Here is a 142,189-nt window from a genome sequence, read left to right on the forward strand (position 1 = left end):
AAAATTCTTAGAAATAGTATCAAAACTATATTGACCTATCAAGAAAGATTCCCTCCAAACAGGAAAACAAGTTCACATGCAGGAGTAGTGAAGAACTATAGAGAGCTGTGGTTGGTTGTTGATCAACGGAAAGCACGAATAAAATTCATGAAACTTATCTCGGTTAAACAATAAATTAAGGAGTGCGGTGGATGTGTGTGTCACGGGGTCTACCAAAACAAAAGATATTGTTCCATCCTAAAATGCAAATACAAGTGAATGTTGAACAAAAGGAACCTCTCATTCCCATCATTCTGAACAAAATGGAAAGTATGAATAAAACTATATGTGGAGTATTGGAGTCGTTGCTTATATCATACTGGTGTGAAGGATATTCAATCAGAAGTGGAGAACATACCTGAAGTGAAGGAGAACAATGTTTGGCTTCGGAGTCTTCAGCAGCTCCAACAACATCTACAACAACAGCTCCAACAACTCCTCATGCAGTAGAAGCCCCAATGACCATTACTCTTCACGCAATTACTCTTCGAGCAGTTACTCTTCAAGCAGCTCATACAGTTACTCTTTAAGCAGCTCCATCGCCACTCACTCCTCCGCGGGCAACAGCTCCATCACCAACTTCTCCTTCACCAGCAGCAGCTCCTCCAACAAATTGAAGCATTAACCTTTTATTCTTTTTGGTATAGTGTAGATGCACATATTGGGCTGACATAACGTCGGACCAATGCGCATATGTTTATCATTATCCAATATCGGAACACAATATCGGATGATGAAACACAGAATAGTGTTATGACTTTGAACAAAGACTGATAACAGAACCGTAATGAATAACGAGCTGAAATTTTCCCGTCATCTGACGTCAATATCTGAAAACAGATACCAGATGTCGATTACACAGATATGGATAACAAACAAACTCTGAACAAAATGACTTTTGTATTTGGCCTCTAGCACCCAGTTTCATACCCCATATCCAAATGATCACACCCTTATACGAAGACTGCTAGTCTTTAAGCATGTGTTCTAAATATTCATATTCAAAGGATACTCGAGAAGGACATCATAAGGATACTCGAGAAGCATGTGTTCTAAATTAGTTTTTGATAATTTGTTTTATCAAATTTGTGTGCCACCTTTATTCACATTTGGCATTTCTGCCACATGTTTATGAATGGTTCATACATTCACAAACCTTTTAGAAACAATGTTTGTGTCACCTTTTTCCCATTCATGTTCATGACCATTCGTGAACATTTGCACATTCAATGAAATAAAGTATTTTCCACCTACCACATTTTCCTCTACAACAGGAGTCCATTGATGAAAAGTGACCAGGGAAAGATTGAACCCAATTTCTACAGCGATGAATCTAAGTGCAATTCGAATTCCAAGGAGTTATACATAGAATTTCATTAATGTGTTGTCTTCAAGGGTTGCTAGTGATAAACTCAAAATTGGGGGTGAAATTATGTCAATGAGACTTTGAGTTTAATCAATAAAAATTATATACTTATAATCCTAAAATAAGTAGTTGACTAGTGACGAGTAAGGGTCTCCTCCACAAGGAACAGTTTTTAGGAAAAGAATGCTCTCAATAGGGTAATGAATAGCACACAAATGAATGAATTGATGGTGCGGAACGAGATTGGGTTTAAATGATGTAACACGACGTGCCGGGATCAAATGGCTCATGTCACACTTCAGGGTTCGGACAAAAATTTGGGATGCAATGGAATGAAAAGATGTGATAGTTAAATGCAAATTAGAAGTACAGGAAGTCGACAGATCCGGGGGTGGGAACCAGTAGACGACATGACGAGTCGTGTCACAAACGAGCTCCCAATGACCTGGGTGGTTGCTTCGAAAGCCAACGGTGTGGGGGACGATCACCATCTGTGTGTGTCCCGTACGTCACAATGAACGAGGCTGATCTGACACCGTCAAAGGACTTCCTATTACTAGGCGGTGGCTATCCCTACAACAAGTGAAAATTCTCTCGGGGCAGAGAAGAAGATGATGACCGGCAGTGGATGAGATGACGATACTGAAAAATAACAAGGGGGAGGGGAATGTGACATGTGGGCTATGGCCCAATGCTCAAATGGCCAAGTGCAACCAACCCGGGCGAACGAGAGATCCTGCCACTCAAGAGGATCTTCGAGCTAGGACGTGCAGCCAACAGGGCCAACCAACTCGGGGAAGCTGAAGAGCTAAGCAGGAACAACACATGAAGCGCCAACCAGGGGTTGGGTCAGTGACGGAAATAAGAGACCCTCAGCCAACGGTCAAGAGGCAAAGGCGGTGATGTTGAATGGAAAGAATAGGCTATAGTGGTGCGTTCACACTGCTGGGTACCTGGTGCAAGTTGTGACTTTCTGATCGATATGGGTACACCGATGGGAGCACAACTTGGGCGGAATAGTGTTGGGAGGGACAGCTTTTGATATCGTGGGGTGTAGAGAGCTTGATCACCAGCAATGTGAGCTCAGTAGAATAGTGCCTGGACCGTCCGGAGATGGCAAAACGTCGTGGCAGATAGTGGCTGCTATTCAGGGATCTCTGTGAGCAACAAGAGATGGTCGACTTCCTCAGGAGAGGGAAGGAGAGCTAGCAAGAGAAAACCCTAAAAAACATGCAACTCCATTCTTCTTTCTTTTGTCAAAAACAGGTGATGTTTAGTCAACAGCCTCCCCTTCTCCTTTATAGTGAAATAAAAAAAGGGGAGGGGCGGAATTAAGAGTACCCTAATGGGCCTCCTATAGGGGGGCGGGGGGGAAGCTTAGTGGGCTTCCCCCCCCTAAAGGGTCCTTCAAGGGGAAGAAGCCATGCATGGGCTTCCCCCCCTCAAAGGTGTAAACCAAAAGCATAAAGAGACCAAAAACTCACATGGGGGGGAGGGCCGCACACACGCAGGAGGGGGTCTCCCTACAGTCAAAGGGGTGACGAAATAAACACAAAATGTTGTGAAGATGAGGACCATACATGTGAAGTTAGGATTTTAAACCTGGTAGCGAAAAGGAGGACCATACCGTAAAACCATAAAACAACCTGAACACGAAATAAACAATGCGAATGTGATTTTCAAACCTGCTAGTGAAAACTCAAGTTCTTCATGTAGGCTTGGGCTCTGCAACGTGGCTGAAGACAACCCTAGGTGTGCTCAACATGATGGTCCTCCATCATTGAATGAATGATGAGAGGTGGTTAATTATGGTTTTAGGAGTTAGCACATTTTAGTATATATAAGGATGTAGAGACGAGAAGGAACGAGGAAGGTGTAAAGTGTAGTGATATGGGTAGTGAGGATGAGTTAGAATGATGATTAAATTGGGAGAGAGTGATGTAGATGAAAGGGATAGGTGACAAGATCATGATGGTGTAGGACAAGATGTGAAATGGATGAGAGTGGATGATAATGGATGATGACGGAGTTGGATGAATGATGGTAATGGGTGAAGATATGGATGGTGAATATAGTTAAAATAACTAAATGTGTTGGAGAAAACTCAATTTAAGGCAAGAGGTTAACCTTAGATCCCTATATTATGGTAGGATCCATGCATCTTCCTACTGCAGATCAACCTCCCCGCTTCTCTTTTGAACCTCCCCAAGCACTAGAGACACTAAGGAACACTTGATGGACGTTCAAAACTTCACTTTCTTTCAATTTACCTCTCTAGGAGGAAGTTAGCTTAAAGATGTTTGTTTACAAAAATCAGAAGCTTAATTTATAGATCCAACTATATGGATAGATAGAGGATGGAAAGGCAAAGCTGCCCTTTTAATTTTAGCTCAATCTGAGTTCTGGATTGTCGTATATCAAGCCTCGAAGTTGTACGATTCATAGTCGATTATTTAATCTGAAGTTTTCTCTCTCCTCATCCTCGTCAACATCGTCACATTATTCAGTTAGGGTTTTGTCTCTTCCAAGCATTGAATGTGATCATTGGCTGAGACTCTTCCTCATCATCAGCAATCAACGTCTCTTGTCGCCCACATGTCATCATGGGGAAAAGACAAAAGAGAATAATAATATTTTATTCAAATATATTATTTAATATCTCCTTTGCAGCTGATGTGGCGGCGCGTCAGCGAATGCCACATCAGCGGCCCTTCCTGGATTCTCCAATGAGAACACTCCATATAGAGGCCAAGTAGACGCGTGTGCGCCACATGTCATACAACAACTCAGCGGCGCCGCAATCGTTGACCGCTTTGAGGAGAAACATTTTTTTAATCAACCTTACCTCGCTCCACATAACGCATTTATTGTGAAAAAAGAACCTCTTTTTCTGATTGGTCCACGTCACCTGCGCTAGGAAAAGAGTAAAAAGTAATTCTGTTAGCATTAAATGCAATTATGGCATCACTAATCCTGATGACATAACAGCTCAGCTAAATGATTGACTATCTTCAATCATTATCCCCAACTCTGATTAGTTAACGTTTGACCAATTGAACAGCGACATGCGGCGTCATGAAATAAAAGACTTAAAATAAGTTCTAAAATTCATATTTGATAAAATAGAGGCCCAAAATACATTTAAGCATATATTTAAAAATTTAATGTTGAAAAATTCAATAAAAATTATATTCTGACACAAAAAATTATATGATTTCCAAATTTGATGTCAGAAAATTCCCCAAAATACATAAAAAATTCTGACAATTTGTAATATGATTCAAAAAATAAATTTAATTATTTTAAGCTTGATAACATGCATATATAATTAATTTAATGCAAATAAACATGTAAATATGGTCATTTTAATGTACCAAAATGTATGTTATCAACTTACAAGGACAAACACTTACTCTCTTGGTATCACATTTGAGAGAACCAAGCATATGCTGTCAAAATTTATTTGTCTTACAAAACATGGATGGACCATCCATGATAAAAAAAATTAGAGAAATATTACTATATTGTGTATAATTTATGATGAGAATATTGTGTTTGAAGACCATTTGCCATTACGCTAAGGTCTTCTTCGTCAAATAGGAGAAAAAGTTGATAGAGTTACTCTCACTAAATGCATGGACAAACGAGTACATGATTCCCTTATGAAAACAAAAATAAGAACATCACTATGCATTGGGTTTTGGATCCCTGGAAACTTTAGGAATGTGTCTTTGGCGACTAATGAAATTGGCAGACCACATAATGGAAGGTATCTCCCGCAACTACAATGTATTCAATGGACAATGCGAGAAAAAAAAGGTTAATGATTACGGCATTTAGTAAACCCTACATGCCTTGTATTTGACACGTCACCAACCTTGTTGTTCAAGCTCATATAAAGGGATTGGGAATTCCACCACTATTTACCCCAACAAGGAAACATAGCTAGTGGATGAGGTGTCTGAAGATGCATGTACATGATGCCTTCGGTGATCTAGATCCTTTGGATTTGGTTATAAGGGCATATTAAATTGTTGCTGCTATATGTGCATCTGATGATAGGAGAAAGAGTTATGCCTAATGGTGTGCACAACTGAAGATGATGAACAACATAAAGTTGGTGTTGGATGTGAAGACTACATGGAACTACAAACATGAAATGTTGCTTGTTGCATATCAAAAAGGTAAAATGTTGTAAGGGATGGCTTTTTTGCTCAAATTCTAAATGCATTCCGCAAATCTTCAAATATCTAGAGCAACTCAAGATGTGTTATTGCAACAACAGTTTTTTCATTAACCAAGGTTTTTGATGAACACCATATCAAACTCTATTGCACTAGAAAATATCAACTCAAAGGTGGATTTGAAATCCAAAACATATAAAAAGCCAAAAACATCACATTTTCACATATTGAATCTATGATTTCTTGATTCCTTGAATATCTTCCAGCCGTTCAGATGTCCAAGCTCTAGACGTATCTATGAAATATCTAGAGCAGTGGATCTCCTCTTCTTTCTGCAACAGTTTGCAGTTGAAAACATGATTTCTAATCAATCTGGTCCCCGCCAAAAGCAGCACTCAAGGAAGAGGAAGACAAGAAAGAGAGGGACACTCAAACTTATTCGTATGGGTATCAAAATGAGGGTTACCCCCTCTATTTATATTTTCTAGATAAAATTTCATAAATGCCCTCAAAAAATTTCATAAAAATCCCCATCATTAGGAACAATTAATAAAAGTTCATGAACTTATAATATATCCACCAGCATCCAAAAACCCTGTTTGTGTGACTCTTTAGGCCCATGTATCAAAATATTTTGGAACTTCAGTGGCCCATAACTTTTATTGGATTGAACTTACTTGTTATATGTCACATATAGATTAATTACACAAGGATCAATTTAACCCAATCAATTGGTTAATTTGTCAGCTCGTGGGCTTCCAAGCTACACCTCATGCCCTAGAAGATACAAAGGGATATGTCAACTCTCTCATGGAATATTTACCATCTTCAATTATCATGTATATATAATTCCTCATTCACGCAGCACTTCCAAAGGACTTAGGGTATCTTTAACCGTCAAACCCTAATCAGTCATTTATGTTAGTAATGATGTAGGGTGAAATCATCTAAGAAAAACTTCTTGAATATCTCCACTACCCTGTCCAGGTATTTAACTGAATCATCTTCCTTGAGTCAATCTCTTGTAATACGGTGGCAGACGATCCCATCTTTACCACACAATCTCCTTCATGGACTTATTGATGCACCTGAGCTGGGACCATTCGGAATCCCCTAATTAGAGAAAACACAACTATGCATCCACAATGCATATTTGGCGTCTCAGTTCTAAAGACTACTCACATGAATCAACCTGATTGGTGTTTGGTATAACACCATTCAGGAATTCATACGAATCAGCTCAATGAACTCTTTCCCCAAAGAGCACTTAATATTTGTACTTAATCTCGCCATACTAATAACTATGAGATTTGCCATACTTTTCATATGAATGGACTAGAAAGTATTATATTAAACATATATTTCAATGTCCTTCTCGAGTATCCCTCAAATAGGAATGTTTAGAACACATGTGATCGTCATATTATGATATCATCATAATCCACATATTCATTCCATGTATAATGGACTTACTTGTAAGCATCACAAGTGCATTATAATGAATATAATATATTAATGAATACTTGATGAGATTTGGAATGTGCAATGAGCTTGCATTCAACATATATTTCCAACAACCACGTCATAAACACATCAACATATTATTTGAGGATGAGCTTCAGACCTACTTAGACATGCCCCAAGTGTTGAATGACCCTTTGTTATGGTAAGAAGATGAAGGATGAAAGCTATTTCCAAATATTTCTATTTGGCATGAGACTTTCTTCCTATTTGTCCATCAAGTGCATCGGCAGAACTAGTCTTCTCCACTGATCAAGGAATTTTCACATGTAAATGTTGAAGGCTTTTGACGTAGAACATATCCATCACAATGATATTTGAACAGCATTAGTTGAAGAAATAATATTTGAACAGAAACATGGCAGAGCCTTTGTTTGAGATTAACGAGATCAAATAGGCAAAATAAAACTCTGATTATGAATCTCCACAAGAAGGATGGTAGACCTAGAGGTATAAACAACCATTCTCTATGTCTCCCCCTCATGGGAATGTGTTCTAACCCTTTTACTTGGTCTCTACATGCACAACATTTGTGCAAGTCGAGGAGCCTAAAAGGTGATGGCGCAGCCCCGGACACGCCGTCAGAATCATCATTGTCGCCCCCGACAGCACCTGCTCCAGCACCGAACTCATCTTCGGAGACGTTACCGCAACCCCCGACAGCGCCGGCCGCCCGCGTTCAGCCCGCCCGGCAAGCCAAGGCGTCGGTACGCACGCCTGGATTCAAGTATTCCGGGTAATGGACACCGTATCGTATCTTTATGTCTTTTGTTTACTCATCATTTTGTTTTAGTTTTCGTCGTTCGTTGTTTTCTCGACTCGTCACAGTCTAGTGTAAGGGAGGGAGGCTCATCCTATAAGGATTCCCCTCCCCCCCTATCGTCCGTTGATTCCGTGAGTCATTTTCGTCTTGTCGGAGTCAATAGGTTAGGTATTTTAAGTTTCAGTTTAAATTTCCAGATTTTGTTTTGGCTTAATGGGCCAACCCCACTCTCCCCCCCTATATAAGGGAGGTAGGGTTGCCCTAACACGGTAGTTGATGTTTATTTTGAATGAGAATTCCCCCTCGTTGGGTTTAGAGAAGGTCGTGAGCTCACCCCTTGGAACCTAGGGTTCGCTTGTGGAAGAAGAAGGCCTGACGGAAGCTTCTGGGAGAAGAGGAAGAAGCCATCGCGGAAGGAAGAAGCTTCTCGCCACCCATCTCCGACGACCTACGGCGCGCCAGCCGAGACTACACCGCAACTCACCGGACGACCATTAGGTACGCCGTTCTCCCTCGTCTCGTCACTTATCCCTTTCAGTGCACTGTTGGTTGCCTCCACCGCGCTCGGGTTAGACGTAGGTGAGCGAGACAGGACGAGTGAAAACGTCGACTATTTGAGTGTCCCTCCTGGTTCAGTGCGAGTTGGGCTCGCCCATCACGTGCGGGTACTATCCGGCGGGGTAACTCCCGTTCGGCGCCCTAGCAACCTCGTCCCTCTGGACGAGGTCGGAAGGTTCCCTCCCGTCTCCGAGCGACCCTGTCGACCCCGGGTGATCGGTCCCTCCTGTTCGTCGGCAGCTGCGCATACTACACCCCTACCCGATCATCGTCATTCTAGCTCGTTTTCGTAGGATCCCCATGCCTGACGAATTCCGGCATTTCGTTGCGCTCCGTCGCGTCATCAACACCGAGTACGAACCCTCGGTGACGGCGGGATTTCGTCTCGGACGTGGTCCTGCATCAAGAGGTACCAACCAGAACAAAGATTTATAGTTGTAAGATTTATAGTTACAATTTTTATTAAAAAAGTGCAATTCATTTGTATCCTTTATTAATGATCACGATGAATTTATCATAACATAACTACTTTCTATTATCTCAGATTGTAATGTAGAGTCATCTTATCTCAGATTATGATGATGGCAACATTATTAAAAAATCTATGATGTTGATGATGATTTCTCATCTAGAAATGGATGATGGAAATTATGATGATCTTTCATCATCATTCATGCAATACACAAATAGGACTCTCTAACTTTTCTTTTTCTATCTTGATTTTTTTCTCTTTTATGTAAAATTCCCTACAGCCATTTAGATCATTTTTAAAGAGATATGACTTTGTAATAGTTAAAATGGTGATATATATTTATCTAAGTTTTATTTAACATCTAAGATTTACAAGATATACTATTAAATTAAGAGGTTTTTTTCAAAGAAAGTCTGGGATTTTGAAGAGATAGTGGTCGAATGTAAGAAATACCAAAAGCATAGAGGCTGATTCCCTGTGTAAAAACTTGTGGATTTTTTCAATTGTAAATCCCTAGCCATGAAAGTGCAACATTCTTTATAAAAAACTTGGGGATTGGACTCTGTATTTTACTCTCATATTATGAATGTTCGCAAATAAACATTATACTATACATTGGAGAGTTAGAAAATTATTATGGATTAATACTTGCTTGATTTATTTAGAGGTTTATTTATCCAGTTATTTCACTACCAAAAATCAGGTTAGGAATAAGTCTTTGTATTTATCCAGAAGATTTCACCTAAGAATTTTGTTGAAATAAAACATGCATAGGATGAGTAAACAATGACATATGTGGGGGTTCAGATGTTACTAATTTTAGTTTATTTTTTCTAATCTAATTAGAGAGATAATGGATAAAATAATGAGTTCAAGCAAAATAAGTTAATTGGCATCAGTGTTGGCAAGTCCATTTACTTGGGTATGGTATCCGTTTATTCCCTCTCGGCCTCTTTTTTGCAATCTGGCAAATTTCATAACGCATGAATTATCTGGATTAAAAGACTAGTTCTCAGAAAAATTCAAATGTAGTTGTACCTTTTTCTTAAATATTTAACCTGATGGTAATAATTGATTGAGATTCTCAACCGTGAATTCAGGCTTAGTTTGATGTCACTTATAGTATGTATTCTTTGCCATTTTATGAAGCTGTTGACCTCCTCTTTGTAAATTCCAGAGAAATAAACAATAAATGCTAGCTATTTCCTCCTTACCTCTATCTTTTGGTTTTTATATTAAAAGATACTAAGATGCTATTTTTCAGTGAATTTAAAATGCATTTGATACAGAATGGTTATAATTCTTGAGGATTTGCATCCTAGAATGCAGATTAACTTTGATGTCACTTGCAGCTTAATTTCTTTGCAATTTTATGAATCCACTGAGTTCTTATTCATAAATTCCCATTTAAAATGTACAAGAAATCTTAGCTTCTTAATTTCATGAACCAAACAGCAGTTCATTCTCGAATGTTCACAAACAAACCGAACACAAACAAGAACATAAATTTTCGGATATTCGCAAAGGATCCCATCCCTGGACTTGTTCGAGTAATTCCAACCTATATCTCTATCTCTGAGATGTTTGGATTTTTCATTACTCTATAGAACTTTCACCTGTACACTTATTTTCACACAATCCAAGTCTCCTTTTTGACTTCCCACATTCCCTTAACTTTTTGAAAATAAACTTTACTCTCCCTAATGATACAAAATGATTGTTCAATACGTCGCTCCCATTAGGAATTGATTTCATCCCAAAATGGGGAGAGATCATTGCAATAGTGCCATTGTACTTTTCTCAAGTAAGTGCACTGATTAATCAGCTACGTCAGAGATATTTGATTGGGCCTGTTTTTTTGATGGTGTTTGTGTATGCCATGAAAATTTTACTTCACAATGTAAAATCCATAAAAATAGGATTAAATAAAAATCATGAAACTAGCAATCCAACTGTATAGGATGTCTTCCTCTGCTTCCATTTTGGATAGCCCTTATTGGCATCGACAAGAGGTGCGTCTTGGGTGACTTGGGTTATGGACAGACAAACTATCTCAACTTATCAAATATATTCGATTTGCTGTAACATGTGAATAGATTCTTAGGAGAGACATGTGGAAATGAGTACACTACCAGTTTCAAATCACTTCTTCCTATGCTCCCAGTGAAAAAAAAACAACTTGAGACATGTATAAGGACAGCATGTTGAAGTATTACACTTTTATGGCTTCTCAAAATTATCGTAAACAATGAGAAAAGTTAGTCTCATCAGCATGAAGGGATTCGGAAATATTTTTTGATTCAACTGTGTCTCCATTGCTATGTTCTTAGTTATATCTTTCCTTACAAATGAAGCCCACAAAGCAACTAGATTTATGTTCTTTGGTACTGCTGGCCTCTAGATTTTACCATTTCTATAATCCAAAGATCCTCTCTCCTCTTTTTTCTTAGACAGAGGCATGGATATATGAGAGCTTACATAAATCCATAGGCACATATACATGTAGAGATAGATAGATAGATATATAGAGAGAGATTGATTGATATATAGAGGGCAATATTTAGACAACTGACAAAAGAAACATTGATAAGATATCATCCAACTCACCCAGATTTCTGCAGGTTGGAAACAAAGGTTGATGCTGCAAACGCTGCCGAGCCACCCAGCACTGATACTGCCACAACTGTGACTTGAAGGACAACCTGCCAAAGGCTTTGTTCCGGCACCACGTAAGCACAGAGCGGCCCCGCCGCCAGCAACGCCAAACTCAGCCCCTGCAGCGCCCCCGGCGTTCCGGGGTCGGTCGCCGCCGAGAGCACGCCAAATTCCTCGGCTTTCGACAACAAGCCGAGCTTCTCAACCGCCGAGAGAGACAGACCCAGTCCCTCTGCTGCAGACAGCAGGCCAGATTTCTCTGCCTTGGTCAATAGTCTCAGCTTCTCCACATTGGTCAGCAGCTTAACTGGGCTACCACCTCCGCCTTGTACTTCCTTAGCCCCTGGTTTGCCCACTGGGATTACTGTTGACCCCTGTATTATAATGATAAAACAATGATCATCTTCGTTTATGATAATGATATCATAATAATAATCGGATGATCAGATTTCTTCTTCATGGTAACATGGCTGATAGCACTTCTCATGCAAGGTCAACTGAAAGCTAGAGATAATGAATAATTTCTCTCAAGAAACCAATAAACACACACAATAGTGTATTTTATGGCCATTTTCCTAAACCCAAAAAAAAGTCTTCAAATTTTCTTTAAAATCTGGAATAATATTTACACTATCCAAATCACTAAAATCCCAACATGTTGGATCTCCCAACAAAGAAAATGAATCAAAAGATGAAGCCGGACTTTGGATAACACCAATCGAACCAGTTATTAAAGAGAAATTCGGTTATCATTCGGGAAATGTAAGCCACAATTCAGAAGGACAAAGAAAAGCCAAGACCCACAAACACGAACTGTATGAAACGCACAAAGAAGACGTAAGAATTGTACATTAAACTAAGAAAAAAATCAAGACCAAGTTCCTTGCCTGCCGATAACACTAACCAATCAAACCAGTTTCTAAAGAGGAGTTCGAATATCGTTCAGGAAATGTAAGCCACAATTCATAAAAACAGAAAAAACCCAAGACCCACAAACACGAACGGGATGAAACCCACAAAGAAGACGCAGGAACTGAACATTAAATTTAAGGGAAAAAGTACAAGACCCAAGTCCTCTGTCTTCCAGTAACACTAATCCATCAAACCAGTAAATCGTATAAGAAACGTAAGCCACAATTCAGAAAAACCAGTAAATCGTTTCTAAAGAGGAATTCGAAAATCGTATAAGAAACGTAAGCCACAATTCAGAAAAACAGAAAAAACCCAAGACCCACAAACACGAACGGGATAAAACCCACAAAGAAGACGCAGGAATTGAACAATAAATTAAGAAGAAAAAAAAAAAAATCAAGACAACCACGTACCCTCCTCGTTCCTGCGGCTGTTCCAGAACGCTTCTGGCCCGTCGTCGCCTTCGTCACCAGCGGCGAACCACGAGACGAGCACGAAGCCAACATTGCGCCGCCGGAGACCCACTTCTCTCTCTATCTTCTCTCTTTCTCTCTCTTCTCTCCCTCTCTCTCTCTCTCGGTTCTCATTTGATGGAAGATAGGATGGTCGACGTGGCGCCATCTCCTTGGTTTACAAGCTTCTGGTCGATCTGACTAGAAGGGAAACGTGGACCCATCAGGAAAGGCCACGTGGCTCTCATTCTTGAATGGCATCTTGTACCCAGAGGAAATTCTCCTGAGTAACACTATGGCCCTTAGTGCTAGTAGGGATGGAGGTAGAGCTGTTGGACGAAAACGGATGACGTTTTTGAACGGATGGAACGGGACTGAACGGAGTTATGCTCCGTTATCCGTCCAGGGAGTTTTGTTTCATCCGTTTTGTCGTTCGACACAGTTTCGTCATCGTCATAATTCCGTCATCAGTCCCATTCCGTTATTCGTCTGTTGCAGAAAACTGAACGGATAACAGACGAATGGATGACAATGTAGACTGACAGGACGGAGAGAGAGAGAGAGAGGGAGAAGGAGAGAGAGAGATCGAGAGAAAGAAACAGGCTCAGTCTTCTAGACTATCGCTTGTCCAACCTTTCGTCGTTGTCGTCATTCCGTCATCAGCCCTGTTCAGTCATTCGTCTCTCTGACAAACAACAGAATGGAAGGCCGAAATGATGGACGGATGACAAATGACGGTTACGGTTGGATGGGACGGGACTGAACGGTCCTCTTCTCGGCCTTCTATACTGCCATTTGTCCAACCTTTCGTCGTCGGCGCCATTCCGTCATCAGTCTTGTTCAATCATTCGACTCTGACAAAGAACAGAATGGGAGGCCAAAATGATGGACGGATGACGAATGACGGTTACGGATGGATGGGACGGGACTGAACGGTCATCCTCTCGGCCTTTTATGCTGCCATTTGTCCAACCTTTCGCCGTCGTCTCCATTCCGTCATCAGTCCTGTTCAATCATTCGTCTCTCTGACAAAGAACAGAATGGAAGGCCAAAATGATGGACGGATGACAAATGACGGTTATGGTTGGATGGGACAGGAATGAATGGTCGCGCTCCTCAGTCTTCTAGACTGTCGCTTGTCCAACCATTCGTCGTCGCCGTCATTCCGTAATCAGTCCTGTTCATTCATTCGTCTCTGACAAAGAACAGAATGGAAGGCAGAAATGACGGAAATGACTTCCTCCTCTATATCTCCTCTCTTCCGATCTGCTCTCGCTCCATCCCACTCTCTCTATCCAGGGCACCCAATGGCCTTTGCTTCTGTCGCTGCTGCTGCTACCGTCACCTCTGGTCCCACCTAGGGAACAGCAGCCGTCATCCGTCACGTCACACGTCACAGCGGCGGTGACAAAATTAGGGACTCGTGACGGTGGCAGTGACGGATGACAAACTGGGCATGACAGTGACAGGGGGCCTTGGACGGGTGACGTGACGCGATGGCCAACACGGATGACAGCCGACACGGATGACGGCCGTCACGAATGACGGCCATGACAAATTTTTAAAAATGACAAAAAAAGATTAAAAATTGTTAGATTTAAGCTTTTCGACGGCCTAGATTTCGCCACGTGGCGTCGCCAACTCAATTTCATGGCATTTTGTAGAAAAGTACATTAATTCACGCATGCAAAAGGACACCGTCCAAAAATAATTGGAGATATGCCCCTCCGATTCTCTCTCCTCTGCATGGTTGTTTTTCTCGTCACACGTGAAGGTGACGTTCGTCCGGTGATGGGGACGTGAAGGGGACGATGCAAACCGTGACAGCGACACAAATGTGATGGATTTTTCTGAAATCCTGGGACGTCATCCATCCTGACACGTCCCTGACGTGCCATTCCCTTATCCCACCCTCGTCCGTCATTTCCAGTCATCTCAGACTAATGACTGACGTATAATGTCGGAATTGGCTTCCATTTTAAACTTCTCAGATTCAGAATGTCTATTGTTTTCCGTTCCCAATATCAGAAGGAATCTGGACACTAGGCGAGAATGGCTCGTGGACAAGACTGTTGTTTTGGGCGGGACGTTTTAGACGGCCCAAAGAAATGGGACGTGGGACAAGACGAAAACGGACTCATCTTGGACGATCTTGCACCTTACAAGCAAGAGAGCCGGGGCTTTGTTAGCTAGACTAGTAAAAATTGAACACATAATTACAAAGTCAAGATCAGAGATGGACGGCTAGGGTTCATCCGGGCGGAGCTGCCGGAGGATCTGGACGGCCTGCCGCATGGGGGGTCTCACAACGGGGGAATCGGCGGTGCAAAGGACGGCCAAGCTCAATGCCTCGACGAGATCCTCCTGCGGGCCGGCATCCCACAGCCCATCAAAGAAGAATTCCCCGGGCCGGCCCTCTCGGCTCAATTTAGCCGCCCAGCCCACGATGTTAAACCCGTTCCCATAAGGCGAGAACGACGGGTCCAGCGCCTTCTTGTCCGACAGCAGCTCCATCAGCACCACCCCGTAACTGTACACGTCAGCCTTATCCGAGACCCGACACGTCAGCGCGTACTCGGGCGCCACGTAACCAAACGTCCCCGCCACTCCGGTCGTGGCGTGGGTCTCGGATCCGCCCAACAGCCGAGCCAGCCCGAAGTCCGATAGATAAGCCCGGCCCACGTCATCCAGCAGGATGTTGCTCGGCTTCACGTCCCGATGCAGGATCCGCGGCACGCAGCGGTCGTGCAGGTGCGCCAGGGCTCGAGCCACGTCTAACGCGATCCGGTGCAGGGCGCGCCAGTCAACGCCCCGCGTTGACCTCTCCTGTATGAACTTCTCCAGGTTGCCCCCAGGGAGGTAATTGTAGATCAGGAACATCTCTGATTGGCTGACATGGTAGCCGAGGAGGGTGACCAGATTCGGGTGGGCCCACCGGCCGAGGGTCTTGACCTCGGCGTGGAACTGCTGGGCGCCGTGGAAGCGGCCCACGGAGAGCCGTTTGATGGCGATCGAGAGGCCAGGAGCGATCTCGGCCTTGTAGGTGGCGCCGAAGCCGCCGCTGCCAATGCAATTGCTGGCGTTGAAGTTGCCCGTTGACCGGACCACCCCATCGAAGGTCAACGGCACGCCGATGTCGGCGAAGACCGTCAGATCGCGCCGGCCAGGGGACCGAATGGTGGGGATCCGGCCCCGGGCGAAGAAGAAGACCCCGGCGAGGGCCGCCACGAGAGCGAAGACGGCGGCGGCGGAGACGGCGGAGGCGGTGGCGAGCCGACGGGCGCCGGATTCCGGAGGCTGACGACGAGCCCGGCCATCAGTCAACGGGGACAGCGCGAAAGACGAGGGCTTCCCCGGGCACGGACGAAGCAGCGGGTTTCTGGCGGCGCCGCCGCAGATCACCTCCCCGGCGTTGACCGGTATGGACCCGGATAAGTTGTTCCCAGAGACGTCGAATTGGGAGAGAGAAGTCAACCTGGAGAAGCCGCCTGGGAACGGGCCAGATAAATTGTTGTCGCGGAGCAGCAGAACGGAGAGATTTCTCAGCTTGGAAAGCTCTTCTGGGATAACCCCGGATAGTGAATTGGAGGAGAGATCGAGCGTCTCGAGAGCGCTCATCAGGCCAATCTCGGACGGAATCTGCCCATCGATCTTGTTCCAACCCAAGATCAGAGATCGAAGAACCTTCAATCTGCCCAGATCGGGAGGAATCTCGCCCGTGATCAAGTTTCTGCTCAGATCAAGATCTCGAAGCGAGGCGATGAATCCGATTTCTTGGGGAATTTCCCCTCTGATGAGATTTCTTGAAGCGTGCAAGGAAGTCAGAGATCGGTTGCATAACCTCGTGTTCTTGGGGATCTTGCCTCCGATCATGTTCCCGCTGATGTTGATCTTCAATCCGGTCAGATCTTTGCATGGGTTGAAGAAGGAATCCGGGATTTCCCCGGAGAGATTGTTGCCGGCGGCGGAGAATTCGTAGCTCGCGAGATCGCCGGGGATGATCGGCAGAGGAGGCAGAGATCCGGAGAAGGAATTGCCGGAGAATCGATGAAGAACGGATCGAGGAAGAGGGTTTGATCTTGATGAGTTGCAGGAGAAATTGGGGATAAAACCCGAGATTTGATTGCCGCTGATGTCGAAAATCTCCATGCAAGGAATCGGAAGTTTCTCCGGCAACGATCCGGACAGCTTGTTGAAGCTGAGATTGAGGTGATTGAGATTCTTGCACTGATCCAGAGACGGCGGAATCGGACCGCTGAGTTGATTCTGGGCGAGATTAATAGCTCGGATGAACTCGCAGGAGCCCCAGTTCTTCGGAATTGGACCTTGCAGGGAAGATCTCGGCGCCCAGAGAAGGGTAAGCCTGGGGAGGCTGGTGATGTTTTCAGGAAGAGTACCTCGAAAATAGTTGAATTCTTCGTCTTCGTCTTGTTGGTTTGATAGAACAAGCGTAGAAAGTTCTTTGCAGTTGCCGATTTCAGGTGGGATCAAGCTGCTGAGACTGTTCTTCGACACGTCGAGCGATTGGAGATTCGAAAGACGCCCGAGATCTGCAGGAAGAACATCTTCCAGGAGATTGGATGACAGATTGAGGGACTGAAGATTGCTGCAATCGCCGAGATTGGGAGGGATCTGGCCCTTGATCTTGTTGCGGGATAGATCGAGGGTCGTTAAACTTCTGCAATCGGAGATGGCAGAGGGGATCTGGCCGCCGATCTGATTATCAGCCAGGATGAGCACGCGTAGCCCAGGGGGAAATCGCTTCGGAAGAGACCCAGAGACTCCATTTCCTTGCAAATTGAGCAATTCCAGCTTCTTCAACCGCCAGATTTCCTCAGGAATCGAGCCGTGGAAACTATGAAAATCGAGCCGGATCGATCGAAGCTCGGACAGAAGTCCGATCGCGGGGGAGATCACTCCATCAAGCCGTTTACCGTAGCTCCCGGAGATGCTGATTCTGGCAACCCTAGATTGCTCGTTACAAGAAATTCCTGGCCAAGAACAAGGATCCGGCAGCTGTGATTCCTTCCATTGATCCAAAAACCCCGCCGGATCATCTCTGATCGAGCTTTTGAACTGCAACAGCGCAAATCTATCCGCTGATCGTTCTTCCACCTCCTGAGAAGCGCCAAACGCGATTAAAATCGCCAGAATATGAACCGCGAGAAGAAGATTACAGATTCTTCGCATTATTTGGTCGCCGAAGGTCGATTTTGGGGTAGAAATCCGCCGATGAGCAAAACCCTAATTTGCTCCGCCACCATGGCAGGGTTGAAGCAGAGGAGTTGGCTTGAGGAATAAGATGAAGGGGGAGAGGGCAAAGATGGTTTATATAGTCCTCCCATGGAAGGGTTGTTTCTGCAAAATTTCTCTCTGCTAGTGTATACTTTCAGGAAAGTCTGGTCTATTTCAACTATTTTTTGTGTATAGTTCATTGGAATCTACCTACATTTTTTTTGTTTTTTTATAGTTCTGTTCAAATCATTTACTGGTTCATGGAACATTATTCTTGAGCAACCAATATCATAAACTATTATGAGCTTATTAGATGCCAATGTGGATAAAAGTTCATTTTTGCTTTTATGTTGAATCTCATGATATCATTTAATGCTCATGGATCATTGTTCTCGAGCAGCCAATATCATCAACCATTATAATCTTATTATATGCCTGAGTGGATAAAAGTTCATGTTTGTTTTATGTTGAATCTCATGATGGCATTTAATGTTCATGGATCATTGTTCAATGGCAACCAAGATCCATGGTGAAGTGGATAAACCATTATAATCTTATTGGATGCCGATGCGGATAAAAGTTTATGTCTGTTTTTTTTTCGTCGAATCTAATGACAGCATTTAATGTTCATGGAACATTGCTCTAGAGTAACCAATATCCATTGGTGAAGTGGATAAACCATTATGATCTTATTATATGCCAAATTGGATAAAAAGTTCATTTTTCTTTTTACGTTGAATATCATGATAGCATTTAATGTTCATGAATCACTGTTCTTGAATAGCTAGGATCCATGGCTAAGTGGATATATCATTATGACGTAATTAGATGCTAAACTTGATAAAATGACACCTTTCTTTTTATCTTTAATGCATCTTAGCATTTTATGTTCATGGATTACTGTTCTTGACAAACCAAGATCCATGGTGAAGTTAATATACCAACATACTCCCATTAGATGCTGATGTGGATAAAAATTCATCATAGTTTTTTATCCTCGTGGAATATTGTTCTTGACTAATCTGGATCCATGGTGAAGTGGATATATCATTATGCATCTATTAGATGCTAAAGTGGATAAGATGTCACTCTGCATTCTTATGTTGAATTCCATGTTAGTATTTAATGTTAATGGATTACTGCTCTTGACTAACCAATGTCTAAGGTGAAATGGATGTACCAATATGTTCCCATTAGATGCTAAAGTGAACAAAAATTCAATTTAACTTTTTTCATGTTCATAATCATCTGCATAGGCTAAACTTGAAGGATTTGCATTGATTTTATACAGAAATCATTTGTCTAGAATCATTAGGGATGCTTTAAAATGTGAATGAATATTTTATTGAATGGATACAGTGTGAAATGATATTTTTTTATGATAATGTAGAAAAAGAGATTAGAGATAATTCCCAGGAGGGAGAGGGAAATAAAAATAGACCAGGGATGGTTGAAGAGAGAGTTCAGAGTGTTTGCTAGAAGAGATTAGTCATCGATCTAAAGCAAAAAATGATCTGGAAATATCAAGTGAGATAAAAAATCATGATTTATATACAAAAATAGGAAATTCATGATATGATATCTTCTCTATTAGTAGAGGTGAAGAGGGGTGAATGATGAAAATTCCATTTTCATCTGACGACGGATGACAGTATGGGTTGAGAGCATGACATAGCTGTGTACATGAAACACAATGCGAATTTTCTTTTATTGTTAAGCTAGTATGAGGCCAATTCTTTTAATGATGGGGTATTATCAAAATAACTAAGATCATATATTACAAATGGCTTATTGGTTAGGAACCTTGTCCATTTGGGATATAGATTCGAATAAAGTATGCTGCCAATGATTTTCATCTACACACATATTCATATAGGATTTAGCGAACTTTCATATGTGTACTCAGTATCTTCAAATTCTGGTCACAGTCCAGTAACATCTTATCAAAGTTGTCTAGTGGCGACGGATGTGAACCATGGTGCATAATGTATTGAATATATGTTATGCACGTATATCCGTATTTATTATATCATATGATTTTATGAGATAAGGAGTATTTTAATTAATTAATACGGCAGGGTTTAACTAGTAGATTATAATAAAATATTTCAGTATGCATTTATGTCATAAGTTTACAATTCACTAATTAACTAATTCCTGGGTTTCATAACTCATCTACACCTCTGAATATTAATGGACTGCACCCTATGTTCACAGCAATAGGCAAAATAAGCAGATATATTCACATCTTCTTATGTTTTATTGTATACATTAAAATAGGTGTATCTTACAGTAATTTATTATTGCCCGTTTGAAGGATAGAGTCTTAGGGGATTAATGTGCTGAGAACGATTTTTGAAACCAACCCAAGACCAGATTTGGAGGCAACCTAAATTCAAATTCTAAGTGCCCCATACAAAGCAAATATTGCCATATTTTCAACTATTCTTCAAAATATTAACACAAAAGAAAATGCTTTGGGGTGAATACCGGGGCTTGAAGTGCCTTTAAACATTAAAACCTCCCATATCTAGTAAACATGTTACATCACGGTTAGATGGATTAATGACCATGCAATTTTACAATTTCTCATTTGTGTCTTCCTTCAATGAAAGTATCACAAATTGGTTAATTTATTGATTTTTACAGTGAACATGTAGATTATGCCTAATACAGTAATCCGTTTCAACCCATCTTAACATGCAAAGAGTGCATTAAGATACTGACAATTAGTTTTTAAAACATTTCTTAAATATTTTACAACTTAAGATACTAACGACAATGTCAGCTAAAAGAAACGTAATTAATTATCTCAGTTTACAACCCTGCGCACAAAGAAAAATGTTGGCTTGAGAAACAAACGGCCTGATTGTGGTGGATCTATTGATGAAAGTAACAAAGGAGTCCAATTTGGAAACCCAAATTTCATAAATCAGTTTAAGAGCATAAAACTTGAAACTTATAAAAATGATAATGGGAGAGAAAGATATAAGTCCCAACAAGTATATATCTACTTTGATGCCTAAATCAAGACAACTGCAGAATTAAATATCGGAAGGGATAATTCAATAACTGCCTTGATCAATATCGGAAGGCAATATCAGATATATGTTCCCATTATAATGATGGCACATATCGATCATTAACCTGTCATTGACAGCTCCCTTCATTTTAGAGATTATATACCACTACCAGATATTGGTCACGTATACCAGTTCTCGTGGTATCCAACAAAATATTCAAAAAAAAATTTTCAACATGCTATGTTCAGTATAATGTGAAACAACCCAATTAGGAATATAATTAAGTTAATTGTTCATAGTACACTAAACAACCAATATGTGACTTTGGCAAGAATATCCAAGTATAGAGTCAACAGAGGATGTATGTGACCAGCCCATACATAAGCCAGTTACTCGTCTAGGTCCCATATGCTAAGATCAGTCTACATCTCTCACGGAGCTTGTCGTTTGTAATATTATTCTTATTTAATATTATTTTGACACAGAAAAATATATACACCATTTCATACGAGACGAAGTTTCTTTACAAATAAAACCGTCATCCGATGTACGATATCAGAAACCGATATCCGATATCGTCATCCGCCATTGTCCCGACTAGACATGGTCGTTCTGTTCTGTTAATTTGAAACGAACACAAAATTTGCACAAAAGAACCGCACGGGCACTTGTTCTTTGTTCTGTTATTTTTACTATTCAACAAATGAACAAAATTCGCAAAAAAAAATTACACAAAGCGAACAAAAGAACAGAACACGTGTCTGTTCGACGTTGTGTTCGAATTCGTTTTTGTTCTGATCGGAAATCCGAACAGAACGAACAATTCGCACAAATTTGCACATATTCTCACCAAAAGAACAGAACTACCATGTCTAGTCCGGACCCCTTCAGTATCTGTCTGGTATTCGATACCACAGTTGCAAATGGTCTTGTAACTCTACAAAACACCTTTCTTTTTTATTTTTGTTATAAAGTTTGTGGGGACAGCCAAGATCCAACTAAGGTTTTTTTTATATGGAAAAAAATATATAATTTGGTTCCTAGCCCTTAAAGAGATTTAATTAACAAAATTAAGAATTATCTCCATTTTACAAAAAAGAATTCCCACGAATCCCGCCCTTAAGCAAAATCCTACTTAGGAAAACCTGGAATCGATTATGAAAATCGATTTTGGGGAGATATTTCTTTCCGTGGTCCGGAGGTCTATTTAATCCAACGGATGAGATTTAATTAGATGCATCGGATCAGTTCAGATCTGCACCTATAAATACTCAGTCTTCTTCGATTCGAGGCTTAAGCCCTTGTCAGAGCGAAGTAGGGTTTTTGGTTGCAGAAAGCTTGGAGCTGCAGATCTCCAAGGTGAGCTGCTGTTTTAATCTGATTATGATGTTCTTTCCATGTTGTTTATGATCCAATCAAAGGTGAAAGTTTTTATCTTTTGCGATCTTTGATTTGGGGTCGACCGTGGGTTTTTCTTTGGCGATGGTCTCTCTAGGGTTTTTTTTTTCCGTGGATCATCTTCGCGTGTGTTCTTGTTTTGAAGGGTTGTATATTTTTTGCCTTGTTAATTGATTATTTCCCATATCTTCTGCTGTGATGATGCCCTTTTTGTATGGTCATCTGTAATTTTTTTTTCGGGAATTAGTGATGAAAAGCAACGTTTTTTTCGTCGTTCATTGATTTCTATTGACGCATGACTCGTTTTTCTGCCAATTATTAGCTGCGAAGCGATGGCGTTCTCTAGAAACTTGGGTAATCTTGTCAAGAAGGCGAGTTCTTCAAACCCTTCATTGCTTCAAGCCATACGGTGCATGTCCTCCTCGAAACTCTTCATTGGAGGTCAGATGGAATCCATCACACTCTTGTTTCGTTGTTGAATCTGTTCAACTTTCCTCGGGATGATGTGAATGAAACTTGGGTTTTTTGTATTTTTTCTCTCTATTTCAGGCCTCTCTTACAATACCGATGATCAGAGTCTGAGGGAAGCATTTACCAGCTTCGGGCAGGTCATTGAAGGTTTGTGAACAACCCTTTGCGTTATGGTTTCATCTGGTTACACTTCATTGCTGACGTGACATTTTTTTACAGCTAGAGTTATCCTAGATCGCGAGACGGGTAGATCAAGAGGGTTTGGCTTTGTGACCTTCACATCAAGTGAGGAAGCTTCTGCTGCAATTAGTGCAATGGATGGAAAGGTAATTCAACTTCGTCACAAATGTTATTACTACGAATTATACTATTGATCTTATTGGTTTAGCTCTTAAATCTAATAATCTGAGTGATTCATCGATGCACTATTTACTTTATGTAGTAAGTGTTTTGGTTAAAGTGCGGTAATGAAGTGGTAATGTGACGATGAATATGATTTAATTGTGCATATGATTTTCAAAAAAAAGAGCTAGCTTCCAGAGAACTTTGGTACATATAATTGTACATCTTTGATTGTAATTTTATTTTCTGTTTAAATATACGTCTCCTTAAGCATTATCCTAGTTTTTCATTCTCGATCATGCTCTAGGATCTCCATGGACGATGGGTGAGAGTGAACTATGCCACAGACCGTGCTCCCCGGCCTGCAGGTGGCTACGACGGTGGTGGCTACGGTGGGGGTGGCTATGGCGGGGCCGGTGGCGACGGCGGTTACGGTGGTGGCGGCGGCGGAGGCTATGGCAGTGGAAGCTTTGGCGGGGGTGGCGGCGACGGTGGCTACGGCGGAGGCGGCAGCGGCGCTGGTGGCTACCGCGATAACAACTACGCCTCTGGCGGAGACGGGGGCGGTGGCTACGGCGGCAGAAGTGGCGGTGGCGGCTACGGTAACGAGGGCTTCGGCGGCAGCGGCGGCGGCTCAAGCTATGGTGGTGACGGTTACGGTAGTGCAGGTGGCTACGGCGGGGGAGGCAGCGGAGGCGTGGCCAGTGATAAGTTCGGCGGCGGCGCTGGGTTTGCCGATGCCGGAAGCTTTCCGAGCGGCGGTGCCAGTACCGGATTTCCCGATCCGGGAAGGTTTTCAAGTGGTGGCCCCGGATTCGCCGATGCTGGAAGCTTTGCGAGCGGCGGCGGCGGCGCCGGGAAGCCGGGGAACTTGTCCGAAGACGACTTCGCTGACGACATGGGCGACGTCGACGACGACGACGAACCGGATGGCTATGCCAACAAGAGGAGTTAGTTCACCATCCTGAAGAAGATTATTCCAGACACTGCTTGCCATCATGCATGAGGGTTCTGAGATTCCATCCTTTTCAAGTTGGGGTATTCTGCAAATAACTCTTCTAGCAAACTCTTAATTCAGAGAGACATGGAATACATGGGTTACTCTAAAAATTTTCTAATCGGTTTTGCATCCAACGTTCTTTCGATGTTTTGATATTTTCCTTTCTACTGATTTGTTTACTTATGGTTATTATTTGTAGATATAAAATCATCCTTGCATTGTTAAATCTTAGTAAGGATCAGTATAACTCTGAACGCACTTTATACATTGAATGTGATGTTCAGATCATTCGATTACTGATAATCCTCTAGCCCGAATATCCATCTTGATAAATATGCATCAACAGATTTATTCATCTCCATATCATTCCTTCCCATACCCTTTTCTCTATTTGTAAATCCATTCATTGATCAATGTTATTTATCTATGCTTCTATCTTACCTTGTCTCCGTCTACTGTTCTTTTTACTAACATACCTTCATATGTATCCATCCATCTACATATCCTACCTACTTGCATCATCTTGCAATCCATCTATCAACTTCCACATATCCAGGCATCTCTCTTAATCTCTCTATTTCTGTTTCTATCTCTGTTTTGGGGAATATGGGCATCACAAGGTCTCTATCATCCTCTAATCCATCTCACTATCACTTATTAGCTTCTTGCCTTCAATGTCTATTTATCGATCTATTTAAATTTTCTTTATTTCAATCTGGTTACCATGTATCTTTGACACCTGAGTCTCTGACTAGAAAACAACGAAATGGCAATATATCTCCTTCTATATGTATATATTTATTTATATACTAAAAGATATTCCATCTTCCAGAACCCGTTAACTAGTAAATTTTCCATCCACCCATCCATCATACTTTCAGTATATTTGATACTTTGAGATGCCTTGTCACCGTTCATGTATCGCTTCAATGCATCTGATATACATTCTTCGGCTGTTTTACTTTGTATATGTTTTTAATCAATCAAAGTACCCAGTAGTATAACAATTACTAGGTGTATTTATATGTTTGGATTATATTTATATAAATCAGTTTCTCTTGGAAATGACTAATACGTGTCAAGAAAGAAAAATATCAGACCATTCATTTCTCAATCATACATCCATCCACTTTTTAATAATGCCATCTATATATCTATCAACAGCTCTATTAATTAATAATTCATTTACATATTGAAATATTCACATATCCATAAACTAATCAACACTACCATAATTTTCGACCGCATGAGAAGCTCCGGGCGATGCGGATTTGTGCGGGAATCCACACCGCACATCGCACAGCTCATGATGGCCGGGGTCAGGGCAACACCGCCAGGTTTTTCAGATGACGGCGCCAACGAAGGGGGGGGGGTGGGTTTCAAAATTTCGCTCAATCGCACATCTTCACACCGCACAGGCCCGTGTGCGGTATGCAGTGTGAAAATAGTGTTCGGTGCGATGTGCGAATTTCGCACTGCACTGCACAACTGCACATTCGCCCATTCAGTCGCATGAACAGACCTTCTCAAATCATAATCATGTACTCACACACCGATGACTCTATTTAGACATCCATGAATTTATTTCATTTATCTCTACTTCTTTCCACCAATAAATACTTTCATTAACACACCCATGCATCCATCAATCAGAGTCTACCTACTACTTCCACTTACTATCTATCAGCATATCCACTCATCCATGCAATGCTGTCATTCTATCCGTCTCCTGAAAGATCTGTAAATGACAAGAACCAGAGAATATGAGTAAATCATGTAGGGCCAAAACCAGTCAATCTCAAAGTCAAAGGTCTGCATTCCAAGGGAAGTCAACCACTTCCAGGGCAAGCATCTTCTGAGCATTCTGCACCACCGGCGACCCCTTCCTCGCTCTCTCCAGCACTTGCTGTATCAGAATCCTCTCTTCCTCATCATCGTCATCATCATCATCATCATCGTCGTCATCATCATTTGCTTCTTTCTCATATTCTGCACCAAAATCCTCCCAACCAATTCCAGACACGTCGAGACTCCACTGAGATCCATTGTCTGAGGTTGCCGGAGTCTCGTCCGCTGGTCCGGCCTCGCCACCACCGATGGAGACGGTGACGTCTCCTGCTTCCCCGTATTCCTCTGCCTCTGATGTTCTCTGGAACTCCTCATAAGCCTCATGGTAAGCTTCCAAGGCCTCGCCGGCAAGGTTCAAGGACTTAGGGGGGCTCGTCTCTGGTGTCTGATCGCCGGCGATGGCATAGCTGCCGCTGGATTGCGGCTGTTGGTATTTGCTGAGTGCTGTCTCGAGCTCCTTGATGCGGTTTTCGAGTCGGAATCGGATAACCTCGTGGAGACGCAGACTGAGTTGGTGCGGTGAGACAGCGTAGTTTGACTGCGGTTCGGCAGCAGCGGGCGGGCAGTGGTCAAATTCAGCAGTACCAATCTTCACTCTCAATTCTCCGTGGATGACATCCCCGAAAAGATCTGAGTCAGCCTGAGAAGCAGAAGAAAGAGGAAGGTGAATGAATAACGGGTTATGGCTAGGGTTTCGCATCAATGATGAGAGTTGATGATGATGATGATGATGATAATGGCAGACGAATATAAGTGATAGAAGTTTTTTAATCTCTAAATGGGACTCTCTCTACATATCTACATAGGACTTCTCTCTGAAACTCCCAGAACGATGATGGGGATGAGAAGCCATCATAGTCCTGTGTGGATGACACGTTTTTTCACTGCTAGGATGATGATGCCGATGAAGATCTGTGTGGATGACACATTTTCCTGGATTTTTAAGTGTTATAAACGATTACGATCAGTGATCAACTTGATATATAGATGAACACGTCAACGTGTTCTAGGAAACTGGATCAAGCAAAGATGAGAAGAGTCCAAATCATATCAGAATGACAGCTTGCTAAAGGAATTTTATAAGAAATAATGATCTACTCGGCAGAACTTTCAAAGGTTATATTGCAGATCATGCACCGGAATTTCCCATTTTAGAGCTTCCAAAGAAAGAACAACTTGAATCACCTGGGACACGAGAGAGAGACTTCCGTCGAGACTTGTCTCGCTCATACCAAGCTCCAACTTCTCAAGCTCAGCTTCAAGCTCTGCTTCAATCTCGTTCAAAGTCTCATCCCTTTGACCTTCCTGTTGTTCCTTGTAGGATATGGAAGATGATCCACACTTGGGCGAGGAAAAAATCTTTTCTTCCACATCTGGGTCAGAATTATTGAGTTCTTGGGCTTTCTGGGTATCATCCGCGAGCCGACTAACGGCGGATGAATCATTCATCTCGAGTACTTCTTGCAGATCTTTGACTGAGTTCTCTTTTTGCTTGATCAAATCTTTAAAATCGTCTACATCTCTCTTGCTCGATTGATTGTGGAATATCACACCAACGCAGACTCCAAGACAGAAAAAATATGCCTGAGTGGCTGAAAACAAACGTGAAATGATATTTAATGGACCACATAAAAACCTATGGCCGCAGTCAAATAAAACAAAATGAAATGGGATTAACAAGAATATATTCAGTCATCATAAAATAGAATATTTGGAAGGCTAACAACTTAATAATCAAAAAAATATTTAAAACCTACTTACCGAAGAAACACAATCCACATGCAAAATATATTTTTCTGTACATTCTCTCCCGTATCTTAAGCCCACTAAGAGCATTTCCATTTTTTTATTCCCTTCTCTCCTAGATGTGGCTCTCCTTGTTAGAAGGCAGGTTTATGAAATCTTACAGGAACCCCTTTCGGAGACGACGACTCGGGCGACAACGCCCAACCCGTCGGCTATCGTCCCCTCTGGCGATGACCACTCCACCAAATTATCCTTCGCCATCGTCTTCTCGGGGACATCTACTCTGCCGGCATCTCTATCTCTCTCTCATCCCCATTCATGATATGAACCTCCCCAGATCATATCATTTTCATAGAAACAATACTTAAAAAACTTGACGTTATTATGAATAACTGGGAGTTTATTATTCTCAATAACGAAGGGTTCTTCAACATGAATGAGATTTTTGAGCCACAAATTCAAGTATTAAAAGACGATAGTATCTTAATTTGCGATAGTAAAAAAATGTAGTGGATGCCTCTCAATCTTTGATTTTCTGTGCTTACTGGACAGAGAGGGAATAAATAACGAACTTCAGCAGAAGCAATATCGAATTAATACATCCTCATGGATCCAAAATTATATTTTTCTCGCGAGCAGTACTTTAAAAAACTAGAGGTTAAAATGAATGACAGGAAACCAGAAATTATCCATAATGAAATAGAAAACTTTAGATAAATTTATGAATAAAAATGCAGTCTATATGTTCAAAGTTTAATTTTCACTCGTGCAATACTTCAAACCAAGAGATTATTTCGGCAATGCAGGAACGGGAAACTAAACTAATGGAGAGAAAGGTCGAAATGCCCTTAAAAATTTATGGAAATGCCCTAATGGGATAAAATGACCAAAACGTCCACAAATTTATGAATTAAACGAGAAACTAATCATATTACTACGAGTTCAAGAAAAAAAACTCTATCTTTGTTTTTCTGTACGATTGGAACCGGAAGAGCAAAAATTCGGCAGAAGATAAAAATCCCAAAATAGCAAACAAGAATTAAATATTATTACGAACAGGAAAAAGTAAGAGTTCAATCAGTCACCACTTGATTCTTCACTTCTGTAACTCGATGTATAAGCCTTCAACACTTTCTTCTCCCTACTGTTGATTGCTTCTCCACACACACTGACACGTTCAGAACAAGATTTATTGATAATCCGCTTGCCGTCAGTAATAACAAAAGCTCTTTCCGACGGTGAAGAGGGCGATGGAAGAGGCGAAACAGGAAAATCATCAACGTCAAAATTGCCCGCGTGTAATTGAGGAATCAGACTGTTCTTCGAGGAATCTACAGAGATTCTTCGAGATTTCCGGTTCCTCAGAGAGTTCCTTCTTCTCTCATAACAGGAAACCGGAGCAAATCTCCGAGGAACTTGATCTTTAATGACGATTGATCTCCTCTCTCTAGCATCGTAGCGTCTCTCCTTTCTGAAAATCCATGGCTGCAAGCTCAGCAAATTGCTTGCCTCGGTTGTAAATTCATCAGAGGAAAATCCCAACTGGGGTCTTTCAATCTGCTGTTCATCATCTTCGGGTTGATTCTTCGATAAGTTCTTCTTGCTCCTCTTCAGATACTCCGCCCCAGCAGCTGCGAATGCAGCCCAGAAATCCATCCCCATACTCAACTCTCATCGCAAATCCGCAGAACAACACCGCCAGTTCATTCGAATACAAAAATAAAGGTCAATAACACCCAAAACGCAAAGAATATGCCATTTTAATCCCATTATTGAGCGCGAGACGAGAGAAAAACAGCAACATGCTTCAAGGGTACCCGGCTAAGAACTCCAAGAAGGAACCCAGAAAATTTATTCTCAAAATACCGCTGAAATCGGAGGAAAAAGCTTCGAAAAAGAGGAGATTGAGCGACTTCCTGGCTTGGGTTTTCTTCGATTTGAACCCTTTTTTGACCTTCCGCGACCAGAGATTGAGCTGGGTGAGCAGTGGCCGCAAAAATATCGAAGAAATATTGAAAAAGATCGCGTTTTTCTAAGCGGGTCGAGCCCAGGCGGAGGGCCCGAAACCGGCCCGCAGCCCGTCCGTCAACGTCATCCTACCTCGTTGACGATGACGTTGACTGTATTTTTTACTATGGTTGGTTTGGAGTTTGTCAGTTTTACCTATTATTTATACCAAGATATTACCTTAAAAGTATTCATCAAGTCAACCGTACCGTCATTGACTTTAGTCAATGTTGACGACAACATCGACAGGAAATACTAAGTTTTGGGAGGTCTTATGATGACTGTCATTGATGGGGATAAATTATTGACCAAATGTCAACTGCTTATTGTTCAGACTTTCGGCATCAGCCGTTATTTATCCTCTCCAGGATGATGAAGACTAGAAAAAATCCTCTTCGTCTCTCTTTGTCATTCTTCTATCAGTAGGATGACGACTGTCGTTGACTGGGACAAATTATTGACTAAATGTCAACTGCTTATCGTTGTTGGCCGACGTTCGACTCCACCGTCATTCATCTTCAATCAGTCCATCGAGTACTAGTTTGGCGGGCCCAACCCGGGCCGCAATCTGTCCACCAACGTCATCTACCTCGTTGACAATGACGTTGACGGGTTTTTTATTATGGTTGGTTTGGAGCTTGTCAACATCAATGGTTACTTATATCAATATATTTGCTTAAAAGTACTAGTCACGTCAATTGTACCATCGTCGACAGGAATTAATGAGTTTTTGGAGTTCTTATGATGACTGTTGTTGACGGGGACAAATTATTGACCAAATGTCAAAATTGTCGTTGGCCGACGACCATCACCATCGTCATTCGTCCTCGCCAGGATGATGATGGCTAGAAAAAATCATCTTCGCCTCTCTTTGTCGTTCCTCTGTTAGTAAGATTTGTCGCCACATAGCGGAAGACCTTTTAAGTCCCATTCCGCCCCTCCCTAACCGTCATCCGTCATCCAGGTGCCAACTACACCCAAACACTAGATTCCGATGAAATCTTCATTGTCATTCGTCTGTCGGAGTAATTATTGATCACAGTCAAAGACCAAGAATCAGCCTCGTCCACGACATACACTGGCGATAACGATGACAATGACGATGACGATGACAGTAGTGAGCGGAGCGTAGTGTTCACCGTATTCGATAACAGTAACATGGGACTATGTCTACTAGTCATATTCTATGTCCTTCGGGGTGATGAGGGCGATGACAATGTGGAGAGATCTTAGTGTTTGCCATCCCCGACAACAATAAGTATAGGACAATGTCGAGTAGTCATCATCACAGTCGGTTGGGATGATGATGCCATTGACGACGATGACAATTGTGCCGACGACAATGACAAAAAAAACGATAATGATTAAGACGATGACGATGATGACAACGACAATAGTGAATATGATGACGACAACGATGCATACGATAATGCCGATACAAAAGGATGACGACGATGAAGACAACAATGATGACCAAAATGACGAAGACGATGATGACGATGACGACAATGACAAATATGAAGATGCCAATGACAAAGGATGACGATGATGAAGACGACAATGATGACCACAATGATGACGACGATGACGATAATGACAAATATGAAGATGCCAATGACAAAGGATGATGATGACGAGGACAACAGCCATGACCACAATGACAATGACGATGACGATGACGAGAGATTTTCTTCACGTTTCGACCACAGCATAAACAGTCGTCATCATCCTCGTCATTCATCTCCAGCAGGACGACAATGACTAAATCGTCTTCATCAATTCAGTCATGGACGAGGATGACAACTGTACACGGTGCGTGACGATGACGGGGACGACGAGGATGATGAGTCACAGCATCCTCCACTAACAGAACCTTGGAAGTTTTTGGTATTTAATACTTTTTCTAAAGTTTGATCTTAGTGTGAATTTATATGTTTTCTAGTTGGGCGGGCCGGATTTCATCTACGGGCTTTACCTGGAAAAGCCCGAAAATAAGTTCATCAAGTTGAAAAACGCGCCAAATAATTTCCCAAATTGACAGAAGAAGAAGAAGAAGACAGTGAAGAAACCCTAGTTCTTCTCCAATGGCGTCTCCCGCCAAGACGCCGGAGTCCCGGAAGCCCAAATCGTCTTTTAAATCTTTCAATGACTTCTTCGGTTAGTTGTCTCTGTCTGATCTAGTACTTTCTCGCGTTTTTTCTGCGTTTTTTGGTGGATTTTTCATCTGATTGGGATCACCGCTAGCACGATCTGACGAAATGTGTATTTGTGAGAATTTTTTTACGCACTCGGTCTAGCTGCGGCTATCTGGCTGGAGTCTAGAGAGTATAAATTTTATTGGATCGCGCTTGCAGTGCTGTAATTCGCTTGTGATTTCGAAAGGACGAGAAGGGTATGATGCTAGTTTGAAATATGGATTGATTGATGTATCCGCCCCCTTTCTTTCGGAGGTAACACTTGTATCGTGATTGTACGATGTGCCCATCGTCCTTTCAAATTTCTTTTTAAAGGTTTTTCCCTAATCTGGAGAACTATCACTTTCCACTTTAGAGCTAAAATTTGATGAATATAGATATATATGCAATCGTAGGAGCAATCCAAATTTATCTGATTACACAATCCGTGTAATGAAACGTTCAGGTAATCCCTAAACCGTTTATAGGATAGGTCGGCTGTTCCCTTCAGAGAGAATTCCTTGCCCTAACTGTCTGAATGCAATAAGCGCATAATGGATCCCTTCATCAAACCTTATGAGTAAATAAAAGGCAAAACTTTCGAAGGAGTATTGAAATCCAGTTTTAAAGAGATGAGAAGATCTTCAACGGAGCTGAAAAGCTCCGCTATTTCTTAAGTTGCCTTCTTGATTTTTGATCCTGGTCCTTAGCTGTCGATTATGATGCTGATTCTTGTCTTTCAAAACAAAACCGTTTGTTTCTGGGTTCATTTGATTCTGTTCTTCTCTTCATTTCTTCCTGATATTATTTCATTTGTACTTTAATGAATTCATCTGGGACGCAGAAAACTTGTCTTTCAGGTATTATTTCAATTGAAATTTAATGAACTCAGTAAAAATGCAGAGAACTTGTCTTTCTCTTTGGAAACCTGCTGATATATGAAGGAAGAATTTACATAAACTAGATTGAAGGAGACTGGTAGAGGTAAATTGTCTGTACTAGACGCAGATGCCAGTGATGAAGACCTAGGAGAGTAGAGGAGGGAATCTGTCTAAGATAAAAAGGATAGAGGACAGATTGGGAAGGGAGGAAAAAAGAGGAAGAAGTGGAAGAAAAAGATTATCAAGAACTTGCCGAACGCAGCAAGCGTGACCTTCCTGTCAAGCCGGACATGGCCCCCAATCCCAGAACAACTTTGAACATCTTCATGAATCTCCTGTTGAGGTGTTCGTGAAAATCGAGTAACGTTTGCCACCCATCCATGGGTATCGAAATTGGCCTCTCAGATGCCACATCGAGCCTCCTGTGATGAGCCCTTCACAGGTTTCTATCACAATGGGAAGCCGTAATTCTTTCACGAGGTTTTCCTCCTTCATTGTGCTAAAAATATCCAGTGGATTGGGCATGGGCATGGAAAAGGATGTTTTTATGACAGCAACAGGAGCCCAAGCTTATGGCAGTATGGATATCGTGAGAGTAAAAAATACGGGGGATTCGTCAGACATTTAATATTCTTTTTGAAAAACTAAGAAGGCGTAACTCGTATTTTCAGTTAGTTGAGTCGGTCGCCCTTAACGAGGACTCAGAGTTTTGGGTATTTTTCCTTTGTCGTCTGATGCTTGTTTGACATTTGGGCTCTCCAACTCTTCTGCACTTGAATACAATTTTGGGCTCAAACTAAATTTCTTTCTTTCCATGCCATCTACCTTAAATAGGTGGTCCCGTATTGGCACAAATTACCTGGCCAATAATTCATCTTCTGTGAAGGAAGTATCCAATTTTCACTGGGTTATTGATCTGTTCCAAAGTGATCCTGGGCCAGACATTTGCGGTGGAACTTAAGTAGAAGATTCACGTATTTTCCTTCGTTTATTTTTTGTGGTGATACAGTCTGGAGGGAGTTTGCGTGGGGAGCTATAGCTGGGGCTTTCGGCGAGGGCATGATGCACCCTGTAGACACGATGAAGACACGGATGCAAAGTCAAGTCTTGATCTCTGGCATTAAGGTTTAAGCTATAACTTAACTTTTTTATCAAGCTTTGTCTCTCTCGTTTCGCCCATCATTTTTCCTCTTAGAAGGAATGAGATTTTTGACCCTACTTTATTTTCAGGTTTAGTTATGTCATAACTTTTCTGTGCTATTTTTTGCGTGATAAAAACCATATACTTTCATGCGTAACATCTATGAGGTTACTTCACCTTTGTGTTATAACATCTTAAAGGCAAATACTCGTATTTTGGTATTTTCTAATTTCACTATGTTTCTTGTCTCAGTCTCAGATGAGCCTATCCCGAATGATAAAGACGATCTGGGTAGCTGATGGTTTCAAAGGTGAATATATTTGTATATTTTAATCTTCTTTCTTTACAGAGACCAAAGACAAAAACTTCTCATTCTGTTTTATTTCATAAAGGCGAATCATTTGAACCCTAATGCTTAAGCCGTCCGTGTGGCCTTTTATTATATTGGTGAGACGATCAGTGATCTAACTTCCCAGAAATGACCTAGCTGCGCTAATATTGTATTGTTTTTCCAACAGCCATTATCTAGAATATTGAGCCCTTGTTCTACTCTTTCATTGTCTCTGTGTGCTTATTTTCTTTGTCACATTACTAAAAGTTATGTGCTTAATTGTTGCATTTATCTATTTTGACAAGACCTCTTAATCTGATTCTGAGTTTCTCAATCATTTTGATGAACAACGTGCGGTCCTCTTATTTTAGGTTTCTACCGAGGAATCGCACCTGGCGTTACTGGATCGCTTGCCACTGGTGCAACTTATTTTGGAGTAATAGAATCTACGAAGAAGTGGTTGGATGAAGCACATCCCAATCTTGGTGGCTATTGGTCCCATTTCATTGCGGGTGCCATTGGTAGGACTCTCGTGCTCTTAAGATATCACATTCCTATTCATTTTGATTTCCATTAGATACAAATGGTACTTTAATCTGGATGACAATGATAGGTTTGTGATAATAAATGAAATACTTGGGGTTTATGTTCTTAGGGTTATGGGTTCAGAAGTTGGGGTTCAGATTGAAGGATTTATTAAAGGTCTAGGGTTTAAATTTTATCAGGGTTTGAGGTTTTGAGCTTCAAGGTTGAAATCAGGGCGTAGTGTTTATAGTTTGGAAATTAGGGTTTTAGGAAATTAGGTTTTTGCTGCATTGCAGTTACAGGGTTTTGGGCTTGATGTTAAATGTAGGGTGTTTATTTTTAGAGCCAAATACAAAATAATCGGTAGCAGTAGGGAGAACAGGAAATTGTGATGGGTATGCCAAGTTATCTTTGGACGATTTCATAGTGCTGCTGTCTGGGGGGTTTCCTGAAATTTCCCCCTCTCCACTTGACAAAAGCCTGGTGTATTCTACCATCTGATCCTATACTGCCCTTTTGGGCCAGCACAGTGACAGACCCACTTCGATTTTATCTGTTGTCATCTCGAGCTGCTAACAGTGAGCGACCTGAATCAATTTCTAGTGCTTCAACGTGAAACTAGGTTTATGATTGAGACTTCGGCTATGCTTTCATGGGGAATTGTCTTGGAATGGCAGAAAGATCCAAAGATGGACATAGAAAGATAGAAGAACAATGGTCACAGGCTCGTATGCGCGCATGAACCCCCTCCGTGAGGATCTCCAGGAGATTCGACAACACCTTATTCTGTCTCCTTAGGGGGATGTCAACTATTTCAATGAAAGCTAATCCAAAGACATGATTAAAATGCGCATGACAAGGGTTGGGGATTGTAGCAGTGTCTATCCCCTTGAGATTTCATGTTAAATCCCTGGAGATTTCATCCCCATAAAACTCAAAAAACAATGACAAATCATTGGCTTCATTTTCATGTGTCCGAATCATCCGATGACCAATCGGTCATCATCTCGTTATCATCTCATCATCGCATTGTCGCCTTCTAGTCATTCATTGCGTACCAAAAAGCAGATGACAATGTTGATTTATCATTGTCTGCTAAACCCAATCCCAACGCAAAGCCATTTAATCATTGATTTTCTTACATCATTTTGTTTTTTCTCTGCTCCAGGAGATACGCTAGGTTCCGTCGTGTATGTACCCTGTGAAGTAATTAAACAGCGGATGCAGGTGCAAGGCACTCGAAAGTCTTGGAACGCAATGAATTTGAAACAAAACCCTACTCAGAAACACATGTATTGCTATTACACTGGAATGTTCCAAGCCGGGCGTTCAATCTTTCGTGAGCATGGTCTGAGAGGCTTATATGCAGGGTAATTAGTCTTTTCCCATCTCGCTAATCTTGAGGAAATACTATATTTATATTATGTTGTCCTTCTTTATGTTGTGCTACAGATATTGGTCGACTCTTGCCCGAGATGTACCATTTGCTGGCCTAATGGTGTGTATAAATCATTTGCCATTCGATTCTCTTTCTTCTCTTTTTACATTTTCATGAGTTTTAATTTCTTAAACTGATCTCACTAATCCCGCTGTCAGTAGGTTACTTTCTATGAAGCATTTAAGGATCTTGCAGCAAGAGCAAGCAAGGCCGGGCTGGCTCATAAGATCCCTATGAACCCTACTACTGAGGGTCTGATCTTGGGAGGATTAGCTGGAGGTGTGGCTTAATTTCTTATTATTGCAAAACATGAATAATATCATGGTTTGCTATGGGAATTAGTCTGATGACTATGTTTTGACAGGTCTTGCGGCTTATCTCACCACCCCATTGGATGTGATGAAGACTAGATTACAAGTTCAGGGACCCTCAGCAAGGTAATTGCCTTCTTTTCTCTTTCCCGGTGTTTGGTAAGCTGCTGTTTTACCTCTATACCTGTGATCACTTCTTGTTAATTGTTCATTCCTCTCTCTTTATTTTCTCTGTACCTCTCTCTCTCTCTTGCCCTCTCTCATTCTCTTTTTATTGCTCTGTTTGTCTTTCTCTCTCTCTCTCTCTCTTTTGCCGTTTCTCTCTCATTCCCATTCTCTCGTGCTCTCTATCTCTGTCTCTCTCTTTGGCCAGTCTCTCTCATTCGCAATCTCTTGCTCTTTCTGTCTCGCCCTCTCTCATTCCCACTTTCTTGCTCTCTTTGTCTCTCTCTTGCTTTCTCTGTCTTTCCCACTCTCTCTTACTCTCTATGTCGTTCCCACTCTCTCTTGCCTCTCACTTTGGCCTTCTCTCTCATGACCTCTCTTTCTTGCTCTCTCTGTCTTGCCCCCTATCTTTTGCCTTCTCTCTCATGATCTCTCTCTTTTGCTCTCTGTCTTTCCCTCCATCTTTTTCTTTCTCCCCCATTCTCTCTTTCTCTTGCTCGCTCTCTCTCTCCTTCTCTATCTTGCCCTCTCTCTCTCTCTTCTTAGCTCATTCCCTCTCTTCCCCGCGGTCTTCTCTCTCTCTCTTCTCTTCCACATCCACTGCACTCTTCTGGCTTCAAGAACCTAACTTCAGACACAATTTCTAAATTTCTGCGTAAATATGACTAGAATGGCTGATCATTCTACAGATATGCTGGCTGGTATGATGTCATGAAAATGACATGGACAAATGAGGGCTTGAAGGGCCTCTTCAGAGGCAGCATCCCCAGAATATCATGGTATATTCCCGCGTCTGCTCTAACATTCATGGCTGTGGAATGCCTCAGAGATCACTTCGGAAGCGGCCTACCGATCATATCAATGGAGGCATCATCACCATCATCATCATCATCATCAACACCATCAACATCGTCATCTACTGTTCAACCGGCTTCATAAGGGGCTTCTGGGTCCACCCCCCTTGACGTCGGTTGCATAATGTAAGTGCCCAGGTTATTAATCAGATCTTCTTTCATGAGGAAAAAATTAAGTTTTCTGTCATGAATGAGAAAATAGAGTAAGGGTATTACATTCAAGCTTCCATTGAGATATATCCATGATTAGAATATCCCTGGGCTTCACTGTAAATCTCATTGCCTCTGCATTTTAGTTATTTTGAGCAATGCAGGTTCATGTTTTAATTTTCAATGTTCTCTTCTTGGAAGCAGGCATGTTCCATCCTGTTCTAATAATTATTATCTCTAAATGATCTGCATGGTAAGATGTGCAGATATGAAGCCAACAGCTCATGCTATATGTTCGTATGTTCTAACATGAAAAAACGTGTAAAATGTTCATATGTCTACGATGAAAGATTATTTGGTTGTATGTTGGAGAATTTTTTTTATTTAGTTAAAATATATGCCCAATGAAGATGCATTTATTTTATCTTCAGTATTCTATTTAGAGAGTCGCATTCTTTTTAATCTGGGTAATGATAATCGCTCAACATTATGGAAAAACAAGTGGGTTAATGTACTGATGATATCATTCTTGATACCATCATGAATTAGCATGATGATATCATTCTAAATTAGCCTTTCATCTAACATTGAAAAATACATCAGCAAATGATGATATCATTCTTGATGGTCAGTGAGTGTACTTGAATTTTGGATAGGATACCAATTAATTTGAACATAGCATGGATAACTTTGTTTATTTGATTAAAAAATGTAAGTAATCTAGATGCAACTATTATTATCTTCAATAATTTTTTTGAAGAAAATTATTATATCTTCAATATTATTTATGAAAACTGCGATTTTCTTTTATTCGACATAATGTCTACCTCTAAACATCATTGAGAGACACTTGGGGTGATCTGCTCGATTGCATATCAGATATGAATCGAAGTATTTATGTTGAAGTAGCATATATTCTGGGACATTGAAAATGTTAAAGAAAATATTGATATCAGTCTTGATGTCAATAAAATGTACTTAAATTTAAGATATGAATCTACTATTCATTTTGCAATTACTTGGAGAACAGTTCTTAATGAATTAAAATGTATAGGCAATGGAGGTTAACCATTTCTACCTTTTGTTTATTTGGGAAATGTACGTTCTTTTATGCTTTAGTGGACGTTCTCATTAAATATTCTAATGAATCAGTTTGGGTGATCTTCGTGAATAGATGATCAGATAATCTTTCAACTGTAATTGTCAAATCAGCAATTTTTATTTACATTTTATATCCTTTTGTGCTTCCTACTGCCAAGTCAGTCTTGCTTGGGAGAGCCTGAACATACATAATTCTTGTTCAATATATTCCAAATACATGATTAATAGACTAACCCCGACCTGCATAAATTTCATATGGTATACCTATAATCTACCTTGTTCCTAGATAGGGATACATATGGCTATGAGTAATTACTCAGTTAATAAAAAAATTAAGTTAATAAAAAATTACTCAGTTACCCTCCTCTATGGTTATGTCCTTGCCATATAACCAACAGAAACAATGTATGTTGTAGTGTAAATTATAATTTCGAAGGTTCTATAATTTATTATTCAGATATATGCTTATTGAGATCTGTCTAATGCTCACCATTTTTAAAATAGGTTTTATTGAGAAAGAGATATGTGGGAGAGAAAATACTAGGGGATAGAGGGGAAATATGGATGGAGATAAAGAGAAAGACATAGTGAGAGAGAGAATTTGAGTGTGTGACTGAGTGAGATAGAGAGAGAAACAGAGTAAAAGATTGAGATGAACAGAGTGGAAGAGTGGGCAAAAAAAAGGTAGAGAGAGGAGAAAGAGAGAGAAGTTGACAGAGACGATCAAAGTGAAAGGGATAACATAAAGATAGGAGGGAGAAATGAATAGAAAATAAAGATGAGTAAATATACAAGACAAAGGTGTAGATTCGAGGGAGAGACATCCGAATCAAGGTGCGAGCGTCGCCGCAGTTTCTAAAAGGTTTTATTTTATTTTAGGCATGGATGAGCGGGGTCTGTGTGTAATTTGGTATTTCAGCTCATACCATGCTTAAAAAATATTTCATGAATACTAATCTTATCATAAATAAGATCTCCCCCTAGCTGGTGACCAGAGCAATGTTATGCCCTGTCGCATGCCAGCCCTGTGATTTACCATTAAATAAATAATGAGGATGGTCGTCAACGTCAGAGATCCACCATCCATCAGGAATCATACATCATCTATCCAAACCTCAGCCTCTGACTCCCTCATTCACATTCCACTCAACATCCATGACCTTATATGTGGGACCCACTCACATACATGGGTAAGCCTCAAAGATGAAGGACTATACTTCATCCGTCCTGTCTCTTGTCTTCATCAGTCATTTGTCCTAGTGTCGGAACGGAAAGCAGAGTGAAAGCCTCCATACCTGTCGTTCTGTTTGATCCTGTCATTCGTCCCAATCACCTGTCCCGTCATCCATCTCGTCAAACACCTCTATTTTTCTCTCTCAAGCACGCTTTATCTATCTCTTGCACTCTCTATCTCTCTCAATCATTTTTTCTCTCTAATTTTTTTATCTCTCAAACACTCTCTTTCTCTCTCAATCATCCAATCTCTCTTATGCACTATTTCTCTCCCATTCAGTATGTCTCTCAATCTCTCTCCAGGACCATTTCTCTCTCTAGACCACTTTCGCTCTCTCAATCACAATATATCTATCTCAATCTCAATCTCTCTCTCTCTCTCTCCATCATTTTCTCTGTCTCTCAAGCACTATCTCTCTCTCTCTCTAAATCACTCTCTCTTATTTCTTTCTTTCTTTCTTTCTCTCTCTCTCTCTCTCTCTCTATCTTAAGCACTATTTTTCTCTCCCAATCACTGTATACCAATCCAGGGTTTGACAGTCCCTGTCCAGTCCCCATTTTTAGCAAAGACCTAAACCTTACTTAAAGTTCAGTCCAGCTCCAGCGTGCTCATGCTCGGTTTCGATCCAGTCCCGGACTGGTCAGGTTGACTGATCAGCATCAAAATCAAAGTACAAATTTTATGTTGATAGTTGCGTTGACTATAAACATAACCAGTTTTAGAGCCTCTGATAACGAATGCCCTTCGCCTCTCTTCCCTTCTGTTCCCCCCCTCTCTCTTTCTCCCTCTCTGGGACTTTCTCCCTCCACGCCTCCCTTTCTTCGTGTAGAATGTCAAAATCATCAACACATAGACGAGAAGAACCTCTCCTGCAGCCGTCAGCCCCAAAGAACGAACTAGGGTTTAAAAATACCAAATTAAAACTTGAGTTATGGTTCCCTAGTTTTAATTACTGGATCTCCTTACATTGTTAGGCCAACAACTAATCAGAAGTGAGTTCCTTATTCTCCACCTTCGAGAATAAGTACATGAGTTATTCTCCCATTCAGCAAATAACGGGGCGGGGTTCTCCCATAACGGAATGGAGGTGAGCCGCTTATAAAACATCTCTCACTTACAACTTAAGGATAATCGAACGTAAAGGTAACAGAGAATTGTCGAGATCAATAGAGAAGGAAGGTATATTTAATAGCGGAAGCAGCTCGCCCCCGAAGAACTACTCTTCGTCAAGTGGGTGCCGGTAATCAGTCAAATATAACGTGGCTACGCTGAGCTCAATAGAAACATCTCCAGTGAGTTGGATTTAATATTTTTTAGAACTTTACATGGAAGTATTAAATAAATATTTAATGATTTACTTCCGGTTTTCGGTCTGCTTTGACCCGTGGACCTAAACCTGCCTGACCAACTGTTCCACCCTCAAATAGAGTAACTACGGTCCCTGCTATGTCCAGTCTGACCGGTCCTAAATGTCAAACCCTATATCTATCTCAATCTATCTCTCCCAGGCACCACTATTCTCTCTCTCTCTATCACACATACACGCTCACTCACTACATCTATCTCAACCACACACTCTCTCTCTAATTTCTCTATCTCTATCAAGCAGTCTCTATCTCTCTCTATCGGGCACTCTCTATCTCTCTCAATCACACACTCTCTCTCAAGTTCTCTCTCTCTAAAATGCTGTCTCTCAAATTTTCTCTCTCATCCACACACTCTCTCTCTAATTTCTCTATCTCTATCAAGCAGTCTCTATCACTCTCTATCGGGCACTCTCTATCTCTCCCAATCACACACTCTCTCTCAAGTTCTCTCTCTCTAAAATGCTGTCTCTCAAATTTTCTCTCTCAACCACTCTCTCTCTAATTTTCTCTCTCTCAATCATTCTCTATCACTCTCAAATTTTTTTGCTCTGTCTCTCTCAATCACTACCTATCTCTTTCAATCACTATCACTCTCTCTCAATCACCATCCATTCTCTCTCTCTCTCTAATTTTTTCCCTCTCTCTCTCAGTCACTATCTCTCTCCAGCTCTCTCTCTCATCACACACATGTACTCTTTCTCCAACTTTCTCTCTCCCTCTCTCCAACTCTCTATCTCATTCTCTCCCTCTCTATCTTATTCTCTCTCTAGCTGTCTCTCACTCTCTCACTGCCTTTGTCTCTCCTCTTTGTCTGTCTCGCTCCCTCTCTCTAACTCTCTATCTCAATCTCTCTCTAGCTGTTCTCACTGTCTTTGTCTCTCCTTCTCTCTATCTGTCTCGCTCCCTCTCTCTAACTCTATATATCATTCTCTCTCTAGCTGTCTCTCACTCTCTCACTGTCTGTCTCTCCTCTCTATCTCTCTCTTCCCAACTCTTTCTCTATTTCATTCACTCTCCCTCTCTCTCCCTCTCTCTCTCTACTCCTTTCTCTCTCTCAATCATTCCTCTCTTGCCCCTCTCTCTCTAACTCTCTCTCTCTCTCTCTCTCTCTCTAAACATTTCTCTCTCTCAATCATTCTTCTCTCTCCACTCTCTCTCTAACTCTCTCTCTAACTTTCTCTCTCTCAATCTCTCTTTCGATCTGCAGATCGATCGCTCGCGTTCTCTCGAACTGTCACCGAAGATGATTGCTCGCATTGAGAAGTGCGTTCCAACGCAGCATTGCTGATTGCAAGGTTCCTTCTCCTGCGCTCTACATTTCTCGAAAAAATACGCTTCCTCGGTAAATTTCTGACCATTTTCCCCAATTTTTGACCGGATTCAGAGCGATTTTTCATGTCCTAGACTCCGGCATCGAGATTATCGGTCCGATTTCTGATGAGAAACTCAGGCTCGAATCAATTCTTTGCTAGAATGGGGCGATGCCCGCCGTTGAACTGGATCCTGCTGTTTATCGTCGCTGTTGTAGCGTTAATCGCTGTAATGTCGTCTCCCTCGCCATCTTCCACTATTTCTCTCTCTTCGCCGATACCAGAGATCTACAGAAAGCACAGGAAACTCAGGGAAAGAGCGGCGAATGATCTTCTGGAGATTCAATCGCTCTCTCTTGGGCCTCAACTTAGGGATTTCGACATTTGTGGCAAGGAAAGAGAGAATTTCGTTCCTTGTTACAACGTTTCTGCTAATATTCTGGCTGGATTTCACGACGGAGAAGAGTATAATCGACATTGTGACCCGGTGGGAAGCTCTGTTCGTTGCTTGGTTCGCCCTCCAAAGGATTATAAAATACCTCTCAGATGGCCTGCTGGCCGTGATATTATATGGAACAGCAACGTGAAGATTACTAGAGATCAGTTTTTCTCATCTGGAAGCTTGACCAAGAGGTATGATCTCTGATTTTCCTGGCGCCCTTTACTGCAACAATTCATGTTAGATATGTGTAAATATGTTTGATTTTCCTCTTTAATTTGAAATTTTCAATCCATGTGGGTTACTATAACGATTCATGTTAGTTTAATGTAAGTATGTTTGATATTCCTGTTTACTTTGAATTTTCAATCCATGTGGGTTACTATAACGATTCATGCTAGTTTAATGTAAGTATGTTTGATATTCCTGTTTACTTTGAATTTTCAATTTGTGTGGGTTACTATAAATATTCATGTTAGTTTAATGCAAGTATGTTTGATATTCCTGTTTACTTTAAATTTTCATCGGTTCTGGTTACTATAACGGTTCATGTTAGATGGGTGTCAGCATGTTTGATATTCTTGTTAATTTGATTTTTCAATCGTTCTGGTTACTTTAAGGGTTGTCTACTGACGAAAGTTGCAAAAGAATAAATGGACATAATATGTTTGACCTTGCGGTTTAATTTAAATGTTACTCCATTCTTGTTAAAGTCAAGGTGTTTAACTGAAAAGAGATGCAAAAGAATAAATGGGTGTAAATATGTTTGATATTCCTGTTCGCTTTTAATTTCACTCCATTCTAGTAACTTTTAGTGTATTTAACTGAAAAAGGTATAAAATAACAAAGGGGCGTAAAGATGTTCGATATCTCATTTTAGTTAGAATTTCACTCCATTCAAATTAGAGTTATGGTACTTCACTAAAAGACGACTAAAGTAACGACTAGACTCATGCACAGAACCTTTGTAATCTGATTTTGTCGTTTATGAGTTACGGCACTTTCGTCAGAGATAAGTGAAACATTATTATTATTTTGTTTTAGTTAAATGTTGCTGGAATAGTTATGGAAACTTTTATTTTCCTTTTCAAAAAAAAAAAAAACGTCTATTCTTTAAGTAGTCTTGTATGAGTTCTGACCGCTTCATCTAACATGCATGAATTTTTTTATGTTTTAGATTAATGTTGCTGGAAGATAATCAGATCGCCTTCCATTCTGAGGATGATGTCAACTTTGATAGCATTGGCGATTACTCCCGTCAGCTTGCAGAGATGATTGGACTGGGAAGTGATTCTGATTTTCTGCAGGCTGGGGTATGCCATATACTTTCTCCATCTTGTGGTTGTTGATGTTCTTTCTTGCACATGCTGAATTTTTGCCCATAGGTGTAGATAAGTAGTCTAAAACCTGTCAACTGTGGACTTTGTAAATTCTCAGTTATCTTGAATAGAGCTTCCTAATTTTTTATATTACAGTCTTAGTGGAGTATCTTAATGCAGTGATCTATCTAGGGAAACTTTTTTTAAAATCCCTACTTTCATGTCTGGGCGTGTTCAGAACTTTTTAAACATCCAAGTTCTCTTTTCTCTTGATGCCAGGTGCGTTCAGTGCTGGACATTGGCTGTGGTTTTGGTAGCTTTGGAGCTCATCTACTTTCTATAAAATTGATGGCAGTTTGTATAGCATCATATGAGGTAGCTGGGAGCCAAGTGCAGCTGGCCCTTGAACGGGGTCTTCCTGCTATTATTGGTAGCTTCACCTCAAGACAACTACCACATCCAAGTTTGGCTTTTGATATGATTCATTGTGCACAATGTGGAATCAACTGGGACCGAAAAGGTAACCATATTATCGGATATCAGTTATCATTTGTCACTTAAAATAAATTTGTTATGTGCCGCTTCCAGTCAGATTAAAAATTTTCAGTGTCCGAAACTGTGCAAAATTTTCCTTATACTTATTTTTGTACCAGAGAATTAAAGAAATATCTGATCATAAATCAGGCAACTGAATCATGTAAGTTCTGACTAGTCACACAAATCAGATTCGGTTGCTACTTATTCTCATTAAAAGCTATTGATAAAACCCTATGCCCCCAAGAGGCTTTTCAGTGCTCTAAACCTTTGAGAATTTTAGTTCATTTGGCCCTCTAAGGTCATTTCTGTCATTTTCCCGTTATATATATATCCCTTTAAATAGAGCAGGCCTTGCCTTTTTAGGCAACCAAGAAGTATCCATGAATTTGAAGTCTTCTGCCTCTCCTCCCCTTGATGTTGAACTCCTATCTCCCTCCGTGATCCCCGTTCTTTGTGATTGTGTTACGACCCAATCAAAGAGCGATAGAATATTTTTTTATAAATAGAATGAAATTATATCTCAAGAATGTGTGAAACCGAATGGTAGAATAGTACTACAAGAACGATTATTGGCCAATGAGTAGTGAAGAGAACCAGAGTAGAACAAGTAGAAGTAGCAAGCTGTAGGTCAATGTGTTGTCGCATCGACAATGCCGGCGAGATGGAGAATCTTCTTCCTCGCGCAGGAACCACAGCTCTCCCTTCCTCCAAGAAATTTCATTTTCCTCGATGCCTCTTGATCTCGCTGTTTTGTTTATTTATAGCCCTGCTCCCGCCTTCATCCATTTGAATTCAGGCATACACTGTCTGTGACACGTGTGGTCTCCCCCTTCTCGTCTTGCTAGATTGATAGATCCTCAGATGGAACATATCAGATTGTCTCTACTTCACTGCATCTCCAGGTGGTTTCTCTCTGGTCAATCCCTGCCTCCTCCATTCGGCCTCTCCTTCAATCATGTTCCCTCTCTACTTTCCAACCCTGGGAGCATCTACCCTTCTCTTCTCCATTCCTTGATACAAACACAGATCAAGGTTCATATCAGCTCTTCAGAAAAAAAGTCGTACTCCAATCCTCAGATAATTTGATATGTTTATGTTGAAGAACAACATCCTGTTTAAAGATGAAAAGTAGTGCCCTTGCTATCAGCTAGAGCTTTTAGCTCAGTTGGTAATGCAACATGGTGTGAGATCCAGGTGGCAGATTCAAATTCCTGAAGCAGCACACTGCATGCTTGGTTCCTAAATAGGCCAGCGTCAGGTGTTGTGGGGGTGTTGAAGAACAACATCCTGCTTAAAGATGAAACGTAAGCTATTACTTTTAGCAGGATATTGGTGAACGAGGGTAGAGTGGCAAGAAAAAATGTGTTCATAGGCTTGAATAAAAAGTTATGGCTTTAATAACTTAGAAAACTACAACACCCTTGCTATCAGCTATAGCTTTTAGCACAGTTGGTAAGCCCTTGAATCAACAGCTTATCTTCCAGTCAGATGTTATTTTTTAGTGCCGAATCAGTGAACTATCTCTCAATCCATTAATTTTCCAGAGAACTAAAGAAAAAACCAGACCCTCCAAATATGTTTGTAATTTTGCTTTGTGATCATGTATCCTCGAAAGCTTCGGTATTTTTATTATGATTGGACGTGCTTGAAACCATAGAAATAAAATCCTCAGATCATAATTGGCAGCGGCTAATCCATCCTTTCTGCAAAACAGACGGCACCTTCCTTCTGGAAGCAGATCGGGTTCTCAAACCTGGCGGTTACTTTGTTCTGACATCACCAGGAAACAAGTTCCAAGGAGTGTCTGCCAGTGCAAGGAACAGAATCATGTTCACTGCGATAGAGGAATTCGCCCAGAAAATGTGTTGGAGTTTACTTGGTCAGCAAGATGAAACGTTCATATGGCAGAAAACTTCAGATTTCGCCTGTTATTCATCTCTGTGAGGATCAAAACTTTGGCATGAAACCTTTTCAAAAATATAATTTTATTTGAAGATCGAAGTTTCACTTTTAATAACTTGTTTTTTAGAGGGCAGACGGCTATACCTCTTTGCAAAGATGGCACCGATGAAAAGTCATATTATAAACCGCTTCAATCTTGCATCAGTAGAATCGCTAGCAGAAGTTGGATTCCAGTTCAGAACAAAACTCACCGGTCACTTGACTTCCAGATGAGCCCAGAGGAGCTTGCCGTTCATGGAAAGTACCTTTTTATCTTCCGGAGGCATTATATTGGTTTTATCCTAATAAGAGAAGCCATTTTTTATTAATTGAGAGTTTCCTATTTTTCTCTTGTATCCTAGGGAATTAGTATATTTGAGAGTTTTCTATTTACGTTACTTGAACTTTTGAATTTTATTTATTTTTAAATTCATGCGTCCCATCAAGTGATTTGTTCTCTTGGTTTTATCTAAATTTAAAGAAAATATGAAATAAATTGATATTAAAATTTCTTTTGATATCTTATCAAGTTAATTATTAAAATGGCTTTATCTTACTTTTAAAATACTTGAGATTAATTGAAATTTGGGTATTTTTTCTCAGTTATCCAAAGTAAATTATTATTACTGGTTTTATATTATTTTAAAGCATTTGAAATTATTTTTTAGTGTATCTCATTAAGTGAGTTCGTATGTTAACTTGGATTTAGGGTATCCTATCAAGTGAATTGCTATATTGCCTTTATCTTAATTTTTAAAATTGTTTGAATTCATTGATATTTTTTCTACTTCTCAGGTATTCAAGTAAATGATTACACTAGCTTTATCTTAATTTTAATTAAAAAGTAGTTGAGAATACCTCATTTTTAGGTACCCATCAAATGAATTATTACACTGACTTTATCTTAACTTAAGACAATATTTGAAATCAATTGAGGCTGTCAACTTTTTTAGGTATCCATCAAATGAATAATTACATTGCGTTTATCTTAATATTACAAGATATTGAAAACAATGGAGATTTTTCTATTTTTCTGAGGTAGACAAATGAATTATTATGTCTGCTTTATCCTAATTATAAAACTATTTGGAACTGAAATTTAAGAATAATTTTCAGGTATCCCATCAAGTGAATTTTATGAGGACGCTCAGAACTGGGGAGCATCAGTGAGAAACTACTGGTCATTGCTCACACCATTGATTTTTTCGGATCATCCGAAGAGGCCTGGGGATGAAGATCCTTTGCCACCGTTCAACATGCTGAGGAATGTCATGGACATGAATGCTGGGTATGGGGGGTTCAATGCAGCTCTTTTGGAGGAGAGAAAGTCAGTCTGGGTGATGAATGTGGTCCCCACCTTATCTGACAACACGCTTCCTTTGATTCTTGACCGAGGCTTTACGGGAGTGTTCCACAATTGGTAATGTCTTGTCTTCTCCTGAAATTTCGATTCGATATTTAAAATTATTTTTTAGAGTCTCGGAAATGGGTGATGAATTTGATGCTCAAACTATCTAATAATACGCTCCCTGTGATCCTTGACCGAGGGTTTATGCGAGTGTTCCATAATTGGTAATGTTTTTTGTTATTTTTAAACATATTACTTGATCTTTAAAATTATTGTTTTCAATTTCTGAAACGGATGATGATTGCGACGTTCAAAGTATCTTATCATACGTTTCCATTGATTCTTAACCAAGACTCGTCGTTAGTGTTGCGCAGTTGGCAATATTTTGATGTTTAAATTTCCTCTGCTCAACAGTGAATCATCATCCATCTCTCTTTGGATGCATCTGATTTCTTCTATTGCACAGGTGCGAGCCATTCCCGACGTACCCTCGAACATACGACCTACTCCACGCTTCTGGTCTGCTCTCTCTCCTCGTTGATTCATACAAGTGCGACATTTCGGATCTATTTCTCGAGATGGACCGGATCCTTCGTCCTGAGGTGTCCATTTCCCTCACCACTTTATTTCTTTTGCAGCCATATGTCTATCCATAATTTACCAAGATTATTTTCCTTGAGGCTGTTCTCTAAGTATAAGTAATACTTTATGATACATAGCTTTCTTAAAAAAATGTGTTTGATGATGGATAACCTTGTATTTTGTGAATGACTTACTGTTAGACCTTGTCCTAACGTTCTGTGTTAGTGGGCCACGACTAATGTGGCCCACTTAGGTTTTTCTATTTCCTTTTTGTGAGTCTGGGCCAGCCTGAACATTTTTGTAGGCTGGCCCAGAATTGGCAAGGATGATGACGATGAGGAGTTTTTTAGTCAACGTCATTGCCATCCTCACAATTTGTCATCATCATCATCATCCATGGATGTGGAGTGGAGGATGACAATGATGAACTCATCATCAACTCTTGGTTGACAAGAATGGTGAGCATGGCGAATTCATCACCGACAGATGGATGATGAGTATGGTGACCATGACGGATCACCATTGTCCGCTTTTCATCGTCTACATTGATTCATAAACCCTAGTCTGAAAAGTCTTTCCTCTTCTGCAGATGGATGGTTTACAAACTTATCGTCATCATCATCCACAAATTTAATAATCATGGTCATCCTCGTCTGTTTGGATGAAATATGATGATGATCCATCATTGCCATCATCCATGCCCTCTAGTAATCGTTGGCACCGAACCCTAGTTCTATGCTTTTCCTGTGGTTAGAAAAATATTATTATCTATTTATAATGCCCATCTTCATAGACAGTATTCTATGATGCAGTTTTGTCTGACGGGGCTGTGAATTATTCATAGCCCTAGCGGTGGTGTATTTTGAACAAATATTTCCCCATTATTAACTTCGGATCGTCTATGAAATCTCCCAAACAACTAGTTAAAAGAATATCACTGGTTATAGGGTTTAGGGTTTAAAATAATATCACTGGTTATAGGGTTTAGGGTTTAAAAGAATATCACTGGTTGTAGGGTTTAGGGTTTAGGGTTTAAAAGAATATCACTGGTTATAGGGTTTTGGGTTTAGGGTTTTTTTTTAGGCTTACTCCCCCACGTATCAAAAATAATTCCAAAAACAGAAAATCCCTACAAAATTATTCTATGATTTGTTTTATATTCGTTTTAATTCGTTTTTATTCATGTTTGGCAGGGGTGGGTTGTGCTTCATGATAAAGCACAGATAATAGAGAGAGCTCGCGCCTTTTCTGCGCAAGTCCGTTGGGAAGCGCGGGTTATTGAGCACAGCAACGACAACAGTCTGCGCCTTCTCGTCTGCCAGAAACCCTTCTTGAAGAAGTGAGCAATTGCCTACATCTCTCTCTCTCTCTACCCATCTCCTCTCCTCACTCTACATCTGTCCATCTCTCTCTCTCTCTCTACCCATCTCCTTCTCTCACTCTATATCTGTTCATCTCTCCCTCACTCTTATCTCTGTCTCTGTCTGTCTTTCTCTCTCTATCTACTTATCTTCCTCTCTCCTCTCTCTATATCTGTCCATCTCTCCCTCCTTATCTCTGTCTCTGTCTCGGTCTCTCTCTCTCTCTCTCTTTCTATCTACCTTTCTTCCTCTCTCCTCTCTATCTGTCCATCTCTCCCTCACTCTTATCTCTGTCTCTGTCTGTCTTTCTCTCTCTATCTACTTATCTTCCTCTCTCCTCTCTCTATATCTGTCCATCTCTCCCTCCTTATCTCTGTCTCTGTCTCGGTCTCTCTCTCTCTCTCTCTCTCTCTCTCTCTCTTTCTATCTACCTTTCTTCCTCTCTCCTCTCTATCTGTCCATCTCTCCCTCCTTATCTCTGTCTCTGTCTCTCTTTCTATCTACCTATCTTCCTCTCTCCTCTCTCTATATCTGTCCATCTCTCCCTCCTTATCTCTGTCTCTCTCTCTATCTCTCTCTTTCTATCTAATTATCTTCCTCTCTCCTCTCTCTATATCTGTCAATCTCTCCCTCCTTATATCTGTCTCTGTCTCTGTCTGTCTCTCTCTACCTATCTTCCTCTTTCCTCTCTCTATATCTGTCCATCTCTCCCTACCTCTCTCTGTCTCTTACTATATCTCTATATCTAGAAATCTATCTAGCTATCTTTCTATCTCTCTTTCTCTTTTAGGTTTTATATTCTTTTCCTGCCTAAATAGTGCCAGGTATGACCTTAAACGCTGGGCATTAGATGCTCCAGTAGATTGTCCAGTTTCTTTGAATAATATATTTATTCTTTGGTCGATTATTGTGATGTCAGTAGATGTAATTTGAGAGAGAGAGAGGGAGGGAGAGATAGGGAAAGAGAGATAAAGAGAGAGAGAGAGAGGAAAAGAGATAGGGAAAGAGAGTGGGAGGGAGAGATAGGGAGAGAGAGAAAGAGATAAGGAAAGAGAGAGAGAGAGGAAGAGAGAGAGAGGGAAAGAGAGAGGGAGGGAGAGATAGGGAGATAGGGAAAGAGAGGGAGAGATAGGGAGAGAGAGAGGGAGAGATAGATAGATAAATAAATAGATATATAGATAGAGTTCTTGATTGTAAGAAACACAGAGAGAGAGTTCTGGATATTTTGAAACAGAGAAAGATGAAAAATAATTAGTGGTGGACTTTGATGTCAAAATACATAAATGATGATGGTTGAGAAATGATTTTACCATCAACAGAAAGATGAAAATTAATTAGAGGGAGTCCTAATTTTTCTTTCATCTGCCTTGCCCAAGGGGCCCCATTAAGTTCTGGTATTCTTTTGGGGAATAGCCATTAGCCACCGCTGCCGATGCCATCATGATCCTTTAGTCATATTTTTTTTTATCAGCACTATGTTTTCCCGTTTATTTCTGGTTTCAACCTAGGTTTTACTGGTCTGAGTCCATGAACAGAAATTCAATAAAATTATAAATATAGAAAATATATTTTTACCATTTGGGGTCACATTGGGATCATGTGCTCTGAGAACTTGTCATACTAAATTTTCGTGTTACACTAGGAAATATTTAATGGTCATCATTTGTCACCAGATAACACGATAGACCAAGTTAACCTTTTATTACTCCCTATCTTTAGTCTGATGAGTTTTTTTTGGTTATGTTGCCTTAATATTTATCGCTGGTCCTTATATAAATTGTATCATCCATAGTAGACATCTTCAGATATTTATTTGTGTGAGAAATCAGGTTGGTTGAACTAAAAATATAAACTCAAACGGGATGCTTAATAATTTGTGATTCATGAAAAGTTGACATCAATGCACCTGAGAAACAGAGAAGATTAGAATGTTAGATCAAAATGTTAGAAACTGAGAAGATAAAACGTACTATTCAAAATTAACATATTTTTCATATGGTACATACGATGATGAACTTGAAGACTATGATACTTGAGAAACAAGGGAAGATAGATGATAGCACATTAATTATTAGCTTAACATCATGAAATGTACAAGTTTATCTTGATTAACACGATTATTTATGCATGTTATCAAATGTAAAATGATCAAATATATTATCTGAAAGATATTATGATTTTTTTTTATTTTAAAGATTTTTTCGACATCATATTCCTAACGAAGATAGTTTTCTGACATTAAATATGTAATATATTATTTTTCTAAGTCAGTATATGTATATCAATCATATTTATGACTAGGGATTTATTTTATGAAAATTATTCAATGGTTTCTGCTGTTATTTTTTTTCCCTGCCAAATGTTGCTATTCTATTTGATTAAAGAAAAGGCTAGGATTTCTAGAACTTCAAACATTGATATCTGATGATCTGGATGGCTGCTCGAGCTGAAATTTTGAGGAAAGATTCATCTATAATCTCCTTTCTATCCATACCATTTGATCTATTACATGAATAATAAAAAACATGATCACAGTAAAAAATATCCTTAAAGTTTTATCCAATTTATGTTTCTTGTCATTTTAAAAGAGAGTGAGTTTAAGGATCTATCAAGTGATTATTTTCTGTCTGAGATGATTGAGGAGGAAAAATAGATAAGTGGAGAAGCTTTCCTGAAGCCTCAAATTGCAGTGATACCAGTAATGATCTAGGAGTAGTTTTGTTGTTTTACATAGTTGCATCTTCGTTGCTTTTTCTAAGTTAGATCCATCATCCCTATATTCATCATATCGTATCCAACATCTCCATAAATTAACCCTTAAAAATAATGACATCAATTAGACCCTAATTTTTTAGATTATTTATATACTGGAGTTAAATTTTAAGCACACATTCAATGAATGGTGTAAAGACCCATAAGTTGATCTCATAGTGGCCTTGATCACTAATCTGATGTTTCGAGTTATAGGCCTTTGAGCAACAAAAAAATATTTAGCTCCACACCATTATTAACTTTTCTGTGTGAGACAATCCTACTCACAAAAAAATGATACATAATATATGAGATAAATCAAAATATTAATCCATTAGATAAATAAATCATACAAGTATGTTAAAATTCCCTGAATCACCAAGAATAATATAAAATTAAACCATTAACGAAATTATTAGTCATCAATAAAAAAATTGACCTCATTAGCGTTAAAAAGCCACTAAAATATTGGGTTATTGGTTCGATAGATTGCTTGAAATAAAACTTCATGCATCATAAGATGTAAATCAATTCATAATTGATTTATCAAACATTGATATGATCTCATCACCTTGTGTGGACCTGATTCTAATCTTGAATTTCTCCCTAGAAGGTCTCTTCTAGCTGTTTATGTATCCCACATCTAGATGTATCTATGTGATTGGATCTCCTCTTGATATCCCTCAATTCTCCTTCAAAAGAGCTAGTTATTCTTCCCACCATCAAGTTTCACTAGTAGGAGGATTCTGGCTGCCCAGATCTGGCTGGCATGGGCATCTAAACCACCCCCTTGATTTACACTTATTTTGGAACATTTCACAAAACCTCTTATAACTTAGGTATATCCCCCAACATTTATAGGTCTTATGTGTGTGGCCCTGAAAGCCCAGTTATTAGTCTAGTTCATAACTTTAATGGCTCAATAACATTTATTTTCTAACCTTATTAGTTAAGTATATTAACATATATTAATTAATCAAAGATCATGGTAACCTAATTGATAGGTTAAGTTTCCATCGTGAGGGTTGAAAGCTACACCTTGTGCTCTAAACGATATAAAGTAGTGATTGGACACTTTTATGACACCTTCATTTTATCATATCGGTTACTGTAAGAATCTTGAATGACTCTTGAATGACTCAGGGCATGGTTAATCAGCAAACCCTAATGCATCAATCAAGTTAGCATTGATACATAACAATGATAATTGGAGAATAACATCTCTAATATCTCCACTACCATGACCAGGAATTTAATATGTCATGGAAGTGTGATTTCCTTGACAGCCACATAAATATCCATCATAAAACATACTTGAAAAGCTATTATATATAACAAATGAGACAAAAAATACGATAAAACTTTAGACTCATCCCCTTTCCCTCGTCAATTTACTTTAAGGGATAACCTCACTCTTTAAGGTCACACCATCCTGATCCATAAAATTAAAAATACACAATGTTTGTTGTTATAAAAGTCTTCCTCATCATATGCGAACCAATTTTATTGTGTACACTTTTAAAATATGAAATAATTATTTACATCATGCCTATTATCCAATTGTAATAATCATTTGTATGCTTTCATTTTTATACTCTCACACAGCTGGATGACACTCAAACTATGTTTCTGGACCGATTAGTAAATCTCAATTTCAAAGAAAATTTATTAATCTGAGATATATTTTTGTGTGCCTTTGTGTCTGCTAATTTATTAATCTGCTAATTCATCATGCATATAAAAATCAAAAGAACTCTACAGCTTGAAATAATATGACGTGGATGCAACCAAATATATGACCATGATTAGAGGCTTGTAAGTTGTAGTCAAAATGTAGTCGTCCATTCACGATATGTCCTTGGTGTCTCAGGTTAGTGGATCACTTATACAACCGTGACTCGAATCAACCTGATTGATGTTTAGGTATAATACCATTCAGGGATTCGTACAGATCAGTTTAGTGAGCTCTTTCTCCAGGGTGCACGCACTATCTGTCCTCAATGTCGCCACACTAATAGCCACACCATCAGCTATACTTATCATATAAGTAGGATCAACTAGTGCTTTTCTATCCGGACAATTTGGTCCATCTCGACTATCCATCGAATAGAAAGATTTAGAATACATGTTTAAAGACTAGTGACCTCTGTATTATGATCTCATCATATAGTGAGATATCATGGAAATAACTTGATTGTGTTGCATGGAACCTTTTAATTTAGAGGCGATATCACCTATTTGTGAGTAAAACTAAATTTGGGACAATAAATGCCCTAATATTGAAGATACATCCAATATTACCATTTTCATCTTTTAATAATTAATAAAGAGAAAGGGTTGAGAGATTAGAAAATGTAAATTTATTTCCAATAAATGGAACCTAAATGCGACTTCCAGAGATTAATCAAATGATTTTGAGACGAATCTTGTCTATTAATCCATGATACTCATAAATTAGGAGATGAACAACGAGAATAGGAATGAGCTATCCTAAAACATCAAGTATGGTAGGAGATGAACAATGCGAAGAGCAATAAATGATATCTAAATATCAATTATGCCAAGGAAATGCCATAAAGTTGTACAAACCCTGAGAGTCTTAATCACTTATGGAGGAAGAGAGGCAATTAACATATGACAGAGGCAAATTACGGTGTTAATTATAAATGTCATTGTGTTTTTTAATTTACCTACTATCAAATAAATTTGTAATATATAGAAACTTACTCAGATATGTATAGTTGTGAGTAAGGTTGTCTCCACGACCTTTAGGAATATATTCGATATTTGAGTTGATAATTAATACGAATAATACTAAAGATAATAAGAATAAGAAGAGATAACTAATAAGAAAGTAGAGAAAATATTAGTTTAATAAGATAATTAGAGAAGAGATCTAAGATTATATATATTTACTAGAGATACTAAGAATAATAAAGAATTGAAGATGTTAGATATTATATTCAAGAAGGATAATGAGATAGATAAGAATTTAATAAGAACATATAATTTAATAATAATAAAGAATAAGAATAAGTAGAAGAAACTAGATAAATATATTAAGAAAGAATGACAGGGTTAGAGTAGTATTTATATAAACTAAGAAGATAGGTAAAGAGAGAGTATTAAGTAATTATATAACTAGAATATACTAAGTAGTTAGATAGGTATAGAGATATTAGAAGGGGATAGATAGAGTAGTATTAGTAACTAAGAAGTATATGTATTAGTACAGGTTCATTTATAGTATAATATGATTTATATAAGTATAATATTTATTCTATAGTTAGTATATCCCTTCTAGTAGTTTTTATATTTCTACATATATTTTATAGTTAGTTTCAGGGTGTAGAGTGGGTTATTTAGTCGAATATCTTGGAGGTGTTCGACCAAATGCCCGATAGAAGATTGAGATGTAAGAGTGATATGTATATTTACTTAATAGTATGTTTTTTATATAGATTTTATAAAAGGGAATCGAATATAAAAGGGTGTTCTGTTGAACGTCCGTGAGGTGTTCAACAAAATGCCCAAAAGAAGATAGAATAAGAGGAGGACTATGATTTTCAATTTTTATAATGTTTGATAAACTCGAACTTAGACAATTCGAATAATATTCATCGAACACATGAGGTGTTCGATGAAATGTCACAAAGAAGTCATGGTGAGAATTTTGATAAAAAACTGGAATCTAAATAAATTTAACTAAAAAAAAGGGGACCTCCTGTCGCTCTCGCCACCGCTGGACGGGTCTCCCTGCGCTCTCTGATATCAGTCAGAAGATACTCAAATTGGGGGCTCTCGGACCCTTTTAACAGCCTGGCAGGGATCCCATAGGCCGTCCGATGGAGGGGGACGGCCCTGGTGGTCCTCCCCAGCCATTGGATAGCTGCTGGTCCCCCCTCGCCGGCCGAAAATGGCCTCCGGCCGGCGGCGTCAACGGCTGGGGGTGAAGATGGACGGGATTTCCCCCTGACCGTCTGATCCCCCATTCAAATGGGTTCAGCGGTTGCGATTAAATCGCAGCCGTGGAACCCCTTGCGGTGCACCCCCGTCCTGCCCCATCAGCGCCCCGTCAACGTACGCGTAGGCAGCCCGTGTGCATGTGATGCAAAATCTTGTAAAATTGGACAAAATACACATGAAATTATCCCAAAATGACTTTGAAATATGTATAGTTACATAACACATTTTGGGTTTATCAACATACCCTTGAAAATATTAAGATTTTTATCATTAAAGGTGAAAGGGAAACTTCTTCTCTCATTTCTCATGTATAATGAAAATTTTTCATTATATTGTATAATACGATTATAGAAGAGGATATATTACGCATTCAAGGCTACATATACTGGAAAATAAGAGACAATGAAGTGGAGAACATTGATTGAGGTGATAATGATGAAATATTCAAATGGAAAAATTATCCTTTGCTGATCCTGCATAGATCTAGATTTATCTATCTTAGATAATAATATTCCGGTGATGGTAATTTATGACATCATGAAAAATTATGCGTGCTCTAAATAGAAATTTAATATTTGAATAAATAAAATATTAAAATAAAATAATATTATTCGAATTCTATTGATAAATTATGAAATAAATATTTAATTTAACAAAATTTTGATAATTTTATTTTTGATGATATGATTTGTCTGATGTTTTTCAATATTTTGAGCATTTTGAATGAATGTATTATCTTATTTTAAAAAATTGGAAAGGTATCTAAGTAGATTTTTCAGGAAAATTTGAGAAGACAACATGAACAAAATGATATATTTTTTGAAAAGTAAGCATATTTTTATGTTTGTTAAAAATATGTTTACAATTTAAATGGTTATTTAAAGAGAGAGACATATATTTTTAAGACTCTCTCTCTCTCTCTCTCTCTTTCTGACAACCTGGGAGTCTGGAATATGGTGACTCGTAATGGTTTTTCAATGTACACTGGTGGAATTTTTCTCCTCTCGGTGTTGCATTCTTGCTCTGGCTGTTGATTACTTACTTGTCGGGCTGACCTTCAGGTGTTCTCGTTCTAGTCTTCCCTCTCTCATGGTCTGCATGTTCTTGTTTTTATTTTAAAATATTTGATTGATATTTCTTAATCTAAACACATTTCTCTTGGATAAATTATTATTCTTTAACAATATTTTCTTGTTTTATTTTACAATACTTGATTGATCTATCTTAATATGTACTCATTTCTGTAGGATCTGTTCATGTTCTATATCAAAAACCTTTTCATTATTTCTGTAAATAATTATTTCTTCTATCACAACATCTCCTTAACATATTTCCAACTGTTATCATCTCTCTGTGATCTATTTTTTGTGCTCTCACAAACTATTTTTCGTTCTCTTATTACATGTTCATGTTCTATCTATAAAATATATTATCATTCTTTCTTAAATCAATTTTGTTTCCCTAATGATATTTTCTTGATATATTTTCAAGTGTTATCATCTCTCTTGGATCCATTTTATAGTCTCTCACTATCTCATCTCATTCTTTTTCAAACTGCTCTTGTACTTTATCAAACTACTCCCTTTTGTCTTGATCTTCTTCCTCTTAAGATCTTCCATCGTTTAAGATTTACTCTTTAATAAGGATCAGAGTTCTGGGCCTGATTTTCATTTACTATTATACATATTATTCTTTTGATCTTCTGGAAAGACAACATCCATTCTGCATTGCTTTTCCGATTATTCATACATTTTCATTTACTAAATCAGAGAACTCTGTTTGAAAATGTCATACATCATCAAACTGTTAGCAATTTCATTCTGAAATTTATGAAAACAGAACATAATTTTTTTATATACAGTAAAAAACCTTTACTCTAAAACATCTAAAAAATCTCAACTCTAAACTCAAAATCTTGACTCTAAGCTCAAAATTAGGGTAAATTTACAGCATTGTAAAATTGAGTTTAATCAATAATAGTTGTAAACCTATTCTCATAAAATATTAGCTAGTGACAAGTAAGGGTTGTCTCCACAGGGAAATGATATTAGGGAAGGAACATTCTCGATGGAATGAAGTCGAAAAGATGAGATGAGTTACGTATAGCACACGAGCTAGTGAATGGATAAAGATAGTGATTACAATAACAATAGCAGTTTAATAAAATGGACGAGTATTATGCTAGTATTAGTAGTGGATAGTTGAGTCGGACGAGATGATAAAGGTAGATGTGAGCGGCGGCGAAAGACGAGATGGAAATGAATGAATAATGAAAGATGGTTAGTTAGGGTTTTATATGTTAGGGTTTCTAGTATATGATGATGGAGAGATGAGAACAAACAAAGAAAAGGATATAAGGCATAGTGATATGGATAGTAAGAATGAGTTAGAATGATGGTTAGAATGGCAGAAATAGAGATAGATGTTTTCCTAAATAAAAAGGGAGAGACTAGTGATGAGCTTGTAACTGTGTAGGAGGCAACGTGAAGGGGATAATAGTGGATGTTGATGGAGGTGGATGAGTGATGGTGATAGATACAGGTGATGGATGATGATGATAAATGCACTACCTAAGTGTGTTGGAGAAGACTAAATGTAAGGCATGAGGCTAACCTTAGTCCCTATATTCTTCCAGGATAAAGGCATCTTTATGATGCAGATCCTCTCCACTTCTCTGTTGAAAATCTCCAAGAACTAGACACACCAAGGAACCCTTGATGGACCTTCAAAACTTTACTTTCTTTCAATTTGCCTCTCTAGGAGGAATTGAGCTTAAGGATGTTTTTTTGAAAGATTAAGGCTCAATTTATAGATCCAACCATATGGTTGAATAGAGTACATAAAAATGAAGCTACCCTTAACATTTCAGCTCAATATGAGTTCTAGATCGTCAGATGTTCAGCCTGGAAGTTGGACAACTCCTTGTCATTGATTTAATCCAAGGATATCTCCCTCCACATCCTCGTCAGTGCCATCATGTCATTCGGTTAGGGTTTTGGCTCATCTTACCATTTAATGGTTGGTCAATGTTCAAGGAATCAAACGATGACACATGGCGTCCCAGAAATAAAGTCGTTAAAATATATTCTAAAATTCATATTTGATTAAATAAAATCCCAAAAATATAAATAGATATGTATTTTGACTTAGAAAAATTATATCTTTATAAATTTAATGCTGAATATTCCAGAAAAATTATATTATGACACAAAAAGTTATATTTTTTCAGAATTTGATGTCAGAAAAATTCCTAAACATACATAAAATATATAAAATTCACTATATCATTTAAGAAATAAATTTAATGATTCTTGCTTGATAACCTTATTAAATGATTAATGCAAATAAACATGTAAATATGGTCAGATTAAGCTAATAAAAATGCAGGTTATCAATAGAGTGCATATTGAATCTGTGATAGATATTATCTTTTGGTTTTATGTTTAAGTATCGTCCAGCTAAGAAGGCTATTATCAATAGAGATATCAAATATTTACCATAGAAGAGGATTTATTAAATATTAATTCTTAGTTACCATAGACTATGATTTACCATAGAATCTGTGATAGATATTATCTTTTGGTTTTATGTTTAACTATCGTCCAGCTAAGAAGGCTATTATCAATAGAGATATCAAATATTTACCATAGAAGAGGATTCATTAAATATTAATTCTTAGTTACCATAAACTATGATTCATGAACAAGAAGAGGATATACCAGTTAAGAAGGCATGAAAATTTGAACCATAGAGTCCAATGCCAAGTTTGATAAACATGTATGAACTTTAGGGCTCCAAATATCATTTAAAATATTATTATATAAGATTATGAACATCTCGAGGCATACAATAATAAATATTTTCATCATAAATATGAAACTATGACTCCTCTATTAATAGATAGGATTAGAGATATCGAGTATGAGTAGATAATGATGTGTTTTATTATTACTATTGGGCTCGGTGCCTTGGTTCATCCATGGAAAACTCGATTCCATAGATGCCGAAGCGTGTTGATCAATTCATAATTGATCGTTAAACATACATTGAATGTACCTTGTGGGGAACTCGTTCCACCCTTGACTTTTCTGCTCTGAGATTTTCTGAAGCCGTTCACGCGTCCGACCTCTAGAAGTATCCACGCGATCACTCGACGCTTAGATCTCCACGACGTCTTCTTCAACTTTTCTTGAATATCTATAATCTCTTCTCACCATGAAGACACTCTCCCTGGATGAGTGGAGAAGAGAATGGAAATAGTGAGGGACTCTCTAATTTGGCTGGTCTGGGTGCTTGAAATGAGAGCCCTTTCCCTCTTTATACTAATGCGTACTGATGCATAACGGAGATTATTGGAGAAAGCTTTCTCCAATATCCTCACTACCCTGGCCAGGGATTTTTCGCATCACCTTTGTTGAATCAATATCCTCTTATACCGAGGGCAGATAGTCCCATCTTGACCACTCAATCATCTCCGTAAGCTTCTTACTACATCCGAGCTATGACTTGTTTGAATCTCATGATTAGAGGCTCATAAGTCATAATAAAAATGTGGTCGTCCATTCACGATATGTCCTTGGTGTCTCAGGTTAGTGGATCACTTATACAACCGTGACTCGAATCAACCTGATTGATGTTTAGGTATAATACCATTCAGGGTCGTACAGATTAGTTTAGTGAGCTCTTTCTCCAAGGTGCAGGCACTATCTGTCCTTAGTGTCGCCACACTAATAGCCACACCATCATCTATATTTATCGTATTAGTAGGATCAGTTAGTGCTATTCTATCTAGATAATTTGATGTCCATCTCGACTATCCATCGAATAGGAATATTAAGAAAATATGTTTAAAGACTAGTGATATATGTATTATGATCTCATCAAAATTCACTATGTCATTGCATGTATTCATGGACTTCATTATAAACTTCACACGGAATAATAATGAATACAAATATTTTATTAAATGAACTTAAATAAACATGGTAATGTGATTGGATTGATGGCCACATAATATCCATCAGGTGGCATCATGTGTGATTGAACTTGTGGCTAGATGCACAACAGGCTACAGCCCAGCATGAATCGTATGTGGAGGTGGTGTTGGATCTACAATCAAGTGGAAACAAACTCATCAATACTCTCTTATTTCATCCAAATTTAACAATGTATTTCTGGTGCTTCAAAGAATGGTGGACAAACATCCAGAAACATATAACTTTGAGGATCTATATTTCATGTTTTTATTGTGAAGGAAGCTATGTAGCTGATTCAGTCACCAACCATGCCATCCATCAGCAAGTATTTTTTTTTGGTGTAGTAGAGCTTCCCAGATTTAAAAAGAAAAAAACTACTTTATGGACACACTTGGACTCTCATATATCAGACAAACCAAGAGAATGATGCCCAAAAATGAGAACATAAGAAGGTGTCTATAAAGTACTTCCTATCATAGCTAAGGTGGCTCATATTATCTCGACATTACCAACATAGTGAGATATCACGTGATGCAATGACATTAAGAATGAGGCTGAAGAATTGTCAAGAAATTTTTTAGGAAAATACTGGCCCAACAAGCTGGGTTTCCCCAAAGCAAACACATAATCCAGCAGAGTTAAGAAAATCAGGTGAATGCTCTAAATGAATTATTTGTATGTATCTAAATAGATACATTAAATAATTGTGGTTTACTCTAGATGCACCTAAAACATATGTCATCATCACATCAATATATTGGTAGGCTTTTAGACTCATCATTACCCTCCCTAACTATTATTTGCTCCTAGATATTTATACATTAATGGATTAGTAACTAGAAAAAAATTCTTAACCTAGAGAAATCTGAATCACTTTAATAGATCGAGTCAAGCTTTCATGGGCGCTTGATAATCATTAATATCATGCTATTTTTAGTCATAACTTCATGCATTTTAAATGCTTATTTTCATTGAAATCATCATAAATGCATAAATTTATTCTTAAAATGATTTATTGCTCTTTTAGAACGAATTCTTATTTTTCTTGATTTTATGGTATTACTAAAATAGTTTTGTGACATTAATTTCATGAATAAAATAAATTCAAAGTCAGAAAATATTATGTAGATTTATTTAAATATGTTAAGGTATTTATAATACTTTTAAAATGATGTTGTGATTTTTCTAGATTAATTTATACTTTATGGCGTTTTATGACATTAAATTCATGAAGAAAATAATTTTATAATTCATTAAATATAATTTTAAATTTCTATAAAATTTGAATGAGTTTGTTAAAAATTCCACTATTAGAAGTACATGCCATGCTGACAAATCAGAGGGAGACAATTAGATGGCCAAGACTACTCCAACTTTAAATATTCTAGGAGTATTGAGCTGAAATTTTGAGGATAATTCCATCTTTCCCTCCTCCAGTCATCCATCATCTTAGATCAATAAATAGAACCCCCATCCTTGTAAAAAAGGCACCCTTAGGTTTTGTTCCTCATTACAATTACAGAAGTAATTTGCTCATTCAAAATCTCGTTCGGGTCTGTTCGTGTACTCTAATAGTGATGGATTGAAGGAGTGACATTTGGATAAAGACACGTGAAGAAAAAACACCACTCAACCCTTTGGGCATGTGACGACGAGATTAGTATGATTTTTGTCTTTTCCGATTTTCTTTGTCCTCTTTCCTAGGTTTTCATCATAGACAACCTTGGTTTCCACTATCAATCACGCCACCTCCATCTGCACCGCTCGTCGATGCATATCTGCCTTGATCTCCATCACATCAACGACGGTAAAATTGCCATCATTCGCTCCCGCCCCGTTGCTAGCCGGCACGTATCCGCCATCATCTTCATCAGAATCAATGTGGACATCTCCTTCATCCACCATGCTCCACTTCATACGCCACCATCAACCAATCGTCACCCGACTGTGACAAAGGTATTATTTAGAATTAACTCGTATTTTTCTACTATAGAATTCTATTAAATATCTATAAATTATTCTATAAATTCTGAATAAATTAGGTAAACTAGGATAATTATTTTCTAATCATTTTAAGATTAGTTTAAATTATTTTTCACTGGTTTGCTTTCATTGAATTAGATTTTGTTTCGAAAGTAAATAATAATTATAATTAATGTTAAAATTCAATTATTCAATATTTGCTACCTGTGGATCCAATATTTACACAATCCGGGTACTCTTCATGAAAGTCCCTTAAATTAGAGTCTAACTCAGCTTAATATGTAATAAAGAAATTTATTTTATCTAACATACACTAGTATCTCAAATCATTTGAATGATTTCAATATTGTTAACATCTTTCTTTAATTCTAATGATTTACTGATGATTAACATATTTATTGATTGTAAATGACTCTCACTGTTTTACAAAGATGTTTATTGATGGATAATATTTTTCATCTCAAATGATTTTTCTTAATCGTATTTAATCCATAATGAATGTTAAAAATACTTAATCATTATGATTTAAAATGCTCTTAATGAAGCCCATCTTGAGAGATAGTATTGTTCAAATTGAAGCAGTGTTCTTCAGATTGAAACTGTGGGAGAAAAATCGGTGCAAAGGAGACGATCTTCACGGCTGAGAACGTCATCTGCAGAGATTATTCAAGAATTTCGTTGGTTTTCAGGCTGGGGAGGCGAAAGATCGAAGAGCCTTCGGGCGAGGAAGAACAGGATGGCCTTTCTGTGCACTCCGCAGGACAGGCCCCTCCCTCTTCCGCTTCTTCTCTTCCCAAGGTTGATCTTTTCTCTTGCCCTTTTTTCGGATTTTTTCTTCTTTTTATTATCATGAATTGGTTCGCCATAGCTTGCTCTTGCCTTATTTTTTTGGAAATTCTCCAGCAAGAACACTCCCAAGCCGAAGTGGAACTGAGGGTTTTGGAAGCTCTCGAGATATACCCACCTTGTAAACTTCAAGGTCTGCTTCCATTGCTTCAAAATTTATGCTTATTTTGAAGTTCTGGGTGATTAAGTTCTGTATTTTTTTGGAAATTTATGCTTATTTTGTGTGGCCTGAGATGATTTGGAACGATAAGGGATATGATTTCAGCGGGTTTGTCTGTTTTGATCTGTTGATGATGAGAAAGAAATGTGAGATTTGCAACTTCATGTTTTATGATATGAAGTGGGAATGATTTACTTCCTTCCTTTTTCAGCCAGAAAAAAATTGGTCACAAAATGATTATGACATTCATCATATTCCAGGACTTGCGACTGAAATGAGTGCTCCAGTCCTCAAAACTAATATCTATTTTGTTGAGTTATTCCTAATTTATGTGTTTATTTGTTGTAAAATTAATTTTTTTCTTCTTCCTCTTCTGAATTGTAGGTATTCATCGCCATTTTGTTCTGTATGGACTCCTGGAATTTCTACAGAAGAGGTTTGTTTCTCCTCTTGAACGTAATTTTTATTTATGTGTCTAAATAAACACTCAATGAGCATGTTCATGATGGGGTTTTCACTTTTTTTTGCAGATTTGATCGTCAATTTACGGCAGATGAGGTTTTACAGCTACTTGACCGCTTCTTCAACTTGGAAATGCTGGTAACCTTAGATTCTTTTCTTTATATGCATCAAATTCTACTTGGCTGAAATATTTTCTTGATTTTTCACGCCTTTTCTCTGCTCTATGAATTTGAGTATTTTTTTCGTGCATATTTTCTCAAGGGTATTTTATTTTTGTGGGCCTTCCTCATCGTATATCGTGGATGAGATAAACCTGTAATGCCAAGTTTCTTCAAGAAACAGACAGTTCTTTCAGATTTTCTTCAGTTCTTTCTGTATCTTTTTTTCTTATTAAAATTTCTTTTTTTCCTTTCTCATATTTTAGTTTTTATTCTTAATTTTATTTATGTATTATTTTCTCTTTATTTTTTATTTTTTATTTCCTCTTTATTTTTTATTCTTTATTTCCTCTTTAGTTTTTATTTTTATTTTCTCTTTATTTTTTATTTTTTATTTCCGCTTTAGTTTTTATTTTTTCATTTTCTCTTAGTTTTAATTTTAATTTATTCATTCTTTTTATATTTTCTCACTTCCTTTTCTCTTTACTCTTTTTTGTTTTCTCTTAGTTTTAATTTTAATTTATGCATTCTTTTTTTATTTTCTCACTTCCTTTTCTCTTTAGCCTTTTTTATTTTCACTTAGTTTTAATTTTAATTTATGCATTCTTTTTTTATTTTCTCACTTCCTTTTCTCTTTACCCTTTTTTATTTTCTCTTAGTTTTAATTTTAATTTATTCATTCTTTTTTTATTTTCTCACTTCCTTTTCTTTTTACTCTTTTTTTTCTCTCTCTCTAATCTTAATTTCCTTTTTTTCTGTATTGAGTGCTTTTGGAAAACTGTTGGAATGCCTTGAGAGCCGATGATCAGATTGTGAGAGCTTTAAGTCTCTGATTCAAAATTACTTTGAAACGTAAAACATCTTCGACGATTTGTTTTTTTTTCTATTTTACAAGAAACCCAATGACTTTTTTTGAAGAAAAAGAGGGAAGATCACCCGAAATTGGTGATCAATCCGACAAGGAACCCATTGATAATCTTGTAAAAATTAAATCCAGTTCATTTATTATTTTCTGAGCGTTGAACATTTATTATTTTCCAGTTCATTTATTATTTTCGAACCACTGGAATTTTTTTCCGGTTAATCAGAAACCTGACGAAGAGGATACAGAGCCGCTGGAACAAGAAGAAGAATTTGCCTTGCCCCAGAGCTTCTTCATCAAAGAAGAACCCTAATTTTTTTTTATCAGGGTTGAGGTACCCTTCAGAACAATATAACACGAAATTCTGATAGTTTCTTCTCAGTTGTATATTATTTTTACCTTTAACGATTCATCGTCCGATCATTCAGGCAAGAACGAGGATATAGTTGATCAGAGAATATTTTGTGAATTTAATTCTAGCGCCATCTTCTTCAGAGGAATAAAGAATTCTTGAGAATTTACCTGTCGGACTTTTTGTTCCACATATTTGTGGAATTCCGAGGAAAAGGCAATGATTGATAGAAATTACTTTGTAAATGTTTATTGGAAAATATCAATAGATTAAAAAGGGAAGTGAGATTAACCAGGTTTCTCCATCTTCTAGGTTGATTACCGTTATGAGGTGATATTCCATATTTTTCTCCAAAAAAATAATTTCTTAATTTAAAAAATCAGATTCATAGTTTAAAACCATTGCTGATATTTACTTCATATTTGTGTGTGTGTGTGTATATATATATATATATATATATATTAATATTTATAAAAAGAGCTAAACAATCGACTTTAGCAGGTAAATACGCTACAAAATCAAGTTCAGAACTGTATTTCTTCATATACATATATACATTAATATTTGTAATTTGATGTATAATCAGGTTAACATTCAAATTTATACTTACAATCATATTTTTATATTTTTGTGTATACATTAGAATTTAAATAAATATACATATATATTTGCACATATTTGTATCTGTATTTATATTTTATTACAAGTGTTGGAACATAAATATGTGTGTGTGTGTGTTTTAATATAAACAGTTTAGTGACTTAGTTGGCAGAAGGGCACAAAGTCTGTCATGTTGACTTGCACTTACAAAGCAATTTATTAACCCCCTCTTTAATTCTCAATCCAGTTTCAAGTCCAGTTTAGGGCCAAAACCACAACCAAACTTTCAGTAAACCTGTGCATACCAAACCAACATCATCTTTTTGTTCTAATTTCACCAAAGTTCAGTAAAAAAGGCTAAACCTACTTAATTATTAACATTATCAAGGACAACCATGCAAATTGTCTATAGAGATATATAACTATATGCACATATATATACATGGAGAGAGATGAGCATGTAATCATACAAGACCAGAGAAATATAAACAGGAGGAGCTTGGGAAACAAGTTCTGCACAGATTTTAGATGAACAGCAGAGAAAAAGAAAGAAAACTCTTATTCCCCCATTATTTTCGTTGCAACAAAAAAGCAGGATCAGTAATAGATACACCATCTGAAATCAAGAAGAGGGAAAATATAGAGAGAGAAAAAAAAACAATACCAGAACTAGAACTTGGGCTCTTCTCTGCCAATCTTCATGGGTTTCCACTGCTCCTCACTCTAGAGAGAGAAAGAGGGGGAGAGAGAGAGAGAGAGGACCGATGAAGGCTCAGCTGAACATGGGTTTATGGGAAAAGGGAATAAGAAGCTTAGTATCGGTTCAAGTAGGTCCTGCGCCTGAACCAGTTGTAATCAGGGAGACTCTGGATTGGGCCCATTGCGGCAATGGCAATGTCCTGTTTAATTTTCCAAGTTTAGATAGTTAAATCCACGATCATCCAGATGAAACCACAGAGATCAAGATTTTAAATATGAACACTCAGAAAAGAAAATGATACACTGTAGGACTTTTTATGTTGATTTCATTGATAAAATAATAGGAATTCGGGCATATGGAAGAAATCACTTGTTTTCACCAACTTTGGTTTTCCAAGGTAAGAAGAATTAATGAAATATCATCTGGGTGAAACAACAGAAATCAAGATTTCAAAATGAATGACGAAAACTGAGAAAGGGAATTTATTACCCAGAGATTTTTTTTACGTTATTTTCCACTTGGGATTGATAAGAGTTTGGGCATCCGGAGAAATCACTCGTTTGTAATAACTTCCAATTTCCCATCGTAAGAAGAATTAATGAAAGATCAATAATATAAAACAAGATTTCCATGTACAGTAACGAAGCTATGTTTTTGATGAACAATCAGAAAATGAACTAATTACCGGGAGAAATATCAGGATTAGTAGGACTTTGGACATCCGAAAGAAATCACTAGTTTTTTTTACATGAAACTTTATTTTTCAATGTAAGAATAATTAATGAAACAAATCGAAAAAGATGAAACAGCCGAAATCAAGGTTTCGATATGAATAAAAAAAACTGTGGTTTTGATGAACACCCGGAAAATGATTTGATTGTCTAGAGAACATTTCTCTGTTATTTTCCTCTCCGGATTAATAGGAATTTGAGGAATCGGCGGGAATCACTAACTTTTTTTCTGACTTAAAAACTTCCATTTTCATTTTAAGAAGCGGCTTATTATAAAAAGATGAATGAACTGACCTGATCGAAGATAAATCGATTAGCCACACGCTTCACAGTACTGGCGTCAACTGCGTCAATCCTGGCAAATAATTCAGCGATCGGGAGCCGGCGACCATAAGTGAGCAGCTGCAAACGAAGTTTCGATCAAAGACCAGCAAACGTGATTCTTAAAAGAGAATCTTGAACCAACAACGAAAATCTGCGTCACTGAAGAAACGAATATTGATTCTAAAATTTCAAGGGTTATTTAGTTTTTCAATAATGATCAAGCAAACCTGGCGACCAATGTCCTCAGCCACAGCGCTTGTTCCATCGATGTGAAGCTGGAGAGAAGACTTGAGCTGCAATCATGAAAGAGATGGGATTAATATCCTTGGTCAATACATTTAATTATAATAAGGTACTTATTGAAGAGCACGGACACTATACAGAACAAAATCCATAAAATACTATCTATTCAATCTACGACGTCAAAAGATTGAAAAAGCTAGACGAGAGACATCATTCTCGTTGAAATCAGGCCATTGATTCTTTACAAAACGATTAAATAAATACGTCAATAGAACAGAAATGGAATAGTAGGCGTAGATTGAATATGCCACAAAACAGTAACAATAAATAAAAAATGTTTATGGGTCAGATAAGTAGAAGCAGAAGAGTTTTTTATTTCTCATCAGCTTTACTCCAAAAAAAATTGCAAGTATAAGCGGCTTAAATAAAAGAAAATTAGGCATGAGGAAAAAATTTAAAATTGGCAGGAACCTGGTTACGCGCACGGGTGACATCAGCCTCTGAGACCCGATAAGATAGCTTGCTAACCTCGTACATTATCGCATATGCAAGATCATCCAAGCAGTCCGGCTGAAAGTTGGTTAAAAATAGATTAGTTGTTAGATCATCACGGCCCATTTAGGGCAGATTGGACTGACTTATGGGCCAAAGGCCATGTACATGTAATAGAATAACCCTAGGAAAATGAATAAAAAACCTAACTAAAATTAATCTAAATAAGGGCCCGTTAAGGGCCCATTAAGAGCCCACTAAGGGCCCATTAAGGGCCCAATAGTGAGGGGCCCATTAGGGCCATATATTAGGTCCACTAAGGACCTAATATATACTGGGCCTGATTTACATCAGGCCCAGACTCCAACGGCTGGAAAACTAGTCGTTGGACATCCAGTTGCAAAAAAGGGCAGCTGGATGTGATAGGTCCCAACGGTCATATTTTTCAAAAATATGACCATTGGAGGGACTGTTTTTCTCTCTCTCCTCAGTGCATATTTGTATAAAAAGGGCAAAGGATTAGTAATGGAGATTCCAACCTTTTTGTGCCCTATTTTCTGGTGTTCCTCTCCTCTTCTTCTCATCATTTCCTCATCTCTCTCAAGAATTTACATGGTATCAGAGCAGGCTCGACCAGTACCCATTTGAAGCATTGATTTTTTGGAGTTTTCTCCTCAGAAGATTCTGTATCTCTCTGAGTTGAATCCTCCTTCTGCAGCAGTGATTAGTTTCCTGTCTTCTGTCAAGAAGCAGGATATTTGAAGTCCTGAATTTGGGGGTTCTCCTCAAACTCTGTGAAGTCCTATTTGTCGGTGGCTACCTCAGCAGTTCTCTGCATCCCTGGGGTGTGTGCATCAGCTGCAGCAAAGCGTCAGTTTCTGGTAAGGATTTATTCCTTAAGATTATGGGTAAATCCAGAACCAGGATGGCTGCAAAGGCAGAAAAAGAATCTGAGGAATTGTCTTCTCTGGCTGCTGCAACACCAGTTGCTGCTCCAGCCACTCCAGCTGCCCCAGCCACTGCCCTCGTCACTGCATCAGTCCAGACCAGGCCTGTCCTGCCTGACCTGGACATGAAGTACAACGGCCTCAACGGCCAGAAGTGGATCACCATGGCTCAAAGGACTCTCAAGGCGGCATACCTTGGGAGGCATCTAACTGAGGAAGCTCCGTCAGAAGACAGAGCTGGGATTGAAGTCTGGGAGTCTGAAGAAGCTCTCATCATGAACTGGATGATCAAGAACATGGAAGAAGAACAGAAGGATGACTACATTCTGATCGGCTGTGTTCGAGATCTGTGGCAAGAAATTAACAAGTCCTGTGCAGAAATGCACAGTGACTTCAGTTCTGATCTCCGAGCAAGAGCGAACGTTGAAGCAGGGAAGTATGTCAATATCCTCTTACTCTGCACGAATCAAAGCAATTTGGAGAGAGCTGGATCTCCTTTGGCCCACTGGTGACAAAAATTCTCCCTCTTACATTCGTGAGATCAAGTTCAGGACTCTTCAATTTTTGATGGGGCTCAACTCTGAGTATGAGACCCTCCGAAGCCAGCTGCTGCACAGGGAAAAATTTCCCACCTTAGCAGAAGCGATTTCAGAACTTCAGGGGCAGAGAGCCGAAAGAAAATTGGCACCAAAGGAGGCGAAGCCTCCACTCCTACTGCAGCAGCTCACTTGGCCAAGAAGGAACCTCAGAGCAATCAGACCTCCTCAGTGGCACCATCTTCAGTTCCTCAACATTCCAAGGCCACACCGAAAGAAGGCAGTACCTCAGAACTAATATGTGGATATTGCAGGAAGCCCGAACACCTTAAAAGGGACTGTAGCAGATTGGCATGGAAAGAAGAACAAATCGAAGGGGACCTGGAATCCAGGTCAGCAGAAGAAGGCCTACGTGGCCAGTGAAGGGGAAAACCACCGCCACCGAGAAGGGCGATGCAGGAAGCGACATTCAGAAGATTATACAATCTGAGATGAACAAGATCCTTCAGAAAATCAACTCCACATCTTTCGCACAGTCAGGTAAGCACTTTGCATTTACCACCTTTAAGAATATTACACCGATTTCGGTATCTTGGGTCTTAGATTCAGGGGCGACAGACCATATGTCACCCCACAGATCATTGTTTCAAACCTATGAGCTTGAAACAAACAACCTCAGAGTTTTCACTGCTAATGGAGGGATCTTAAAAGTAGAAGGAAGAGGGACAATTATGATTAAAGGAAATATGTTGAAAGGGGTACTTCATGTACCTGAATTAAAGGCAAATCTTTTGTCCTTAATTCAGCTGGTAGATGAGACTGGGTGGCAATTTATCTTGGATTCTGACTCCTGCTTTCTCTGTATAAAGAACACCGGGCAGAAGATTTCGTCTGTTAGCAGGAGAGGGGGACTTCTCTTGCTGGATGTACTAAGGGAAGATGGGGAGCAGAAAGTGATCTACGCTGCCCAGAGTGAAGAACGGGTCACGCTTCTCCATAGGAGACTAGGACACCCCTCATTTCATGTTTTGAAACAATTACACCCACAGTTATTTAAGGGGATTATTTTTGAACATCTTAATTGTGAAAGCTGCCAATTTGCTAAACATAAGAGGTCATCATATCCAAGTACGAATCATAGGGTCTCCTCGGCATTCGAATGTGTTCATAGTGATGTATGGGGCCCCTGCTCCATATCTGGCTTGGCACATCAGAGATGGTTCATCTTATTCGTAGATGACTTCTCTAGATATACATGGGTGTATCTATTGAAATCAAAAGCAGAAATCCCATCTGTTATCATATTGTTCTGTGAAATGATCCATAACCAATTCAGTAGACGGATCAAACGCTTCAGATCTGATAATGCTAAAGAATATTTCTGTGGAGAAGTAAACAAGTATATGGAAGAAAAGGGGATAATCCATCAATCATCATGTGTCAATACCCCCCAGCAAAATGGTCTTGCTGAGAGGAAAATTGGCCATATTATGTCGTCTGCCAGGGCACTCCTATTCCAAGGAAACTGCCCCAAGCATTATTGGACTGAAGCAGTGGCAACAGCCACACATCTCATTAATAGAACAGCATCGAAAACATTAGATCTTAAGGCCCCGATTGATCTTTTATCCTCTGAATTTCCACATATATCGTTAAGGACTAACCTGCCGGCCAAAGTATTTGGCTGTGTAGTATATGTTCATGTTCATAATGCAGGAAAATTGGACCATAGGGCAGTGAAGTGTGTGTTCCTAGGTTATTCCACCACGCAGAAGGGATACAGGTGTTATCATCCCGAATCAAGGAAGTTCTTTGTTGCTGCAGACGTGAAATTTGATGAAATCAGAATGTTCCATGACGAGACAGATCGATCAGATATCTATTTGGAGTCCAGTGAGGTGGAAGCCGATGGTGGAGAACTCAGCAGACCTTCTGAACTTAGAGACAGTGAACAGGAACCTGAGGTTAGTGCTGCTCCGAGTCCTGTTGAGGAGGAGGAGCCTCATGCACTAGAAGAAGCTCCAAATGAAGAACTACTACCAGCAGGAGAAAGTAATCCAAGTAACAATGGATGGTCAATTGCTATCAGTAAAGGAGCTCGAAGTGTCACGAAGACCAAGCTCTACCCAGTAAGTAATTACGTCTCATATACCCGGATATCTCCAGAATATAAACAAGTTGTCCAGGCTGTGATGACTGTATCTGTCCCAAAGAATGTCAGAGAAGCTATGTCATCTACTGAGTGGAAGAGAGCAATGGATGAAGAAATGGAAGCGCTAGAAAGAAATGGTACTTGGGAAGTGGGCCCACTCCCAGTTGGAAAGAAGGTAGTCGGCAGCAGATGGGTGTTCACCATCAAATACCATTCAGATGGATCAATCGCCAGACATAAAGCCAGATTGGTGGCCCAAGGGTAGACGCATGAGTCATATGGAATTGACTACAATGAGACATTTGCCCCAGTAGCGAAGCTGAATACAGTCAGAATTCTGATTGCTCTTGCAGCGATATTTGAATGGAAGTTGTACCAATATGATGTGAAGAATGCTTTTCTACATGGAGAGCTAGAAGAGGAGGTATATATGGCTCCACCCCCTGGATATTGTTTGAGTAAAAATTTGGGTGATGTATGTCACCTCAGAAAGTCCTTGTATGGACTCAAACAGTCCCCCAGGGCCTGGTTCGGCAAGTTTTCTAAAGCAATGTTGGCAGCCGGATACTTTCAAAGTGAGGGTGATCATACCCTTTTTATAAAGCATGGTAAGGAAGGTAAGGTGGCAATCCTAATAGTATACGTAGATGACATCATCATCACTGGAAACGACAATGAAGAAATTCAGAATCTTGAAAGACATCTTTCTTCATCATTTGATATCAAAGCTCTTGGTCTTCTAACCTACTTCCTAGGGATTGAAGTTGCATATTCAAGATCTGGAATTGTACTTTCTCAGCATAAGTACATTCTCGATTTATTGAAGGAAACCGGGAAACTGGACTGCCGTCCAGCCGCTACTCCAGTAGACACAAATGTGAAATTGAAGGCAGAACAACACGAAAAGGATGCCCCAGTGGACAAGACCTCATTTCAGAGACTCATAGGCAAGCTCCTCTATCTCAACCATACAAGACCAGACATAGCGTTTGCTGTGAACTCTCTAAGCCAATTCATGAACGACCCACGAGAGTCTCATCAAGGAGCAGCTGATCGAGTTCTTGCATATCTGAAGGGTTCCATCGGACAAGGGCTGTTTTTCAGGACAGGAGGTGAGCCTAGTGTAATTCTTTATACTGACTCTGATTATGCAGGTTCCTTTGAGGACAGTCGATCGACGTCTGGATACTGTAGCTTCCTTGGCGGTAATCTCGTCACTTGGCGCAGTAAGAAGCAGAAGGAAGTCTCCCTCTCAAGTGCTGAAGCTGAGCTCCGTGCCTTGAAGAAGGGAGTCTGTGAAGGCATGTGGCTTAAAGGTATTTTAAAGGATCTTCATCTATATAACGGCAAAGGGATGATCTTGCATTCAGACAGCAAGTCGGCCATTGCAATGGCCAGGAATCCAGTTCAACATGAACGTACAAAGCATGCACGGGTGGCGAGACATTACATCAAGCAGAGCATCGATGAAGGATTCATCATTCCGCAATACGTCCCCACTTTGGAGCAAGCTGCGGACATCTTCACGAAGGGCATCCCAGGCCCACAGTTTCAGGCATTGGTGTCCAAGTTGGGCATGATCAACATCTATACCCAACTTGAGGAGGGGTGTTAGATCATCACGGCCCATTTAGGGCAGATTGGACTGACTTATGGGCCAAAGGCCATGTACATGTAATAGAATAACCCTAGGAAAATGAATAAAAAACCTAACTAAAATTAATCTAAATAAGGGCCCGTTAAGGGCCCATTAAGAGCCCACTAAGGGCCCATTAAGGGCCCAATAGTGAGGGGCCCATTAGGGCCATATATTAGGTCCACTAAGGACCTAATATATACTGGGCCTGATTTACATCAGGCCCAGACTCCAACGGCTGGAAAACTAGTCGTTGGACATCCAGTTGCAAAAAAGGGCAGCTGGATGTGATAGGTCCCAACGGTCATATTTTTCAAAAATATGACCATTGGAGGGACTGTTTTTCTCTCTCTCCTCAGTGCATATTTGTATAAAAAGGGCAAAGGATTAGTAATGGAGATTCCAACCTTTTTGTGCCCTATTTTCTGGTGTTCCTCTCCTCTTCTTCTCATCATTTCCTCATCTCTCTCAAGAATTTACATTAGTCAATAAGCTTAGTTGGAGAAACCAATAATTGCAGCAACTAGTCTCAATTTGTTGTCAAGGATTCCATCTTTCCGTGATTCGAGTCCCACAAACGTTTTTTTGAAGAAAGATAAGGGAGATCACAAAAATCTGTGACCCTCTCAATGTGATAAATAAATGTGATCGTTTAAGTACACATAAGACCTCAAGGGGCTACCCCGCACCCTGGCCATGGTTCTTTAAACCATACGCTGCAGGTAGAACAGCGCCCCACGCCCATAAAAAACTTTTATAATCACCAGAGTCATAAATGAAAGGCAATTTGTAGCTATGAAGAATTTCAGCTCGGGAAATCATTTTTCATCCAAACGCATTGAAAATTCCAGCATTACATCATGATAATGGAAATAAAAATAACTACAAAACAAATTTAAGGAAAAACTATAAGTTGTCAAGAGTTAACCAAAAATAATACTCAATCACTCAGCCTAGTTGTTCTTCAAAGTAATATTGCATCATAGTTTTTTTTTTGAAATAAGGATAGGGGAGATCACACAAAGTCGGTGACCTTCCTAGTGAGATAAAAATATAAACGATAAGTACATGAAGGGCCTAAAAGGTCGGCCAGGGCCTTGGCCTTGGGATTTTACACCATGCAACAGTAAAACCTGCAGCTGCTTGTATCACCATGCAACAGTAAAAATATTGCATCATAGTTGCCACCCATCAACTATATCAAACATGATCATGAAACCAAAAATGCATTACTCAGGAAGAAGGAAAAGGCAATTATTCATAAATAATACTAACCTTGGCAATTGCGTAAACACCAAATAAACCAGTATCTTTATAGTTGGTATTGAAAGCCATAATGCTGTCGGCAATGTCATTGATCGCAACCCTCTGTACAAGCTCTGATCTGTTCATAAAGAAAGAACAAAACAATATTTCTTGAATGGCTCAAAAAACTTTAAAGTATGATTTAAATGTAGTTACGGATTTAAACGAAATTAATGACCCAACCCACCCAGCATGTTTTCCCCCACCAGCATTCTTACTCCAAGAACCGAGCATGGATTGCATCACCATCAGAGCAACGGAATCTGGATCTGTCCAAGACGCCCCATTGAATGCCACAGCAAATTGTGCAATAGGAACGTCGTCATCTACAATGCGGACCTGATTTTCCATGAAATTCAGCAAAATAATTAGGTTAAAAACATTATTGAAACTCCAAATTGCTGCATCATCATCATTGCCATCACCTCCAGCTAGAGAACCAAGTACAATTTCTTCGTCATCATCATCCTACCTACGAATGAATGATGGGGATGATGACTTCTCATCATCCCCAGTTGTCATCTGGAGCAGAAAAAAATGTAGATAGTGACGAGGTGACAGTCATCTCATAGCCCACTCAAATGACAATGCAGATGGTGATTTTTTATCCTCATCAACATACAGGCAATAAACGAATGACGGGGACAATGACGACACATCATCATCATCAAGGACGCCGAGTACTACCTCAGAGCCAGTGAAAAATGCAGGTTCTTTGGCAGCAAGCTGCGATGCTGTCGTGGGATTATCAGAAAGTTTGGTAAATAGCTTCTCCACTTGAGCCACAATGTCTTCATGTTTGACAGCCCCCGCAGCAGAGATGACCTGAAGATGGAAAAATGAATTTAAAAAAAAAACATTTTCATGCCTTAGTAATTTTAATGGAAGGAATTAAAATACCATTCTAGGGGCGGTGTAATGAGTTGATATGTAGTCCAGTAGATGCTGCTGAGTGATGGTCTTGACATTCTGGGCTGAACCCAGTATTGTACGGCCCAGTGGAGTGTACTGGAAAGCAGTCGCGTGTAAATGGTCAAAGATAACTTCCTCAGCCTGACCTTCCACCTGAAAAGAAAGAAAAAAAACAACCAATTGTAAGGATAAAATTGAATAAAAACCGTTATTCTGCCTTCAAATACTGTATTATTTCAATCAAACCGTGTGATTTGGCTGTTTTGGAAGAAATACAGGTTTCAAATAAGTAAACGAAGATCAGGAAAGAATTGCAAAAAATGTAAATTTTGCCTCAATTTGGAACTTAAAAAGTGAAATGAGCCTTCTGAGTCGACTGTTTAGGAAGAAATACTGATTTCAGAAGAAAAAAAACGCAAGATCAATATGACATTGATTTATAAAAATGTGATTTTGGAGCAATTCCTAGCTTAAAAAGTGAAATTAAGACCCTGTGATTTCTAATCAAACAGTTTAATTCGACTGTTTTAAAACAAAGTTAAGAATCGGCTGCCGGGAGACAATTTAAGAGCAAAAAGAAGACATTAATCCCGAAAAATGAACAGAATTAGAAGCGAAAAAAGAAGAAAATTCAACCTCCTCCATCTCGCGGAGAATGACGTCGCGCTCCCGATTGATGCGGGCTTCGCTGAACCTCGAATTCTGAAGAATATCCGCAAGAATCTCCATCGCCTTGGGCACATCCCCGGAAGTTACCTTGGCATAATACGTCGTCTGCTCCCTAGAAGTATAAGCATTCAAATGCCCACCCATGTTCTCAATCTCCTCCTCCAGCTGCCTCACGGTGCGATTCTCTGTCCCCTTGAATATCATATGCTCCAAGAAATGGGCAGTCCCGTTGCTCTCGTCGCTCTCAAACCGGCTTCCGGCGTCGATCCAGACCCCGACGGTGGCCGTCCGGGAGGCAAGCGTCGACTCCGTGGCGACCCTTAATCCGTTGCTGAGCGTGGTGACGCGCGTTTCCGGCGCGGAGAGAATGGTGGTGTGATCGATCAGAGCGGGGTGGGGGGATCCGTAGCGGAGGAATCGGGGGTCGGGATCGTTCAATCGGTTGATCTTGGAGCTGACGGACTCTGCGAGGCGATCGTAGGGCATGAGAACGCGGCTGGGAGCGGGGGAAGAGGAGATTTGGGCATCGGCGGCGGAGACGACGGCGGTGGAAGCGGATCGAGCGGCGATGGCGGACGAGGAAGGGATTGGAGAGGGGATTCGATGCCGGCGGGCGATGGCGAGGAGGCGATTGATCGCCATGGGTCGAGCTCGAGGAATTTTTCTAGGGTTTCCTCGCGATGCCACGGATCGAGCTCGAGGAAGGGGAAAGCGAAGGGGAAGATTAGTGGAGTGGGGATTAGAGATGGAGAGAGAAGGGTTAGAGATAGAGAGAGAGGGGGTTAGAGATGGAGAGAGAGGGGGTTAGAGTCTTAGAGATAGAGAGAGAGGGGGTTTGAGTCTTAGAGATAGAGAGAGAGAGAGAAGGGGTTAGAGATGGAGAGAGAGGGAGTCAGAGATGGAGAGAGAAGGGTTAGAGAGGGGGTAAGAGAGAGAGTGAGAGAGGGGGTTAAATAGAGAGAGAGAGAAGGGTTAGAGAGGGGGTAAGAGAGAGAGAGTGGGAGGGGTTAAATAGATAGGGAGAGAAGGGTTAGAGAGGGGGTAAGAGAGAGAGAGTGAGAGAGGGGGTTAAATAGATAGAGAGAGAAGGGTTAGAAAGGGGGTAAGAGAGAGTGTGTGAGAGGGGGTTAAATAGAGAGAGAGGGAGTCAGAGATGGAGAGAGAAGGGTTTGAGAGGGGTAAAATAGAGAGAGAGAGAGAGAGAGAGAGAGAGAGAGAAGGGTTAGAGAGGGGGTTAAATAGAGAGAGAGAAGGGTCAGAGATGGAGAGAGAAGGGTTAGAGAGAGAGTGAGAGGGGGTTAAATAGAGAGAGAAGGGTTAGAGAGGGGTAAGAGAGAGAGAGAGAGTGAAAGGGGGTTAGAGATAGAGAGAGAGAGGGTTAGAGATGGGGAGAGAGAGGGTAAGATATTGAAATAAAGAGAGAGAGTTAGAGATAGAGAGGGTGAGAGGGTTACATATAGAGAGTGAGAGGGTTAGAAAGAGAGAGAAAGAGAGGGGGGTTTAGAGATACAGAAAGATAGAGAGGGTTAGAGATACAGAGAGATGGAAAGGGTTAGAGATAGAGAGACAGAGAGGGTTATAGAGAGAGGGATTAGAGAAAGAGAGACAGAGGGTTATAGAGAGAGGGGGATTAGAAATAGAGACACAGAGAGGGTTATAGAGAGAGGGGGATTGGAGATAGAGAGACAAAGAGGGTTATAGAGAGAGGGGGTTAGAGGTAGAAAGAGTTAGAGATAGAAAGAGAGGGGTTAGAGATGGAGAGAAAGAGAGGGTTAGAGATAGAGAGAGGTGAGGGTTAGATGTTGAGAGAGGGGGTCTCAGTAGAGTTAGATAAGGTGGGTTAGAGATAGAGAAGGGGTGGTTAGAGATAGAGGGAGTGGGAGTTAGTGATATAGGGAGTGGGGATTAGAGATAGTGGGAGTGGGGATTAGGGATAGAGGGAGAGGGGGTAAGAGATAGAGGGAGATGGGGTTTGAGATAGAGAGAGAGTTAGATATAGAGAGAGAGGGTGTTAGAGATGGAGTGAAAGAGGGTTAGAGAGAGAGGGTTAATGATGGAAAGAAAGAGGGCTGGTGATAGAGAGAGAGTTATAAGTGGATAGAAATAGGCTTAGAAATAGAGAGAGAGAGAGAGAGAGAGTTATAGGCGAAGAGAAAGATGCTTAGAGATAGAGAGTTAGAGATAGGAAGAAATAGGCCTAGAGAGTTAGATATAGAGAGAGGGAATTAGACATTGAGAGATATTGTAAGACACGGAGAGAGAGTGGATATGAGATAACAGAGAGTTAGAGATAGAGATCGAGCTAGAGATGGAGAGATATTGTTAGATATAGAGAGAGAGGATTTGAGATAGAGAGATTGTTAGATATAGAGAAGGAAATGGTTGGAGATGGAGGGAGGAGGTAATAGATAGAGAGAAAGAGAGGGTTAGAGATAGAGAGAGAGAGGGAGTTAGAGATAGCGAGAGGGGGGGTTAGAGATAGATAGGAAGAGAGGGTTAGAGATATATGGAAAGAGAGGGTTAGAGATAGAGAGAGAGAGAGAGACGGTTAGATGTAGAGAGAGAGAGTGTGTTAGAGATCAAGAGAGAGGGGAGATTAGAGATAGAGGGAGTGGGGTTAGAGATAGTGGGAGAGGGGGTTAGAGATAGAGGGAGTGAGAGGATTAGATATATATAGAGAGGGGTTAAAGATAGAGAGAGACACAGACAGACAGACAGACAGAGAGTGTTATAGAGAGGGGGGGTTAGAGACAGAGAGGGTTATATAGAGGGGGGTTAGAGATAGAGAGAGTTACAGATAGAAAGAGAGAGGGTAAGAGATGGAGAGAAAGAGAGGGTTAGAGACAGAGAGGGTTATAGAGAGAGGGGGGTTAGTTATAGAGAGAGTTACAAATAGAAAGAGAGAGGGTAAGAGATGGAGAGAAAGAGAGGGTTAGAGATAAAGAGAGGGAGTTAGATATTGTGGGACTAGGGTTAGAGATAGAGGGAGAGCAGGTTAGAGATAGAGAGACAGGGGGTTCGAGATAGAGAGAGTGGGGATAAAGATAGAGGGAGAGGGGGGATAAGAGATAGAGAGAGTTAGATACAGGGAGAGAGGGGGGTTAGAGATGGAGAGAAAGAGGGTTAGGGAGAGAGGGTTGGAGATTGAGAGAAAGAGGGTTAGAGATAGAGAGAGGGAGAGGGTTAGATATAGAGAGTTAAAGATATGAAGAAATAGGACTAGAGAGTTGGACATAGAGAGAGGGAATTAGAGATGGAGAGATGTTGTTATATATAGATAGAAAGAAGATTAGAGATAGAGAGAGAGAGAGAGAGATTGTTAGATATAGAGAGGAAACGGAATTAGAGATAGAGAAAAAGAGGGTTTGGGAGAGAGCTAGAGATAGAGAAAAAAAGGGTGAGGGAGAGAGAGATAGAGATAGAGGGAAAGAGGGTTAGAGACAGAGAGAGGGTAAGGAATAGAGATTAGGGATAGCGGGGGGATAGAGGAAGAGAAATCGAGATTGAGAAAGAGAGATATATGGAAAGAGAGGGTTAGAGTTATAAAGAAAGAGGGCCAGAGAGAGAGACAAAGAGAGAGCGAGGGATAGAGGGTGAGGAATCAAGATTGAGATGGAGAGAGAGAGACATAGTAATAGAGGGTTAGAGTTAGAGAGACAGAGAAGAGAGGGTTAGATATAGAGAGTCAGGGAAAGAGAGAGTTAGAGATAGAGAGACATAGAAAGAGAGGGTTAGAGATAGATAGAAAGAGAAAGATATATAAATATATATAGAGATAGAAACAAAGATGGGAGATAGATATATATATATATAGATATAGATATAGATATAGATATAGATATAGATATAGATATAGATATAGATATAGATATAGATATAGATATAGATATAGACATAGATATAGAGATGGGAGAAAGAGATGGAGATGCACATAAAAAGATAGCCTTAAATAAATTTAGAGAGGAGGAATGGAAATAGAGAAAGATAGATAGAGATGGAGAGAGAAAGAGAGGAAGAGATAGAAAAAAATAGATAGATAGGTATAAATAGACATAGAGAGATAGAAAGATATGATTTTATACCTAAACAAGTGAAAAAGTTTGCCCATTGTGACTTATGGTAACAAAGTTGCATAATAGGCCTTGATAAGCCAAAATAGGGGTAAATTTTATGCAATTTTAAACCCTTGTCGTTGTCAATTTTAGCTTATACAATAAAATTTATAAAACCTCACTTAAGATGCACAATGATGAGTAGAGGTATCGTCCAAGGGAGGCTAGTAAGGAGTTCAATTCGATGATTTTTCGATAATTAGGATTAATTTGATCTTCAATGAGGATCATATCAACCTAATTAGACAAGGAATTTAGAGAGGGAGGTAGAAGAGATGAGAAGAGTATAATAAATAAGAGAGCTCTAAGTTGAATTAATTGATCAAAATTAAAGGATCAAGGAATTCAATTAGAGGGATTAAGAAAAAAATTTTGATTTGGTTGGTTGGTTTTGTAGGTTTGATAGTTCAGAACTAACTACACGATTAGATAATGATGAAAAAAAAAAGAAATTTTAATACCCTAGAATTTAAAATTTTTTAGAGTTTTCTTTTGAAATGCACTTGAATACCTAGTTAAATCTCTCAATTTCTCCTCTCAATCCTAATCAGGGCTTGTACATGCCGCTCATGCCAAGCGATTTAGAGGCTCAGACCAGAATCAAGAAGAACAATCAAGAAATTGAACTAATTTCATCCAAAATGCACCAAAAATTCAAATACAATGAAGGGAAAGGTACCAAACAGGTTGATCCAGGCTGGGGCTCCTCTCTGTCTTGCAGCTGTGATAGAGAACCATAAAGAATGAGCTCCCCCTCTTGAAATTTAGCTTTTATACTTAGGTTACATGGTGAAAATCACCATTTTACCCCCATTCAGAAATTAATTTTTATCTATCAATGTAGGCTTGATCTGAATGATCCAACAATAGAAAGAGGGGATTAAGACGAGCAAATCCATAAAAAATCATCTCAATCGGACTTTAGGATCAAAAGTTATTAATAAATGAATTTAAACCAATTTTAACCATTGGATTTAAATCCATTTATTTAATTATTTTCTTTTGAGACACACAATGACGTGTTGATTGTTCATTGGCAGACGACGCTTGGACTTCAAATGGCGGGTGGAATCTGCGCGTGCCACGTACCCCCCCCCCTGTCGAAAATAAAATCAAAAGAAATGTTTAGGAAAGTCAAGGTGGTACAAATAACCATGCACCTTCGCATGCGTTTCTTGCAGCGCGGACAAATCCGCAAGCACCACGTCACCGCCCGTGCATGCGCGTTGTACGCACCGCGCGGGCGGTGAACTTACCTCCCCGCGCTGACCCTCATCAAGCGCCGTCGGATGCTAATCCGACAGCAGTGATGAAGCCACGTCAGTCGCCCGAAAATCTCTCTAGCACTTTTGTAATAAAGTCCTCTTTAAAAATTGGAATTGCCGCCTGATGCCGCCCACAGGTAATCGTTTATATGTCCTCAGCGCACTCTCTCTCCTCTGGTTTCTCCTAAAAACATTAAAACAAGTGTTAAAGAATTGCAATAAAACCCTGGAACATTTTAAATGACATCTTTATGCCTGCAACCACGACCGAGAGTTGTTTTGAGGGTATCATTGCAACGAAAATTTACGAAAAGCCCTTTGAAGTTCGAAAATTTTCTTAATACTCATTTTTTCCTAATAAATATATCTTTTTTCTTAATGAAAATGTATTTCTTCCTCAAATAAATCTCAGAAAAATCCAATAACATCCCAAAAAAATCTAGAAAATTCACTGATTCATCCCCGTACTAATAAATCTGGAAATTAAATATTAAACTTGCCATCTTCATTAAAAATTAATTATTTTGAGCTCAAATAAATCCCTTAAAATTCATAGAAATCACAGAAAATTAGGGGAAAATCAGAAATCATTTGAAAACAGTATTTTTATGTAAATACATGATAACAACCCCATTTTAACTCTTTAAATGCATAAAATTGTGCTAATAGCATGAAATAAAGACTGAATTTAAGGTGTTATCAGGCCTCAAACTTAGAATTGAATTCTTGTCGATGTTACTATAAATCGTATATGTTTAAAATGTTAAATCTAATTCACCAACTATTTTAATATCATTATTCTCGGTTTCAACATTGCTGTCATATTACTTAGTTTTATTGGTCTATGATTTCATATTCATTTCCTTTTTTAGCTCTAGAATCATCATCTAATGTACAAGCAAACATGAAAGGTTATTACAAATTACTAAAGATGACCTTTGTTTGTGATGAGATTCTATCTCTTTTTTTCATCCTCTTGCACTTACCCCTTAACTTTGTTTGATTAAGTACATCATTCTAGGCACATAAAAATACATTTAGAGACATCAGGTAATTGTGTATCTCTACAGAGATATAAAACATAAAATTGAGAATGCAGACAAACATTTTAGTGTTAACAAATGATATTAATGGTGATAGCCAAAGTCAGTCTTTACACTAAGATTGCTACTTTTTAATGTTGTTAGATTTTTATTTGGATGAGATTCACTTATATATTATAAATTATACAGTTTACTTGGCATAGATATTGTTACCGAATAGTATGGACCACTTTGACAGATACACCAAATACTATAGGGTCTAACTAAAAACACTAAAAATCCAAAAAAAGAGATTAAGAAGACACTGTAAAATCAGAATCCAAAGAATGGTGCTTGAGTTCCTATAATTGCTGAATAATTCAATGGAGTGGCAGACAAGTTTCTGTGTGAGCTTTAAAATCCATAAGGTACTCGAGAGAAGTCATAATATTTAAGGAGGAGTCATAAAGTCAGAATTTTTAACTTGAGGTTACCCCTATTGTCACTAATTGATTCTTTTTTCTTCATTTCAGGTCCATAGTCTATAAGAGATGTCAGAATCCAAAAGACCAACAAAAGGAGGAGGTAACACACCCCATGGAGCATAAATAGAAAGGATCCCAAGAACATCCACAAAACAAAAAACAAAAGCAAGAAGATAGACTTATCCGCAATTTGACACACAAAATATCAGACATGCTTGCCTCACATTCCGTCAATAAGATAGCCCACCTACAGCTGCCCCATGAGAAATAGAAAGATATCATCATGCACACAAGCATGGAGCACTGACCAATTATTTTTGCACTCTACAGCAACATGCATACAAATCAGAGTCACAAGCATCATCCACTAACAAGCCACTATTTTCGCCATCTTAACCAACGCTCATCTTAATGAGTGCAAGAATTCTAAAGTTTATGTACATCCGCCACCACATTCTACTCTCCTATCTCCAAGGTGGTTATCTGCCTAATAGGCAGATGAAACTTTGTAATATCGCGTTAATATCAATGAGAAAATTATTTTTAAAAAAATAGAGGAGAAGTAGGTTTACACACCAAAATAAATGAAGATGTCTAAAATGATGGCTTCTATTGACACATAATAAAATTACATACATCTCTATTCATCAGCGTTCATTCGCAAAAATATTTCATCAAGGAAATAAACTTCAATTTAATGGCTTACTTAAGTAATAGAGCAGGAGGAGCTCACTCTATTCATTTTTTGCACGACATGCTCGTACACTCTACGTGTGGATGAGAAATGAATAGAGTTGTATCATATTATGCCCAACACCATGTGATCATTTCTTGCATAAACATAGTGCAAAAAACTATTTTAAAGATGGTCAAGGTTGGTAAAGAAAAACTACATAGTAGGTTCACGCCTTTGCAACGAGTCTGCCTTATCATTGATTCTTGGACATCTAAAAATCAACTTAATATTTTTAGAATTTATAGAAATGTATATGGACAGCAAGCAAATCACGCATTTTATATCTCGTTCCATATTCATTATTTTGCACGTGTGATACTTAAAACGAAGTCCATGAATACATGATAGTGAATTATTTTGACTTCATAAAGTAGATATCATTAGTCTTCAAGCATGTATTCTCAATTTTCATGTTCAAAAGATACTTGAGAAGCACATTAAAGTATTCGGATATTATAACACTATCTACTCTCACTCAAATGATGATTATGGCCAGTCATGTATTCCATTAGTGTGGAACCAATAAGAATAGATATTGCATGATCTTTAGGAGATAGCCTTTGTTGAGTAGATCTACACGCACCAATGCATTTTATACCAAAATTTTAATCGAGTTGATTCACATTATGGTTGTGTCAGAATTCCTTCAACCCTGACACACTAAACATGTCTAGTGGATGGGCAATTTTACTTTATGGCATATGAGTTATTAATCATATAATTCAAAACAGTCTTAGTTTGGGTGTAGCAAGAAGCTCATGAAGATGATTGAGTGGTCAAGATGAGACTGTATGCCCTCAGTAGAATAAGAGACAACTCACGGAAGATGATGTGATGAAGTCCTTGGCAAAAGTAGTAAACTATCAGAGTAGCGTTCTCCAATGATTTCCAAACACATAAGTATTAATTAAAATGACCAATTAGGATTGGGTAGTTGACCATAGCCTAAGTCATCTTAGGAGCATTAAGCAAATGAGAGACTATACATACCTAGTAATCAATGACAAACAGATTCAATGAGTGAGTCAGTACACTTATTTTGTATCTTATAGAGCACAAAATGTAGTTTGTCACCCCACAGGTTGGAAACTTATCTATTGGGTTAAATTGATTCATCATCAATTAATCAATATGATGATATCAATAATTCATTTTGGAGTCCAATAAAGGTTAATGGTAATTGGAGTCATTAAATAGACTAATATATGGGCCTTGAGGTTACACACAAATGGTCTTTTGGATGTCAAAAGATATATTTTAATTTTAAGGGTTTTTATGAAAAGATACCACAATATAAATAGGGGAAGGCCTTGAATAAAATTCACCATGCCATAAATTTTCATGGTTCTCCTCATGTTCTCATTATCCTCTTTGGCTTCCCTCCACTTCTGATAAGATCAAGATGACATAATTATGTGCCTCATCAAGGGAATGGAGGAGATTCAATGTGCTAGGGATTGCTTGGATATGTCAAAGGGCAGGAAACTTTAGTAGCTCAACATATCTCATCTGAGGATCTAAGAAATCATGAATCTGATCCATGCACATGTGATTTGATAGTTAGGATTTCAATGTTGATTTGATTTGGTTCAAAGTCTTTCTCTACATTAATCACTTTTTTTCGTGAAAATCAAGGTCATAGAACTCATTAAGGATAACTAACAACCATATAAATGATCAAAGGACGATAACGAAGCTCTATGTGTGGCGGTCGCATGGATGACGGTGGAGCGCTATGGACACGCGAGGGGGTGGTGGCACGAGGACGTGGAGGAATTTTCACGATCAGAACGGGGCGTTGGGAGGGCGGCCTCCTCATAGCAGTGACGATGTCGATAACAGGCGACTGCAATAGAGAAGGAACTAGGGCAATTCTTAGAAGAAAAATTCAATTCCAAAAATCACCAATGATCCATTACAACAACAGTGGCCTGTTTATAGGCCTTGGAGGAAAGAGAAAATAACTACAAATTTCAGAAATAAAATCTAATTATGAATAAAATTTGGATATCGGGTCTAAGGTTTACACTGATGACATGTCATGACACGGGTCATCTCCTCTTGTAGTGGTGGTGTCACGTCAGGTGATGGGGCATAGTCGTGTGTGCCACCATAGTGGGTGTCTTTAGTGGAAAGAGTTCACTAAATTGATTCGTACGAATCCCTGAATGGTATTATAATAATTTTCAATCAAGTCGATTCATGTCATGATTGTGTAAGTGGTCCTTGGACCTAAGACACCAAAGACGTATTGTGGACAGACTATTATATTTTTATTATGACCTACGTGTCCCTAATCATAAGATTCTAAAGTCTTAGTTCGGTGCATCAAGAAGTTCATGAAGACGATTGAGTGATCAAGATGGGATCGTCCACCCTTAATATAAAAAGGTGACAGCTCAAGGAAGATAATGCGATAAAATCCTTAGCCAAGGTAATGAAATATCAAAGAAGAGTTCTCTAATGATTTCCAAATGCATTAGTACTAACTCGGACAACCGATTAGGGTTTGATAGTAGACCATACCCTAAGTCGTCCTAGGAGCGTCAAGTGGATGAGGGATTATACATACATGATAATTGATGACGAACAAGTTCCATGAGTGAGTCAATACATACTCCTTTGAATCTTCTAGAGCACGAGGGGTAATTTAATACCCCACGTGTTAGACACTCAACATATCGATTGGGTTAAATTGATCCGACGTTAATGAATCTATATGTTGATATAGTTAATTAATTTGGAATACCAATAAAGGTTATTGGGTCGCTCGAGTTGTTAACTAGACTAATAGATGGACCTAGAGGGTCACACATAAATGGTATTTTGGACGTCGAAAGATATATCAAGTTTTGGGGGTTTTTATGAAATATTCCCACTTAGTATAAATAGGGGAAGGCCCTAAATGAAATTCACCCCATCTCCATGCCCGATGCGATCAGAACGGCGTAACGATGATGGTGGAGGCTGAACGGGGCTCGTCAACGAGGAGGAGATCTGACGTGCCAAGGATCACGTGGATACATCTAGAGGCTGCACATTTGAGTAGCTCGACTCAACTTGCTCTAGGATCCAAGAAATCACAGATGCGATCCGTATAAAGGTACTTTGTTTCATGGTTTTAATGACAACGTTCGATTCACAAATGTCTTCCGCTGCGTATCGTTTTGATTTGTTTATCCATATCTAGGCCTCTAAAGCTCAACAGGGTACACTTTTTTTGATGTCTATGTGCAATTTTATAAAACTTGATGCTTGATAAGTCAATGTAAAGGTATTGAGTAAGAGTTCATTAAGGCACATTTTTTCACATTTCATATTAAATACTAACTTGGAGCATGTGCATTTAGTGAAATATCATGTTAGAACTCTACATATATGTTCATCTTTTAAATAGTATAAAAGTATAGTTGTATGTACTTCAGTGGCCCACTTGGCCAATCAGCCAAATGGGTTAAATCTAACCTCTTCTTTGAGAGAATTTTGGACCTTCTTCAGGACTAGGAAAATTGCTCTAATGAAAGGACCAAGGGACTCTTCATAAAGCAAAAGGAGAGCTCATATGGCTAATGGTCCTCTCTCTTGAGAGAAGAGCCAAGAAGGAGCTCCAAGAGACCCTTTAAAATGGTTTAGGTATTCTAGAAGGGGCACTAATGGGCCTATGGGGTGAAGCTTGGCCCAAATCTCACCCATCCAATTGATCCAATATATAGAGCATGTCCTATAAATGCTTTTGAATCCTACGTAAAAGACATCCTAAATTTTCATTCGAAATTTTAGTGAAAGGGTGATAAGATTCTTTTATTGGTCTCTCTCTCTAGAGTTCTAAGGGTTAATGAGGGCCAAGTGGAAGGTGAGCTGACAAGGCCTAGGTGGGAGAGAGAAGTCCTCTCTCTACTCCCTCTCCCAAGGGTTTCCTCCTCTCTCTCTCTCTCTACATTGGAGCTGCCAAAGGATCCAAGAAGTGAGAAGCATCCGAGGTTGCGGAGGTGGAAGGAGAGGTCTACCAGCCAGGTAAGCTCATTCTTTCTTTCTCTACCATTCTCCTCCTTGACTAATCTTGATTTCTTGTGGTACAAATCAAGAACACACCCAATTACATTCACAACACAAGGCAGAACCCACAAGTGTGGGCTAAACAACTTCTTGAAAATCTTGGTCGAAAATCATTTTCGACCAAGATTTGTTCAAGAAGAACAATTCGAAATTCAATTTCTTCTGAATTTCTTCCCGATTTGATTCCGATGAATTAAATCAGGTAAAAAACTAGAAAATACCTAAAAATCACTAAGACATATTCTAAACTTACATGATTTTTTAACACTCATTAAAAATCATTTAAATGCTTGAAATTCATAATTCATTGGCGTTTACAATCCATTTAATCAAAATAAAATTGAATATAATTCCTAAAATTCTTACATACCTGTTTTTACCTTAAATCCACGCAGATATGGTCCAGTGCTCTCTGTGGTTCGACCCTCACTCCCCAGGTAGTGAGGAATATAAAATTATTGCTTAATCAAGGGAACTCCTCACTCGACCTAGGTAAGTGATATTTAGTATCAATAACCTAGACCCCTAGTTCCCAGGTTATCAATGCACCATCACCATTATATTACTCTTGTTCTCCAGACAATCCCACTACAAATGCCACTTCTCCCTATACTTGTGGTATACTTAATTATTCAACCACTTGCTCTGCGTCATCTGTCAATCCATCCTCTCCCCTTCCATTTCCTTCTCCTTCAACTTTCCTTGTCCACATGTGGAGCTTCGCCATTAATTTTATTAGGACCTTTCTTTTTATAATAATAATCCTCCAAGGTGGCCATAACTTCTTCAAGACACAGACCAGACCGGGACCGTCAAAACCTAATCACAAAAAACTCTAAATAGAAAATACCAAAAGTACCCCAAAAAAGGGGCCATGACTTCTCAAGAAAAATCCTGAAAAATACAAAGACTAAAACAGACTCTTAATAAAAAACACCAAAAATACCCCCCAAAAATCCCACAACTTATCAAGAACAACCCTAACAAATACAAAAATTAAAACACAATCCAGATAAAAAATACACCCTCCCACAAAGGGGCACAACTTGTCACGAACAATACTGAAAAATACAAAACTATAACAGACTCCAATTAAAAACACCAAAAAGACCTTAAAAAGGCCCAAAAGACCCCCAAAAGAGGGCCACAACTTACCAAGAACAACTCTGACAAATACAAAAATCACAACAGGTATCTAAATAAAAAGTACCATGAAGAAATAAAAAAAGACCCACAACTTCTCAAGAAAAAATCTTAAAAAACAAAATCACAACAGACTCTTAATAAAAAACACAAAAATACCCCCAAAAGAGGGCCACAACTTATCAAGAATAACTTTGACAAATACTAAAATTAAAACAGACTCTAAATAAAAAACACCAAGAAGAAGTCAAAAAAGGCCCACAACTTCTGAAGAAATATCTTAAAAAATACAAAATCACAACAGACTCTAAATAAAAAACACCAAATACAGAAATCATAACAGACTCTAAATTAAAAAACACCAAAAATACCCCAAAAAAATACCCACAACTTCTCAAGAACAAATCTTCTAACTCTTATTATTCTTCTCCTTCAAAAAAATCAAGAACAATTCTCAAGAACAACTCTGACAAATACCAAAATCGCATCAGACTCTAAATAAAAAACACAAAAAAATCCCATAAAAGGGTCCACAACTTCTCAAGAAAAAAAAATCAAGAGCAATTCTCTGACAAACACACCAAATAAAAAGGGCCCCAAATGAAACAAACCCAAGATCCTAAAAAACCAAGAACAATTCTTCTTCTTCAAAAAAAAGCCAAGAACAATTCTTCCTATTTTCTTGTTCTTCAAAAAAAGAGAGAAAAAATAAAGAAAAATTGTTTGACAAACACACCAAATAAAAAGGGCCCCAAATAAACCAAACCCAAGATCCTAAAAAACCAAGAACAGTTCTTCTTTTTCTTCAAAAAAAGAAAAATCAAGAACAATGCTGCCTCTTTTCTTCTTAAAAAAAATAAAAATAAAAAAATCAAGAACAATTCTCTTCTGACAAACACACCAAATTAAAGGCCCCCAAATAAACCAAACCCAAGATCCTAAAAAACCAAGAACAATTCTTCTTCTTCAAAAAAAAAAAATCAAGAACAATTATTTTTCTTTTCTTCTTCTTAAAAAAAAAGATAAAATATCAAGAACAATTCTCTTCAGACAAACACACCCAATAAAAAGGGCCCCCAAATAAACCAAACCCAAGATCCTAAAAAACCAAGAACAATTCTTCTTCTTCAAAAAAAAAAAAAAAAATCAATGAAGAACAATTCTTCCTCTTTTCTTGTTCTTCAAAAAAAAAAGATAAAAAATCAAGAACACTTTTACGATAAACACCACCAAATAAAAAGGCCCCCCCAAACTCCTCCCAAAGAACCAGTCTCCCAAAAGAACCGGTCTTTCTTCCTCCTCCCCCCACAAACTCCCCCATTCAAATCTCCCCATCTCCCCCAATCCCTCCACCTCCAAACCCTTCATCCATGGCGGAAAATCCCTCCTCCCCAGATGATCATCGCCATCAAAATCCACCGCAACCCCATCAGAATCAACAACACCAACACCAACAACAACAGAAGCGATCCGAGATCTACACCTACGAGGCGCCATGGCACATCTACGCCATGAACTGGAGCGTGCGCCGCGACAAGCGCTACCGCCTCGCCATCGCCAGCCTCCTCGAGCAATTCCCCAATCGCGTGGAAATCGTCCAGCTCGACGACTCCACCGGCGAGATCCGATCCGATCCCCACCTCTCCTTCGATCATCCCTACCCACCCACCAAGCTCATGTTCATCCCCGATCGCGATTGCCTCCGCCCCGACCTCCTCGCCACCTCGGCCGACTTCCTCCGCCTCTGGCGCCTCCCCTCCGACCACGAACCCACCTCCGTGGAGCTCAAATCCGTCCTCAATGGCAACAAGAACTCCGAGTACTGCGGCCCCCTCACCTCCTTCGATTGGAACGAAGCCGAGCCCCGGCGGATCGGCACCGCCAGCATCGACACCACCTGCACGATCTGGGACATCGATCGGGAATCGGTCGATACCCAGTTGATCGCCCACGACAAGGAGGTCTACGACATCGCCTGGGGCGGGGTCGGCGTTTTTGCCTCGGTTTCCGCTGATGGGTCTGTCCGGGTCTTCGATCTGAGGGACAAGGAACACTCCACGATCATCTACGAGAGCTCTGATCCGATTGATACGCCGCTGGTGCGATTGGGGTGGAACAAGCAAGATCCGAGGTACATGGCGACGATTATCATGGATAGTGCCAAGGTTGTGGTGCTTGATATTCGCTATCCGACGCAGCCTGTGGTGGAATTGCATCGGCATCAAGCCAGTGTGAATGCAATTGCTTGGGCTCCGCATAGTTCTTGCCATATTTGTACTGCTGGGGATGATTGTCAGGCTTTGATTTGGGATTTGTCGTCGATGGGGGGGAGTGGGATGGCGGCGGGGGCGGCGGCGGACGGCGGGTTGGACCCGATCTTGGCGTACACGGCGGGGGCCGAGATCGAGCAGCTGCAGTGGTCGGCGTCGCAGCCGGATTGGGTCGCCATCGCCTTCTCCAACAAGCTGCAGATTCTCAGGGTTTGATCTTTTCTCAGATGTTGGGTTCTGGTTAGTGTTCTTGTTGTTCTTGTTCATGGGTTAGAGGAATTTAGTGCTTGTCCAATTTTCATGATAATTCTCTTGTACTTGGGAGATTTGACTGGAATGAATTTTTTATTAATTTGGGGGATCATCGTTTGGATGATCCGTTTTTTTTTTGGAGGGGTTGGTCGTTGACATGTTTAGGATGAACTCACTCTGTAATTAATTTTTGATTTTAATGTTCTTGTTCATGGTTTAGAGGAATTCAGTACTTGTCCAATTTTCATGATAACTCTGTTGTACCTGGGAGATTTGACTGGAATGAATTATTGATAAATTTGGGGGATCATCGTTTGGATGATCCGATCTTTTTTCAGTAAGGGTTGGTCGTCGACATGTTTAGGATGAACTCACTCTGTAATTAATTTTTGATTTTAGTGTTCTTGTTGTTCTTGTTCATGGGTTAGAGGAATTTAGTGCTTGTCCAATTTTCATGATAATTCTCTTGTACTTGGGAGATTTGACTGGAATGAATTTTTTATTAATTTGGGGGATCATCGTTTGGATGATCCGTTTTTTTTTTGGAGGGGTTGGTCGTTGACATGTTTAGGATGAACTCACTCTGTAATTAATATTAGATTTTAATGTTCTTGTTCATGGTTTAGAGGAATTCAGTACTTGTCCAATTTTCATGATAACTCTGTTGTACCTGGGAGATTTGACTGGAATGAATTATTGATAAATTTGGGGGATCATCGTTTGGATGATCCAACAAGGGTTGGTCGTCGACATTTTTAGGATAAACTCAATCTTTAATTGATTTTTGATTTTAATGTTCTTGTTGTTCTTGATCGTGGTTTAGAGGAATTTAGTACTTGTCCAATTTTTCATGAGAATTCTCTTGTACTTGGGAGATTTGAGAGGATTGAATTTTTTATTAATTTGGAGCATCATCGTTTGGATGATCCGTTAAGGGTCGGTCATTGATATGTTTAGGATGAACTCACTCTGTAATTAATTTTTGATTTTAATGTTCTTGTTGTTCTTGTTCATGGTTTAGAATCATGATATGAAGGTTAATTATAATTTATGAATAATTATGTGGTGCATACAATTCCCGGGTTTTTTAACTTTTGATGGTTGGAAATTTTATTACACGATATCTTCACCATGATTAAATATTGTTGAAATTATGTATTATTTCACATGATTTATAGAATACATGGTGAATTTATTTCACAAGATTTTTTCCCCTTGATTTGGATGTCCAAACTCAATGGGTTTCACGAGATACGCATATTTTATTTATTTAGTATTTAACTAGGTTCTATTAGTAATTATTATTTTGATGTTTATTATGAAAAGTGACTTTGTAAAGTATGCTTATCTCGTGAACCCCATTGAGTTCGGACAATTTTTTTACAAGGCCTGAAGATAATTATGATATAATATTTTTGAATCTTTGTATCATTCTTTTTGAATCTTCAAGATCATAAGGGCTTGATAAAATTAGTTTTTTTAATTATCTGTGGACCGCTGAAAAGGGAATCCTAGTATGTATGCTTCAAAGTCTCTCTCACTTATTGTTCTGTGAAAAATATTTTTTCTTTACATTATAAAATAATTATTGACTCAATAATGTTCTTGTTTTATTCGAGTTAATATTTGATTCAGGCTTTCAGATGTCTAAGTGGTAAAACTGAGATTAAGGGAATAAAATAAGTTAATCTCACAATCCAAAATAAATCACAATAAGAATTATTTCTTTTCAGTACTAATTACTTTTCCATATAAATCAGCACTAAAAATATGCTTATCTTCCATCACTTTACTCAGAATTTCTTGCAATCACTTCTCTTCTATCCATGTCGTCATAAATCATTAATATTGAATTCTGAAAGTCGATCCCATATGATAATTCAAGATCTCCAACACCACTCTTCTGTTCATTTTTCACCCCTTCAATCTCTCTCTCTCTCTCTCTCTCTCTCTCTCTCTCTCTCTCTCTCTACCTATCTATCTATCTATCGATCTATCTATTTCTCTCTATATGTGAATCTGAAATTAATTGCACTTTGGATTCCAAATTTATAATTCACTAGATTTTGTCTTAATCACTTAAATTCGTCGTAATCAATTATTTTTTCTAATCAATCAGACTATCAAGTATTTCAATCCTGTCCTAATAAACCATAAATGGATTACTTCAGTTCAAAACTCATTACTTCACTAATAATTTCACACTCAAAAAGTGTCAACGTTTAATACATGTTTAATTTAATACAGATCGACATCAAATGGTGTGCCTAATTATGATGATTGGACATTTCTGAATCTCATAAATCAAAAATGTTTTCCATATGATCACGTGAGAACCCTTTTCTCTTTTTATCTACAGTGATATGATCCTTTCATACACTATTTTGAATCTCAATCCATTATGATAATTCATGAGCTTTTATTTCAAACTTCAGTTCACTATCGCCCACCCTGAACAACTATTATTATTGATTTAAAATCAGTGATATCTCAGATTCTCCTCAACATCACCTAAAATATTGATATATTTGTGAGTATTACTCTCTTGATATATCACCTAACATTTCCGAGAACAAAATTGACCTCAGATAAATATTTTGTGCATATATCACTCCAAATTCTCCTCTACATCAGTTATTTAAGTTTTGGTTCCAATCAAATTATTTTTCTTCCTACCCCTAAGATCAATAATAAATAAATAATTATTGATTTTAATGGGTTTAATTCTTCTGTCTAGTATGTTATTTTATACTTTGCAGTGCTGAAGCCAAATTTAAAGAAATAAAGAAATGAATGAAGAAGAACAAAATAGAAAAAATGGTTTTTTAAGTTAGCAAGAGCCATGGAGCCACTTATGCCGATAGTGCTCATGGATGCTGCAAGCAAGCGAGTGCAGAGCATTCAGGTCCGCCCACGGCCGGCGAGAACCAGAGCACAATGAGCAGCACCACAAAATGCAGTATAAGGATACACAAGGGCCCAATGAAGGGAGCTCTAAAGCCTACTTAACAGGCAACAGAGGGATTAGGCTACCCCCCTTCTCATGGAGGAGCAGAGTTTTTATTCATCATTCAGTGGGACACAGCGTTTATGTAGGAAAAATGTTTTAAAGTCTCCAAGATGGGATTAACTATCTTCATGTTTGTTTCAGATTGGGTAGGATGGTTGACAAATGAGGAGATGGATCGCAGTCCAATGGACCATGATTGTAATAAAATAAGAAACAAATGATGACCAGACTTCAAGCGGACCTGGTCAAACTTTAAGTTATGTTATACTCTTGATCGTCCGACCTTCGTAAAGAGATCAAACAATCCACGTATATCTAATTTTATTTATTTCTACCGATATCTGATGTTATTTCTTTTTACATATATCTGACGAGGACAACGGCCCCACATGAACAACATATCAAGATAGGGATTGCTCACGGGGCGGCTGACGTGCCAGCTAACAGGGCTGCTGATATAGCCTGGGTGTTCACCGAACTTGAAGGTGTCCATGGCTATGATTTGATCGCAGCCGTTAAACCCTTATCACAAGAGATTCAATGACCAGAGGGAGACACGTCATCTACACTCCTATCCATTGTCCTCCTTTAGCAAAATGTCAATTTTTATCCGAGGGGGACCACCACATGCAATCCAATGGTCTACGAGGACCCCCAAGGCTGGTCCACACCATCTACGGCCATGGGAGGTCCTTCCCATGACTTAAAAAGGGTCTATGATCCCCAATTCAAGCATCTTATGATCCAGATCCATAATGATGGTGGGAGACCCATTTGGAACTCATCCAACAAAATTGGAGTCCATGACACGTCTAAGAAGGCTTGGCTTGCTGTAGAATATGTCATAGGAGGTCTAGAATCCCCAAGATTTGCACCATCATGTAGGAAGACAAGTAGGAATGCATACCAAAGTTAGGGGCCACCTATCGGCGCTCTTACCCTGCTCGTTTGAATCAGGCGCAATCTGGTGATGTTCTGAAACTTCTTTGGTAGATATCTAGTTGAGAAGTGTGATTTTTTACATATACTTGGTAAAAATCAACACTGAAATCAGTTTTTGAATACTGTTAGATAGTTTGGCTTCCCTGGGGCATTTTCACAAATGCCTAGTATGCATCGAGCATTTCCCCAAAATTTATACCATTTTCCTTTTGATTTTATTATATAAAAATACTAAAAATTATCTATTAAATATATAAGCTATATAAAACACACTATGTTACTTTGTGATATATCCTAACCATATATCAGTATATATAATCGATTCTTAATTACTCCTACTCTACATCACTGTCTTTTATTATTCCCTACTTTATTAAATCTTCAAATCCCTCATTACAATATTTCTTTCTTATCTTACATATAACCTACATCTTAATTAAGATCCAAAAATAATTATTTGGCAGCCTATCTTTAGTATCCATTTGAATATCCTACTTCCTTGATATCTTTAATGTCTATAAAAATAGTACTCCTAATAAGAAATATTTTATTATCTCTTTCTTTCCCTATCTTTCCCTAACATCATCTACTATTACTTATTATAACAGATCATCTTCTCTTATCTCAAACTGTTACTACTCATTCCCACATACTAATTACTTATCTTTGACCCTTTAACTATCTTCATTATTATTACTTTATCATTTCTCTTTTCGTACTGCAAAATTCATTTCTTTTATATTCCTTATCATCTATTACTATAAACCCTAATTCAAACACTATATCTATCTTTAAAAGTCAGTCCCTATGGAGACATCCTTACTCCTACTACACATATTTCAGCGAGCTTCTATCATTAAAAATTTTATTTGACTTTAGGCAAATTAAATTTACAACAATACTAAAATTAACACTGTAATTTTCACCCATCACATACAAATATTTATGCAAGTTAGAAAGAGGAAAGATGACACAAAATGGTGATATGAAGCATGCAAGATGTGATGAAATTGATATAACCTGATGATACGATACAATGAGATGTACATACTGTAATAACAATGACAAAGATGAAATAATATAAGGTGAGAAGACTAACCATAGGTGACAAGACCATTAAAATTTGAGGGTAAAGGTAAGCTCATCCACTTCTCTGTTACCCCTCAATTAGCCTCCAAATGTTGTGAGTTTAAAGATATTATTTACAGAAGTAAGCTCTTCGTGTTATATTTATCAAAGGGCATAGATAGAAGCATGGGAGAGAGATGAAGCCATCCCCAAAATTTTAGCTGAATCTAAATTTTGGATCGGCAAACATCAACCTTTGATTAAAAAATGTTCTCCCTCCTTGTCGCTGCTGCTGCCATGTCATGTCTATGGTTTTGCGCCTTTGTTTTCCAAATAATATTTTTAATCCCTGGATTAGACTTTTTCATGGCATTCTTGATCTCATCTAGGAAATTAAAATATGTTCCTATGTCAGAAAATTAATAAATTTAAATAAGAAATAAATGTGTGATGTTGTGAAACATCAGCATGTGCCATCAACATGTTATGTAATTTTTTCCTCTAGTGTCTAGACTCATGGGCACCATGTGGCACATCTGCTCTACACATGCATGTATACACATCACATGTACACAGCCTAGAAGCACTACCACTTTTGTTTATATTCATTTAATGCACAAAATGGGATAAATTTTAGGGCGTCATAACGTGTCTTCAGACTTAGTCCTCGCAATCAAATTTAATGTTCCACATCACCGACACAAATGAAATATACACTTGTATCAGTCAATGGTCGGTCATTATGTCATCAGAATTTGCAATGCCATGATGTCATATTTTCATAATAATTAGCTACGCCAGTTATTACAAAGAATGATGATTGGTCGTTATTGGATCAAATGAAATTGTGGAACATGGCAGGAGAGAAAAATAAGAATGGAAATTGTTGATTAATCTGTATTAGCTTAAAATGTTATATCCATTAGTAAAATGTGATTTAGTAATATATATTTCAACTCAGAAAATTTATTTAATCCAAGAATATGACGTCAAAAAATCTGTAAAAAGTACCCCAAAAATCAGAACACCACTCTACAAATATATTTAATCATTTTAAGCTCAATAAAACACATAGATAACCATTTTAATGCAAAGAAACATGCTGAGTTTATGATATTAACCCAATAATTAGTGTATTTTCAGTCAGCCAAACTCATCATACAAGCTGAAGTACATGGTTCTATTCTATCCATATTTTGATGTCCTTCTTGGATATCCTATGAATAATACTGTTTAGAATTTATGTTCAGATACTACTGACCACTCATAATTGCACACACTTCATTATAAGCATTGGACATCCATAATAGTGATTTTCAGTTGTATAAATATTTAACAAGATGTGGAATGTGTGATTGGCGTGCAGACCACAAGTGCCATCTCCTGACCAATTAGTCAAATTTTCCAAATACACAAAATATACGCAATAAATTTCAGTAAGGAGAATAAATTGAAGCTTATCAGTATCATAAAAGCAATTGCCAGCACCCACGATTGTGAGCAATAGGAATATGATCAAGGATACACACTTTGTTGGCTGAATCAAGAAACATAAATAAGAAATGGTGATAATGAGAAGGAAAGCTACAAAAAGAAGTGTTTAATATTTCAAACTATAAGATAGACGAAAAAAAGACAATCTGTTTAGAGCTATCCGACTCAAATGAGAGCAATATTAGGGTTGTTGTGTCTATCAAAGTTTTAACTTCTTTGCACCCCCATTTGACCTAACCTTATTGTTGGTTCTATTTCCAGATTGGTCAGGTGGATGGCCTCCTAGATTTGATGACCCCACCTCCCCATCCCAACCCTTAAACTGATGATGTGCTTTGAGTGCAATTAATCCCAATTATTGCTCAGACAGTAATTTATTAACTCAAAACATTGAGCATCTATCAGTTCTCTGAAGAAGTAAATTAAATTCATGTTGACCAAACATATAATTTTTTTCAGTATTACGATTCAGCAAAAAAAAAGGAAATATCATAATTATATCTATCATAACTAAATTCATTGCAATTGACACATATCATTTATCCTTCACAATATTGATAAATTAAAGCCATCAATCACACGGACGGTCAGGATCGCTTGATGGTGAAATAATCAAAATAAATACAAATAGATAAATAAATGTCATATCAAGAAAGATTCCACGGATAGTCCACTACAACGGCTACATTCCTCCTGAAAAACAGGTACAAATTGCTATGCACGTAGTTCATACGTTCTCTAAATATTCGTATCGTGGAATGATCTTATTCGTCAAATTTTCTATTTGTACGTAGTATAAGTACTTATCATTAATTTCTTACGGCTTCTTTTTACCGTCTTTGAGTTTTTGACAAAAGGCAGTGCCGGTGAGGAGGAGATCAAGATCGGAAGTTCCGTTTCAGGTACTCGCAATGACCCATCTCTTCTTCCTCTTTCTTTACTGCGGTGATGCATTTTTCTGTTGATTTCTCGTCTTTTTAGTGGAAATGGGTTTGATAGAGAGTCTTAAATGGGTGATTTTGGGGGTTTGGAGGGTTCCTAGTGGATCTGGTATGATTTTTGGAGAGATTACTGAAAAGGGTTCTTAGTTGATCTGGTGTGTATGTTGGATAAAATCGCTAAAAGGGTTCCCAGTGATTATTTTTTGCAGGTGTTTGATGGATTATGGATTTATTGATTTTTCTCTTTAGATTCCTCTTTTTATTCCTGCTTCTTTTTCTTTTTTTTTTCGTGATTTTGTCACTGATTTCTCCTGCTGAATGTGATCTCATGATACTGGAACTAATATGAAGTTTCCGGGTCTTTCCATTTCTTTGTTGGTTTATCGCCCATTTTAAATGGAAATGGGGGCGTTAGGAAGTCTAAATTGGGTGATTTTGGGTGGTTTTAGAATGTTCGTTGGATAGACCCACCAAAAAGGGTTCCTAATGGATATAGTTTTTAGATGTTTGATCATTGTGGCTTTTCTAGTGGTTTCTGTATTTCTCTTTCTTAGATTCATCTTTTTATTCTTGTTAAGTTTTTATGTTCTCTTTTCGTGATTTTTTCGCTGATTCTAGCACTAATTGCGATCTTATGATACTGGCATTAATCTGTAGTTCCCGGCGTAATCTTTCCAAACTACTTCTATTTTCTACCCCCGGGAACCATTTACTTGATGGTTTCTCGCCCATTTAAATCTAAAGGGGGGCGCTAAAAAGTCTTAATTGGACGACTTTAGCGTTTTAAAGGGTTGCTAGTGGATCCAATGGATCTTTCTGAATTTTCTTTCTGAAAGCGTTTTAGTGCTTTCTGAATTTTCTTCTGTAGATTCCTCTTTTCTACTCTTTTTGTTCCTCCTTGAAATTTTGTCACTGATTTATTTCTTCAAAAAAAAAATTTGTCACTGATTTCTTGGATGAAGTGCAATCTCATGATACTTGCACTTATCTGAGGTTTCTGGATCAAGTCATGCATCAGATCCCTAACTTATTCGACGTTGCACTCCAGAAATGATGAATAGTTCACCCAAATATCCCTTCCGCGTTCCATTTTGGATTGTGTTTGACGTTTCGTTAAGCATCAATTACTTTCTCATGATAGTGAAACCATACTCATCATTATATCTAACATAAGTTTTGAATTGGCTCAATTGTTTTTTTTTGTTTTACAGCGATGATTACACCCAGTTCTACGGATCAGAGGTTCAATTCGTCTAATCCGTTTGATTCAGGTTCTGATTCCGAAGATGAGTACTTGGCATCAAGCACTTCCCACCCCTCTGCAAAGAACAAATCAGAATCTAAGATTTCCACTCTCAAGCCTCATGGAGATGATGGAAGAAGAGATTCATCATTCTACTTTGATGAAAGATTTCGTCAATATGACAATGATTTCCTTGATTCTGGAGGATTAGAGAGCCAAAGTGTTCAGGATTTGGAGAATTATTCAGTATATAAGTGTGAGAAGAACACAGAAACCCTAAACAGCTGCTTGAAAATCGCTGAGGATGTTAAGGAGGATGCTGCGAATATTCTTGCCTCCTTGCACCAGCAGGGCGAGCAGATAAATCGGACTCACTTGAATGTTGTTAATGTGGATCATGATCTAAGTAGGGTATGTCCGTTCCTTATTCATTTTTATTTCAGCATTTTCAACATTCATACCCTGATATTAAAATATCCTGCTAATCAACTATTATATTTTGGTCGTTTTTTTCCTTCTTTGTGTTAATAAACGTCCATTTTTGCGCTCTTTCATTCAGTTCAATTTATGTATCCATTGTTTCTGTGATAGATCCTTGCTTCACTTCCTAGCAAAGATTTATCCTGATCTGTCTTCTAGAATGTTGCCTACAGACAAAGCCATAGACTAGTTTAAGATGTCCCGAACAGCTTCAATGATTTCCTCAAAATCTATTTATAATCTTTTCTGTGGTATCTGAATTTGGATCCTTAACCCTGTCAAAGGGTATTTTAGTCATTTGTATGAATAATCGCCTTCTTATTAGGAGTTCAGACAAGAAACTACTGTTGAATCTCATTGTGAGCACTGTTCTTATATCTCTCTCTTGTCCTCTCCCTCTCTGTACTCTTCCAAGATCATCCTTGACGGAGACCTACCCAGTTTTGATCTAGCTCACTGGAAGAGGATTACTTATTCAGTTATCTGAAAAGGATTACTTATTTCCATCTACTGCAAGCCAAACCAGTTTTATTTCTTGAGGTGAAACTAGTTGCTTGGATCTTGATCAGCCCTGAAAATATAGTATAATTCTAGTTTTTTGTCGTTTGGTTCCGAGTTATTTGTGGCAATTACTCAGTATTACCCATATTCTTAGGGCGAGAAGCTTCTTTCTAGCCTTGGAGGTTTCTTCTCAAGAAGCTGGAAGCCTACGAGGGGTAGCCCCATCAAAGGGCCCATGCGTTCTTTTAATGGTACTTTCTCTCTCTATCTTTTTCTTCTCTTCTCATCTCTCTCAACAGCGTGTAATTTCATATCTTCTTTCAAAATTTTCCAGATTTTGCATCCAAAAGTCTAGGAATCTTCTCCAGTCCAAGTCAGCAGCCAAGTGCTAAACTTAACTCTATATCTGACCCTAAGTCACCGATGGAGAGAATTGAGGTTTGTGTTTTCATTCATCTTCTAGAATTTAGTTTGCTCCATCTTTGTTGCATAGTTGAAAATAAAGGAAGAGTTCTAATTTATAGATGAACATGTTGCAAAATAAAAAAATTAAGAACGCTAATTTGTAAATTCCGAATTTCATAAAAAGCCCCAGTTTATGGAAGGAAGCTGTATTATTAAAAAAGGAAGTTGATCTATTTTTTTTGGAAGAACAGTCATTTCTCTATTGCAAAATGAAAAATGAAAATAGTGCTAATTAGAATAGGTAGTATTTCTTTTTTGAAAATAAAAAATGAAAATAGTCATTGTTAATGGAAGAACTGGTTGTATTTCTTTGTTGGAAATTTAAAAAAGAAAAGACAACCTGATCTATGAATTCTGAATTTTCAAAACCCCGATTTCAAATAAGAACCCTAAGTTATGAATCAAAAACTTTCCAAATTCTAAATTATGGAAGAACAGTTTGTATTTCTTTCTTGCGAAATACGATTTTATGAATTTTGATAATTTCAAGTCCTAATTCATGGAAAGAACAGGTCGAGACATCTAAGCAAGATGACAAACTCTCTGACCTGAGCAATCTCCTGAGTCAACTCAAAGGAATGGCTGTTGAAATGGGATCTGAAATTGAAAGGTTAGTGGAACCTTGGAAAAAATTTTGAAATTTTTTTGCCAGAAACAGGTGCTGATGTGGAGGCTACGTGTGCAGGCATAGCGGGGCTTTATCTGAGCTGGGTAATGATGTTGATTCAGTCAATGCTAGAATGAAGGGGGCCAACCTCAGAGCTCGTCGTCTCCTCGGCAAGTAGAGGAAAATTTTCTGCATATCAAAACAAATTATTGGTTTTTATAAAAGTGTGCTTATAATTGGGTACTAAAACAATTGTTGATTCTAAAAAGGCTCATTTCATGAGCATGTAACATTAGAAGTAAGAAATCACTTCCCCCACTATAGTAATTTTGTCGATTTTATGCAAATGGGTAGTCATGAAGTATAATTAATGTGAATTCTAATCCTAAGCCTGTACATCATTTGTATGATTGAGGTAACTTCCATGACTCCTTGAATCTAAAATACATTAGAATACATGTTAACATTTAGAGTAAGTAGTCGTTAAAAGGCTCAATTCAATAAGAATGCCTAAATTTAGGAATTGCATACAAAATTTAACTAAAATGTTGTCATTTTCATACAAATGACAGTCTTGAGCTTCCACTAGAATGTAAGGAGAGAGAGTGCTGGAGGAAACAGAGAACAATGGAGGCAAATTGTCCACGTAGCGAATCGATAGGCGAGAAAACATTGAGAAATGAAAAAAGAAAAGGCCCCCTTTCTTCTGCATTGGGCAGAAGTATAACAACCTGTTATCTCACTTAACATGACACGTGACTGGCACGTCATAACACCTCCTCGAGGCTAGAGAGTGGATATTATCCATGCCCATCTTGGACACATTAAAATCATGTTGAATCTTGGTCAAGTCCTTTGTCAGCAATCAGCCAGTTGGTGTCTGGTAAAACATAGTGAATCTGAAGAGTCTGCTACTCGATGAAGTGGCAATGGGTGGTTGGTCATATCCAATAGGTAGTTTTTATATACTTTGGTAATCCACCCAGCATGAATGCATTTTTTGTGCCATATTGAATCAATGCCCAGTTGTGACATTCTGCCAATGATATTATAATGTGGATAGTATTCATTTTGGTTACAGGGGCAAATGTTTATTTCTATCTAATAATATATTGTTGGGCATATCGTTTGAAACCAGCCTTGCTTCATATTAATCAAGTTGCCTATGTGTTATATACTTCTCATGACAGAGTTGGGCACTATCTTGAATTGGGCCTTATATCAAATATGCACGATTTGGGAGTTATATTGGTGGCCCGTGGGATTGTGCCTAGTCCTTTAGAAGGTGTTGTTAGTAGGATAGGGTATTACGTGAGCAAGTAGGATAGTAGGATAGGATAGGATAGGGGAACACCCACGTCTTAGGATTATGATGCATGATCCACTTGTGTAGGTCTCCCAGTTCTTCACTTAATGGACTAGCATCTGTGTGTGGTGGTTCACTAAGTGGGATGTGGAACAAGACTATGATGTTCATCATTTGATGGAAGCAAATTGCGTAGTTATTTTTGATTTTTGTTGTAATTTAATTTGCCTTCAATCAAATAAATTTCATAAAAGCATAACTCATTCAACTATATAGTTGGAGGAAGGTCGTCTCCTCAGGGACTGGCCTTTAGAGATGTTTTTAATGATTGAGTTGTTAGTTAATAAGCTATCATAATCATAATAAGAAAAAAAAATACTAACTATAGCAAGTATAAGATGAAATAAGTTGTGAGTAGATAGAATATTAGGTGAATAAGAGAAATAGAGAAGAGAGAATATCAGATATTATATATATATAGATATAGATACTAATAATAATAATAAAGAAGTAAGATATTAGATATTGTAGTTAAGGATGATAGTAATACAATTAGTGAAGAAGTAGAAGGTACTTAATAAGAGTAATTAGTTTAATAAGAGTTAAGAAGGAGAAGAATAATAGAGTAGAGGTTTGATAGCTAGGAAGAGGATAATTAATTATCTAATTATAATATGATTTAGTTAGTAGCTTGATTGATATAGAGATATTAAGAAATTTGGTAAAGGGGATAGTAATAGTAATTAATAAGTAGTTATACTAATATAAGGTTGCCTATAGTGACAAAAGATAGCTTATAGAGGTATGTTGTTCATTATATAGTTAATATATATTTAATATGATTTTATGTATTTTTAAGTTATATTTTATAATCAATTTCTGAAGTAAAGGATGATTTAGTCAAACACCTTGAAGGTGTTCGACCAAATTCCTATGACGGGGTCGAAATCTGAGAAATTTATGATTTATTTAATTACTATATGTTTTTGTATGTATTTTATATAGGCTTTATAGTAGAAAATCGGGGATAAGGACGGTCTTCTGTCGAATGTCCCTCGGGAGTTTGACAGAATGCCCGATAGGAATTGATTAGGTCTTTTATATTTTTTCATATAATTTTATTATATAAAATCATATTAAGATGGGTAGTTCTGTCGAATGCCCGTGAGGTGTTTGACAGAACGCATGTGACAAGTTGGGGTAGAGTAGATGAATATGTTTTTATAACGTTGGTATAAGCAAGCTTATATAAATCAATAAAAAAACTCAAAAGCACTCAAGTGTTTGTTAAAATGCCTCAAAGAGGCCGTGATACCAAATTTCAACAAAAATCGATATCTATAAATATTGAGTTAAAACTAATGTATCCAAAGTGTGTGATTCAATCGTAGAGACTCATAAGAATATCTGAATCACCCTGATTCAAAGAGGAGAGTGGCAGCGTCGATCGCCACCGCCGAAATTTGGTTTAGGAGTTTCCTCATTCTTCTCCTCCGTCTGGGTGCAAATCCAGGGACGCAATGACTTCTCTCGATGCCGCCCGTAGCTTCTTGAGCAAGTAGGAGGTTGTCACGACCCTCCTGCTGCTCTTGATGCCGTCGGACGGGTCTCCTGCCGCTCTTGGATCTCAATCAGAAGATGGGGATTTGGGGGCCTTCGGGCCCCCTTTAATGGCTTGGGAGGGACCTCTCAGGCCATCTGATGGAGGGGGATAGTCCTGGGGGTCCTCCCAAGCTGTTGGATGGCCTGGCGGTCCTCCTCGCCAGTCGCAAACGGCCTCCAGCCAGAAGTGTCAACAGCCAGGGGCGAGGGTGGACAGAACTGCCCCAGCCGTTTGATCCCTTCATTTGGGTCCGATGGCTGCGATTAAATGACAGTCGTGGACCCAAATTGGTTCGGTGTACCTTAGCCTTCCACGTCAGCATGCCCCGTCAGCATCTCCTTTCTTCTTATTTGTCCGCAGAGGGTCCTGTGATCCGTGTCAATGCCCAGCAACTAATAAGAGGACCTGAAAAAGAAAATAGAAATAAGTTAAATAAGAGGGCCAGATCTCACCGTCCGATCTTCTTAAAGAAGATCAGACTGGCGATATCATATACGCCTCTTAAAATAAACCCAAAAAGACACGAGCTTTGGGCCGAGTTGGCTTTAAAATGTGTATGATTACATGCCAAATTTTGGGTCTATCACCATTCAGTTAGACCAGAGGAGATAAATAAGGAAGTCAAGATGACAATGGACTTGGATAAGTGGAGGTATCTACCTGAGCTTCTCTGGAATAATGGAATTTATGTTCCTTAAATGTAATATATTTGGATATAAGTGTGTTTCTCTTAGGAGAACGACAACACTTAGATCCCCTTTGCGTATTCAAGAACCCAACATTCATAAGATCTAGGACCCTCATAGCCAACTTGTTGCTCTAGTTTTGGTGTAGATGGACATAACACCTACATCTAAAAGGGCAGAATTCCAGGTTTCGTTGGAATCATGTTTTAGGATAAGAGGTAGTGATCATATCCAAGGGTGTTTTACCTTGTAGAGTAGGAGTCAAAAAGTGGTTTGTTGGGAGTACAAAAAATATATTTTTGGGTAATATAGCCTTGATCTAGATGAAATGAAGTGGATTCATGGAGTGGAAGATAGATTACAGAATAAAAAAGACATCTAAAATATGTTTTATCAAATCACCTGGGCACATTATATCCATAATTTCTTGGATCCTCAAGTAAGATGTGTTGAACTGTTCAAGCGGTCTCTAGATGTATCCCAGCGATCCCTGAGATGTTGAATCTCCTCATTCACCTGATGAGCCCAATTCATGCTCTACTATTGCATATATGTCATCCCAATCACATCATGAATATAGAGAAGGCAAGGGGAGAAGGGAGAAAAAGGAGACGGGCCATGAAAAATTATGGCCTGGAGAATTTACTTCAAGGCCTTCCCTTATTCATACAAAGTGGGTGTTATTCATAAACCAACCAAACTTTAAGTGAATCTTCCAACGTCCAAAATGCCATTTAGGTGTGACCCTCTAGCCCCCCGTATCAACCTAGTTAACAAATTCAATGGCCCAATTATCTTTATTGGTATTCATGTTGGATTTTGTACCTTGGTTCAATCATGGAAAACAAGTTTTCCATGAATGAAAAAGCATTTAATTGATTCACAATCGATCTTTAAAATCATACATGATATGTACCTTTTGGGGAACTTGCTCCACCCTTGACTTGCACACTCTGAGATCATTTGAGGCCCTTCACATGCTCGGCATCTAGAAGCATTTACGCGATCACATTGCACTTGAATCTCCACTTCTTCTCCAACTCTTATTGAAAATCTCAAAAAATTTCTCACCAAGAAGACTATCTCCTTAGTTGAACGGAGTAGGAATTAGGGTAGAAGGGGGGCCGCTCCCAGTTCTTCCTGGCCTGGGTGCTTAAAATGGGTACCCTTCCCATAGTTATATTTCACTTAAGTTTTTTCTCAAAAATCCATTAAGTAAAATATATTCAAGAATGCCCAAATCATCTTATGTGTGTGAACTTATATGTCATTTTATCATTCTAGTTAATAACTTTGGTGTCCCAATTATAATTATTGACCAACCTTATTAATTATCTATATCAACATATAGATTAATTAACTAAGGACCTATTTCACCCGATCGATAGGTTAATTTTCAAGCCTGTGGGGTGCCAATCTACATCTCATACTCTAGAAGATACAAAGTAGTTCTCGTGCTCTCTCATGGAACCTTTACCATTATCAGTTACCATATATGTATAATCCTTCATCTGTTAGAGATTCCTGAACGACTGAGGGTATGGTTGATCGTACCCTAATCCAATATTCAATTTATATTGGTGTGTAACGAGGAGCATTGGGAATGTCTTTTCTGATATCCTCATGAACTTGGCTAGGGATTTAGCTACATCGTCTTCCTTGAGTCGATCTTCTCTTATACTGAGGGCAGATGCTCCCGTCTTGACCACTCAATCATCACCGTGAGCTTCTTACTACATCCAGGCTATGACTTGTTTGAATATTGTGATTAGAGACTCCTAAGACGTGGTCAAAATGTAGTCGTCCATCCATGAGATGTCTTTGGTGTCTCATGTCATTGGATCACTTATATAACAGTAAAATGAATTAACGGTTTCTGTTATCGGATATCGGATATCGGTGGATGATAAGCCGAAAATAGGGGTAAAAATTATGTAGTTTTTTAGCCCTTGTCGTTGTAAATTTTGGCTTATGCAATAAAATTTATAAAAACTCTACTTAAGATGTATAGTGATAAGTACGAGTGTCGTCCAAGGGAAGCTAGTAAGGAATTCGATTAGATGATCTTCTTGGTAGTTTAACCCTAATTAGAGTGAATTTGATCTTCAATGAGGATCAACTCACCCTAATTAGAAGAGAAGTTTAGAAAGCGGGGTGGAAGAGATGAGATGAATAGAAGAAATAGGGAGCTCTAAAATGGCTTCTTTGATCCAAATAAAAGGGTCAAAGAGGTCAATTAGAGAGGTTGAGAAGGAAGTTTTGATTTGAGTTAGGTTGTTTTTGTAAGTTTGATAATTCAGAAATAAAATGGGGGTAATTTAATCTCCTAAAAATTAAATTTTTTTTTAGTTTTCTAATGTGCATTCGGACTAGCTAGGTAAATCTCTCAATCTCTCCTCTCAATATCAGTAAGGGCTTGTACGTTTCGCTCAAGCCTAGCGGTTTAGAAGTTCATACCAAGATCAAGAAGAATGAAGAAGAAATTTCATCAAAACAACATCCAAAATACACTAAAAGTTCAAATACAAACAAGCAAACTGGTACCAGAGTTGATCCAAGCTAGAGCTCCTCTCTGTCTTGCAGCTGTGATAGAGCACCATCAAGAATGATCCCCCCTTCTCGAAATTTGGCTTTTATACCAAGGTAAAATGGAAAATATGACCATTTTACCCCTAATTAGTAATTCACTAATATCTAGAAATGTAGGCTCGATCTGACTGATCCAACTGTACAGAGAGAAAGAGGGGATCATTACGAGAAAATCCATAAAAAATCGTCTCAATCGGAGTTTTGGATCAAAAGTTATGAACAAATGAATTTAAACCAAGATTAACCATTGGATTTAAATCATTTATTCATATTATATTTTTTTCCCCCGATCGCTGACGTGTCGTCCGCTTATTGGACGACGACTCTTCAACTCCTCCAGGCGGGCGCATCCTCATTGCGCCACGTACCCCCCTGCGAAAATAAGAAAGAAAAAAAAAAGAAAACTCAAATGGCGCGTTTTGCACACGTTTCGTTACGCACGTCCATGTGCGTTTCTTCACCGATCTCCCCTTCAATAGTTTGCCACGTCACCGCCCGTGCATGCGCTTCGCATGCGTCACACGGGCGGTCATCTTACCGCAACTGGCCTCTATCACTGGCCGCCGTCAGATTTTCATCTGACGGTCGTGATGATTCCACGTAGTCGCTCCAAGAAATCGGCCTGCAATTTTCATGTAAGTCCTTTACGAAATACATATTTGTTATCCGACGCCGCCTAGAAATAATTATAGATATACCCCCTCACGTATTCTCCCTCCTCCGTTTTTTCTAAAAGATTTTAAAAATTAATAGATTATTTGCAATAAAACCCTAGAAGATTTTAAAATACATCTTTATGCCTACAGTGGCGACCGAGAGCTGTTTTCAGGGTCTTTTTGCAACGAAACTTTGCAAAAAGGCCCTCCAAAGTTTGAAAATGATATAAATACTTTTTTTCTTATAAATATACATTTTTTCCTTAGAATAAATACATTTCCTCTTCAAATAAATCTCAGAAAAATCCTAAAAATTCGTAAAAAATTCTAGAAAATTCTAGAAAATTCACTGATTCATCCCCATGCTGATAAATGTCGAAATTAAATATTAAATTTTCCATTTTCATTCAAAAATAGTTATATTGAGCTTCAATAAATCCTTTAAAATTCATAGAATTAACAGAAAATTAGGGGAAAATCAGAAATCACTTGAAACACTATTTTCATGTAAATATATGATAACAACCCCATTTTAAGCTTTTTAAATGCATAAAATTGTGCTAATAACATGAAATAAAGACAGAAATTAGGGTGTTATCAGTGGATATCCACCCTTTAGGTCTAGACGGATATCGATGATGTATATCGGGGGGGGGGGGGGTAAGGACAGAATGGGTATCAGATACCGGATATCAAAATTCGATATTCGGATATCGGAATCGATATCCGAATATCAGTATCCGGTATCGACAGAAAAAATAAAATTTATCATCACATTCAATGACTTATGCACATCAAGGTTATATGCTTTTGATGTATTTCAACCTCAGTTAATATATAGAGTGCACGATTTTTATTTTCTTCCATATGGGATAACAGGATTCGAAGTTTAATGTAAACTCCAAATCCAGTTATCCCACATGGAAGAAATTAGAAATTTTGCTACGTATATGTCAAATGAGGCAGTTATACCTTAAATGAATAAATAATATTTTAATATAAAGTCGCTATATTTAAAGCTCGTATATATGTTGATTATTTAAAATATTAACACATCATCCAATAAATAGAGCTGAAAATTTCTATTTTCTTCCATATGGGATAAAAAGGATTCGGGGTTTGATGTTAAACTTCGAATCCTGTTATCCCATGTGGAAGAAATTGAAAAGATTCAGCTGTATATATTAAACGAGCCACGTAATCAATCAAAAAGCTCTCCAATTATCCTCTTGCCCACGTTGATCCATTTTAACCATTGAGAATTATGGGATTATTATATTTTTAAATATCTTCTCTAACTTGGATATCGAAATCCGATATCCACACCTGATATCCGATATCGTCATCCTCCCTGAGAGACAGAGGCGGATGATGACATCGAGAAGGATAATGATACCGGATATCGGTACTGTAGCAATTGTTAACCGATATCCGGATATCAAAAAAAATGGATACTGAAGATTTAATTTTCGGTATCCGGTACACCATCCGTCCCGATATCGTAATCCGATATCGGTATCGGGACGGGCAAACCCTAGTTTGACATACGATGCGTTGATCTCTAAAAAGGTTCTCAATGTCATAGTTTATAAATGCATGCCCATTATTAATGCAAAATCTCATGAATTTTATATTGAACTAATGCTAGACCATACTAAAAGAATCATGAATAATACCAGTAACTTCAAACTTATGCTTCATAAGGTGGATCCGACAAAAGGGACACATATTGCCAAGAACAATTAAAAGCCATGTAGATCTGACAATGGGTTTGGTCCCCATGCTTCACAGTGTATTAGCTCAAACACATGTATTGCTCCATAAGAGGAAAGATGATAATTTGTGTGCTTGTGTTTAGCCAATTGTCATACATTTCTCACTAAGGTATCCAATATCAAATGGTAATATAATTCAGGAAACATTTATTTGATTAAAGAGAACAACAGATGTAGTACTTGTCAATGGAGGAGCCAAAAGGAATTATTTGCAGCAGTTATTCTAGCTGAAGCTTGGAAATGCATCACACAAACCCATTGTGGTTGGCGCAGAGAGTAGCAACCCTCCCATATCCTAGATATCCCCTGCTTCGGCCTACCAACTTTTCACAAAGGAATGTGTAAATGCCATCAGAATCAACTTATAAGATGACAGTTAAGCAATCCCGTTCTCCCAATTAGTTATGTCTCGATGAGAATGTTCAGTAACCCACGAGTAATCATATCTCTCCAGAATGTTCGCTAAACCCCTTATGCTTTGATACCATTCTGAGATGACAAATATCAGCTTTCACTAGGTTTTAGATACCGAGAACAATAGAGGAGATATAGAGAATGATCAAGCCATTGTTTTCTTTTAGGGTACGGACAAAGTGAGAGAAGATTGGGAAATGAAATATGAAAAATACCCACATTCTATTGCATTCAGATGGTGTGTGTGTGTAAATATGTATAGAATTCTACCTCTATATATATAGGCAGAATTACAATGGATAATTCTATCTCGCGTAATGCAACACGTGGTTGGCATGTACCGTGCCATAAAAAACCAAATTAATATGAATTATATTACTATTATAGTGGCATCATTTTATAATTTCCATGTACCCTTGGTGCTTAAATATTTTAATACACATGTAAATATTTAATGTGAGAAATAACGACAAACCCATCCTTAAATATGGATGATATCATCTCTAAACTTAGGCATTGAATCAATTTTTCGACACATTTCTTAATTTTCATGCAAATGGCATGTTATGCAACAAAATATGTTCTTAGTGCTAATTTCATTGGTGAGAAATCACGACACAACCATGCTTAAAGCTAGATGATAATATCGATAAATATATACAACGGATTCAACGTTTTAATAGTAATTTTACAAATTTATGTAGGGGTATGTCATGAAACCTAATTAAAATTAATCTGAATTCTATGCCAGTGGCCTAATTTTTATGATTGGTACAATTTCCATGACTCCTTAAGTTCTAAAATACTTTTAATACACAAGTAAAACTTAAATTGCGCCCAACCGTGCGGGAATTCTAGGGAGAATGATCAAGGGAGAAACAATAATCGCACAACAGCTCTGCCTGAGGGTCTGCCCGATGCTCCGTGGGCTGCGTGAAGTGGGTTTAAAAAATTCGAACCGCACCGCACAAAGACAGCGCAACTGAGCACCGAACGTGATCTGGCCATCCCATAACCCGACAAAAATACTCATGTAAATTTCTGGTTAACTATGTTCTGGACTATAGCAAATTAATGGTTTTATGAAAAAAAAATTAATTTTAATTATTGGTACTTTAAAATCCAGCTGGAATTTAAAAACTCTAATTTGGGCCCATAATTTCTGGAATAAGCCCGGCCCAAGTTTTTTCTGTTTCTTGGCCCGCACTCCACATTTTCGTAGTAATTATAATTGGATCCTTATCCAGTCCATATATAAATACGCACATTCTTGATATTTTCTTCAAACCAGACAGCGTATAAAACCCTTGAAATAACATCCAAGGGAGAGGAAGACCGCGTTCATCGGCCAGCCTTCAAACTCGGTGCTATCGGCTAATCCTCGTAATCCCTGTCAACGTTTCTCACTCGTAATTCTCTTTTTTTCCTTATTTTTCGGCGTTTTTTTTCTTTTTTTTGATGAAACCCTAGCTAAATCCTAGGGATTTCTCCGTGTTCTACGTTATCTTTTTTCTGCTTTTATGTTTAATTTGGCTTATTTGTGCTTGTAGCAGGTTCTTGCACGTGCGTTATATTCTGTTTTTGAGGATGGCGACTCGTAAGTCCTTTTTTACCGCGGTGGAGGAAGTTAATTTTTAGGGATTATTTATCCGCTCGTCTCGACGAATTCAGGTATCCAGTTTGAAAATTCGTGTGAAATCGGCGTGTTTTCCAAATTAACCAACGCGTACTGTTTGGTGGGGATCGGAGGGTCTGAGAATTTTTACAGGTTTGTGGCTGTTCTATATTAGTTTACATGTGCCTATCCATCTGTCTATCTATCTATCTCTCATTTCGCAATGCAAGTTTAATTATACTTTCTGTTATTAGTGCATTTGAGTCGGAACTCGCCGATGTAATTCCGGTGGTGAAGACCTCAATTGGAGGCACAAGAATTATCGGTCGTTTATGTGCTGGTTAGCAAATTTTCTGATTGTTTGTATTTCTTAAAGACTGGGGAATGAATTTGTGTTTATATGTTTGAACTGTTATTCTTTTGTCGAATGACAGGGAACAAAAATGGATTGCTCTTGCCCCACACCACCACAGACCAAGGTGGGGCATTTTTCATTGATAATTTTCGTTTTCTCTTAACTTTAATGTTGGATTTTTTGGCATGCCGACCTAGAAATGCTAGACGTCTCTTGATATATATTAGTCTTGTCCTACTTCTCCGTTAAGTTCTGCAATTTTTGAGGTTTCCTGAAGTCATTCCTTGAGTCGCATGTTCAAAGTTTGCATAGGCAGTTACTTGGCCGAGCTCAACAGAATAAACAGGGTTTTGCTTCGTTTCAAATATTTATTCTTATCTTTATGAAGAAGCGAGAGAAACCTACATATTCCTAAGTCGCGCCTTATGTTTATAAGTCTGATATATATAGTATCCAACCTATTGCTTTAGGTTCCCCATCAGTTTACTAGGAAGAGAAGAATCAAAAGGATCAAACTAAGATCATTTCAAATACTCTGATCGGCTGATTCGGTCCAACCGCTGGGCTACGCTCGACAACGACCATTGGACAATTGGCGTATCATTGAATAATGATTAATTTTGAATGATTATCTTCTGGTTTCACTTTTATTTTTTATTAATTATATTTTTTAATTTCTTCATCAGAGCTTCAACATCTGAGGAACAGCCTACCCGACCAAGTTGTCGTACAACGTATTGATGAAAGACTTTCTGCGCTAGGCAATTGCATTGCATGCAATGACCACGTTGCCCTCGCTCACACTGATCTTGATCGGGTACTGCTGCTTTTCAAATTTTCACATTTTTTAACGATGTTGTATTGTATTTTCTTTTTATTTTTGGACCAACTGATCTTACGGCCTGCATGGCAAGCATTTAAGGAGACACTCATCTTACTGGAACTCATGCCTATGTGAACAAACGCCGGGCCTGTCATATGCCAATTGTGTTAAAGGATAAATAAAAAATCTAATACGTTGTTTCTTGTTTCAGAGAGTAGATACACTATAAATTTTCTGAAATCATTATTTTCCTACTTATATTTATATAAAATTGGTGTTATTCCTAATATAGGAAACTGAAGACTTAATCGCGGACGTTCTAGGAGTGGAGGTGTTCAGGCAGACGATCGCCGGCAACATTCTTGTTGGGAGCTACTGTGTGATCTCCAACAGGGGCGGCCTGGTAAGTTCAATGATGAACCCTAAACCTAGATTAATCTCTTTTAAGTCACTTTTTTCGACCATTGATCACCGAGCTATTGCATCTTTAATGATCTTTTCATTCTTTGCGAAGCCCAGATCCTAATGATATTCAAATTTAGTGAAAGATATAAGATAAGCATTGTATCTTTCTCTCTCTTTTCAACTGGCCTTGAACCTTCTCAAATCCTAGATAGAGAAACCTGGAACCTTATCTTCATATTCCCACTATAGCCAGACAAAAGCCGCTATGCTGTCTTTTTGATTTTAGAAACCCCGCTCTAGTTCCTTTTCTAGAGAGATACAGAATCAATACGCTTTTGTTTCATTACCCTTTAATTAATCCTGATGCAGTCTATCTCTTGAGAGATGCATGTCAAATCCGCTGTTGTACCTTCTCTTTCTTGAAAGAATCCTGGGGCTATCCATTTCTAGAGAGAGAAACCATAATCTGATCCCATGGGATTGCATGAAACGCTGATTGTCATCCTATCCTTGAGAGACATTTGCATACCATATTCTTAAAAGAATCCTGATGCAAACAGTTTTAGAGAGAGAAACTAGAATCTAATCTTTTCCTCTAGGGCTTCCATTGAACCCTGGTGCCATTAAATCCTAGAGAGGTGCATGCTATATCTTCTCCATATTGAAGGAATCCTAAAGCAGTCGATTTGTAGAGAGATAAACCAGAATATAATCTTTTGACGGACTTTATGGATCTTTGCCACTAAATCCTAGAGAGATGCATTCTTTATCTTCTCTATCCTTGGGAGAGAAATCAGAATCTAATTCCGTAAGGGATTCCATTGAACCTGACGCCATCCAATCTTATATATGCATCTCTTTCTCGAAAGTATCCTGACGCATCCCATTTCTAGAGAGAGAGATCAGATTCTATCTCCTTTGGGGGATTCCATGAAAGCCTGATTGGCATCCAATCTTAGCTAGAAAGGAATCCCGAGGCAGTCCATTTCTAGAGAGAGAGAGATCAGATTCTCTAAAACCCTGATTGGCATCCAATGCTAGCTATAAAGGAATCCTGGCGCAGTCCATTTCTAGAGAGAGAGAGATCAGATTCTATGAAACTCTGATTGACATCCATTGCTTGCTAGAAAGAAATCCTGGCGCAGTCCATTTCTAGAGAGAGAAGTCAGATTCTAGGAAACCCTGATCAGCATCCAATCTTAGCTAGAAAGGAATCCCGAGGCAGTCCATTTCTAGAGAGAGAGAGATCAGATTCTCTAAAACCCTGATTGGCATCCAATGCTAGCTATAAAGGAATCCTGGCGCAGTCCATTTCTAGAGAGAGAGAGATCAGATTCTATGAAACTCTGATTGACATCCATTGCTTGCTAGAAAGAAATCCTGGCGCAGTCCATTTCTAGAGAGAGAAGTCAGATTCTAGGAAACCCTGATCAGCATCCAATCTTAGCTAGAAAGGAATCTGAGGCAGTCCATTTCTAGAGAGAGAGATCAGATTCTCTAAAACCCTGATTGGCATCCAATGCTAGCTATAAAGGAATCCTGGCGCAGTCCATTTCTAGAGAGCGAGAGATCAGATTCTATGAAACTCTGATTGACATCCATTGCTTGCTAGAAAGAAATCCTGGCGCAGTCCATTTCTAGAGAGAGAAGTCAGATTCTAGGAAACCCTGATCAGCATCCAATCTTAGCTAGAAAGGAATCCCGAGGCAGTCCATTTCTAGAGAGAGAGAGATCAGATTCTCTAAAACCCTGATTGGCATCCAATGCTAGCTATAAAGGAATCCTGGCGCAGTCCATTTCTAGAGAGCGAGAGATCAGATTCTATGAAACTCTGATTGACATCCATTGCTTGCTAGAAAGAAATCCTGGCGCAGTCCATTTCTAGAGAGAGAAGTCAGATTCTAGGAAACCCTGATCAGCATCCAATCTTAGCTAGAAAGGAATCCCGAGGCAGTCCATTTCTAGAGAGAGAGATCAGATTCTCTAAAACCCTGATTGGCATCCAATGCTAGCTATAAAGGAATCCTGGCGCAGTCCATTTCTAGAGAGCGAGAGATCAGATTCTATGAAACTCTGATTGACATCCATTGCTTGCTAGAAAGAAATCCTGAGGCAGTCCATTTCTAGAGAGAGAAATCAGATTCTATGAAACCCTGATCGTCATCCAATCCTAGCTAGAAAAAAATCTTGAGGCAGTCCATTTCTAGAGAGAGAGATCAGATTCTATGAAACCCGGATTGGAATCCTGACACACTCCATTTCTAGAGAGAGAAACAAGAATAGAATCCATGGATTCAAAGGCCGTTGACCTAATTGTAAATTGGCATGGCAGGTCCACCCACATACCAGCATTGAAGATCTGGACGAGCTGTCGACGCTGCTGCAGGTCCCGCTCGTGGCGGGCACGGTGAACCGCGGCAGCGAGGTGATCGCCGCCGGGCTGACCGTCAACGACTGGACTGCCTTCTGCGGGTCCGACACGACCGCGACCGAGCTCTCCGTCATCGAGAGCGTGTTCAAGCTACGAGAGGCCCAGCCAAGTGCCATCGTCGACGAGATGAGAAAATCTCTCATTGACACGTACGTCTAATCTTCTCCACCCTGCATTTAACTGTCTTTAATTAAAAAAAATTAGCACTTTGCTTGGATCGTTTATGAGAACCTCTGATGTGGGATTATCTAATGCTTTCCCACTTGCCTTTGTCTCTCTGTTGACCTTTTCTCTCTCTAAATTAATATCTCCTGGGCATAGTTTTTTTTATTCAACTTGCATTTTCTACAAGTAATATCCAAGTAATGAGTTGGTGAAGTTTCTCTTTGACATTCGTTTGACCATCTCTCTCTCTACTCTAATTTCTCCTGGTTATATCTCTCAAAGGCGCATTCGTTTGACCATCTCTCTCTCTAGAATAATTTTTAATTCAGCTGTCCTTTCTGATTATTTTAATCATAACAATGAGATGGCGATGGCTCGTTGGCTCGTTTGACTATTTCTCTCTCTAGATTAGTTCCTCCTGGTCATAAACAATGAATTGGAGATTCATCTGACCTTCTCTCTCTCTCTCTCTACATTATTTCTCCCAGTCATTAATTTCAGTTCAATTTTCTTAGGATATTATGTAATGAAAGCAATGGGATGAAGTATGAAGTATCTCTATATTAGTTCCTCCTGGTCATTAACAATGAATTGGAGATCCGTCTGACTATCTCTCTCTCTACATAATTTGCTCCTAGTCATTAATTTCAGTTCAATTTTCTTAGGATATTATGTAATGAAAACCATGGGATGAAGTATGAAGTATCTCTAGATTAGGTCCTCCTGGTCATAAACGCTGAACCGGAGATTCGTCTGACCATCTCTCTCTCTACATAATTTGCTCCTAGTCATTAATTTCAGTTTGATTTCCATGTGATATTATATAATGAAAACCATGAGATGAAGTATGAAGTATCTCTCTCTCTAGATTATTGTCGGTGGAAGCGTCTGGTCCCATAACCTTCCATGTGGGAATAATTAAATCTATCCATAAAAGTACACGTGGCTACAAAAGCAATTTATAAGGACTGATTGCGAAATTAATTGGGATATGACGTCGGAAAATTACGGGTAATCACGCGTTATTTATCGACGGTTCGGTTGCGTCCACGTCGCTTTTTCGATTGAATTAGAAAAAGCCGAGTTATTGGAATTACAATAATATTAAGATGATTGGAATTAAAAAAATTTACCTGCGACGTCGCGAAAATCGGGAAACTTAATCGGTCAACAAACGTTGGCATCGACGGCTCCGATGCGTCCACGTGGCCTCTCGGATTCGTACCGGTGCCAACTCGTTGAATCGGTGCCAACTCGGATTCGTACCGTATCCGTTACCGCGTACTCGTCTTTTTTACGTTTTATATATAGTTTCGCATCTCTCTATCTCTATCTCTATCACTATCTCTATCTCTCTTTCTTAGATTATTTTATTATATTAATTTCAATCTCTCTCTATCTCTATCTCTCTTTCTTAGTTTATTTTCTTTATACAGTCTCAAACTCTCTCTATCTCTCTCTCTCTCTCTCCCCTTCTTAGTTTACTTCTTTATATTAATATCAATATCTCTCTCTATCTCTATCTCTCTCTCTCTTAGTTCGTTTCTTTATCTTAGGTCCAATCTCTCTTTATCTCTACATCTATCTATATATTTATCTCTCTTTCTTAGTTTCTCTATATTAGTTCCAATCTCTCTCTATCTCTACATCTCTATCTATTTATCTCTCTTTCTTAGTTTCTCTATATTAGTTCCAATCTCTCTCTAATAATCTCTTTCTTAATTTGTTTCTTCAGTCTTCATATTAGTTCCAATCTCTCTATCTCTACATCTCTCAATTTATCTCTCTTTCTTAGTTTATTTCTTTATATTAGTTCCGATCTCTCTCTCTCTCTCTATTTATCTCTCTTTCTTCATTTTTTTCTTTATAATATTTCCAATATCTCTCTCTCTATCTATATATCTATCTCTATCTCTCTTTCTTAGATTGTTTCTTTATATTTGGTTCAATCTCTCTCTCTCTCTCTCTCTCTGTATTTTCTGTTTGAGCAGGAATCAAACAGTGGAGAAGAGGCGAGATTGGAAGGGGGGAGAAGTAGATCGGAGGCGTCAATTCCAGTCCAGATCGAGGATTTACAAGCTCGAACAATGCTCGATCGGATCGCTGTTCTAGAAATTGAATTGGTCGGAGCGATTTTCTCCTCTCCAGATCTGGCGGGTGTCGATCCCATGTAACGAATTGCGCGAGTGGGATGCGAATTCAGTTCTCGCCGGGGACAAGAACAGTGACGATATCGAGTAGCAATGCAGTGCTGAAATTGATGAAGGCCCGGTCGGCGGCCCCCGTCATCTCCTACCGCACAATCCTCCATCTCATCCTCGCCCTCGCTCTTCTCTTGCCGTTCGTGTTCATCCTCACCGCCGTTGTGACGCTCGAGGGCGTCAATCAATGCACATCTTTGGGTGATTCTCTCTTCTTTGCTGTTTGTCGAATGTTTAAGCATTGTTATTGATTGTTGGATTCTTTTTCGCTCTTTTTTATATTGATTTTTCTCTCCGTCCCGAAATTTCTTCCGAAGGGGTTTAGATCTTTCCGGATTGAATGTTCTGCGATCACTTCTCAAGCATTATCTTGGTTTTTAATATTTTTTTCTCTTGTCGGCGAGAATTCCGTCATTTTGTCTCTCTTTCATCCTTCTAAATTTTAAGCCAATACTTGGAACTTATAATCTGTTTTATTTCTTTCCTGATATACCTCCATTTCTTGGTTGAATGGGTGATTGTTTAAGATTTTTGTCTTCCTTTGGATTCCTTTTTTTCGGGTCTATTTCTTCGCTTTTCTGAAAAAATCTGACGCTAAAATTTGCATTTTCATGGTAAGTCGATGCGTATCGAAAATACTGTTTATCCTACTGGTTTTGACTATATCCTACTATCTTTCTATCCAAAAAATGCCCTTTCATGAAAAAAAACGAGGATGTAATTTTTTTTTTGATGATTTAAGCCAGCTGGTTAATTTCTTTCAGGTTGTTTGGGAAGGCGGCTTGGGCCGAGATTTCTATCTAGACATGATGATTCAGTGGTGGGTTTTGTTACTTATTAAGCTGTTTAATATTTATATGTTCCCCCTTGTTTACTGACATCACTATCTTTTGCTCTAACAGAGGCTTGTGAAGGAACTATACAAAATGCTCGAACGAGCAAACTCAGAAGAATTTCCAGAATCAATAAATCTGCCCAACTCATTCTCCGAGTTTCTTGTAGAGCTGAAGAGCAAGAAGTATGATGCCAGTACATTCGCCGTCATGCTAAAGGCGGCGGTATAAACTCTCCAAATTGCTTCTTCCATCTGGATTATAATTATAAATTTATATTTTCTTCCCTGAACGTTTGAAATTAGGAACCTTCGGAGTCTCTAACTGGAAGAAAAAAAACTCCATTATAATTTGTTTCTTTGCTTAACCATCCCATTCCCTGTTTCCTGGAAATCGTCCCAATTTTCTGACTCACTGTCTGGCGGCTTTGTATCGTTATTTATGTGATAGAGAACAAGTCTTCATCGTAATTTCTCTTTGGCCTCTTGTCCTTGAACATTGTCCGAAAAATCCAGAAAATTCACAGCCACCCCCAAATATTTCCCACTAAACTCACTCCGGTCATTCCAGAATCCGTTCCTCTTTTTATGGAATTCTCATTTAGGAAGAACTTATTATTGTGCTACATGTTCTTTGAACTTAACTCCATATTCATCATAATTTCTCTAGGACTCATGCCTCTTAAAGATTATCATAAACATCCGAAAACGTCCTCTCTCCATTTTTTTCCTCGTTAAACCCAAGCTGGCGATTTTTCTAACCATGATATACTTCTGCGGAAACCATAGGTGGAGAAGCTGGAAGCAGAGTTGAAAAAGTCAAAGCTGGAGGAGCAGCTGAACAAGCACTATGCTGCCATATCCATCCCTAGGGGGATACACTGCCTGTCTTTGCTCCTCGTCGATGAGTACTCCACCAATGCCAATGCCCGTCGACAGCTGCCCCCGCCGGAGCTGCTCTCTGTTCTCTCCGACAACACCTTCCGCCATTTCGTCCTTTCCACCGACAATATCCTTGCCGCTGCTGTTGTGGTGTCATCGGTTGTCAGCTCTTCTCTCCGGCCGGAGAGAATTGTCTTTCACATCATCACTGACAAGAAGACGTATTCTGGCATGCATGCATGGTTCGCACTTAACCCGTTGACGCCAGCGATGGTGGAGGTCAAAGGGGTGCACCAGCTGGGGTGGTTGACTAGAGAGAGAGTTCCAATTCTGGGGGCCATTGAAGGGCACCATGCCGTCAGGGATCATTACCATGGACATAATTCTTGGAAAGTCAATGCCAGCGAAAGCCCACGGGTGTTTTCTGCAAAGCTCCAAGCCACGAGTCCAAAGTATATTTCCATACTCAATCATCTCCGGATGTACCTTCCAGAGGTAAGTTTCTCGAGTTTTCTGGTTTTCTGCTTTCGCTTGTTTAGCTAAGAACAAAAAAAGGGTAAGAACTAAAATTTTTTTGGAAAATCCATTGACAGTTGATCGTGTTATTGACCATATTTATTTTCCTTTCGAAAACTCTTTGCTGATTTTTCTCTCTTATATACGTTCATAAAAAAATAGTTATCACTTGTGCTCGTTTTCTTTGAATTTTTATTTCAAAATTATTATTTTATTCTTTCCTCAGTCTTTCTAAAATGAAAACTAAAGCTGATTTAGGAGAGGAAATTACATAAAAAGAGGAGATTGTGTAGCCGTGAGCTTATGTTTAGCAATCAAGATGTATGAGCTCATGTTGATCAATTTCTTACAGACCATTCCTTCCACCTTGATCTTATGCCTTTGAACATTATCCCCCATTTTCTCACTAAACTTGAGGCCGAACTAACGTGACTTATGCGACTTCTTCTTTTTATTGGCCTCAGTTTTTGTTCTAGATAATTTTAACTGCTGTATATAAACCTGATCCAAGTAGAAAAAGTGGAGCTTTCCCTCTTTATCTCTATGTCAAGTGGTCAATTTCTTTTCTATGTTTATCCATCATCATCATCTCTTTTCAAATGCTCATATTTTTGAAAGTTCAATCCGTCTTCATCATAATTTTCCCTTTCTTCAACTGTGAGATCCCTTTGAAATTATCCTTAATATAAAAAATTGTCCCCCTCCCATTTTTTTCATTAATCATATTAAATGAAATTCCCTTTTTATTGTTGACTGAAATTTTTATATTCGACAGTTGTATCCAAACCTAAATAAGGTGGTATTTCTCGACGATGATGTGGTCATCCAGCGAGATCTGTCCCCTCTGTGGGACGTTGACCTCATGGGAAAAGTCAACGGAGCTGTGGAGACCTGCAAAGGCGAAGACAGCTGGGTGATGTCAAAGCGCTTCAGAAATTATTTCAACTTCTCCCACCCGCTCATATCCCATCATTTGGATCCAAATGACTGCGCTTGGGCATATGGGATGAACATTTTTGACCTAGAGGCTTGGAGGCGCACAAATATCAGCCAAACCTATCATTTCTGGCTGAACGAGGTAATGAAATATGGAACTTCTTCCTTTTTTTTAGTAGAAAAAGTATGTATATAAGGTTTTCTTCTGCACCAATATCAGCCTAACGTCTCATTTCTTGCTTATTCTTTTTGTGACTTCTCTTTTGCACCAATATCAGCCAAACTTTCAACCTCTAGCTAAATGACATAAAATTAAGGACTAGTATTCGTTTAACAAAAAAATGTATTTATTCACGGATTTCCTTTTCATCACCCACCTTTCACCCAAACCTACCATTCCTGGGTGTAAATGAGGTAAGCATACCGATTTCATTTGCGAAAAAGTATGTTTATTTCTAGGTTTCCTTCTGTACACATATTCCCGAAACATACCTTTTCTGCACATACGGGTTTACAAAATAACGGGTTTTTTATTCATTTATTTTACTAGAAGGAGAACTTATTTCTGGGTTTTACTTGCGGCAGAATCTGAGGTCAAATCTGTCTTTATGGAAGCTGGGGACATTGCCACCGGCACTTATAGCATTCAGAGGACATGTTCATCCCATCGACCCGTCTTGGCACATGTTGGGACTGGGCTACCAAGAGAAGACTGATATGAGCCGATTGCGCCAAGCCGCCGTGATCCATTATAACGGCCCGGGCAAGCCGTGGCTTGATATTGGATTCAGCCATCTTCGGCCCTTTTGGACGAAGCACGTCAACTACACCAATGAATTCATCCGTACTTGCCACATCTTCAAGCCCCCCGAACAAAAATGAAGAAAAAAAACAAAGGTTCAAAAAACTGCCGCTCCTCTCCCTTTCTCTCTCTAGCCGTGGCAAAACAGGAAGCTTCCAGGCCTTCCTCTCTCTCTCTCTCTAGCTTTGACCCAGAAGAGATTCTTCTGGAGTGCTGAAGAGAAAAAGGGGGTGACAGTGTCCTCTGATCCAGATTTGCGGTCTGCCCAATTTTGGCGGCCAGGATCAGAGTAAAGAATGGGAATATCTCTACCCATCTCCTTACACATGTCTGTGCTATTTTTGATGCAAAATTTGTACGCATTTTTTTTTTTTACTATCCATTTTTTCATATTCAGCTTTCTGCTGATCTGACCTGTCAGGTCAAACAGTTACTCTATGGGGATTCTTTCCCTGGCAACATGTATGGTTATTTTCATGAGAATGTTATGAACATTTGTACGTCAATAATTGAATCATAAAATGTGAGATTCAAGCAATGTCATGGATTGCATTCTTAGGAAGAATCTTAAATGTGAATGTTATGGTTATTTTCATGAGAATGTTATGAACATTTGTACGAAAATAATTGAATCATAAATGTGAGATTCAAGCAATGTCATGGATTGCATTCTTAGGAAGAATCTTCTGCATGTGCATCTTTATTTATTTCTTTTCTTAAAATGTAGTTACAAATTCTAAAGCTTTAAAGTACCTTTATGAAAATTCCTTCTTTGAGCAATAAAGGATATTGTGGAAATTCTATTCATGAGAAGAGGAGCGTTCGAAGGTGATACGATCCTGAGTCGGGATCGAATCGATAGATGAGTGTACAAGACAGGTGAGAGGGAGAGACAGAGAGAGGTTCCCGGGAAGGAAGGGAAGAATGGAAATGGTCGGGAAGAGGCCGAGCAGAAGGGGTAGGGACCGGCCGAGGACGAGCCGCCTGAAGACACGGTGAGGTAGAGACGATCACGAGGACGGGGATCGTAGAGGGAGACGGATCATGGATATAAGAAGAGACGAGAGGGGAGGGAAAACCAACAGTCACTTAAGAAACAGCTTCCAGTCTGTCCTAGAAGGAGGGCTGTGCTATTTAAAGGAAACATGGTAAAATGACAAGAATGCCCCCAACAAGGGACTGGGGAATCCTATCAGAAGGATGCATCTTCCTGTTTGCATCAATCACTATCTTAATATTAGATTGATGAATAGTATTATATTTCTCAAGAAACAGTTCCGATGCCATTTCTATGAAAGCCCCGTGGAAGGGACTGATCATAACTGAGAAGCATCATAGTTTCAAATGCACCCAGTGATATGATAACTTGTGTTCCTTTGAAGACAAGGGCTGATGTGAGAGGGAAGAAGAGATAATTGATATATTGGAGGGAAGAATTGATTGAGGGAAATCTGTTTGAAGATCTGGTGAGGCAATTGCACGTCGCTTAGCGGCTGGGTTGGGTGGAGATTTAGTTGGATGTCGAGAGGTAGGCTATGCGTTGAGGTTCGGGTAGAGGAACCATAACTCAAGCTTTGATTAATTTTATTATTGGTTTCTCTTTGATTGGGAGGCCTGCCATCGTTCGAAGGGGAAGAACAAAATACTCCAGGTGATGTAAATGACCAAAATACCCCTATTTGGGGTTTTGGGTAGTGTATCATCCGCTAGTTCACAAGAATGACAGGGGATCGCTGAACGGTCGATGTAGGTGGATGTATTGAGGAACTGTAACTCAAAATTCTGATTAATTATTTTCTTCCCGGTTGCTCTGCTAAAGGGCAGGGTGCATTCAAGAAGGTAAATAATAAATACAACCGGTCGATTAAAATGGCAGAAATACCCTGTTATGGGGTCTGAAGTTTGTGCCATCCACTAGCTCTGAATAAACTGGTGAATATAGTATATGGTTACAAATCACTTCAAAAATCACATTTTAATGAAACTAGCTTCTGTAAAACAAAGAAAGGAATACAAATGCAGATCGTCATGAATGTTGCATTATTTCCATTTACAGATGCATACATAAATGTATACAGAAATTCACAAGATTTAAATATCCTCGACGACAAAACTTGCGGTAACAATGTTTTCCAATCCCACTTTGATCAAAATACCTCTTTGCAAAGCCACTGATCACACCAGTGCGGCGGCAGGACCGCCTTATCGGCGAGATATCACACTTTCAAAGGCTCCAACCAGTGCTTTGACCTTGCTCTTGCTCGTCTCTGCGAGCTTGTTTGCGGTCAACTCGATGACTTCGTTGAGAAGGCTCTGATTTTCCTTCTTATCTTTGATATCCAGAGGCCGCAAGACCACCTTTAAATTCCCGATGGACGGTTGGCGGCTAGACTGCCCCTTGAAGGACTCTTTCCTCTTGAAGCTCCACCTCCTCGCGTCACCAAGGCCAGCATAAACTCTCTTGGCTTGCCTGAATTTGAGTATCTTGGGAGTTTCCTCGTTAGACGGGCTCGTGTTGACCGTCTTCCCAGCCCTAAAAGTCAACATTTTGGCAGATGGGTTTGTTCCCCCAGAGTTGACTTTTGGGGCCCTTTTGCTTGGGATTGAAGACAAACCCTTGCCCTTGACCTTGTCCTTTATAGATCTTGATCTCTCAATTACTGGGATTTCTTTCTCTCTTGTTCTTCCCTTCACATTCTCTTTGGGAGAGGGCACTTTAGGTGTTGCATAACTTGACTGCAGTCTTGTCCTTCTCTTCGTCTCATCCGCTGACTCGCCGTCTTTCCCAGACTCAGTCTTCGAACCCGAAGTTGACTTTTGAAGAAGACCCAGGCTTGGTCTCAGTTTTGTCATCTTGCTGTCCCCTTGTGGCTTTGACTTGCCAATATTGGAAAGCTCATCTCCTCTGCTTGTCTGAACCTTGGTTGATTCTATATCCCTCTTTAAGTAGGAATTAAAGACTCTATTTTTCAGAGATGGGTTCTTTTTTAAAGCTCTTGTCTTATCCTTTTGCAAAGGGCGTAAAGAGGGAGAAGAACTGGGTTTCTTCAAAGATGAGTCACTAAGTGGAGTAGGAGAAGAAGGATTTTCCACAAGAATGGCTCCTTTGTCAGAGGGTTTTCTTAAAATATGTTCATTGGAAGTTAGGGTTCTAGTTTTGTCTAATCTTCTGGTTCTTCCTGTTGAGCTGACTCTCTTGAGGCTGGGAACCTTCACTAGGATTTTTGGCCTTGAATATTTCTTGGAAACACAAACACTAGACTTATAATCCACTGTAGTATGAACCTCAATTGAGTATTTTTCCTTGAATATATGCTCCTCATTAATAGTTTTGAGATATCCTGTTTTCACCAAAGACATCCTCTCTCTAGTAGAAGAAGATTCACCATACTCCACAGAAGATTGTTGATGAAATCCTCTGTTTTTATTTAATTTTGATGAAATTTCCCTCTTTGCCTGAGAGGGACTGTTCTTGGAGTTTTCTCCATTGGGTGCTGTCCTCCTATTGATGGTTAAATGTGGAGAAGTGAAGTGGAATTCTCTCTTAGGCTCAAGATCATGCTTAATTCCATACTTACAGTAATCATGGCAGGATGGCCCAGATGACCTGAGATAATGAGGAAGCACCCTTCCATTTTCTCCAATGTCCAACTTTTGTGAACTTGAAATTTTATCATAATCTATTTTTTGGGGATTTTCTTCTTCTTCTTCTTCACCAGAAATGATATCAGGGCATACCAGGGAATGAACATCTTCTTTTGTTTCTCCTGTCATTTTTTCTTGTATACTGACTACCTGAGACACAAAAAATAAATTTAAAATATGTTAATGATAAACAAAAATAGAAAATTTTTTGTTGCATTTAAACAAAGAAGATGTGAAATTTTCTGGATCATTATACAGTTCATATAGATAGCTAAAATCCGGAATTAATATAAAACATTGTGGTGTAATCTAAAGAAATTTCTATGGTACTGTCAGTATCATTAAGCAAGAGACCATGACAAATATTAAGGCAACTAAAATAATTGTAGAAATTCCATTTATGATCCATAAATTCTGTTTTCGAGTGATCCGGCAAGAGAGAATTTTAATTTAATAAAAAAAAGAAAAAAGACGAAGGATCTACACTGAATTATGTTTTAGATATTCTCTCATAAACAAAGAATTAGCCATTCCCAGATATAATAATCAGATGAATTGGTAAAACTTGGCAGTAGTTGCTGAAAAATCTAAGAAGAAAAAAATTCCGTAATTATGGAATTTAAGTTAAGCTTGAGAATCAATTGAAATTAAATTGTTGAAAGTAAATATTAAAGAAATAAGATCAATAAAACGAACAAACAAGTAACAACTCTGCTCTAATCTCTCCGCATCTCAGCTGAAGATTAAAAACAACAGATTTTCTTTCTGAAAATGAACACCGATGATCAAAATCATCCTGAATAATCGTTTTTTATCTATCTTCAAATCATTAAAGAACAGAAATTCCATCTGAAAATGAACACCGACGATCAAAATCATCCTGAATAATCGTTTTTTATCTATCTTTAATTCATTAAAGAATATATATTCCATCTGAAAATGAACAACGATGATCAAAATCATCCTGAATAATCGTTTTTTAATCTATCTTCAAATCATTAAAGAATAGATATTCCATCTGAAAATGAACACCGACGATCAAAATCATCCTGAATAATCGTTTTTTATCTATCTTTAATTCATTAAAGAATAAATATTCCGTCTGAAAATGAACACCGATGATCAAAATCATCCTAAATAATCGTTTTTTATAGATATTTCATTCATTAAAGCCCAATGGTGACAATCAAAGAGTAATCTGATGATGGCATGCTTCAAACAACAAAAAGGAAAATCAAGAGTTGCAACCAAACTCACCAGAAAGCTCTCTGAGGAGGAATCAGATCTCCAAAACTAGCGTCCACTCCAAGATCAAAGATTGAAGATTGAAGATCGAAGATTGAAAAGGAAAATAAGAAAAAGTAATCAAGGAAACGCTACTTTTCCTGAGATCTGAATGATCAAAGGAGGAGACGATCTTCAAGAAACAACTTTTTCTTTCTGATTCCAAGTCAGAGAACAACAGTTCATCTGAGTTTTCTAGGACCCACTTTCAGGTCCCACAATCACTACTAAATGAAGATCTCGTCAAGTTTTAATTTTTTTTTTAATTAGAATTTTTCGTAGTTACCTTCTTCCTGCATATTTTTTGGAGAGTATTATTAATCGGTTTATCAAAAATATTTAGAAAAAAATATAATTTATTTTGGGCCGGTCTCTTAAGGCCCCCTTGTTGAATCAAAATAAAATTAATTACCTTATTTCTTCGTGTATTTATGAAAAATATTTTTTAAAAAATACAGACGGTCAGAGATATTGCGTCTACTTTTTTGTCCACATTCCATCACTAAATGCCAATCTGGTACATTTTTATACAAATCCTAGGTAAAAACACAACACGCAACCCTCTTTTTCCTTATCAATTGATATTTATTTATATGCTGGTCATTATTATTACTTAAATAATATGTTTCGCTATCATATTGCCTAATATATTTTAAAAGTGATTTTTAGGCCTCTGCAATCTGAGAAAAGGAAAACTGGCGGTTGCTGGTAATTTAAAATAGCTATAATAATTTATTATACAACCCAAAGTTTGATGGTCCCCCTCCAGCTAAGAAACGCGTCAGTTTCTTCTGATTCACTGTTTTCACACTGTCTGCTTATTTTTCTAGTAGTTGTTAACTTTACAGCTGGTGAATGTATATTATTACCTTCACATGGAGGGTTGGCTTGGCTTATCATTTCTGTCATTTTGAGCATTTTTTTCCGAATACTTCTTTCAATTTATTTATAACTAGGTGAGTGATACTTGCATAAATTATTTACACTACTTTCAATTTCATTAATTAAGTTAAGCTAAAATAGTGTTCCATAGTTAAGAACATGATGTTTTATTTGAAATTGGTACAGAGAAGTTCTTGTGATCCATTGTTAATACTCATATGAAAATAATTTATGTAATTATTTTCATAAATGTCATTTCTTTATGAAAATAATTTATGGCTTTTAATATTTAATGTTGGTCTTGATATTAGAGCAACAAAAAATCTTCAATGAACTACTTTCAATTTAAATATTTTCAGAGAGGTAAATGAGAATTGATTTCAAATCTAAAAATATGGCATGTTATTTGAAACTAGAAATGATGAGAATGTTAAATGGTTCGGTGAAAGTAGTCAAATATAGGGAATACAAATATCTACCACCATCGCAATGTGATTCACTTTACCAGGATAATAAATTGTGATTTTATTTTTTAAACACTTCTAGCCAAAATATTCATCATGATACCAAAACTATACCATGGATTAAATTTTACATGCTCTATAAAATGTTAATTTAGTGTTTGATCATTTTGGTCGCAATAGTATGTTCAATTGTGAAAATGACATTCCACTTGACGTCGTTTATAAAAATGCTTAAACCATAATTTATTGGTTATCAAGAGAATAAAAAATAAAATATTTTACTATATATTAATGATAACCGTTTTCCTCTGACTCAATGAAAATATCATATGTAATTAATTCCTTTTCCAGGTTTACAACATAGCCATCTCAATCTATACATTTCTGAAAAAACAGACTGAGATGTTCTCCCTCTTATCCACATGATACCTAATCATAGGTTCCAATTCCCATTTATATTTGTCTAAATGGAAGGGAAAATATTCCACGTAAATAAAAACATCTGTTATTATTGTGCCATTGTAAAAGCTCTGGAAGACAACTTTTAAATTTCCTTGGGCTCCTCTAATATCAAATGTATCTTAATAAATACAATTATTTTAATTACTTATCACTGAATTTACACCGTGCTCCCCTTTCATTAGTCCTTATATTTTTATGCATACCATATTTATTTGAATACAACTTCATTAAAACGTTTCCCAGATGTATTAAGTTATAAGTTTAATTTCTACCTTGCACGACCACAAAATTTTGACTTATTCACCCGTCCAATCTTGATAGCTCATTGCAATATAAATTATTAAATATACTAGGTAAGTCTGATATTGTGTCTTAATTAAAAAATTGGTAAATAATCATTGTGAAAAATGAGCAATAAAAAATTCAATAAAGTCCCGTAAAAGTGGTTCGTTATTAGGACAAAATGAAGGGTGGAAATAAATTTTATAATTGTTTAATATTGGCCCTTAAAATTTTCATTTAATGTGAAAAATGTTTTAAAGTTTTGATATATTTTATTGAGAGAAAAGAGACTAAAAAACATTATCATGAAGTAGTCTGGAGACAATTGACTATGAATGGTTTAAGGTCTATTGATTGGTGAGATTTCTATAATCATATTCTAGTTATAATTAGGGTCATGGTTGGTGCATTATTATTCTTTCTCCAACATGTGAGGACCCTACATTTACGATGAAATCCAGAAATAATTAGGCCCTTGTTTGATGGAAGAAGACTATCATTCATTAGAGATATAAGACAAATTTTCTCAAATAATTACATGTGAGAGAATCCAATTCAATGAACCTTGGGGACAAATTTTACGTGGATTTGATGTTCACTGAGAGATATATGTTAATGATAAGCATTGGATTAAGGTGAAGCATGGGAATAATCTCCCTAGTCTATGAAATATGGTAGGATAGTTCATAGATATCTGGTCATGGTAAGTATTGGATAAAGGTGAAGGAAGGAAATAATAGCCGTGGTCTTTGAAATAGGGGAGGGTAGTTCTCTATGGTTTCATATTATTTATGGAATTTTTTTCTATAAAGATAATCATAACAAATAATAACTTAAGGATGAATATTTGAATGAATATTTTTCAAGAAAATTTCATCATTTTGTAGCCTTCCCTAGTGCCATTTTATGGAATTTTAAAATGATCTTTGATTTTTCTTGCCGAACTCTGACTGTTCAATTTGAACATGATCATTTCTTCATGATTTTGTGCATAGAAAATTTATGTTTATCCTGATATTTTATGGATTAGGATGAAAATATAAGAACTGAGGTGCTGAGTAGATGATAATAAACTATGTGTATACGAACTATGAATATTTATTTATAAATACATGATGTATATATTTAAAAAAATAATCATGTTCCAATTGGTGACAAAACATACTCATGATTATTTCTATTAATTCCAAATTCAATTTCTCTATTATTTGTATGAGTTTTGTTTCTAGATCCAATCGTATAGATGGAAAGAAGAGAGAAAGAATAAGCTACGGTCAAAATTTCAGCATGAAATTCATTCTCACTCATTAGATATTGTGATTTGATGTTAATCATTATCAGCCCTCCAGTTTTCTCTCTCCAGATTGCCAGAGTGGCCGGAACATTTTGGAAATCAGGAATAAGTCACAACATACACATTAAATACTAGAAATATCTATTTTGGCTTTAAAAATAGTCTATTTGAATATAATATCAAAATTTTCTTGAGAATAAATATTTGAACATGAAAAAGGATTTGCCTTGCAAATTTGATGTCATAAAAGTCATAATATCATTCTAAAAATAGATTCAGTTATTTTTAGTTTGATACCACACATGTGCAATCATTTTAGTGAAAACAAATATATAAATTTTATTATATGAATCCATTAATTAGTTGGATATCCACCACTAGTGGCGACATCAATGGCATGTACTTGCAGGTGAGAAAAAGTGTTAAATCAATTCTACAAATTTCTTCTAATTTGATACATTAATAGTTGATGATAATTGTGAAGAACCAATTTCTCATATCCATGATATGCCAATACTTAGATCTATAGAAGATGTTTTGGATCTGACTTGGACTCATATCTACAAAGGTGGCATCCTCGGCTCAGCCATAAGCATCTAATCAAACTTGGAATTGGGCTCTCCTCTGGTGCCACACGGTCAAATCGGGAACTAAGAACAATGCTCGGATTGAACGCGTGCTGGCCTTTACGCTTGGGCAGGAACGTTGGGAAGCCTTCACTTGTACAGGATAAGTCTCTTTAGAATGCTTAATATTGCCTGGGCTTTAAGGAGATAGGTAGGGTTACTCCTTTAGTAGAACACCAAGATTTTTATTATCACTAGTAAAGTTATATCAGAGACTGTACCCATTACATGATCACAAGGTCAATACAGATGTGCAGAGACGTGGCACAACCCCCACCATTAGGTGGTGGTGCTCCTGCGCGTTGAGGCCTGCAAACCTGTGCATGTGCTAGGGGGCACCGCCATAACAAGCATTCTCCAAGGTTGGGAGCCACGAGACGGTTGGGCCATGGCCATCAGCTCATTGATTGGTAGGTCGTACCACATGCCTCAACATCTACCCATAGCACCACCATGCTCAAGGCCCATCCTTGATGCTTCACGTGACTCTAGCAACTACGCAGACATCTCTAATGCTTTGGTCCACATTGGCATTGTTGTGCTTGGTGCCCAAAGCCTAAGTGCCCACATGCCACATCACTGCCCGTAGAGTTAGCAAAAAATCTCTGAAAACATCTTGACACTCTACTTGCCGTGCCTTAATCTCTTGGCAGGATGCGGTCGTGACCTTATGATAACACACAAATTACGAGTTTAATTCTATGATATTTACATGTCTTATGCATTAAAATAATAAGGTATGTGATTTATCAAGCTTAAGATACTTAAATCTAATTTAAGATTGATATTTTGATTGTTTTCAGATTTAAGTGATTTTTTAATTTTTCTGAAATCATATTCTGGAAGAACTTAATTTTACAATGCAGAATATATTTTTTATATTTTTTTGGATGCACATTTAAAGAGATATGAACTTTCTAAGTTGAAATATATTTTTATGACTTAGAATTTATTTTAAAATAACTTATTAAACTCTTTTTGGATTTAAAATGCGACAGCCATGTGTTGTTATTCGACAAACCACCACAATATGATGTCATAATGTGATAAAAATGAGGAAAAATAAGTTAATAAAAATATATTAAAATATATTTTAATGGGATCGAAGATCGCAATGCCATAATGTGCCCATCATTATCTGATGTGCTGACATGTTTTTTTCGCAGGGGGCGACGTGGACCAATGAAAAAAATAAGCCATTTTTTCGCAATAAATGCTGACCAGAATCGAGAAAAGTAAAAGACAAAATGATACAATTAATGTCAAAAAGCGCGGCATACACATGGCGTGCACGTGTACCATCGCAAATCATTAAAATGAGGAAAAAGACAAAAAAATCTGACACGTCACGTAGATACACGTGTCACGTCAAAGACTGACATGGAACTTCCCCTTTTTCTCTGACACGAAGGACCAGCGTTGGCACGTCATTCACTTAAAATGAGAAAAAAGGGAATATTTCAAGACATGGCATGGCGATGCAACACCACATCATCGAATAACCAATTAAGAAATAAAAAATGAAAAACATCTTTTTTCCTTTTTCCCTTATTGGTACATGTGGCGAGTGCTTTCAAGGACGCGAGTGTGGAAGATGAGGTGATGCAGAATTTTAATGATATGATAGTTCAACCGAAATGAAAAAAGAGGAAGCGCCATCGTCGATGATGAGTAGAGAGACAAAATAAGGACAAGGATTGGTCCTAATTCAAACTGCCATATCTAACGATTCATTGGTCTGATTGAGCTGAATTTTTCAGGGTTTCTTCATCTTTCATCCCCTCCCCCCACCCCCCACCCCCCTCATATCTATAAATACATGCCTAGATCACTGTGAAATTCATCCTTGAACTTGTTTCCTACTCATGTGGGTTGATTGAAAGATAGTGAGTTTTTGAGATCCATCAAGTGTGTTCTTGGTGCCTTGGGTGTTTGGGAAGAAGCATTAGAGAAGAGGAGGAGCTTACCGGCACTAATAAATCACTGTGGTCCTGAGGAATGTAAGGATCTATGGTAAGTGTCTTAGCCTTACGTTGTTCTTTCCAGACACCATCGATAGCATAATTCAATTCTACTATCATCTTTTCACTGTCACACCACCTCCTTATGTTCCCATAAGCTCGTCTCTCTATCATCGTATCGCTCACTCACTCGTTCCTTATTGTACTTGACACGTTCTCTACCTCATTAACATAACGTTTCACTTCATTCTAGTTTTATTTAAGTTCATTGAACAAAATATTCCTTCATTATTATTCATGTGTGATGTTTGTAAGGAAGTTCCCAAATACATGCAATGACTTAGTGAATTATGATGAGATCATAATGCGGTGATAGATAGTCTTTAAACATGTATTATAAATATTCTTATTCAATGGATAGTCAAGATGTACATCAAATTATCCGAATAGAATAGCACTAACTGATCCAAGTTATACGATAAGTGTTTGGTTATGTGCCTTGGTTCAACCATCAAAACATGATTTCCATGGTGCGGAAGTGTGTAATCTATTCTCAATAGATCTTTAAAATAATTCATCATATGTACCTTATGGGGAACTTGTTCCACCCTTGACTTTCCCACTCTGAGATTGTTCTGAAGGCGTTCATGTGTCCAGCCTCTAGAAGTATCCACTCGATCACATTGGGCTTGGATCTCCACCTCTTCTTCTTCAACTCTCATTGAAAATCTTGAAGATTTTCTCACCATGAAGACACTCTCCTTGGTTGAGTTGAGAAGATAATAGAGTGGAGAAAGGGGGGTCTCAATTCTGCTTGGCGTTGGTGCTTGAAATAAGTGCCCCTTCCCTATATATATTTTAGTTAAGCTTTTCTCAAAAAAAACATAAAGTAAAGTATATTCACCGATGCCTTTATGATCTTATGCGTGTGACCCTCTAGGCCCATGTATTATTCTAGTTAATAACTTTAATAGCCCAATCGATAGGTTAAGTTCTAAGCTCATGGGGTGCCAAGCTAAACCTCGTGCTCTTGAAGATACCGAATACTGTTTGAACTCTCTCATGGAACCTTTACCATCATCGGTTATCATATATATAATCCATCATCAGCGCAAGACTCTTGAATGACTTAGGGTATGGTTGATCGTCAAACCCTAATCTGTCATTCGATTTGTTTTGATGCATTATGGGGATCATTGGAGAATGCCTTCTCTAATATTCTCACTACTTTGTCTAGAGATTTGTTGAGCCAATATCCTCACTACCCAATATCCTCATTACCATTGCCAGGGACTTTCTGTATCTTCTTCCTTGAGCCAATCTCCTCTTATACCGAGGGCAAATGATCCCATCTTGACCACTCAATCATGTCTGTGATCTTCTTACGACATTCGGGTTATGACTTACTCAAATCCCATGATTATATGGTTGTAAGTCATAGCCAAAATATAGTCATCCATTCATGAGATGTCCTTGGTGTCTCAGGTGGATCACTTATACAACCGTGACATGAATCAACCTAATTGACGTTTAGGCATAATACCATTCAGGGATTCGTACAGATTAATTCAGTGAAATCTTTCTCCAAAGAGCACCCACTATTAGTTAGTGTCGCCACACTAATAGCCACATGATCCATTATACTCACTCCACTCTAGAGACATTTTGAATAAGTAACAAACAAGTCAGTAGCAGCTTTCTTAAGTAGAGGAGACTGTACTAAGTAGTATTATTTCAGGGGCACAACATGGAAGATAAAAGAACTTGTGCACTTTATACAGATGTTTAATTTTCCATGTAATAATTATTGCCAAGAATCAGTTTATGCGAGTTCTTCGTTATTGTGAAACAAAATATATATGACTCTAAAGTCATGGCAAACAAATCAAAATGGCAGTCTCTATACAAGGACATGAATAATAATAATAATGTATTTGGAAAATTGGCCAAAGTTGAACAAATGTCACTCGTGCTTTATACTTCGACTTTGGAGAAAAAAAAAATCTTCATAGGGATGACTATGCATTGGGTAGATGCACACTGTAAATTATGTGAGCCGGTACTTGACAGACACAAATTGAAAAGAATTCACACTAGGGAGAACATGAGTGAGAGCATCCTTCACATTTGGAAATAGATTGAGTTGAAGTCACAAATTACGAGTCACTTGTCACATTATTATGTGTAATTATTTATTGATTATAAATCCCAAGCATAATTATGTTGCCTTGTGATGCAAGTGTTCACAGTAAAAATAATAATGCATCAAATAATCAGAAACTTTTGAATATTAGAGATGAAAAATTGAACTGAACTCACTTTTGGTGCAAGAAGAAATATGCCATATATTGCACATATCGTCAACCTTATAGTCCGATCTGGATTGAGTAGTTTATGACAACAATATTGGTGGGTTTAATGACAAAGAATAGTAGAACACAATTGATGACTACAATTCATCTTTTGATGGGATATTGTATTTTGGCTCAAGTAGATAATAGATATCATACATAGTTTGAAATGGTGAGAAGAATGCTACGCAGGATTATACAAGCAGCTTGAGCTGCCTGACCATAGGAGGCCCCCCCTAGACTAACCCACAAGGTGGCATTTTATTTGTGCCATGCTGATTACCAATATCAAGAATGCTATTAAACAACATAAAAGTTATTGGTTAATGCGGAATAATATATGATAATGGATTTTCCACGAATATTACAACCCATGATAAGGATAATGGCCTCGTTTTCCAATCAAAAGTACCAATGATAAGCAGAATTTTACTGTTATTAAATAAGTTAATTACTATCATTTTTTATACAACTTATTGATGGAATATATGTGGCCGACAAGCCAATCACACATTTCATATCTCGTTTGATGTCCATTAATAGAACATATTCATTATAATGCACGTGTGATGCATATAATGAAGTCCATGAATATGTAATTAGACTTGGTGAATTATGATGAGATCGTAATACGTAGATCACTAGTCTTTAAGCATGTGCTCTAAATATTCATATTTGAAGGATACACGAGAAGGACATCAAAGTATCCATATATAATAGCACTATCTTGCCTCACTCATATGATGAGTATGGACGTTCTCGTAACTATTAGTGTGGAGACATTAATGATAGATAGTGGGTGCTCTTTAGTGGAAAGAGTATGGAATTTATCCTTACAAAACCATGAATGGTATTATACCGAACTATCAATCATGATCATTCATGTCATGGTTGTATAAGTGGTCCTTAGACCTGAGACACCAAAGGCGTCTTGTACATGGACAATTGTACTTTGACTATGACCTACAATTCCCTAATCATGGTATTCTAAATAGTCTTAGTTAAGGTGCATCAAGAAGTTCATGAAGATGGTTGAGTGGTCAAGATCGGATTGTTCACCATTCGTATAAGAGGTCCGGATCGTTCACTCTCCATATAGTTCAAGGAAGACGATTTGACGAAGTTCTTGGCCAATATAGTGAAATATCAGAGAATATTTCCCTGATGATTTCTGAACGCATCAAAACTAACTCAGATGACCGATTAGGGTTTGATAGTAGATCATCCTAGGAGCATCAAGTGGATGAGGAACTATACGTACACGATAACCTATGAATAACATATCAATTCAGGGTTGGCACCCCACATGTTGGAGACTCAACATATCAACTGGGTTAAATCGATCCAACTTTAATTAATCTATATATGATCTAGTTAATTAATTTGGAAGGCCAATAAAAGTTATTGGGTCGCTGAAGTCATTAACAAGACTGATACATGGGTCTAGAGGGTCACATGTGTTGGAAGCTAAGAGGGGGGGTGAATTAGCTTTTCTGATTTTATATTATCTAAATACCTTTTAATGATTCCTTGTTTTAACTCTCACCTCCTTTCTCTAAGACACCAAGTTTACTTGGTTCCTCGATCCGCTAAGTGATCGAGTCAATCCAAGGTCCCCCTTCGAGTCCAAACTAGGACTCAGGATATCCTTATCAAGGATCCTCCCTTGTAAGGTACCCTCACCCAACTTACAGAGTTGCTGAGGAGTCTTCCGGTGGCACTTCTTGTTCCTTGGTGCACGAGCTTCAACCCCGAACGCCTTCGGGTAGACCGTCACGAGCACTTCCTCGTACGCCTACTTCTCTCGTCACCATCACATCCTTGATGCCACCCACTTCACCTCCCCGCCTTCTGAATCTTCTTCACCTTCTCAGATTAGTAAAAAGGAAAACAATGCTACTCCATGTGATTGATTCAACAGTCAATCACCGCACTCAATGATGGATGAGTATATGATAATATCACAAGCACAAGAATCAAATCTTCTTTCAATCTCAGATCAAATTACTATCAAAAATCTCTCTCAGATCACAGAAATCAACTTGAAATATTTCTTTCAAAAGATCAAGATCAAAATTCCACTATCCTTCACAATACTATATGAAAAATCACCACTAAGACTATGATTGTGAAGGAATCTATCAACCTTTTCACTAAATGAGTGAATGATCAAAATGAAAAACTTCCCTTAGGAGTAGAGAAGCACAGCCACACCAATTTCAGGGGAAGAACTTCACAAAGAGGAGCACTTTCTTCACACACAAAGAGCTCAAGAGAGATGGTTTTCAAAGAGGATGCCTCAACCCTTGCTCTGAAGGGGTATTTATAGAGGTAGAGGGGTAGATTATAATTTTATGAGAATTTCAAAAAAAATTTGAGCTCAAAAGGAGCTGTAATTAATTTTTTATGATTTTTTCAAAGTTTTATAGAAAGTTTCCTTAATTAAAAAATTAATTATAGTAATTAATGCTAATTAAAGTAGTTAGGTTTAATATAGGAATTTCAAAATTCGGAAAAAATATGATTTTTAGAAATAAGAAATGATTTTGGAAAGTCAACCGTCGGACCCGACCTTTGGAATAAATCGAATTTCCTAATTCAATTTTTCGGGTCCAAAGTACATTATATATAAATAATTTAATTCTACACTAAGAGATGACTTTTGGCGCAGTGGTAAATCGCTTCATTACTGAGGCGGAGGTCTTGGGTTCAAATCTCGTTCTCCCCATATATATATATATATATATATATATATTTAATTCAAACTTTAGTAGCGGACCCGACCTCGGATTTAACAGGTTAAATCCGCCCGTCGGGTCCGCCACTAAGGCTAATGGGCTCTGCCCATTTAGGCCTTATTGGGCCCTTCTTAAATGAACTAAAATGCCAGAAATTTATTTAGGAGTCAATTTTTCACTATTTAAAATACTTTTAATTGTTTAAAAAATTCAGAAAAATGTTTATAATATTTTTAAAGTATTTAAAAATATTTCTAAGGCTTCTGAAAATAATTTCAACATACGTTAAATATGAAATGACCTTTTAAAATATTTTAAAGTATTAAAATAACATTTTAATACTTTAAAACTATTTTCAGAAACTTTAAAAAACATATTTCATTCTCCCAAGTACTTTATGATTATTCTAGTTTATTTTATAGTTTTAACACATTTAAAAAACATAATCTTAAAATATTTTAAGCTCTAATTATAAATTAGTTTCTTAATTATAAATTCATGATGTTAATGTAATTTAGTGTACATTAAAACACAAAAACCTCAACAATCTCCCCCTTTTTGATGTACTACAAAATTACTAATATCATGAATTTTTAAAAAATAATTTTCTTAAATCAGAAACTCTCCGCCTAAATAAGAATACTTATGTCTCCCCCTATCATGATATTTTCTCCCCCTTTATGTAATCATCAAACAAGGGTAATCATCAAACATCGGAAATGTGTGCTACCCATGCACTAATGAGCAAAGACATGTATGAATGAGACCTCACCGCGGTAGATGCATTTAGATAACAATCAAATGCATCACCTAAACATCTAGGAAGTGCATATAAGGAGGATCTTACATGCC

At 38.3% G+C, this 142,189-nt stretch overlaps 13 protein-coding genes and 1 long non-coding RNA gene across 19 annotated transcripts; 9 read left to right on the forward strand and 5 right to left on the reverse strand.

Annotated features, from left to right (window-relative positions):
• The first annotated feature begins 8,153 nt into the window (after window positions 1–8,153).
• Window positions 8,154–8,915, forward strand: LOC144707658 (uncharacterized). The gene is made up of 2 exons (XR_013582500.1): window positions 8,154–8,371; window positions 8,725–8,915. It is a non-coding gene; the product is annotated as an uncharacterized LOC144707658 (long non-coding RNA).
• A 2,503-nt stretch (window positions 8,916–11,418) lies between these two features.
• Window positions 11,419–13,043, reverse strand: LOC144707657 (wiskott-aldrich syndrome family protein, putative (DUF1118)). Its single transcript, XM_078580881.1, has 2 exons — window positions 12,884–13,043; window positions 11,419–11,932 (listed from the first exon to the last, which is right to left on the reverse strand). Exons 1-2 carry the CDS (start codon window positions 12,974–12,976, stop codon window positions 11,507–11,509), a joined length of 519 nt encoding a protein of 172 aa, XP_078437007.1. The 5' UTR covers window positions 12,977–13,043; the 3' UTR covers window positions 11,419–11,506.
• A 2,001-nt stretch (window positions 13,044–15,044) lies between these two features.
• RPK2 (receptor-like protein kinase 2) lies at window positions 15,045–18,207 on the reverse strand. The gene has a single exon (XM_078580644.1). The coding sequence runs from the start codon at window positions 18,110–18,112 to the stop codon at window positions 15,167–15,169; it is 2,946 nt and encodes a 981-aa protein (XP_078436770.1). The 5' UTR covers window positions 18,113–18,207; the 3' UTR covers window positions 15,045–15,166.
• Window positions 18,208–22,408: 4,201 nt separating this feature from the next.
• Window positions 22,409–24,509, forward strand: LOC144707587 (uncharacterized). The gene is made up of 5 exons (XM_078580780.1): window positions 22,409–22,539; window positions 22,901–23,019; window positions 23,128–23,196; window positions 23,269–23,375; window positions 23,699–24,509. Exons 2-5 carry the CDS (start codon window positions 22,911–22,913, stop codon window positions 24,344–24,346), a joined length of 933 nt encoding a protein of 310 aa, XP_078436906.1. The 5' UTR covers window positions 22,409–22,539; window positions 22,901–22,910; the 3' UTR covers window positions 24,347–24,509.
• A 1,646-nt stretch (window positions 24,510–26,155) lies between these two features.
• LOC144707629 (uncharacterized) lies at window positions 26,156–29,967 on the reverse strand. Its single transcript, XM_078580835.1, has 3 exons — window positions 29,071–29,967; window positions 27,425–27,831; window positions 26,156–26,879 (listed from the first exon to the last, which is right to left on the reverse strand). Exons 1-3 carry the CDS (start codon window positions 29,645–29,647, stop codon window positions 26,196–26,198), a joined length of 1,668 nt encoding a protein of 555 aa, XP_078436961.1. The 5' UTR covers window positions 29,648–29,967; the 3' UTR covers window positions 26,156–26,195.
• Window positions 29,968–31,998: 2,031 nt separating this feature from the next.
• Window positions 31,999–38,377, forward strand: LOC144707844 (Mitochondrial substrate carrier family protein). 2 transcript variants are annotated; one of them, XM_078581094.1, is made up of 10 exons: window positions 31,999–32,149; window positions 34,057–34,172; window positions 34,441–34,498; window positions 34,891–35,040; window positions 36,213–36,414; window positions 36,497–36,542; window positions 36,644–36,761; window positions 36,847–36,919; window positions 37,648–37,938; window positions 38,167–38,377. In XM_078581094.1, exons 1-9 carry the CDS (start codon window positions 32,077–32,079, stop codon window positions 37,895–37,897), a joined length of 1,086 nt encoding a protein of 361 aa, XP_078437220.1. In that variant the 5' UTR covers window positions 31,999–32,076; the 3' UTR covers window positions 37,898–37,938; window positions 38,167–38,377. The 2 variants fall into 2 exon arrangements, with proteins under 2 accessions (XP_078437220.1, XP_078437219.1); XM_078581093.1 differs by having other exon boundaries at window positions 37,648–38,377.
• Window positions 38,378–42,612: 4,235 nt separating this feature from the next.
• LOC144707640 (putative methyltransferase PMT5) lies at window positions 42,613–51,408 on the forward strand. 2 transcript variants are annotated; one of them, XM_078580853.1, is made up of 9 exons: window positions 42,613–43,006; window positions 43,137–43,607; window positions 44,591–44,726; window positions 45,012–45,252; window positions 46,984–47,209; window positions 47,299–47,467; window positions 48,326–48,630; window positions 49,025–49,160; window positions 50,334–51,408. In XM_078580853.1, exons 2-9 carry the CDS (start codon window positions 43,138–43,140, stop codon window positions 50,481–50,483), a joined length of 1,833 nt encoding a protein of 610 aa, XP_078436979.1. In that variant the 5' UTR covers window positions 42,613–43,006; window position 43,137; the 3' UTR covers window positions 50,484–51,408. The 2 variants fall into 2 exon arrangements, with proteins under 2 accessions (XP_078436979.1, XP_078436978.1); XM_078580852.1 differs by having other exon boundaries at window positions 42,614–42,959; window positions 43,049–43,607.
• A 13,366-nt stretch (window positions 51,409–64,774) lies between these two features.
• Window positions 64,775–67,077, forward strand: LOC144707367 (chromatin modification-like protein; the record flags this gene model as incomplete). The annotated part of the gene is made up of 5 exons (XM_078580473.1): window positions 64,775–64,975; window positions 65,081–65,156; window positions 65,568–65,619; window positions 65,714–65,783; window positions 66,892–67,077. Coding segments are annotated over 5 exons (486 nt in total), but the record flags the coding sequence as incomplete, so codon positions are not given.
• Window positions 67,078–68,159: 1,082 nt separating this feature from the next.
• MPPBETA (Insulinase (Peptidase family M16) protein) lies at window positions 68,160–79,053 on the reverse strand. Its single transcript, XM_078581169.1, has 9 exons — window positions 78,232–79,053; window positions 77,584–77,748; window positions 77,371–77,508; window positions 76,871–77,022; window positions 76,654–76,762; window positions 70,087–70,185; window positions 69,600–69,665; window positions 69,343–69,450; window positions 68,160–68,516 (listed from the first exon to the last, which is right to left on the reverse strand). Exons 1-9 carry the CDS (start codon window positions 78,904–78,906, stop codon window positions 68,430–68,432), a joined length of 1,599 nt encoding a protein of 532 aa, XP_078437295.1. The 5' UTR covers window positions 78,907–79,053; the 3' UTR covers window positions 68,160–68,429.
• A 13,296-nt stretch (window positions 79,054–92,349) lies between these two features.
• LOC144707858 (WD repeat-containing protein LWD1-like) lies at window positions 92,350–93,742 on the forward strand. The gene has a single exon (XM_078581106.1). It carries the CDS (start codon window positions 92,454–92,456, stop codon window positions 93,567–93,569), a length of 1,116 nt encoding a protein of 371 aa, XP_078437232.1. The 5' UTR covers window positions 92,350–92,453; the 3' UTR covers window positions 93,570–93,742.
• Window positions 93,743–100,958: 7,216 nt separating this feature from the next.
• Window positions 100,959–104,677, forward strand: LOC144708041 (SNAP25 homologous protein SNAP33-like). The gene is made up of 6 exons (XM_078581333.1): window positions 100,959–101,021; window positions 102,272–102,714; window positions 103,439–103,535; window positions 103,619–103,722; window positions 104,262–104,359; window positions 104,435–104,677. Exons 2-6 carry the CDS (start codon window positions 102,274–102,276, stop codon window positions 104,532–104,534), a joined length of 840 nt encoding a protein of 279 aa, XP_078437459.1. The 5' UTR covers window positions 100,959–101,021; window positions 102,272–102,273; the 3' UTR covers window positions 104,535–104,677.
• A 9,968-nt stretch (window positions 104,678–114,645) lies between these two features.
• Window positions 114,646–119,349, forward strand: EIF6A (Translation initiation factor IF6). 4 transcript variants are annotated; one of them, XM_078580785.1, is made up of 8 exons: window positions 114,646–114,794; window positions 114,936–114,982; window positions 115,057–115,153; window positions 115,255–115,340; window positions 115,435–115,479; window positions 116,042–116,172; window positions 116,471–116,581; window positions 118,916–119,349. In XM_078580785.1, the coding sequence occupies exons 2-8, from the start codon at window positions 114,973–114,975 to the stop codon at window positions 119,171–119,173; spliced, it is 738 nt and encodes a 245-aa protein (XP_078436911.1). In that variant the 5' UTR covers window positions 114,646–114,794; window positions 114,936–114,972; the 3' UTR covers window positions 119,174–119,349. The 4 variants fall into 4 exon arrangements, with proteins under 4 accessions (XP_078436911.1, XP_078436910.1, XP_078436912.1 ...); XM_078580784.1 differs by having other exon boundaries at window positions 114,653–114,794; window positions 114,939–114,982; XM_078580786.1 differs by having other exon boundaries at window positions 114,656–114,768.
• A 152-nt stretch (window positions 119,350–119,501) lies between these two features.
• On the forward strand, window positions 119,502–125,886 carry LOC144707588 (putative galacturonosyltransferase 14). The gene is made up of 6 exons (XM_078580782.1): window positions 119,502–121,581; window positions 122,145–122,200; window positions 122,283–122,438; window positions 123,002–123,589; window positions 124,386–124,688; window positions 125,132–125,886. Exons 1-6 carry the CDS (start codon window positions 121,371–121,373, stop codon window positions 125,426–125,428), a joined length of 1,611 nt encoding a protein of 536 aa, XP_078436908.1. The 5' UTR covers window positions 119,502–121,370; the 3' UTR covers window positions 125,429–125,886.
• A 1,469-nt stretch (window positions 125,887–127,355) lies between these two features.
• Window positions 127,356–130,444, reverse strand: LOC144707589 (uncharacterized). The gene is made up of 2 exons (XM_078580783.1): window positions 130,251–130,444; window positions 127,356–129,143 (listed from the first exon to the last, which is right to left on the reverse strand). The coding sequence occupies exon 2, from the start codon at window positions 129,120–129,122 to the stop codon at window positions 127,551–127,553; it is 1,572 nt and encodes a 523-aa protein (XP_078436909.1). The 5' UTR covers window positions 129,123–129,143; window positions 130,251–130,444; the 3' UTR covers window positions 127,356–127,550.
• Between the last annotated feature and the right edge of the window lie 11,745 nt (window positions 130,445–142,189).

Source organism: Wolffia australiana, chromosome 9, assembly GCF_029677425.1.
Source record: "Wolffia australiana isolate 7733 chromosome 9, ASM2967742v1".
Lineage (NCBI taxonomy): Eukaryota > Viridiplantae > Streptophyta > Magnoliopsida > Alismatales > Araceae > Wolffia > Wolffia australiana.

What these genes read in the sequence shown, in the direction of transcription:
- LOC144707629 (XM_078580835.1), bottom strand. Translation starts at nt 29,647, where the DNA reads ATGGGGATGGATTTCTGGGCTGCATTCGCAGCTGCTGGGGCGGAGTAT. An exon ending in CAGAAGTGAAGAATCAAGTG is followed by an intron (nt 27,832 to 29,070) that starts GTGACTGATTGA and finishes GTTTGTTTTCAG; the next exon opens with CCACTCAGGCATATTTTTTC. An exon ending in GTCTCTCTCTCGTGTCCCAG is followed by an intron (nt 26,880 to 27,424) that starts GTGATTCAAGTT and finishes TCTGCTTCTCAG; the next exon opens with GCTGACTCAGATCTTTTCGG.
- LOC144707858 (XM_078581106.1), top strand. Translation starts at nt 92,454, where the DNA reads ATGGCGGAAAATCCCTCCTCCCCAGATGATCATCGCCATCAAAATCCA.
- LOC144707589 (XM_078580783.1), bottom strand. Translation starts at nt 129,122, where the DNA reads ATGACAGGAGAAACAAAAGAAGATGTTCATTCCCTGGTATGCCCTGAT.
- MPPBETA (XM_078581169.1), bottom strand. Translation starts at nt 78,906, where the DNA reads ATGGCGATCAATCGCCTCCTCGCCATCGCCCGCCGGCATCGAATCCCC. An exon ending in CATTTTTCACTGGCTCTGAG is followed by an intron (nt 77,023 to 77,370) that starts GTAGTACTCGGC and finishes ATGGAAAATCAG; the next exon opens with GTCCGCATTGTAGATGACGA. An exon ending in ATCGATTTATCTTCGATCAG is followed by an intron (nt 68,517 to 69,342) that starts GTCAGTTCATTC and finishes AAAATTAAACAG; the next exon opens with GACATTGCCATTGCCGCAAT.
- LOC144707640 (XM_078580852.1), top strand. Translation starts at nt 43,102, where the DNA reads ATGAGAAACTCAGGCTCGAATCAATTCTTTGCTAGAATGGGGCGATGC. An exon ending in CTGATTTTCTGCAGGCTGGG is followed by an intron (nt 44,727 to 45,011) that starts GTATGCCATATA and finishes TCTTGATGCCAG; the next exon opens with GTGCGTTCAGTGCTGGACAT. An exon ending in TTCGCCTGTTATTCATCTCT is followed by an intron (nt 47,210 to 47,298) that starts GTGAGGATCAAA and finishes CTTGTTTTTTAG; the next exon opens with AGGGCAGACGGCTATACCTC.
- LOC144708041 (XM_078581333.1), top strand. Translation starts at nt 102,274, where the DNA reads ATGATTACACCCAGTTCTACGGATCAGAGGTTCAATTCGTCTAATCCG. An exon ending in TGGATCATGATCTAAGTAGG is followed by an intron (nt 102,715 to 103,438) that starts GTATGTCCGTTC and finishes CCATATTCTTAG; the next exon opens with GGCGAGAAGCTTCTTTCTAG. An exon ending in ATGGGATCTGAAATTGAAAG is followed by an intron (nt 104,360 to 104,434) that starts GTTAGTGGAACC and finishes CTACGTGTGCAG; the next exon opens with GCATAGCGGGGCTTTATCTG.
- LOC144707657 (XM_078580881.1), bottom strand. Translation starts at nt 12,976, where the DNA reads ATGTTGGCTTCGTGCTCGTCTCGTGGTTCGCCGCTGGTGACGAAGGCG. An exon ending in CAGCCGCAGGAACGAGGAGG is followed by an intron (nt 11,933 to 12,883) that starts GTACGTGGTTGT and finishes ATTATAATACAG; the next exon opens with GGGTCAACAGTAATCCCAGT.
- EIF6A (XM_078580785.1), top strand. An exon ending in GGGTCTGAGAATTTTTACAG is followed by an intron (nt 115,154 to 115,254) that starts GTTTGTGGCTGT and finishes TTCTGTTATTAG; the next exon opens with TGCATTTGAGTCGGAACTCG. An exon ending in CTCACACTGATCTTGATCGG is followed by an intron (nt 116,173 to 116,470) that starts GTACTGCTGCTT and finishes TTCCTAATATAG; the next exon opens with GAAACTGAAGACTTAATCGC.
- RPK2 (XM_078580644.1), bottom strand. Translation starts at nt 18,112, where the DNA reads ATGCGAAGAATCTGTAATCTTCTTCTCGCGGTTCATATTCTGGCGATT.
- LOC144707588 (XM_078580782.1), top strand. Translation starts at nt 121,371, where the DNA reads ATGCGAATTCAGTTCTCGCCGGGGACAAGAACAGTGACGATATCGAGT. An exon ending in TCCGGATGTACCTTCCAGAG is followed by an intron (nt 123,590 to 124,385) that starts GTAAGTTTCTCG and finishes TATATTCGACAG; the next exon opens with TTGTATCCAAACCTAAATAA. An exon ending in ATCATTTCTGGCTGAACGAG is followed by an intron (nt 124,689 to 125,131) that starts GTAATGAAATAT and finishes TACTTGCGGCAG; the next exon opens with AATCTGAGGTCAAATCTGTC.
- LOC144707587 (XM_078580780.1), top strand. Translation starts at nt 22,911, where the DNA reads ATGGCGTTCTCTAGAAACTTGGGTAATCTTGTCAAGAAGGCGAGTTCT. An exon ending in CTCGAAACTCTTCATTGGAG is followed by an intron (nt 23,020 to 23,127) that starts GTCAGATGGAAT and finishes TCTCTATTTCAG; the next exon opens with GCCTCTCTTACAATACCGAT. An exon ending in CTTCGGGCAGGTCATTGAAG is followed by an intron (nt 23,197 to 23,268) that starts GTTTGTGAACAA and finishes ATTTTTTTACAG; the next exon opens with CTAGAGTTATCCTAGATCGC.
- LOC144707844 (XM_078581093.1), top strand. Translation starts at nt 32,077, where the DNA reads ATGGCGTCTCCCGCCAAGACGCCGGAGTCCCGGAAGCCCAAATCGTCT. An exon ending in CTGAGAGGCTTATATGCAGG is followed by an intron (nt 36,415 to 36,496) that starts GTAATTAGTCTT and finishes GTTGTGCTACAG; the next exon opens with ATATTGGTCGACTCTTGCCC. An exon ending in TACCATTTGCTGGCCTAATG is followed by an intron (nt 36,543 to 36,643) that starts GTGTGTATAAAT and finishes CGCTGTCAGTAG; the next exon opens with GTTACTTTCTATGAAGCATT.